General features: G+C 41.1%; 1 protein-coding gene and 2 pseudogenes across 2 annotated transcripts; 2 read left to right on the top strand and 1 right to left on the bottom strand.

Annotated features, from left to right (window-relative positions):
- The first annotated feature begins 8,514 nt into the window (after nt 1-8,514).
- On the top strand, nt 8,515-99,849 carry Rgs20 (regulator of G protein signaling 20). 2 transcript variants are annotated; one of them, XM_042696144.1, is made up of 7 exons: nt 8,515-8,679; nt 22,111-22,118; nt 35,975-36,311; nt 81,120-81,268; nt 88,506-88,580; nt 94,291-94,525; nt 99,452-99,849. In XM_042696144.1, exons 1-7 carry the CDS (start codon nt 8,515-8,517, stop codon nt 99,638-99,640), a joined length of 1,158 nt encoding a protein of 385 aa, XP_042552078.1. In that variant the 3' UTR covers nt 99,641-99,849. The 2 variants fall into 2 exon arrangements, with proteins under 2 accessions (XP_042552078.1, XP_042552079.1); XM_042696145.1 differs by lacking the exons at nt 8,515-8,679; nt 22,111-22,118; nt 35,975-36,311 and adding an exon at nt 37,563-37,660 and having other exon boundaries at nt 81,117-81,268.
- Nucleotides 79,073-79,447, top strand: LOC122121942 (annotated as a pseudogene).
- A 6,611-nt stretch (nt 99,850-106,460) lies between the features above and the next one.
- Nucleotides 106,461-106,865, bottom strand: LOC122121964 (annotated as a pseudogene).
- Between the last annotated feature and the right edge of the window lie 867 nt (nt 106,866-107,732).

Here is a 107,732-nt window from a genome sequence, read left to right as displayed (position 1 = left end):
TGAACCGGAACAACGGAAGTTACCCCCCGAAGGCCTGTGTGCGTACCGAGACTTGAACTTGGGGCATGTCAAGCCCCGCTTGGCTTTCTTGATTAAAAAGAGATTCTCTGATTTGTCATTCCCGGCTGGCTTCGAACCAGGACACTCAGATCTCAGCCTCCTGAGTAGCTGGGATTACAGGCCTGAGCCACCGGGGTCCCGCTGAACTCGAACCCAACATTAACTGGAACGTTTGTCCTAGTGCATTTTTAAATTGTTTTGTTCTTTCTGTACTGAAAATTGAACCCTGGGGTGCTTTACCGCTCAGCCATGCCCCCATGCTGATTTGTCACCTTGTGGTTTGATTTTTCATTTAGATCTAATGGGTCAATGAAGCAGCCATTCTTGCTGCGATTTTAAATTGAAAACTGAGGCTGAGAAATCACCAGAGTTATCGCTTACAATGGAGATACAGCAAATAATACATTTCATGCAATAGCTTTACTCCCACTAAGAAATTATTTCTCTCAAGTTCTAATTTAACTCAGCCTCTTATATATATATAGATAGATATATAGATATATTTATTTATTTATTTTTTTGTCGGTTATGGGAGATATATAGATATATTTGTTTATTTATTTATTTGTCGGTTATGGGGCTTGAACTCTGGGCCTGGGCACTGTCCCTCAGCTCTTCAGCTCAAGGCGAGCGCTCTACCACTTGAGCTACAGCGCCACTTCCGGTTTTCTAGTGGTTTATTGGATATAGGAGTCTCACAGTCTTTCCTGCCCGGGCTGGCTTTGAACCGCGATTCTCAGATCTCAGCCTCCTGAGTAGCTAGGATTACAGGCGTGAGCCACCGGCGCCCGGCTTCAGCCTCTTATATTTTAACTGACATCTATGTCTTGAGCCCAAGTTTTTTCACTCCTGGGGCCTAAGCACTAACTGCAATATTGGTAAGTTAGACACATAAAAATATTTTGGTTAAAACTCACCCATGGGATGGGCTTGGAAGGTGGCTCAGTGGTAGAGCGCTTGCCTTGCATGCCTGAGCCCCTGGGTTCGATTCCTCAGCACCACATAAGCAAAAAGAAAAAAGCTAGAAGTGGCGCTGTGGCTCAAGTGGTAGAGCTCTAGCCTTGAGCTGAAGAGCTGAGGGACAGCGCCCAGGCCCAGAGTTCAGGCCCCACGACCGGACCCAAAAAAAAAAATCCTCACCCATGGGTGTTCAACATCTCTGGCCATAAAAGAAATGTAAATCAAAATAACACGAAGATTCCACCTCACCCCAGTTAGAATTGCCATTATCAAGAACACTAACAATAACAGATACTGGTGGAGATGTGGCCAGAAGTAAACACTACTGTACTGTTTGTGGGAGTGTAAACTTGTTCAATCACTCTGGAAATCAAAATACTAAACATTGAGCTTCCTTATGACCCAGCAATCCCACTGCTGGGCATTTATCCAAATGACCACAAACCAGCCACACTGAGGCCACCAGCACAACCATGTTTATTGCAGTATTGCTTACCTTAGCTAAGCTATGGAATCAACCCTGATGCCCCTCAGTGGAAGACTGGATCAAGGAAATGTGAGAAATATATATTCAATGGAATTCTATGCTTCCATCAGAAAGAATGCCATTGCCCCATTCATAAGGAAATGGAAAGTTGTTGAAAAATTATATTAAACAAAGTAAGCCAGACCAACAGAAACAGGCTGCTTTGTAATTATTAGAATGTGCCTGTAAACCTACAAGTAAAGCCAATGGATAGTAAAAGACATAATTACACTTGGACATGATTAATTAAACATCACTCTAAATATTCACATGGTGAGATTAAAAGAGGATATTCACAGTATGTCTGCCCCCCTACCCCCACCCCAATGCAGGCCCTGGCCTCCCCACCTCTTGGCTAAGTTGCTGCCAAGGACCTGTGTTACCTAGGTAACTGGCACACCTGGAGGCAGTCACCTTCCCTCACCTGACCACACCTCTCCCTTCCCCTTCCCTACTTAAACCCAGCTGGGACCTCAGCTCCCCTCTTCAGCCATGCCTCTCCACCATGCACGGTGGAGCAGAACTTCGCTAAAATAAACTTCTCTTCCTGCGTGAATACTGCATAGTGTTTGTTCTCTCCTCTCTCTCTCTCTCTTTCTCTCTCTCTCTCTCTCTCTCTCCTCTCTCTCCCCTCTCTCACCCTCTCTCTCTCCGTCTCCCTCCCTCTCTCCCTCCCTCTCTTTCTTCCCCCTCTCTCCCTCTCTCTCTTCCTCTCTCTCTCCCTCCCTCCCTCCCCCCCCCCTCTTGGCTTGAACTCTGGGCTTGGGCACTGTTCCTGCAACTCTTCAGCTCAGGGTGAGCACTCTACCACTTGAGCCACAATGCCACTTCTGGTTTTCTGGTGGTTAATTGAAGATAGGAGTCTCATGGATTCTTCTTGCCCGGGTTGGCTTTGAACCACAATCCTCAGATCTCAGCCTCCTGAGTAGCTAGGATTACAGGTGTGAGCCACGGGCACCCGGCACGTGGTGTTCTCTTTATCAGCTATCTAATTAAACCTAATTTATATAATGGAAGAGGATCACAAGGACTCAATAGCTGTGTACATATCATCAAATAAAATGATGTTGATCGAAATGAACTTCAAGAAATTGAAACAAGGGGCTGGGAAGGTGGCTCAGTGGTAGAGTGCTTACCTTGCATGCATGAGGCCCTGGGTTTGATTCCTCAGCACCACATAAATGGAAAAAGCCGGAAGTGGTGCTGTGGCTCAAATGGTAGAGCACTAGCCTTGAGCTGAAGAGCTCAAGGATAGCACCAGGCCCAGAGTTCAGGCCCCACGACCGGACCCAAAAAAAGAAATGTACTCATCTGATTTATGTAACTTTAATCCTTCTGTACATCACTGTTACAATAAAATATATTTTTAAAAAATCACCCAGGGGGATTCATAATATAATCAATATAGCTGTACTAAAAATATTGAGGTCATATTTTAAAACAGAAAAACTATTGCAGCCAGGTGCCAGGGGCTAATGCCTGTAATCACAGCAATTTTTGTTTCTATTTCTTTTTTTATGTCTGTACTTTTGTCTTTATGTAGTGTCTTCAACTTTGCTAATGTTTTATTCCACCTGTAATTCAAGAGACTGAGATCTGAGGATTGCAATTTAAAGCCTTCCTCGGAAGGAAAGTTAGTAAGACTCTTATCTCCAATTAACCACCAAAAAGCTAGAAGTAGAGTTGTGGCTCAAGTGTAGGGATCTAGCCTTGAACAAAAAGGCTAAGGGACAGGGCCCAGGCCCAGAGTTCAAGCCCCAGGACTGGCACCAAAGAAAAAAGTTTTTTTAGGTACCATACCTTCAGATACCATAAAAACCAAATCATGCCATTTTACTAATCTAGTATTGTTGGTATATCTAGGAATTATTTATTTTAGCTGTTGTATGTTATGAATATCTATTATTGGCTACAGGAGAGAAAACAATAAACCCAAAAAAGGCAAAAGTACCATGAGTAATTTTTTTTCATATTTTGATGAACTAACAATTAAAGTTGATGAAAATCAAGGAATTCAACATTTTGATCATAAAATATCATTAACTTACAATAAGAGTGCAGGCTGTTATTTTAATAGGTAGTTTATTTATGTTACCTTTTTGAATTGTAAGATTAAAAAGTAGTGGTAAAAAATATTGTGTCATAAATTATTTTAAATCAAATATCAATATATCAAAATAACAATATCAAAGCATGCATACAAATGAAAAAAGAAACTAAAAAGAGAAATATTTATCTTGCTTTTACATTGAAAACTTCACAATAGTCTCTGCACTTAAGACGCTGAAGCAGAATCTCAAGTTCCAGGATCTCAGCCTGGGCTACATGGCAAGACTTTTCCAATAAATAAAAAATAAATCTCCCAAATCAATTTAAATCAATGGCATAACCATAAAATTGACATACACAGATATTAGGAGCAGAATTGTTCCCTCTCAATAAAAAAGTTCTAATACTTTCTATGAAAGAATATGACTGCATTTGTAGGTAGGATCTTCAAGAATGTTGTTTAGTTTAGAAATGGTTGTCTAAGAAGAGGAGATAAGACACATACACTGCTCAAAGCATAGGCTGCCTCCCTATTGCCTGAAGAACAACACTCAGACTCCTTTAGCCAGCATGCATTGTTCTCTGCAATTTAATTCCAACATCCTGGAAGGCTGGTCATTTACTGCCTCCTTAGTGCTCCAATCCCTCTGTCCCTGGTGCTTCTGTTAGGCAGATGGCCTCCTCCCCATACTTGCCTCTCTCCTCACTCCAGGAACATACTCAGGCCCCACCCATGAGCTATCAATAAGATATATTCTCTGTGCCATTCAATTGCTACATAGTCTAAACCTTAAGCACTTTTCTGTGTTCTTAAATTGCTATCAGAGCTTGTCGGGTACATAGTTGTCCATTTATTCAATCCACAATTAGATTTTTTTCTGTGTATCAAAATGTATTAGGCACTGAGAATACAATGTCAAATAAGATATAGTCTGATTTCTCCAAGTGGATACACTTGGGGGAAGAAAATACCAACCTCTCATTTTTCAATCTCGTATTAAATAATATCACCTATGAGTCAGAAAGTATGCTAACCTCTGAGGAATCAGAACGATTCCTCCGGGGAAGGGACAGATGGAAGATCTCTGTAGTACGTGATAGTTCAGTGATAAGCTTTTCATGCCACAAGACAAGGTGTAACTTCATGAGCCAAAATAAAAGGGAAAAGAAGTCAAGAAAGAAATGATCAGGGAAACTGACACAACTGCCTCTAGAACTCACCTGGAGCACATTGAAAACTGAGCTCAGGAAAGCCAGAGAGCATCTGTGATTCTACACAGAATCTGATTCTACACAGAATGCTGCCTTGGCTGGGGCTAGTTCAAGAACCTCTCTCTGCTGAACACAGTGGCAACAATGTTTTCCTTCTCTGCTGACACAGGTTGATTTCAGGCTGGACATGTCCTGGGGCTTGAACACAGCTGTCTCTGAGGTTTGTTTGCTAAGGCTAGCACTCCACCACCACAGCTACAGCTTTTATGGTGGTTCATTGAAGATAAGACTCTTCTGCCTGGACTGGTGTTGAACCATGATGATCCTCAGTCTCAGCCTCCTGAGTAGTTAGGATTACAGGTGTGAGCCTTCAATGCCAGCCATAGATCCTATATCGCTAGTCAACGTTCAGATATTACTAACCTCAAGGTTTTTCTTTTAAAAATATTTGTTATGTATGTTTACAATATAGACTATGAAGGTTTTTAAATTGCTTACAAATATGTTTATGAAATTGATAAATTAAAATAAATAATACTACCTACTCAATTGGTCTACAATGAGCAGCTGGAGCAAGGACCTAGCTACCAACAGACTAACGTTTTGTACACATTCACTTTCCAGTAATGACTCTGAAGGGCCATGTGTGGCAGCATTCCAGCAACTTGGGAGATGAAGGTGAGAGGATTATGGTCCAAGGCTAGCCTGGTAAAAGTTACCAGACTCTATCTGAAGATGAAACTTAAAGCAAAAGGACTTGGACATGGCTCAAGTGGTAGAGAGTCTGGGCATTACACATGAAGGCCTGAGTTCAATCCCCAGTACCATAGAAAATATAAATTTTTTAAATGACTCTTAAAGGTACTATACTCATGGTCCCAGAAGACATGTATCATAATGCATGCATGTTTATAATATATCATGCATATATGTGTACAGTTGATCCTTCATATCCATGGGTTCTAGTTCCATGGATTTAATCAACTTCAGATCAATATTCATTTTTAAAAACTGTATCTATACATGTATATCTATACATGTATCCTGTTTTATCTTGTCATAATCTCCTGAGCAGTATAGTATAATAACTATTTTAATAGCATTTATATTAAATATTATTAGTAATACAGAAATGATCTAAAATTTGTGGGAAGATACACTGACTTATATGCAAGTACTATGCCATTTTATGCATAGACTTCAGTATATTTAGGTTTTGTGTGTGTAAGGGTTCCCAAGAACCAATCCTTTGCATGGATATAGAGAGATATGTATATACATATAAGAATACATATATAGGGCTGGGAAGGTGGCTCAGTGGTAGAGTGCTTGCCTTGCTTGCATGAGGCCCTGAGTTTTATTCCTCATCACCATAAGCAGAAAAAGCCAGAAGTGGCACTGTGGCTCAAGTGATAGAGTGCTAGTCTTTAGCTGAAGAGCTGAGGGACAGTGCTCAGGCCCAGAGTTCAGGCCCCACAACCGACAAAAAATACATATATAAATGTGCATATACCTAAATATATATGTGGACCAAGACATATTAGAATATTAGATTGCAGGTAGCTGCTAATGTAGTGCAAAGTGGTAAAATAATGAAAAAATATTATCTCACAGAATAGGTATGTTAATGGATTAGGGCCATCTTCATTTTGAATCAACCATTCAAAAATGTCATCAATTAAATCCAAATTCCTAATGAATCTCCTTGCCATTGTCTTAACTGAAAAAGCCCCTATGCTTAGGAGATAGGTGCCAAACACAAGCACTTCCTCATTGATAGACTAAGCAGACAGCAATGATGAGGAATCACTAGTAAGAGCCATTGAGGCTCTATTTGCTTTCAATAAGATGTTCTTTTAATTAACTTTATAGAAACTATGCAGGGATGTGGTCCAGCCTGGTCTCACACTTGATACCCTGCTGCATATGTCTCATAAATGCTGAGATTGCAGGTGTGTACCACCACAGTTGACATTCCATAATGATTTTGTTGATAGGCATATAAGTTAACCAAGAGCAGTTTATGTAGTGACTTATAACTGTTTCTTAAAAGGAGTGGGTGACCGGGGCTGGGAAGGTGGCTCAGTGGTAGAGTGCTTGCCTTGCATGCACAAGGCCCTGGGTTCGATTCCTCAGCACCACATAAGCAAAAAGAAAAAAGCTGGAAGTGGCCCTGTGGCTCAAGTGGTAGCCACTTGAAGAGCTGAGGGACAGTGCCCAGGCCCAGAGTTCAGGCCCCATGACCAGACCCCCCCCAAAAAAAAAGAGTGGGTGATAAATAAATAAATAAATACTCTTGTATTTATAAGCATTGGTTTGCAGCTTTATAACCTCTAACTAATCTCCTCCCACTGCACCACATCCTCATACCATCACACTGGGGATTAGGCTCCAACGTATTACTAGAGGCAGGGCGACACATTCAGTATTGTATCTATAAAGCAGTCTCTACAAGCCACAGAGTCCCTACAGAATCTACCCACACTGGCTCCCTGATCTCAGACTTCCAGCCTCAGGAAACACAAGCAAATACATTTCTGTTAGTAAAGTCACCCACCCAGCCATGGTATTTTATAAAGGCAGCCTGATAATTACACAATACAAAGCTATTTAACCATACCACCAGAACAAAATATTAATGCACAGCACAGAGAGAGAGACTATAACCCCCATAAATGTACAATATACACGAGTAAGCATGCCAGTCCCTCTCCTCTTCATTCTGTTGGTAATACCTTTATGAAGTGCTTCAAATTTGCCAGTCAGTCCTATTTCCTTAAAGATTTCTTTAGAAGTTCTCATTTCAGTCAAGCACAAAGATAGATAATTTCAGTAAGTACAATAACAGACACATCTAAGGCTAGTCTTGGAGAAAAGACCAATGCTACTGAGGGAGGAGGACGTGTCACAGGACTCCATTAAAGGGCTACAACCTGCACAAGTCCTGAGCACAGCAGGCAAACCAAGGAACATATGAAAATTATTCCAGGGGGGAAAAGGAAGAATTGTCAGCTGCTGTATATGACCTCTTCCTTTGTTCCACATTTGAGCCACTTGCAAATGTGCTCAGTTTTAAGATGTAATGATTTACTTTGGGGCAAGCAAAATCTAGAGCACGTTTCCTGGCAATGAGGCCTAATCTCATGCCATTCTTCCTGTACCAGTTGGCCACAGATGGGCACAAGTCTTCATCAGGCCCTCTCCTCAGAGGTACAAAGCCATAAGACAGAAATAGAAGGATGCAATGAGCGGCAGGGGTCCTACCTGTGTGGCAACATAACCAGTGATGATGTCCTCTGTTCATTCATGCTTATCACAAAGCACTGTAGACAAAATGACTTATACACGATAGAAATTTATTTTATCATAGATCTAGAGACTGGAAGTACAAGGTTAGGATGCCAGCCTATCATTTTTCCATGTTGATTTTTACTTTTGAATGAGGAATACATTTCTACCTATAGAGGGCAGTCTTAACATACTTCCACATTTATCCTGAGCAGTCTGGAATAGAACCCTAAGACTGTGGATAAGCTTCTGATCCACAAAACTGGTAATCCTTGTGCTTTAAATAGTATGTCTTTGCAGGGATGGGCCCAGCAGACTCAGAGATGGCTCAGCATGAGCAAAAACAGAAACAGCGAGTCCTGTAGTAGTGTTAGGGGAAACAGGCCACAGTATTCACTTGGAGACTTTGCTGTAAAAATATGCGCAGCCTTTCCCAAGACAACCAAGAGTGCCTCCAGGAACACCTCTCCAGATCCTCCACATGGACACAATTTCTGTCCCCATTGGGGATAGAAAGATGCAATACTATCATTCACCAAGCCACAGAAAGCCAAGGGGACTCCCATGCTGTGTCTGATGTCAAGGTAAGGTGATTTTTATCTGTGTCCTTTCTGGAAAAGAACAATGTTCATCTGGAAGAAAAGATAAGGATACAAGCAATTTTAGTGTGTCATATTTCAGAATGCTTTTGAACCAACCTATAAGAAAAACTAATACTAAATTGAAGAAAAGGGGAGAGAGTGGACATCCTTGTCTCATTCATGAGTTTAGAGGAAATGGCTTTAGTTTTTCACCATTAAGTATAATGCTGGCTGTAAGCCAGGCCCAAAGAAACATAGGTCCCATGGTTTTCCTTATTTGCAATAACTAGTATATGTCTGAGACAAGCAGATAAAGTCAAAAGCTATGTACATATGACCAGCTAAGATGATGTTAAGCGAAATGAACCCCAAAAAACAAGTGGTTTTTTTTCTTGCTTTCTATTGTTTCTAATGTATTTATAATGTACCATGTGAGTTTTTTTGTTTCTTTGTATGTTCCTCTCCCATGGTATAAAAAACAAAATGCTTAAATAAGGATACAGGTTGACCCATTGTAACAATGAGATGCACAAGACACTATGTTGAAAAATGAACTTTACAATTTGGCCAAGGAGGGGGTAGTTGTGGAGGTGGGAGGGAAGGAATCGTAGGGGGAAAAACAAAGGAAGAGGTAACAATGCTTGATAGGAAATGTACTCATGACCTTGCTCATGTAACTGTAACCCCTCTGTACAGTAATTTTGCAATAAAAAAGTATTAAAAAAAGAAAAACTAGAAACTTGATTTCAATCCTTTATCCAGTTTCCTCCACCCTAAACAGTTTTACTTTATGATTTTTTGTTTTTATTTTTGAGACCTATACCCCCAGCCACTATTTTTTTTGTTTCTTTAAACAGATAATGTTTTAAAAAGCAGAAAATTTAGATATAGATGTTTATAGCTATTGCATAGGCTCCTAGATTTTTTTTTTTATATTAACATTGTATTCCTTCCATATGATAATGAAAGAAATATTCTAGGCTAGTTTCTATAGAAATTGCTAAAGAAAAAGTAATTAACAAGTACAGGAACATGTGAATATGAAGGATCTAAGGGACGCTATTTCTAAATGCAACGTTTCCTCAGATGACTTTCTTAAGTATTAGTTTCTACCATCAGGTAATTTCATTTTCTCAGAGTGACGATTCTCCTGTTCAATGTATGTATCTTTGCACAAGGTTCAGTGCAAATCTCTGAATCCTCTTAGCTATTAATAGAAGCATCTCTTAAAAGGCTATTTGTTGGGGCTAGGAAGGTGGCTCAGTGGTAGAGTGCTTGCCTTGCATGCCAGGGGCCCTGGGTTCGATTCCTTAGCACCACATAAGCAAAAGAAAAGAAAAGAAAAAAGCGGGAAGTGGCGCTGTGGCTCAAGTGGTAGAGCTCTAGCCTTGAGCTGAAGAGCTGAGGGACAGCGCTCAGGCCCATAGTTCAGGCCCCACGACTGGACCCCTCCCCCCAATAAAAAGGCTATTTGTTGTGGAAGAAAATGGTAAAGCGTTCATATCTGACAAATAATAAGCAGGGCTTAGAATTAAATACTGCAAAATCATACCACAGCAGCCTGTCCAAACACCTGAACACTCAAACACTTGTCAGTCCTTAAGTTGTGGCTTTGTGTCCTGATAATAGTCATCATGTATTTTCAGATTCTCCATTTAATTCTGTAGCTTGTGTATGGGGTGTGTGTGTGTGTGTGTGTGTGTGTGTGTATGTGTAGCTAATATAATAGGTGAGAGCCACTGGCACCCAGCTTGAGTATTTCCCCAGTGTTATTTTAACTAGAAGAAAAGTAATTTTTAAGACAAGAAAAGGAAAATAAATTCATTACTAAATATTTTTATAGAAATTATCTGACCTCTGTACTTGAGCTTGAAAATGTATGTGAACAAATATGAATTTCCACAAAGTCCTATTAGTACCTGAGCACTAGAAGGGTCTTTGTTGGTGGTGGTAGCAGTGGTGGTTTGTTGGTTGATTGGTTTGGGTTTTCTGACACAAGGGTTCTATATGTAACAGGCTGACCTTGAACTGGCAATCCTGTCTCAGTCTCCCAAGTTCTATGTTTACAGGTGTGGGCCACCATGCCCAGCTAAGTTCTGGGTGTCAAACCAATTAGAATGAAATTGATTCAGTTGTTAGAAGTCCTTTACTAATAAGCATCTAGAAGTAAATAGCACATACAAAAGAGAGTTTTTTTAATTTTTATTGTTATTATAAAAGTGATATAAAGAGGGGCTACAATTACATAAGTCAGGTAAAGAGTGTTATTTTTGGATGACATCACCCCTTTCCTTGCTCTCTCAGCGTTTTTCTTCCTATCTCTCCCCCCAACCCCCCGCCTAAACTGTGTAGAATTGTATGTAGTTCATTGTCAACATACTGTGTAGTGAGACAAAAGAGACTTCTCAAAGCTCATTTGGAGGCTACACTGAGGAAACAGACAATAATAACATACATCTGTGCATATATATATATATATATGTATGTATATCTACACACATAGGTGTGCATCTGTATTTGTAGAGAGTTAGTTGAAGGAATCCCCACCGATAGGAAAATCAGCAAGTATGCAAGTTCCTTATATGAATGGCATGGTGTTTGCCCATAACCTATGTGTATTTCCCTTATACATTTAGTCATCTCTATATTACCAATACCTAACACAATGTGGGTGCTGTGTACACTTACTATATTGCATTATGAGAATTTTTTTAACTTTTGTACTAACAAAGACCTTCTTAATAGAACGAAAGATAAGCTAGAAAATGTTAAAACAGAAAAAGAAAAAAGAAAAAATCTGCAAAGTCCCTATCTGCTGAAGCCCTTGAATTTAGGATAGAAATAGCTGGGCACTGGTGGCTCACACCTGCAATCCTAGCTACTTAGGAGGCTGAGATCTGAGGATCTCGGTTCAAAGCCAGCCCAGGCAGGAAAGTCCGTGAGACTCTTATCTCCAATAAACCACTAGAAAACCAAAAGTGTCGCTGTAGCTCAAGCGGTAGAGCACTCACCTTGAGCTGATGAGTGCAGGGACAGTGCCCAAACCCAGAGTTCAAGCCCCACAACTGACCAGAAAAAAAGAAAAAGAATTCTCACTACTCAAGGATATTTTTTAAAAACTAACTAGAATTAAGATAAAAGATATAAAGAGAAAGTTCACTGAAGATTATATACAGATTATAAAGAGCACACAAAGTTTGGCACCAGTGGCTCATGTCTATACTCCTAGCTACTCAATAGGCATCTGATATCTGAGGATTATGGTTCAAAGCTAGCCCAGGCAGGAAAGTCTGGCTCAAGTGGTAGAGCACTAGCCTTGGACAAAAGACTCAGGAACAACACCCAGGCCCTGAGTTCAAGCCCCAGGACTGGCACCAGACATATACAGAGAGAGAGAGACAGAGAGAGCGGGGAGGGAGGGAGGGAAAGAGGGAGGGAGGGAGAAAGAGAGAGAGAGGCAGAGAGACAGACAGAGATAAAGAAAGAAAGGGAGAGATAAAAATACATCCAGTGTCACTAGCCACTAGAGAATGGCAAATTAAAATCACTACACACCTAGAAAAATGGCTAAAATGGAAAATTTACACATATCCAAAGTAACTAGGATGGCTCATATAGTGACTCCCCTAAATGCCACCAGCAATGTGGAGAAGCAGAATCATCAATACATTTCTGCTAAGAAACTTGAAGTTTCTTACAAAATGAAATCTATCTTCTATGTTTCACTGTAAATTCACAATCAGGTGTTTTGTTCCACAGAAATAAACAAACTGCATTCACACAAGCTGTTGTCCATCATTGCTCTCAGCAGCTCTATTCATGATAGCAAAAATCTAGAGACAACCAAAAACCTTTCAATCATTTGATTAAACCTGTGGTAAATTCATACCATGAAATACAATGGAGTAAGGAGGAGAACTGGAACAATTGATGCAAATGATGAGTGAAAAAAGCTAGTCTCAAAAGATCACATACTATATGATTCTATGTCTATATTATTCTTGAGATAAAATGACAGACACAGAGAACAGATCTTGGTTACGAAAGGTTAATAATGAAAAGAAGGTGGTGGACAAAGTTACAAAAGGGAGTATGTTAGCAGGAGCCTACTGCAATGTTGTAGTTCTGTATCTTGATTATGGCGGAGATTGCACAAATATATGCATGTCACACACACATGTACATGCACATGTAATACTTATGAAATCTGAATAAGCTCTGTGAGTCGTACCTATGTCAATGTCCTAGGATGTTTTTTTGGGGTTTTGTCATTGTTATTTGTGTGTGTGTGTGTGTGTGTGTGTGTGTGTGTGTGTGTGTGTGTGTGTGTTTGCTGGACCTGGGGCTTGAACTTGAGTCTTGGGTGTTGTTCCTGAGCTTTTTTTTCTCAAGGCTAGTGCTCTAGTACTTGAATCGCAACTCCACTTCCTGCTTCTTTTGGTACTTAATTGGAGGTAAGAGTCTCTTTCTTGCCTCTGTTGGGTTCAAATTGAGATCTTAGAACTCAGCCTCCAGCCTAGCTAGAATTACAGACATGGGAAAGTCCTGGTTTTAATATTGAAATGTAGCTGCGCAGTCTCGGCTGAGGGAAGTTGTTTGAAGAGTCCATGGGGCCATGCTGCCTGTTTTTTGCAACTTCCTGTGGATTTATAATTATTGTGAAATGGAGCTGAAGTCATTTTTCAAGTGGTGGAGTGCTTGCCTATAGTTAGTATAAAATGGAAAGTTTTAAAACAAAAAATAATCCAAAGGCAGACCAAAATGCTGTTATGGCCATACCACATTTTTACCTTTTTTGTTATTCTAGTTGTTCCTTTTACTTGGTTCCTTAATCAACTTCATTAAGTCAGTAGCATCTATGTTGTCAGATCTGTTTTACTGTGAGAAACCAAGATTTGGAAATACTGATGATTACATATAAGTGGTCAGCTAAGTGAAGATGTGAATCTAGGTTTTCTGATTGATTTCAGTGCTGATTTAATATCTTCTGGAAGTGACTTAGAAAATAGACTAATTTGTGGAGGAGATGGGGACAAACAAGTCGTTTAAGGATTCAGGTGGACCTGTTGCAACAATGAGAAGTACAAAATGTCATGTCAAAACCATCTTTACAATGTCGGAGGGGGGGGAGGGGGGGTATGATTGGGTGGGGGGGAGGGGGGAGGCTGGGAAGGGAGGTGAAGTAAACAAAGGAGGAGGCTACAATGCTTGGTAAGAAATGTATGCATTATCCTGACCATGTAATTGTAACCCCTCTGTACAGTATGTTCTCAAATAAAATAAAATAAAATTTAAAAAAAAAAAAAGAAAATAGACTAATTTCACAGCCTTACATGCAACCACCCAAATGTATCTTTCTTTTTTCCTTCCTTCCTTTCTTTCTTTCTTTTTTTCTTTCTTTCTCTCTTCCTTTCTTCCTCTCTTTCTCTCTTTCTTTCTTTCCTTCCTCCCTTCCTTTCTTTCTTTCTTTTTCTTTCCTTCCTTCCTTCTTTCTTTCCTTCTTTTCTTCTTTCTTTCTTTCTTTTTTGTCAGTCATGGGGTTTAAACTTGAACTTGGGGCTTGTATGCTGTCCCTAAACTCTTTTGCTCAAAACTAGTGCTCTCCCACTTTAAGCCACAGCGCCCCTTCTGGTTTTCTGGTGGTTTATTGGCCATAAAAGTCTCACAGACTTTCCTTCCTGGGCTGGCTTTGAACAGCAATCCTCAGATCTCAGCCTCCTGAGATTAGTATTACAGGCATGAGCCACCAGCACCCGGATAGACTTAGACCACTTTTGTACAACTATTTAAAGATGACTTTTAACTAATTTTTTAAAAATCATGTTGTACCTAGCAAATGTGCACAATTGTTATTTTTAATTAAAAATACAAATACAAAATAGATGTATTTTTCAACCAGTACTGGGGCTTGAATTCAAGGCCTTCAGCTCTTGCTCTGTTTTTCCTGCTCACAGTTGGTGTTCTACAAGTTGAACCACACCTCCAGTCTGGCTTGTTTGCTAGCTAGCTAATAATACAGTCTCTTACACCTTCTGCCTGGATTAGTTTCAAACCACCATTCCCAGATCTCAGCTTCCAGATTACAAGAATGATCCATTAGCTCCTGGCTAGGAAATTGATTTTTAAGTGAATAAAAGTAAATAATGATTCAGCTAAATAAAAAGTATTTGTTATCACCTTCAAGACTTTTGCTATATATCTAATTTGCATAATTCCTTAATTGATGAAGCACCTAACATATCAGCTGATGTTGATCGATCAATTTAAATTGATCATCTATTTAGTGATCAATTTAAAAATGAAAGCTAAGCTGGGAGCCGGGAGCTCACGCCTGTAATCCTAGCTACTCAGGAGGCTGAGATCTGAGGATAGCGGTTCAAAGCCATCCCAGGCAGGAAACTCCGTGAGACTTTTATCTCCAATAAACCACTAGAAAACCGGAATTGGTGCTGTGGCTCAAGCTGTAGAGCACTCACCTTGAGCTGAAGAGTGCAGGACAGCACCCAGAATTCAAGACCCACGACCGACAAAAAAAAAAAAAGCTAAAAATTAACCTTTGAGCCTGGCACCAGTGGCTCACTCCTGTAATTCTAGCTACTCAGGAGGCTGAGATTTGAGGATCATGGTTCGAAGCCAGCCCTGGCCAAAAGAAAAAAGTCCCCATGAGATTCTTATCTCCAGTTAACCACTCAAAAACTACAAGTGGTGCTGTGGCTCAAAGTGGTAGATCACTAGCCTTGAGCAAAAGAGCTCAAGGACAGTGCCCAGGCTTCAAGCCCCCATACCTGACAAAAAACAAAGTTAACCTTTGAGATCCCACATATAATTTTCATATAAACCAACAAAAGAAATGTTTTCTTCTGTTAAAAATCAAATATATTTCACCATGAATGACAGAAGCAGCAGATACCAAATACTCAACTTCAGTTTAGACAGGTGTTATGGTTTGGGTATACCTCTAGAATTCTTGTGTTGGAGGCCTAACCCTCAGTATAACAATGCTGGGAAGTGAGGCATAGCCTTCATAGATTAATGTCCCTTGTCGAAGGAGTTAATTAGCACAGGAGAGGGTTGTTATAAAAGTGGCCTGCTCTCACCTTTGCCCCCTCCGGCTTGCTCACTCTCCTCAGCATCCACCATATATGACACAGCACACCAGATGCCAGAACTATGTCCTTCATTCCCAGCTTCCAGAATCATGAGCCAAATATACTTCATTTTTATTATGAGTAAAAATGAATTTCTGGTATTTCGTATCAGAAAAAGAAAACACACCAAGACAGTAGCCCAACTTAAACAACACGCCTAAATCCGCTCCATAGAGTGGGTTATGTTACAGTAAAAAATAGATGATCACGGGAGATGAGCCCACTGTTTATATCTACTTTATACTATTTTGCACTTTGATGATAAGCTAGCCCTCAGCCAATGTCATTGCAAAGGAGGCTGAGAGATGTGAAGAGACCCAAAGCACCGGTAATCATTAACAGATGTCACCATACCATCAATTCAACTGCAACCTGAGCACCTATATAAATTCAGCTTGAAATTCTGATGAGGACTCTTACCATGAAAAATAGGAAGATACTATGTGAACATGATCTCTTTCTCTTGAAGAATCAAAACAAATAATGTTCTCAGAGTATGGTTGACTGAAACTACCACAAGCAAAATCACAAAAAAGCAAGACCACTGGTAAGCATCCTTTATACAGAAGAAAGGAATATGGACTGGGGATGTGGCTCAAGTGATATAATGTGTTCCTTAGAAAGCATGAGGCTCTGAATTCAAACTCCAGTATTGCTTCCCAAAATGTATAAATAGTGCATATACGTAGGTAGATAGATATTTAGGTTTAAATAGATATCCTTTTAAATTATATGTACATATATGCATACTTAAAATATGTAATGTGCTTTTAGATATGTAGTTAATGGAAAAACTTATTGACATTACAAGATGACAGAGTTACTTTAGACATGAAAGTGTTAGGAAGGAAGGAAGGAAGGAAGGAAGGAAGGAAGGAAGGAAGGAAGGAAGGAAGGAAGGAAGGAAGGAAGGAAGGAAGGAAGGAAGGAAAAGAAAGAAAGAAACTAAAGGAGGGATGGGGATGTGGCTTACTGACATAGAGTGTTTGACTAGCATGCATGAAGTCCTAGGTTCGATTCCTCAGTAATACATAAACAGAAAAAGCCACAAGTGGCACTGTGGCTCAAGTGGTAGAGTGCTAGCCTTGAGCAAAATAAGCTCAAGGACCATGCCAAGGCTCTGAGTTCAAGCCTCAGGACTGGCCAACAAAAAAAAAGAAAGAAAGAAAGAAAAAGAAAAAAAACTACAGGAAAACATAAGGAAAACTATGGACAATATGAGCATAGGTAATTATTTTCTGAATAGGATTCTGAATGGACAAATAGGACATGTATGTATTTGTATGTATATAAATATATGTATACAGTATATATACATATGTAGATATATTATTGCTTAAATATAGAAATGATATAAGTATATTGTATAAATATAAAACTATATAATATACATATAAATATGTGCACATATGCATATATACACATGTATCATATATCATATTATATGCATGCATAATATATATACATATGTGTATAATGTATATGTGTGTATACCACATTGACAATATTTTCTATTATCAAAGCTGGGTGATAAATATAAGAGCTCATGAACAGAATCACTTTTTTTACTTCAGACATTAATAGAATAAGTACTTAGAAGGTACTTTAACCATAGTTACCCTCATTCTCCCTCTCTGTTGGCCCTCCTCACCTGCTGTCACTCCCCTCTTCCAACAGAGCCTGTTTTACTGTCCAGTCATTCTTTTCTTCCCTCATTTTTAGTGTATATTAATTGTAAAAAGGTGTTTCACATAGTATTTTATGATGGGTATTTTATAATGTAGTCATATTAACTTCCTCATCCCATCTGCATCCTATTGTATTTGCTTATGTTATATTCATACACAGACATGTGCATTTTGATATTGTTCATCCTCCATCATTCTCGTTCCCTCACCCCCTTGTCCCCCAAACAGCCCCACAATATGAGTATATATCTATGAATATGTATATCTGAAAAAAAAGAATGTTTCAGATAAAGCAAAAAATATTGATAGGATGATAGTATAAACAATGTAATAACCATCAGAATATATTAAAATATTCAAGAATAAAAGCCAAACTATGTATTATGTAGGTGATTCAATTTTGTATCAATTATGTAACCAAGTATGTTCTTCCAGAAGGATTTTGTCTATATGATTTTGAATTCTCAACACTAAATTTTTTCAGGATTCATTTTCAAACATGCACCCATCTAAGGATATTTATTCACACTAAAACTGAAAATGAACTAAAAAATACTATAAACATAATTTCAACACTTTTTTCTTTTTGTAATTTTTTATTAATGCACATTTAATTATGACATAAACCATGAAAAATAAAACCTAGCAAAATTGACATTCTCCCTTTAAGTAGCTCAGAAAATACTGAAAATGTCTTGGGAATCTAAGCAAATATATAGGTAAGCAAACAAGTGAATTACAAGAATGAGACAAAGGGGTTATTTATTGTTGTGTCTTACAATACAATAGCATTGAACATGATTTCAAACTTATAGTTAAAATACAAAGAGACATAGACTTCCAGAAGATTAAAACTATTTAAACAAATAGACCTTCAAAAGTGTAAGGTAAAAAAGAGGAATAGAAGGGAATGAATCCGATCAAAGTATATTACCTGCATTCAACACATTTTTGTAATTGCCTTTTCAAACTACATATGACTAGGAGATATAAAGAATCACCTAGAATTCAAGAGGCTGGCAACTTAGGACCTGGGTCCATGAGTCAATAGAAGGTAATGGAAGACATCCTAGCACCAAACAAAAGGCTCTTACCCTGAATCCCCATGTTCTTTTGTCAAAAACCTAGGAGAGGAAATCTGGCCCAGCAAGTGTCAAACCAAAATCAACTATCTGGGCCATTCTATATGTGTGAATACCTTAAAATTATTCTGCACATGTTTCAAGAAATTGTAACTTTGGCGCAGATTATAAGAATCTGAAAGCAATCATGTCCGTCAGAGGAGAGAGCTCTGACTTGGGCATTTCTGTTCTATTACCCAAAGCTTTATAATCAAACATTCAAATAAACCTGCACATTTTTCCTGCATATCCCCACTTCTGGCCACTTTGTCAAGTATGTGAGGAAGGGTCTTCTCTCAACTACAGACAGAGATCCCCAGTCCCTGGGAGACATAGCTGGCCTATAAAGATTTATGTGTGTGGTGGAGCTGTAGCTCAAAGTAGTAGAGCACTAGCCTTGAGCACAAGACCGCAGGGACAGCTCCCAGGCCAAGAGTTCAAGACTCACTACTACCAACAACAACAGAAAAGAGGTGTGTGTGTGTGTGTGTGTGTGTGTGTGTGTGTGTGTGTGTGTGTGTGTGTGTGCTTTCTTTTTTTACAAAAAAAAAAATCTTCTAAGTAGTTGTACAAAGGAGTTGCTACTTAACAAAGCATTTATAAATACAATATATCTCAATCAATGTCACCCCTTTTGAAGTTTTCACCCATCCCTCCCAACTGAGCCTGCGAAGTTTTTATGGAACTTTTCCTGATCTTGTGTGTGTGCGTGGGTACATGTGCACACGCATGCCAGATCTGGGACTTGAACTTGGGGCTTGGGCACTGTCTCTGAGCTTTTTACTCAAGGCTAGCACTCTACCAACCACTTGAGCCACAGAACCACTTCTGGCTTTTTGATAGTTAATTGGAGATAAGAGTCTCATAAACTTTCCTTCCCAAACTGGCTTTGAACTGCGATCCTCAGATTTCAGCCTCCTGAGTAGCTAGGATTACAGGCGTGAGCCACCGGCACCCGGCTTTTTTTTTCTTTTTTGAGTAGCTTATTGGAGATAAGAGTCTCATGGACTTTCCTGCCCAGACTGCCTCCAAACCACAATCCTCCGATCTCAGGCCCCTAACTCTAGGATTACAGGAGTAAGCCTCTGGCATCTGACTCTTCATTTCTTTTTAAAGCCTATAGATTCCTATTGGTCTTATGATGCCAACCTAGGATCCCTCAAGGACACCGTATGCTTGGCTTTTTTGCCAATGTCTTTCCAACAGTTGCTTATTTAGTTATTTCCATCTGCAAGTGGGCATGATATACAAGTGGGCACATGGTAAGAACCTGCCACTGATTGACCAATTGATTAGCAACTAGAAATGTATTGTTTCTCTGCTTCATTGCCACTATCTGGCTAAAAGCTTCATCAGTGGGAGCATAATTTCTGGATCTTTTCAAACTGAAATACTTTAAATCTTCTTTCAGACAAATGCAGCATATGCCCAGAAAGTAATTAGTATTACCCTCTAAAATGTGTAATTTCAAGGCAGTGCCAACCTCCAACTTCCCCAAGAAAAACATCCCTTTTAAAATGCTAAGCAAAGCAACCCAATTCAATCACTTTCTACTCAAAGAACTCAATGACTGCTTACAACTTCCAGCAGCCAAGCCAGAAGAGGAAGAAAGGCAGCGAAAGATGGGACCCTGCATGGCCGAGCAAAGTTTGCACAAAGCCTGGTCTATTAGGAACCACTGGAAAAGCTGCAAAGCCCAGGCTTCCTAAGCTCTGTCACAAATTGTCCACTTTAGACAGAACAATGTTCTTCCTTGTTCTTGCCATCTTGTTTGTTGATTTTCTGACGCCACCGGCCTGAAATGGTAAGTTCTGGCCAGGGACTGCAGGGACAAATGGAGTATCCATTTTGCAGCCATTCTCTAAACATCATTTAAAGAAACCTCTTTCCATGAGACTTGCTTATGTGATGGTGGCAGCATTTGCCCCAATCTCTGATCTACAGCAATTGAACAATAAATGACATTTAAAGTCATAAAACACATCCTGGGATGATGGCACATACTTCTAATCTTAGTACCTGGGAGGCTGAGGCAGGAAAATTACAAGTTCAAGTGTAGCCCTGTTACATAGTGAGTTCCAAGTCAACATAGGCTACATAGAAAGACCTTGCCAAGAAAAGAAAGAAAGAAAGAGAAAGAGAAAGGAAGAAAAAGAAAGAAAGAAAGAAAGAAAGGAAGGAAGGAAGGAAGGAAAGAAGGAAAGGAAGGAAGGAAGGAAAGAAAGGAAGGAAGAAAGGAAGGCAGACAGAAGTGAAAAAGAAAACAAGAAAAAAGCCTTTCATTACAAGAAATGTCAAGCACATGTATAAACAAAGAAAAAAGGAACAATAAAATTTTATTTGTCCATTACCCTGATTCAATAAATTATTAACTCCAGCTGGGTGCTGGTGGCTCATAGCTATAATCCCATCTACCTAGGAGATTGAGATCTGAGGATCACCATTTAAGCCAGCCAAGGCAGGAAAGTCCATGAGACTCTTACCTACAATTAAGTACCAAAAAGCCAAAAATGGAGCTATGGCTCAGAGTGGTAGAGCACCAGTGTTGAGCACAAAAACTCAGGGACACCACTCAGGCCCAGAGTTCAAGCCCAAGGACCAGGACAAAAGTAATTCATTATTATTATTATCAACTCCAGATAATTTCATTTAAAAATTAATTCATTTTAAAAGTACTCACTGACTACCACTTGAGCATTTATCTAAATGATTGCAAGTCAGGATACACTAAAGTCAGCTTCATCACATTTACCATAGCCAAATTATGGAACAACCCAGATCCCTATAACCAATAAATGAATCGAGAAAATATGTGGACAAAAATCACTGAGTGAAGTAAACCAGACTCAGAGTGCATGTTTTCTCTCATATGTGGAAATTAGACCTAGAATATAAACATATTTGAAAACACATACAGGGTCATATTCAATTATACCCAATCCAACTAACTAAAGGATGGTATAAGCAGGAGTGAGAGTCCATGGTGAAACCGTTTTGAATAACTAACAAGCAATTCAACAAGATGAATACCAGCAAACTAGAACATGTCTTTACCACATGGAGGTGAGAACTAAAAGGAAGAGGCAGATGACTATAAAAAGGAACGGTGGGTGAACACAGTTACAATATTCAATGACATATGAGAAAACTGCACTAGGCAATGGGGGGATAAACTAAGGAAGAATGATAGAAGGGGTCACTCTAATCAGGTTGCATTGTGCACATAAATGAACATGTTACATTAAAAATTTTTGGTGCAGCTATTTGAAGAAAACCATTTTTAAAAGATAAAAAAGAATGACAGATGAAACCCCTCTGTACATCACCTTTATAACAATAAAAACTAAAACAATAAAAATAAACTTTTTGGACAGGGAAAAATTATAGAATTAGTAAAAAAAAAAAAAAAAATTAGACCTGGAAGGTTTTTTTTTTCTGTAATAAGCTATGGGTTGCAGGAGAAGTTTAGGGGTAGAGAATTTTCCTGTCATGTACAGAGCCCTGGATTTGGCCCCTGCCACTTCATTCATATATGTACATCAGGCTGTTATTATTTTGTGGACATCAACTCACATGGTCTTAGAGGCTTATTTAGATAATAAGAGACCTTATAAGAGGCTTATTTAGATAATAGCCCCCTGTGCCTTGGCAACATTAATCTCCCTCCCCCTCAAAAAATGTTACCTGAATATATCTAATGTCCTGGTTCTGCTTATATTTTTGAGACATGGTCTGAATAAGGCAAAGGTCTAATGCTCTCAAGGCTCAGCATCCAAACCATCCCAATACAGTGCTCTAGAAGGGCTCTGACAAGAGCAAGTCCAGCAGATAGCTAACCCAACTTGGGAGAGCTACCCAAAGCAACTGGCACCTTCACTGAATTTGGACAGATAAGTAGAAGAGAGCCAAAGATAAAGGAAGAAAAGCATGCACACTGAACAAGGGAAGTGCTCCAGCAGAAGAAGACTTGGTACCAACTCCCAGGAATGAGAATGAACAAAGATATTGTAGGAACATAACTGGAGCTTTAAGTACAAAAGAACAAGGAGAGAAAGGCAAATTCACAGTGTATGCTCAAAAAAATTAAGAAAGCACTTCTACACCTTATGAACTCACTTGAAATTCATCCTGTAGAAATTAGGAACCATCAAATGGTTCAAGGAAGTAAGTAACATAATCATAGTTGCCTTAACAAAGATCTCTCTTGGGGTTTGGGGGATTGTTGATTGGAATACATTTGTATATGCATGAAAGTGTCACAAAGAAATCCCTCCCCCTTGTACACAAATATATACTAATTTAAAAATTAAAATTTCCCATCAGCAGTAGAGGGCTGTGTAGGGCTATGGAGGCCTGGAGATAGGATCTGGGTGTGAGGCCTCCGTAATTGAATTAGGAGACCTGGGGAAGGCACAGTGGGGATATTCATAAGTGCATGCCTAGGGAGGCCGATTGGCTCTGGGAATTGTGGTCTGCCTCAGCTTTAAATAACAGCCAAGCTCTAGGGTTGGGGGAGGAGGAGGGTGTTCCAAGAGAGATGCTTTGGAGACTAACAATATACCAGAGAATGAGTAACATGCTACCCCACACCCTTGCCCTGCAAAGTAAGCCTGTCCTAAGTCTCTCATTGCACAGAAGAGGAAACCACAAAGGAATCTTATGGAAGATAGGTTTTCTACCTCCTGATCTAACTCCTTCCCTCTACCAGTGGCTTCTCCTCTGCTGTATTTGTTCACTTTCTCCATTTCTTTTGCACCTGGAGAGAGCAGCCCAGCCTAGGGAAAATGCCAAGACTCAAATGACAACAGTGTTGGAAACTTGTAAGTGATAGCTATGCAACTCCAGAAAATGATCTTTTAGGGGTTGGAGGCCTGGCTCAGGTGGTAGGATGCCTGGTAATAAACATAAAGCGTCAGATAGCAAGTTCGAGTCCTTGTCTTGCATGGAAAAAGAGAAAGAAAGAAAATGATTTTTCATCCCGAAGCAGCTCCATGCTTCACGTTTCTCATGCCTCTCTTTGCTTCCACCATCTCAGGGGGGTTAATTTGAGGACTTTTTATTTCTTATCAGTACAAACAGCAACCTTTCAAAAATCTTAGTAGGAAATATTAATGTCTGAAAGCTTATGGACCTGCTTGATATTTTCTTAGGGGGAAATGACATATGAAGTGAAAAACGAATGTGTGGTTTATAGTCACTTTAGACTGTCAATCATTTTATAAAGCATGCTACACTGAAATTAGAACGTTTGTGGCAAAATAAATAAATCATCAAATAGAAACTTAGGAAATTATATAGCTTATATTGCATTTCAGAATATCACTACTTTGGACTCCAGGATTTAATTTACCTTAAACCCGGTGTGTACTCTTTATGCTCTGTCAGGCGGCTGGGTGACAGTGGCTCACGCCTGTAATCCTAGCTACTCAGGAGGCTGAGATCTGAGGACCACAGTTCAAAGCCAGCATGGGCAGGAAAGTCCATGAGACTTTTACCTCCAATTAACCACCAGAAAACCAGAAGTGGCTCTGTGGCTGAAGAGCTCAGGGACAGTGTCCAAGCACTGTCAAATGCCACAACTGACAAAAAATAAAATAAAGTAATAGGCCTTCTACAATCCTTAATGTTGTTAGTACCTAAAATATTCTTCTCTAGTTTTAGGTAACTCAGGCCATTGTAAAAGATACTTTATTCTTGCAAGAACAAGAAAGGTGGAGACTTAGCTGCCATGTCACTAACAGCTCCAGTACCCATGGAACTAGTTCAATCTCCTGTGTAGGCTGGACCCACAACAAGCCACAGAGTTGTCATGATTTGGTGAGTGTTAGGATTAAAAAAATAGAATTTTGATGTGGTCAAATGTGCTTAATTACATCTAGAAACAATCATAGAGGGGATGTGAATTAACAGTATCACTTTACTTGACCACTGCCATTAGCAGAAGGACATAAAGTCAGAACTGGGTTGGGTTGGGGATGTGGGTCAATGGTAGAACATTTGCCAAACATTTATTCCATCCCCAGCACTACAAGAAATCACCATGATAATGAAGATGGTGACTGACTCTCACAATGGTATCAAGAAGCATCAGTAAGAAGGCAGAGGGTAGGGACCCTCTCTGCACTTTAACAGTACAACCAGGAATTGTTTCACCTTACTGATCTGTGTTTGTTCATTGGATAGCTGTGAGGAAAGATGGAGTAAGGTTGTATATGAGAATATTCTAAAAATCTTCATGAGTTTAAAAAAATGCCAATCATTTTTATAATAAAGTATGCAAATTGTACTGTTTTTATTAAAAATAATTTGTGTGTATAGTTTTAGTTACAAAGAGATTTGTTTAATTGGAAGACTTTCTGGCAGAAAAGTCAGTAACAAAACAACCAGCAAAAAGCTGAACTAGAAGCATGGCTCAAATTGTTAGCGAACTAGAGTTCAAATTCTGATAATGGCAAAAAAATAAAAGAATAATTGATATATCAAAATGGAATATCATATGATAGGAACATTGTCTGGATAATATTAGATAATGTGCTTTTGTTTTGTTTTCCTTCTATTTGATGCCCTTCATCAGCTTCATTTGCAAACTCTTTTTTCTTTATTGACTCTGTAATATTAGAAATACATCCTAAGATTTCATTTTTCCCTGACTAATCTTGGCTGTGCCCAAGTCTTTACAGCCATACAGGCTGACAAGTCCATTCCGCTTTACCTTCTGCAACCCATACATAAATATGCAAATACAAATGTCTACTAAACATCTAGGTTTACATGTCAAACAAGCTCTTCAAAACTAGCATTTGTTGGGTGCCAGTAGTTCACACCTACAATTTTAGCTACTCAGGACACTGAGATCTGACCATCTTAGTTTGAAGCTAGCCTAAGCAGGCAAATCCTAGAAACTCTTATCTTCAATTAACCTGAAAAAAAGCATAAAGTTGGAAGTGGTTCAAGTAGTTGAGTGCCAGCCAAAAGTGAAAAGACCCAGCTAAAAATGGCCCAGTGTTCAGGCCAGTGCTCACACAGAAAAAACAAACTAGTATTTGTCGCTACCCAAATTCCTTTTCTTGATTGTGGTTGTTTATCCTCAGTAAATGTTACTATTATGCACTCAGCCTCAAATTGAAAACTTGGGAGCATAATCCTTGACCTTGCTTTTGAGTTCATCTCACACCTCCACTCCATTTCCAAGTTTTGTCTGGGAGTTAGCTATCTCCTAATCTCTTCACTTATCTCTTAACTCAATTTCAGCTAATGCTTTCCTAGATTAAGTCTCAGTTAAGTCTCCAGCTGCCTCTCTGGTCCCCTTTCTAGTCTTTTGGTTACACAGAGGATAGATCTTTATAAAATACAATCATGATTGCTTTTCCTTCTTGATAGTTCTATCCATGGCTCCCATTTCCACCTGGATATAGTTCAAAATCTGTAGGAAGATTCAGTCCTCTCTTCTCTTCCTTCCTTCTTCCTTCTCTTCAATCCTCTTATTCTCAACCCCTCAGGGATCTCAATCCCAAAAGCTAGAAATACCACTTTATGCAAATTACTCCCAAATTTATAGCTTTTACACTCCTACCCAGACCTCTACCTGAACTCAAGTCTCTCTTAAGAAAGTCTACTTGACATCTCCATTGCAATGAGTCATAGGTATTGCAAAAATCTCTTTCTGTGGATTCCTCATTTCCCTACCCCAGTCTTCCTCATTCCAGAAAGCCACTCAACTCCTAAAGGCAAAACTCTTACTTTAATTCTCTTTTTTTATCGGCCTGCTCATCCACTTCACCTGAAGTCACATTAATTATATCTCTAAAACATAACAATTTCTTTCTTTATATTTTTATTCCCATTTCCTTTCTGAGTCATCTTGTCTCATCAGGACAGTGAAAGCCTCCTCTTTGACTATTCCTATCCTTGTCCCACACCCCGATTCACTTCAATATGCAAAAGAATCTTGAGAAATGTAAATCACTAGTCAAATGATAGAGCACCTGCCTCCCTCAATGCCCAGAGTTTCACACTCAGTATACACCATATCTCTCTCTTGCTTAAAACTTTCAGTAAGTGGTCTTTGCTTGGTGGACACTCTACCACTTGAGCTGTACATCCAGTCCAGCTTTTTGCTGGAGATGAAATCTCATGGAGTTTCTTCTTGGGTTGTTTTTTAACTGAGAGAATCTCAGTAGTTAGAATTACAGGTGTGAGCCAGGAGCACTGGGGTTCCTGAAACTTCTAAAATAAATCTAAAATCCTTAACATGATTTGCTTGGCCTACTCAGTTTACACAAACTCTTCCTACACTGTGATTTACCACAAGTACAGCCCATTTCCTTTCTCACTCACATTAAATCCAAAATATCTGGAACAGTTCCTGGTACATAAAAGACTTGCAACAAATGTTGTTGAAAGAATGACTAAAGACAGGTGTGGTGGCTCATGCTTGTAGTCCTAACTTGAGAGGCTGAAGCTGAATTACTGCAGATTTCAGGCTATCCTGATGTTATGATTGACTGATAGGTAAATAAATAAATAAATAGAGAGCAAGCACTTGCAAGACCCTTTTTAGTCTGCTCCCTGCTTCGGCTATTCTCATTCTACTCCCCCACATCACAGTGTGTATTTTAGTGAATACTAGGAATAGAATGAGACTATCATATATACACATCAAGTGGTGGCAGCAGAAATCAAAGTGAGAGAATGCCAAGAAAAAATGGGAAACTCAATGGCAGAATCAGAAGTGCTTAACTCAGCTGTCCTTCCTGTTAGATGAACTGGGAATTCATGAAGAACTTGAAGAGTGAGTTCAGTAGCTAGTCAATCAGTCAGTTACTTTAGAGTGCTGGGAAGGAACCCAGCGTCCTGCTCATACTAAACAGGGTTCTACCACTAACTTTATTTTTTATAAAGTTCTGAGGTGATTTTTGTTTATTGTAGTGACATTATTTATATTATTGACACTTACCATTTTGGCCATTTTTTGTCAAGGTGGTATACAGGGGGATCACAGTTAAAGTAAGGTAATAAGTACATTTCTTGTCTAAGTTGTTACCCTTCCCTCATTTTTTCCCTTGTTTCCCTTCCCCTCCCAATCTTCCCCCAAGATGTACAGATCATTTCCAACATTTTGTTAGTGTCACTGTTGCATTGATTCTCCCTTGTCCTTTCTCTCACCATTCTGTTGTTCCTTTTTCCTTCCCTAATTCAGATAAACATATATATGATACCCAGGGTACCAAAATCAAATACAGTGACAATGGGGGATAAACCATAGGGAGAAGAACATACAAAAGAGGCAAGAAATCACATAGTACATTAAAAACAACAAGAAAAAAGAACCTCTTGTGACCATGTCTTGGAGTTCATTTTGCTTAGCATCATCTTATATGGTCATATGTACATAACTATTTAGCTATTCTGCTCATCTGCTAAGATTATCTTAGATGCATACTAATTATTGCAAATAAGGGAGACCATGGGATATATGTTTCTTTGGGTCTGGATTACTTCACTTGATATGATTTTTTCTAAGTCTTTCCATTTCCTTATAAATGGGATGGGTGTCATGGTGTCATTCTTTCTGATGGAAGCATAGAATTCCATTGTATGTATGTGTGTGTATATATATATATATATGTGTGTGTGTGTGTGTGTGTTTATATATATATACATATATATATAAAGAAAATATATATGAAAAAGAAAATGTGGTATGTATGTGTGTGTGTTTATATATATATATATAAACACACACATGCATACATACCACATTTTCTTTTTCTTTTTTTTTTTTAGTCCAGTTGTGGGCTTGAACTCTGGGCCTAGGCACTGTCCCTCAGCTCTTCAGCTCAATGCTAGCGCTCTACCACTTGAGCCACAGCACCACTTCCGGCTTTTTTTTTTCTGCTTATGTGGTGCTGAGGAATTGAACCCAGGGCCTCAGGCATGCAAGGCAAGCGCTCTACCACTGAGCCACCTTCCCAGGCCACATACCACATTTTCTTGATCCATTCATCTACTGAGGGGCATCTGGATTGGTTCCATATTTTAGCTATGGTGAATAATGCTGCTATAAACATAGTTGTGCTGGTAGCTTTAGTGTGGCCTTTGTTTGTGGTCATTTTGGCCATTTTATATATATAATCCAGTGACATCAGTTCTGTAGCTTCCCATTATCTATGTACTTCCAGAAAATTTTTATTTTCTCAGAACAGAAATTCTGTGTCTATAGAACAACAACTTCTCATTTTTTCCTCTTTCTAGAACCTGGCAACCTCTATTATACGTTCTGCCAGAATTAGTTTGCTTATTCTAGATTACCTCATATAAAGGAACCACACAACATGTGTCTTTTTGTTTCTGGTTTCTTGACTTAGCACAATATTTTCCATGCCTTTCCATTGCAAAACATATGCCAGAATTCCTTTTTATTGGCGAATAATATTTGTTTGCTTTTAGTTTAGTATTTGAATATGTATTAAATATTCACTTGAATATTCATTGTGCCCTTTATTAAGGGCCAATAGTTATTGTAGGCAGCATCAAGACAACAGTGAACAAACGAGAAATTACTAGACACAGATAAAAAATGAACATAGAAGTTCAGGGAGGGGTGGCTCCCATCTACAATCCTAGCTACTCAGGAGGCTGAGATCTGAGGATCACAGTTCAAAGCCAGCCCAGGCAAGAAAGTCTTTGAGACTTCTATCTCCAATTAACCACAAAAAAAGCCAGAAATAGAGTTGTGGCTCAGGTGGTAAGGCACTAGCTTCGGGTAGAAACAGCTCAGGGACAGCACCCTGGTCCTGTCAAGCCCTATACCAACACACAGGCGCACGCGTGCACACGCACACACACACACACACACACACACACACACACACACACACAAAGTGAACATAAATTTCTGAAAGAGATTGTGGAGGCAGGTGGGGCCATTCATGCAGTTAGTGTTTTGAGGGCTAAGCTTAAACCTGCAGTTTTATCATCAGATGGAGAAGCCAAAAGAACGTGCACACCTGCAGTAATCTGACTTATGTTTCAAAGATAATCCTGGCTTCACTATTGCAACTAGACTGTGAGGGAAAAGGGGAAATAGAAATGTCAATAAAGTTTCCCAAAAGAAACAGAGTAACAGAATTGTGTGTGTGTGTGTGTGTGTGTGAGAGAGAGAGAGAGAGAGAGAGAGAGAGAGAGAGAGTGATGGATTTATTTTATGGAATTAGTTCACTCAGTTGAAGGACCTGGCAAGTTTGAAATCTGTGGCCAAGCCAGCAGATTGGAAATTCAAATAAGAGTTGATATTGCAGTCTTGATTCTGAAATCTGCAGGACAAGTAGGGTGGAAACTCAGGCAAGGTTTCTATGTTGCAATCTTGAGGCTAAATTCTTTCTGAGGGAGAATCTTTTCTTGCCTCTTCTGAGCTTCTGGTAATGATCTCCTGCATTCCTTGGCTTGTAGATGCACCACCCTGATTTCCACCTTCATGTTTACATGGCCTTCTCTCTGTGTGCAAGGACATGACAACATTTCCCCTTTTCATAAGGCCACCACTCACTGGGGTGGGGCCATCATACTCCATCATGACCTCAAGCTCACTAATTTTATCAGCAATGGCTCAATTCCCAAATAAGGTCATATCCTGAGACCCATGGGGCTTGAAATATGTGCAGGGGGAGGTCAACTTATAACACAAGGTGATATCTGTGTTATGGAAAACTTTTCAGCATAGCCAGTGAGTCAGGGATACTCCAATATGTTGAACCAGAATGAAACTGGTCAAGTTATAATTTACTAACATGTTGAAGACTGTAGAAGGTCGGAGAAAGAAGAGAGGAATAAAGTTTATTGGGGATATTATCTTTATTCGTTTTGTTTCTGAAACAAAATATCTGAGACAAAGTAGTTTATAATGAAAAGGGGTTTTTTGGGTGACCAGTGGCTAATGCCTATAATCCTAGATTCAGGAGAGTTGGACCAGAGGCTCAAAGTTCAAAGCCAGCTTGGACAGGAAAGTTTGTGAGACTCTATCTCCAATTAATCAGCAAAAATCTGGACTGGATGCATGACTTAAGTAGTAAAGCACCCGCTGTGAGCAAGAAAGCTTAATGAAAGCCAGGGACCCCAGAGATTAAGCTCCAGCACTGGCACTTGTGCTAGTTCAGCATCAGGTAAAGCCCCAAGCTCTATTACAGCATGGTTGAGTCAGAGCCTCCCATTGGAAACAACACCAGTTGGGAGAGAACATATTTATCCATTAATTAATTCATCCCTTAATCTGTGACTCTGTTATGAGGGCAGGCCTTCATCCAAGCAACCACTTCTCAAGGGTTCCGCTTCTGCACTGGAGCCCAGGTTTCCAATTCAGGAACTTTTGGGTGATGAATTCAAACCCTAGCAGATACAGTACATTAAAGAATAAAACTACTATCTCATATCCTAAGCCCTTTATTTGGTTAATAATGCTTTGGAGAAAATAGAGAACCCAGGAATTTCTGCAAGAACAAAGAGCAAAGACAGAGCCTCCCAATGCTGTCTAGTCTGAGACAGCATCTAAATAGCTCATGTCGGGCCCACTTCACTCTGTTCCCAACCCCTCCTTCCTCTTCATCATTGTTTCCATTATACATTTCCATGGCCTCTCCACAGAAGGCTTGTGTAGAAGCACATTTCAAAAGTTATTAAAAGAGGGCTGGGAAGTTGGCTCAGTGGTAGAGCGCTTGCCTTGCATGCCTGAGGCCCTGGGTTCGATTCCTCAGCACCACATAAGCAAAAAGCAAAAAGAAGAAAAAAAAAGCCGGAAGTGGCACTGTGGCTCAAGTGGTAGAGCGCTAGCCTTGAGCTGAAGAGCTGAGGGACAGCGCCCAGGCCCAGAGTTCAGGCCCCACAACCGGACCAAGAAAAAAAAAAAAAGTTATTAAAAGAAAGAGGTAACATTGTCCAAAAAGAAATGCACTTTGCCTGACCTATGTAACTGTAAGCCCTCTGTACAACAATAATGATTTTTTTTTTAGTTATAAGAGGTAGGAAGTCTAGCTTAGTGTATGAACCAAACATGCATGAATCCATGGGTTCAATCCCCAGGACAGCAAATAAATAAAAATATTTTAAAAATATTAAATGCATGATTATATAAAACTAATTAATAGCTACATGGAAATTGTTTTTTAACAGTTGTACTTTCACTCATAACATTGAGATTCCAAGTGAACCCTAAAAGAAACATATTATTAGCTAGGCACTGGTAGCTAACACCTATAATCTTAGCTACTCAGGAGGCTGAGATCTGAGGATGGTGACCTGAAGCCAGACCAAGCAGAAAAGTCTATGAGAGTCTTAGCTCTAATTAACTGTCAAAAAGCCAGAAATGGAGCTATGGCTCATGTGGTAGAGTGCCAACCTTGAGCAGAAAAGCCAAACAAGACTTCAAAGCCTTGACTTCAAACTCTAATACTAGCACAAAACAGTAACAACAAGAAACATATTATGGGGCTGGGAAGGTGGCTTAGTAGGAGAGTGCTTGCCTTGCATGCATGAGGCCCTGGGTTCCATTCCTCAGCACCACATAAGCAGAAAAAGCCAGAAGTGGGGCTGAGGCTCAAGTGGTAGGGCTCGAGCCTTGAGCTGAAGAGCTGAGGGACAGCGCCCAGGCCCAGAGTTCAGGCCCATGACCAACAAAAAAGAAAAGAAAAGAAAAGAAACATATTATTAAACATTTGATTGTCCTCCAATTAATAATCATCTGTGACTCTAATAGTCATGTTCTGCTTCACTCATTCATTGTCCTTTTCCAGTTGGCATTGTGTATAGTCAGTTTGGTCAGAGATTTGTCTACATAATTTTGATGATATCCCAAATAACAGAAAACAAAAATATATAATATGACCAAACCAGGGAAAATGGAATTAAAAAATAAAGTTCAGGAGGAAATAAGCCTTTTCTTAAAATTAAATCTAATTGTAAATCCTGTTCTGTAATTTTTAACTTGAAAAGTGTTCCCTAGGTTTTGCTAAAGGGGCAGTTTGATTTTTCTTTCTGAAATGCTACTACTTGAAGTGTGAATAAAAATACTCAACTTGCCTTTGAAAAGAAGGCATTGTTTATATTGATTTGGGTGTGCCCAAATCAATTTTGTAGTCTGCATCCAGGCAGTTGGATCACTCCTCCACAGCCACATGATTAATTAGGGAAGTGGCTGCTCAATCAGAATAAAGTGTTCCCAAAGTCTCCTGAATCCCTAAGGACCAGTGCTTTCAGGAATAGATTCCAGGATAATTGCATTCTGTGGCTGTTACTGACACAGTCAGCCTGTCTGCACAAAGGCGGAGGGCTCTCTGAGTGGAGGCAGGGGCAGCTAGCTGGAGGTTTCTCCTCAGATAACTTTTTCCAGGTCGAATTTTGCAGTGTGATTAAGCCCTTGCCGGCCAAAGGAAGTCAGTGGATTCTGGCACCTATCCCCACCACGCTTCACACCCAGGAAGGTCAAAGAAGACACAGAGGTCCTCCCCTTACCCGTTCCCAGAGGACCTCCCCGTACCTCCCTGTCAGCCTTTCAGAGTTGCAAACAGAGCAAGAGCCTGCGGGAAGATCGATCTAGGAAAGTTCCTGTCACCAGATGAGCAAGAGCTCAAGCTTTGTTTTTCTTGGATCGTGGGAGACTTTTATTCTGTCTGAATATTTTCACCATTTCCTTCACAAGAGGCTCTGTCTTGAAGCACAGGACCGAAGCAAAATGCCTAATGAAGCATGCCAGGAAAAGGGGCCTGTAAGTGACTTGGGGAAAAAAGCCTGGGGAGAGGGGAGAAAAGAGAAGGGTCAGGTTACAGGTTCTCAGAAAATCATTTGAAAACACCAGCTGGAGACTCCAAATTTGGGAACCCACAAAAGGCCTTTCCAGCCCTTTGGGGCTTCACGGAGTCGGGCATGCATTGCAGAAGTGTGCCAGGCGTTCAGTTTTCAGGCAAGCTTCAGGCCAGCCTATGTCTAGGTCTCTGGGGTCCTGGCCAGTCCTTTCTCAACTAGAGTTACCCCGGCGGCCTAAGGGCCCAAGTCTGCCGAGATTCCTGAACTCCCAGTTGGCAGGGCCTGTGGAAGAAGGCCCTGGGGCCACTTGGCACCCAGGACCCAGGAGTTAGGAGCAAACGGCTGTAGTGGGCTCACAGTACCAGGTAGGGGCATGCGGCACTGAGCTTCCAAACATCCAGGTCCAACACCCTGAGTGTAGGTTGCACTCTCCCAGTCTGAGGGATGAGTCACGTGCCCTCTCTCCAAGGACAGGGCGATTCTCAATGGCTCCATGCTGGGAACCCCCCAACACTGATCTGTTGGCACTCTGCCTGAAGCCTCCCAAGCAGCCAGCTCCATTCCCTAAAACCAATGCATCATGCCAGACAACTGAGGGGACCTTTCAAACCAGGGGAATGAAAATTCTAGAACGACTCTATTCTCCAGAACGATGTAATGAGGGGAAACGGAGTAGTGAGAACTTAACTCGGAAACGCAAATCGAGCTCAACCCTTCCCAGAGCATACAAACCAAAGACAAATCTGCCAACTCTCTCAGCAGCTCCCAAGAAAAGGCCTCATGAATGAGAATGGGTTGCTAGGTTTCCTCCCTCCCTCCTGACAATCTCTTCCCACAAGATTTCCACCGCCCTAAGAAAACAGGCAGGGCCTTGGTGACTGAGGAGCTGGGGAACGGTGCCAGGCCCACGAGGCCGCCTGCGGCCGCTCTTGCCTTCAGGACCCTGGAGAGCGCCCGCCGCGCCCCTGGGACCCGCGCCCAGCGGTGTGAGACCCGGGCCCTTCCTGCACCTCGTCACAGGGTCGCTTTTATTCATTGCTTCCCGCCCCATCTCCATTTTTCTTGGCAACTATCACTCTTGTTTTTCACAGACAGATTAAATTGTTTTGTTTTGTTTTATTTGAGGGAGTTGTTTGGATTGGCCGAGTAATGCTCTGGTTGTAACTACAGTAAAGGCTAGTGCACTATGAAGCACGAAAAGCTTCTCAAAGACTAGAACTAAGAACTTGGCCTTCAAAAAACCCCAAATTCATTCCTTTATCAGTGAAGCAGATGAACTAAGAATAAAGACCTAAGGGGAGCCATCAAGTTAGTAGTGAGACTAGAACCAAGAATTATTTCACTACTCTCTAGAGAAAAATAAATACTTTTCACTCATCAGTTAGGACTCGAAAGCAGCAAGTGGAAAATAGAAAAGTGTATTCCTGAGAAAAAGACGGAGAGATAGAATTCCCAAAGGAGAACTGCAGAGTGCATGATTGTAGCAGTGGTCCCAACAAGGAGCCCTGTCCTTAATACTCCACTCAACACATTGGAAGCCAAATTGGCTAGTCCCTTTCTGGGGGGTGGGGGGGAGGGAGCTAGGATCCTCTCTCTACCTACCTGGAGCTACCTTCCCTTAACTATCCCAATGAGATTTGGTAGCCAAATCCAACACTGCCAGTTGCAGAAGAGTTCTAGTGGAAAATGACAAGGGAGAGAAACGATCAGGAGACATGGAAGTGAAGAAACATCCTAAAGAACTAACAGATGGGCTGGGAAGGTGGCTCAGTGGTAGAGTGCTTACCTTGCATGTGTGAGGCCCTAGGTTTGATTCCTCAGCACCACATAAGCAGAAAAAGCCAGAAATGGCGCCAAGGCTCAAGTGGTAGATACTAGCCTTTGGCTGAAGAGCTGAGGGACAGCACCCCAGGCCCAGAGTTCAGGCCCTGAGTTCAGGTCCCACCACCAAAAAAAAAAAAAAAACCCCACCTAACAGATGTAAACACAGACTTTCTGTACAGGGCTGTCACATTCAACGTGCATACATATTCGCTGGGAGTGTTAGCATGCAGATTCAGAAGCAGTGGGTTAGGATGAGATTTTGCATTTCTAAGGAGCCTCTAAGCACTGGCAACAGGGCAACTGGTCTATAGACTACACTGAGTAGCACAGAGTTACAAAGGGCAGTGGGAATCCTAGTTTACTCTGGAGGCTGATATTGACGCCTGGGGCAGATTCCAGAGACTCTTTAGGGGGAGGTGGGGCGGGCAGACATGGAGGTGTGATTTAAGAGGTAGAGCACTAGCTAGATTAAGCAGAAAAGACTAATTCAGAGCCTGTGATTCTGAGTTCTAGCCATCGCCAGGAGAGGCTCATAAGGGAAAGAATCTAACCATGGGCTTTTTCTTTGGCTTTTACCGATCTTCTCTTGTATCTGCAAAGTAACTTTTTTAAATGTTGTAATGAGTGGCCTCATTTAAGTGTCTGGACACAACAGTAATGGTGTGCTGGTTTTGTTTCTCTCCTCTCTCCCCCTGCCCCACTCCCCCGCCCTCCCCGCCGCCGGCCCTGCACAGCTCCCAGGAATGCCCGCTGTCCCAACGCTCTTCAGCCTCCTCTCGAGCTCGCTCCGCAGCCTCACACAGTTCTTCTCTCACCTTCTTCGGCGACAACCTCTTGAGACTCCCGCACAGCGCCCGTACTTGCACCCCCTGCTTCCGGCGCTGCCGGCCGCCCGGCTCTTGCAGGGACACGATTTGGAGCGCAGCCGCCACTTGCTGCTGCTCGGGGCAGCACTGGCACTGTCAGGCAGACCCCCGGGGTTTAGCCCGCTGGGGCTGGCCCACTGGGTTGCCAAGCCCGGGAAAGAAGACTTCAGCGCCGGGCAGAGTTTCCCCATGCCTGTGAGTACTCAGATCCCCCACCAGACGCACAGAGGCGTCTCTCCCGCTAGCCCCAGAGCCAACCGCCCGCGGCTGGCGCTAGGGGAAGGTACCGACCGCGGTGGGCGCAACAATAGAAAGCGCGCCGGCGACTCCCTGGCATTCCTCCACCCCCGAGGCTCTCAGAGCTACTTTCTCCCCGACCACTCACTTCCGTTCTGGGGTCCCTGGAAGTGGAAGGGAGCGCTAGCCTTCCCCCGAGCTGCTCTTCAAACTCTGCGCTCAGCTCCGCCCCCCCCCTCCTCGCCTCCCCTCTTCCCAGCCGGCCCCAGACTCGCCTCCGCCGGCTCCGAGGGCGCGCCCCCTCAGTCCCCCGTCCTCCTCACGGGCAGAGGAAATGACGTGAAGCTATTTTTCTATCAGGTCCGTTCCCAGCTTCAGTTTAGGGCTTCGAACTCGTGCACTCACACACCGATCACCACCAGCACCACCCAGCAGTCTCTCGGGTGCCAGGGTTTCCGCTGCCTCGGGGTTTCCCTCCGTGCGGATTCCTAAGTCCCAGAAAAGGAGGGCGAAGAGGAGGGCTGCCAAGAGACTTGGCGAGATGCTGGCGGGGGGGGGGGGGGGGTCCTGCGCTCCACTCAGGTCTCGGGCTGGCCAAGACCGAGTGAAGACTCGCCTCGGGTACAGAAGGAGAGGCGGCGTGCACCCGGGCTGAGTGAGGCCAGAGCTTGGAAATGTAGGGGGGAGAGGAGGGAGTCTCCAGGCGTGATTCTGGGGACCCAGCCGCTACGAGGCTCGCGCTTCCGCTCCCCCACCCCACCTTCCAGCTCCTCCCGCCGCCCCCAGCCCCCCGCTCCTCCCTCTGTCCCACTTCTTCCCCAAGGTCTAGTCGTGAAGTCCGGCGCTCAGGCTGTGCTTCCCCTAAGCTGCGGCGAGGGAGCAGAAGCTGGGCTCTGTGGGCGCCCTGGTCGCTCTCCGGGCGTCGCGCCCACACTCTGTGTTTGCTGATCTGAGGCTGGAGGAAGGAACCCGAGCTGCAGACTTGCTCGCGTGGGGACGGGGGAGTGTCCCAGCCCCCGCCGCGCGGAGCACGCCACCACCAGAGGGAGGAGGCGAGACCTGGGATTGCCCGGCCCGGGGAGGGCGAGTCAGGGGGCGGGGAAGGAAAAGGAAGAGAGGAGAGAGCGAGAGCAAAGCCTGAGAACGACTGGAAGGAGAAAGCCGCGGGGAGCCATCGCGGGCTCTATAGTAAGGGACCGCACTAGGCTTTGTAATCAAAATACGGTACAACCGGACGCATGCGCACGGCCAACGGAGGCGAGCCCGCCGGAGCTTCCCCTCCAGCCAGCCCGGCGGACAGTGGGACTGTGAGTACCCCGCTTCCTCAGTACCCATCACCCCCTCTTCCTCTCGGGCGCTTCCCGGGGCCTGGGACTAGCAAATGCCCGAGTCAGGGCCGTGGCAGGACCCGGGATCGTCTTCGTCGCGGCCAGCGGCGGGAGTCCAATGGGTCGGTGGTCCCCTGCGAGCCCCCTCTCCCCGTCGGCGCAAGTGAGCGACTGAAGGCAGCATCGAGCCACTAGGATCGGTTTCCATCACATCCTCGGAGACTGGGTCGGGACTCTAGCCTTTAAAGATTAAAATGCATAATGACCATCCCAAGAGTACTGGGGAAACTCCGGGCAAGTGGCTGGGGAGCGGGACGCGCTGGGCGAGGCGCGCAGGCCGGGCCTTCGGTGCGCAGGTGGGAAGGACCCGGAGCCGCTCCCGGAACGAAGGGCGCCCTTTCCGAGAAGCGCGACCCAGGAGAGGTCGGAGACGGCGGGTTAGGGCGAGGGCGCCCGCCTGGGCACCTTGGCCGGGAAGGCTGGGTTTCAGTGTCTACCCGGGACTCTTTAGCGACAGAGTTGTTCCTTGAGGTGCAGGCGCGGCGGGGATTTACTTTGAGTAAACCCAATCTCCCAGTCCCCCCATGGGCCCAGAGATGTGCTCCCCAAGTTGGATCCCGTCGGGGCGTCCCGGTTGCGGCGACCGGGGATGCGGGCAGGGTAGAGGGTCTGCAATAGGCCGTGGGGGTGGGCATCGATGTTGGCGAGGCCCTTGGACGATGGAGTGCATGGACCAGCTAGGGCTCTCGGCGGGGGGGGGGGGGGGGGGGGAGACTGGAGCCCAATGAGGATCTGGGAACGGCGAGGCCCCCACCCCATTCCAGCGGCGGAGGGAGCTGTGGGAAGGCGGTGCTCCCAATCTGGGGGGAGATGTTTGTGGGAGGGGTCTACGTGCTGGGGCTTTCCAGTAGTGAAACAGAGGGTGGGCGTCCGGGAGGAGTCCAAGGGCCTACCGACTCGCCCCACCTCCGTCTGCCTCGGGGAGGAGCCCGGGGACAGCCGGCGCGCTTCCCGGCTCGGCCAACATCCCCGGGAAACCCAGGCTGGGACCCCCCGCCCCGGCCCCGTAGGCGAGCAGACACGCGCGGAGAGCGGACTCGTCGGTGAAGTTCTGTGGTCAGCCCACGAGGATCTGTTGCAGCCTGGCTTTCCCCGCGCCACCGCCGGTGGGTAGGATGGGGAAGGGAAAGTAGAGTGATGGTTCAGGCTTTCCCACTCCCAAGAGAAATGCGCCCGGGGCGGGGATGGCGGTGGAGATCCCGCCTTTCCCCGTTCCTTCTTAGAGCGTCATAGCGGCCCATCTCTCCAAAACGAGTGGGTCCCTGCTCACACGCACACATCACACTGGGGTTCACCGGTTGTTGGAACAGCAGCCAGTGTCCTTGGGGCGATCAGTAGCGGAAAGTCACCTGCCCAATGGGGCTCGGGATTGTTCCCAAAGTGTGAGACTCCTCCCCCCCCCCAAGCAATAAGGGGCTCCTGCATCCGCCACCCATCACATTCCTTTAGTCAGTACCCTCTTCCCAGTCACCGAGGCCAAGAGTCCTGCGAGGCTTGAGGCTTGACTTTATTTCACGTCTAATGCTCCAGACCACAGAATTGATTAAACAAAAGCCCAGGTTCGCACACACACACACACACACACACACACACACAAATGGCCCGACTTCCTCCCCAGACTTGGCAAGAACATTTGCAATAAAATGACCCTATTTTTAAGTTTATTTTAACTTGCAATTTCAAGTTATTTTTACTCTATTTGCGCAAAACCGAATGTTCTACGAATTTATCCCGTAATACATTTCATAAGAGGCAATGAATGCTGTGTTGCCTAATGGGGAAAGAGTCCTGGGATGTATAAGTAAGTGATGGTTCAAATCCCAACCTAGTTATGTGACTTTAAACAAGTTACTTAACCTCTGTGTGTCTTAGTTTTATCGTCTGTAAGATGGTACCTGCTGGCATTTAATAAATTGATCACTAAAGCTCTTATAATTGTCTGGCAGATACTATTCAAAAGCTATTATATTAATGTTAAAATGGTTAAGTGAGCTTCAAAATATAGGAACATGCCTATAATCACAGCACTGGGAGGCGGAAGCAGGAGGATGGTGAGTTCAAAGCCAGCTAGGGCAATGCAGTGACACCCTGTCTTAAAAAAAATTTAGGAAGCTGGGTGCTGTGGTTCACTCCTGTAATCTTAGCTACTCAGGAGGCTGAGGTCTGAAGGTCACAAGTCAAAGGCAGCCCAGACTGGAAAGTCCATTATAGACTCTTATCTCCAATTAACTACCAGAAAACTGGAAGTAGTGCTGTGACTCAAAGTGGTAGAGTGCTAGCCTTGAGCAAACAGTGCCCAGGCCCAGAGTTCAAGCCCCATGACAGACAAAAATTTTTTAAATAGGAACAAAATTTATATATATTTATTGGTATTGGGTCTTGAGCTCAGCACCCTGGTTGTCCCTTAGCTTTTTAACTCTAGTTTAGCACTGTATCACTTGAGCCACAGCTTTGCTTCCTACTTTTTACTGGTTAATTGTGTCTCACTGATTTTCCTGACAGGGCTGGTGTTAAAATACCCATCCTCAGATATCAACCAGCTGAGTAGCTAGGATTTTTGTGTGAACCACCAGGACCCAGCTATACTTTTATTTATGTATGTATTTGTTTGTGTGCTTGTTTGTTCAGCATACAAGGGAGTATTTCCTTGTGACATTTCCACACATGTGTATAATGCATTCCAGTCAATCTCCTCATCCCCCATCACTCTCTGTACCTCTTCCTCCTTCATAATACAATGTCAGTAGGGTTCATTATTGTATTTTGATACATGTCATCAACCTATTTTGACCATATTCATCAGTTCACCCTTGTTAGCTCAACTCCCCTCTTGCTAGTATCTACCCCTCAACAGACTCTGTTCAAAATGCTTGTGTTTGTGTGCTATGAAGTGTGTAAATGCAAATTAGAAAACAGTAAATGTTTCCTGTATTTCTATATGCATTTAAGTTCTAATGCAGTACATTTTTATATCATCTAGACCCTTTATTTTGGTTAGTTATGAGATATGTACATATAACCTTCAAAAATCACTTAAGAAACTTCTCTCTGATCTTTAAAAGAGTTCACATTATGAAACAAATACACATTTTGAAAGTATTTACAGAAAAAAATCCATTATCTTTATTAAAATACTGTACCAAGTCCATTTTATTTAGGACAATCTGAAAGCTTATTTGAGAAATGAAGAGCTAGCTTCTCTGAGATCACTACAAATATTTCATATGAAAAAATCCTTTATTATATAAAAATATAGCATGATGACAACTTTTATTGCATCCATTTCTGGTTATAAATGAGCAAACATTGGGAGAGTTTAGAATTATTAGAAGCTGACTGCTATTGACTCATACCTATAATACTAGCTACTCAGGAGGCCTAAATCTGAGGATTGAGGTTCAGAGTCAGACAAATAGGGAAGTCGTGAGATTCTTATTTCCATTTAGCCACCAATAAGCCAGAAGTAGAAGTGTGGTTCAAGTGGTAGAACACCATCTTGGAGTGGAAAAGCTCGGGCTCTAAATTCAAGCCAAAAGAAAAAAGAATTATTACAACTATGACTAATTTCTGTATGGCACGGATGACTTTCTGTTTACTATAATTTGTGAGCCTTTTACAAACAGGAAAGCAGAGCTACATACAAGGAAAAAATATATAAGTATGTGTTCTCTCCAGCACCAAGAAAGACAAGACTGGGGCTTGAACTCAGGGCCTGGGCACTGTCCTTGAACTCTTCAGCCCAAGGCTAGTGCTCTATCACTTTGAGTCACAGCTCCACTTCCAGTTTTCTGGTAGTTAGTTGGAGATAAGAGTTTCCTGGACTCTCTTGCCCAAGCTGGCTTTGAACCTCAATCCCCAGATCTCAGCCTCCTGAGTGCTAGGTTTACAGGCATGAGCCACTAGCACCTGGCTAAGCTTTTTTTTTTTTTTTGGTCGGTCATGGGGTATGAACTCTGGGCCTGGGCACTGTCCCTCAGCTCTTCAGCTCAAGACTAGCGCCCTACCACTTGAACCACAGTGCCACTCCCGGCTTTTTTCTGCTTATATGGTGCTGAAGAATCAACCCAGGGCCTTATGCATGTGAGGCAAGCACTCTGCCGCTGAGCCAAGTTCCCAGCCCTGGCTAAGCTTTTATTAAATTCATAAACTCCCGTTGTAGCAGATTTGAAGATGTTTTCCTTTCAGGAGGCTGAGATCTGAAGAGCATGGTTTGAGGCCAGCCTGAGCAGGGAAGTTTATGAAATTCTTTTTTTTTTTTTTTGGCCTGAACTCTGGGCCTGGGCCCTGTCCCTCAGCTCTTCAGCTCAAGGCTAGCACTCTACCACTTGAGCCACAACACCACTTGCGGCTTTTTTCTTTTTGCTTATGTGGTGCTCAGGAATGGAACCCAGGGCCTCATGCATGCAAGGCAAGTGCTCTACCACTGAGCCACCTTCCCAACCCCAGTTAATGAAATTCTTATCTCCAATTAACCACAAAAACAAAGGAAGGAAAGAAGGAAGGAAGGAGAGAGGGATGGAGGGAGGAAAAGGAAAAGGAAAAGCCAGAAATGGAGCTATGGCTTAAGTAGCAGGGTATCAGCTTTGAGTGAAAAAGCTAAGGAACGATACTGAGGCTCCAAGTTAAAAGTCTCAGTACCCCCACAAAATAATAATAATAATAATAAATATACAGGCAGGCTTGGGATGCGGCACGAGTTGTAAAGTGCCTTCCTAACAAGCACGAGGCCCTGAGTTCAAACCACAATGTCACCTGACAAAATTACACAGGAGATCTTATTCTTCCAAATTTTGTGGACTAACAAGAGTAAAAGAGAAACATTTTTTTCTTAATTTAATGCAATAGGCCAACAACTTCTAAAATCCTGCTGTCTGTCCCTTTCTGCATTGGGGCAGTTTAATGATACTCACTTTCTAGGAACATGCACACATGTAGCTTAAAGGTCTAGCCTCTTGTAAACAGCTGAAGAATTGCATGGGCAGAGCCTGTGGGTTAACCCACAGAGTTATTTAGAGAAACATGTTTTCCAGGGAATATACTTCTAGGAATTGTGCCCTCCTCCCTGAGGAAGAAGAGTTCAGTTGCCTCCGATGCCCAAACTCAGGATCTTGCCCTTAACTTTGCATCTAAGGATAGACCACAGGTTCTTAGATGGAAATCCAGGGCATCAAGCAGGGAGTGACCTTTTAGCATGCTCCCAAGCCAGTTTGGGAGAACTGAGTTTTGAAATCACATGTGTCAAATCAGGTCCCAATATGATTACCATGTGAATCACTGTCCAAGTGCAGATACTTCAGATTGGATTTCAGAGTGCTTCCAGATGACTCATCCTGTGAGCTTCTATTCAAATAAGCACAGTGTCAGTCAGCAGCTAATAGGGTTCCCTCTGAGTCACAGCTTAGCATTTAGTACAATAACTGTGAGTCACTAAGTACCAGCACCATCTGAATTGGTTCCTGAATGGTACCTTGAGCTTCTAGCTTGAGAGTTTAGAAGCTGCTGCTTGGGTGAGTCAGCTCATAGTACAATGGAATGTCCTCCTTTCGAGGCCATTCACAAGAAAGTTTGATGTGGATGAGTGCTCAAGGTAATATTGTATGATTAGAACTTCATACAATAGATAACCTTGTTTCTAGTTCCGCTGATTCAACTCGAGCTACAATATTAAAGGAGGGAATCATTTGTGAAATATAAGAATATGCTTAGTTTCCCAGAGGTGATACTTCACATGAATTATTCCTAAAGTTGTTAAAGCCATTGATCTTTCAGATTTCTAGTAATTAATTTTACTCTATAAAGTGTTTCTCCTATCCATATTAGTCCTTGCATTTTCAAAAACAGCACCTCATGCGAAGGTACATAGTAGTTGATTTCGTGAGGAGCTGGGCTGAACAATGTGCACCGCTGACTGACAGTGAGAAAGAGCAGACTTGCTGTCTTGGTTATGCCCTAGTCACCTCTGACGCTAACTTAATCATGGCTGGCATCGCTACAACATGTTTGTACTGCTGCTTTAAGACTAGCAACACTTGGCACCTGTGTGTGTGCGTGCGTGTGTGCACACCCATATTCGCTTGCACTGAATATCAAACCCAGGACCTCACAAATCTGTCACTGAGCTACACCCCCATCCCCAAGCACCCAACACTTCTAACCTTTTTAGAGTTGCATGATTAGAATCAGGACTAAGTCAATAAAAATAACTTGTGCAGCATACTCCTTACCTGACCTTTGTAAATGGCCTGCCTCTATGCTTCACAATGGGGTGGTGGTGATATTGAAGAGACTCATAGATTTCTTAATTTGTATCAAAGTCTCTCCATACTTAAAAATGTTTATTTTCTGATGGCACCAACAGAATTTCTGGTCCATGGATTCTGCCATATATCTTAGTGTATTTTTATAAATACCACATCTAATGACATCATGGATATTATTTACATATTCCCTACTCTCTAGTTTGTGTGTGTGTGTGTATGCACGCACGTGCACGTGCACATGCATGTGTGTTTTATGGTACTGGGGTTTGACTCAGGGCCTCATGCTTGCTAAGAAGGTGCTCTACCCCTTGAGCAACTCTATCCCTTGAGCCATTCCACCAGCTCTCCTGCGTTTGGACAGTCTGTATTTAATGGAGACTTTACATGGTTCTTTTTCAAAAAATTTAGTAGCATAAATTAATCATTCAAAGAGGTTTCATTGTGATATTTACATGCAAGAATACAATGTACTTTGATTATACACTACTGTATTGCTCTTTCTTAATCCCCCATCCCATGAGTTTAATTCTTTCTGACTTAGCATTCCTGGTAATTTCAGGTTGTTGGTACCCTTTAATTGAAGCAAAGTTTCTACATGAATGTGCCAGGTTTCGAGAAGGAGTCCTTAGGTTCTTTTGTAAGATTTATGATTACTTTAAACTTTCTAGACTTGAGTTGTACAAATAAAATACACAAGTTAGATGTGGAGCTTAAGCTGGGCACTGGTGGCTCATGCCTGTAATCCTAGATACTCAGAAGGCTGAGATCTGAGGATCACAGTTCAAAGCCAGCATGTGCAGGAAAGTCCATGAAACTCTACCACCAGAAAACTAGAAGTGGTGCTGAGGCTCAAGTGGTAGAGCACTAGCCTTGAGATGAATAGCTCAGGGACAATGCCCAGGCCCAGAGTTCAAGTCCCATGACCAAAAAAAAAAAACAAACCGTTAAGCTTACTAAATTTTACATTAAATATGTTATTACCAAAAACCATGTAGATCAGAGTATCAATCTCAACACAAGTGATATTTTGGGGTGAATATCTTTGGAGGGCATTGTGCAATGTCTTGTAGGATATCTTGGCCACATCTCTGACCTCTATCCACAGGATACCAGTACAAACAAAGATGTCTCTAGATACCACTAAGTATTTCCAGGGTGAGTAAAACCCCTCATTACTGCTCTAGATCAAGATACATAATATTTTCATCCCTTACCCCAGAAGACTCCACTTCTCTTCCTCCCAGGCAGCGCTACTGTAAAGAATCACATTTTTTTTGTTGGTGGTGGTATTGGGTTTGAACTCAGGGTCTTGTACTTGCTACACAAGTGCTCTTCCACTGAGCCACTCCCCTAGCCCGTTTTCCCGTTAGTTATTTTTTCAGATAGGAGCTGTAATTTTTACCAGGGGACAATCAAGATGTAGTTTTCTTTGTACTTACTCTGTTTTAGATTCACTGAGCTTCTTCTATCTGTTGGCTCATGTCTTCCATCATCTTTAGACATTTTTTTTCTCAATATCTCTTCAGATTTCACAATTCCTCCTGTTGTGAACCTTCCCTTCTCTACCAGCTTTTGGGACTCAAACTGTATATATTCTAGACTCTTTCCTTTTCCCCTTGTCACATCCCTTGTTCTCTGCTCTGTCTGCTTCATTTTTAGTGATCTGTTTCAATTTAAAAACTTCATGTTAACCTGTTTTGTTTTAATAAGCCTGTTTCCGTTGTGCTTTCTCCTTGGTCACCCCAAACAGTGACTTATTTTAACATCTTAATGTAGTCCATTTGAGTCTTTTGAATAAATTAAAACTCACTGATGAAATTCCTCCTCTTTTTTTATCATTTATGTCTATCTCATTTTTGTTTGTTTTGTCGGTCATGGGGCCTGAACTCTGGGCCTGGGTACTGTCCCTCAGATCTTCAACTCAAGACTAGTGCTCTACCACTTGAGCCACAGCGCGACTTCCGTTTTTTTCTGCGTATGTGGTGCTGAGGAATTGAAACAGGGCCTCATGCATGCAAGGCAAGCGCTCTACCACTGAGCCACCTTCCCAGCCCCTTCTATCTCATTTTTGTCTATTAAACTCAATATTTATATTGTCTATATGCTTGTCTGTTGCTTGTTTTTATTTTAAAAAATTTAAAAATTATCATTTTTAATTATATCTGGTAATTTTTGTTGTATGTAGACATTTTCTGTACACTTGTGACATTTCTTCCACCAACAAGTTGATCTTGCTCAGGAATTTTCTCTCAGAGGATGAAGGGCAGATAATTTCTGGCCTAACCAGTAATTAAAATAAATTTGGGGTGGTTACAATTTTAATCATCTGTTGCGGGCTGGGATGTAGCTCAGTGGCAAAGCGCTTGCCTAGCAAGTGCAACGTCCTGGGTTCGATCCCCAGTACCAAAAAAGAAAAGACAAAAAAATACAGTTAAAAAATCATCTGTTGCTTCCTTTTGTTTTCAGGAGTTTCCTTCCAGGTTTTGGATTGATAGCATGGTGGATTCTAGCTCCTTGGTCTTCATAGACTAGACTGACTAGACTTAGTAGATTTAGTTTCACCGGCAGAGATTTTCCTCTTTGCTTTTTGCCTCCATTTCCTTATGTGTCTGTGTGTTGTTGGGTTTCTTCCCACTTCGCATTATGTCTTAAGGATGTCAGTCATGATTTTGGGGAGGACTTATCTTTCCACATGAGACTAGAGTCCAATTGTCTCTTCAGCTCTCACTCAGAGTCAGCAGAGGCCCCAGGAAAGAACACTCTTGGTGAGTGACTCATTTGGAAGAGCCCTCTCTCATACAAACTCTAGTTTATTTAATCCTCTTGGCTCCCACAATTGTGTGGTGTCTTTAGAAATTTAATTTTAGTTTTTAGTTTAGATTTTATTTTTGCCTAAGTGGAATAAATGATCTGCTTTGACTTATTGAAACTTTATGAGTTGTTTTGCTTTTACATTTAGTACTACATTGCACTCTCATCTTTTTATGATAGCCTGTGTTTCTAATGGAACTAGAAAAATGAATATTATATTTTTTTCTCTTATGTATAAATGTAATATACGTTTAGTAAGGTATAAAATGTTGGAATGAAGGAAAGAAATGTGTTGGAATCCTTGCAACTCATTATGCCTCAATTGCTGCTGTATAAGTAAACACACACACTGGAAACAGAGAAATTTTGGCTTTGCCAACTTGTGAGCCTTAAGACTAAGTATACAACTATGAGCATACTCATAGTAATATGTACACCAAAAGGGCCAATTAGTTTTTAGTAAGTAGCACCTGCTCCTCTAATTTTACTCATCATTATCTTAAGCCCCTAATCAGGGGCTTCTTTTTACTTTAAACATTTATATTTTGATAGGATTTTATTTGTACAGATTCTAAATTTTTTCATTTCAACAAACTTCTGACAAATGTTTTTAATATAAAATATCTGTACCCATAACCTAATATCTAAGAAAGTGTTGAATAACTTTATGAATTAATATTTGGCCAAATTGTTGTCATTTGTATATTTTTGAAAAATTGTTCCCTGAAACACAAAAGTTCAGATCAAATTTAGCTGCATTAAGACTAGTCACTCTCAGTAAAATTCACAATTAACTACTTGTAGAGGTTAATCCAAGATGTTGTTAATCCAGTAGAGGTTAATCCAAGATGTTGGCAGTAAGACGAGAACAGAAGAAATACTTAGGAAAACATTAGCTGTTTGACCTTTTCAGAGGAGACTCAATGTAGGGGCTATAATTTTAGAATTATGTCTGTGAATGATTTACGTACAATTAATTTTCATATTAAATTTCCTCTTTCCAAACTTCTTTTTTTTTTTTTTGGTCCAGTCGTGGGGCCTGAACTATGGGCCTGGGTACTGTCCCTCAGCTCTTCAGCTCAAGGCTAGCACTCTACCACTTGAGCCACAGTGCCACTTCCGGCTTTTTTTTTTCTTTTTGCTTATGTGGTGCTGAGGAATCGAATCCAGGGCCTCAGGCATCAAGGTAAGCACTCTACCACTGATCCACCTTCCCAGCCCCTTCTTTTTTTATCTTGACGTGGGCATTTGCTTCTTAAAAAAATACTATGTTGCATGGCACTGGTGGGTCAGACCTGTAATCCTAGCTACTCAGGAGGCTAAGATCTGAGGATTTTGGCTTATAGCCTGCTTAGGCAGGAAAATCCATGAGCCTTTGTAGCTCCAGTGATAGTACTCTGTCCTTGAGCAAAGCAGGTTAAGGACAGTGCTTAAGCCCTGAGTTCAAGCCTCATGGTACACGTGCACACACACACACACACACACACACACACACACACACACAGAGTCTTAATACATGGAAACAACTGGATTCCCTTCTAATTCCAAGATGAAAATAGTAATCCTGGAAGCAGTTGAGTGTTCCTGACCCAAGCAAAGAGAATGTGGTTTCTTGTTGGTTTCTGAGGCTTGAATCATGTCCCAGTCTTCAATTCTTCCATGCAGCAACCACCAGCTTCACTGCTAGAACTCCATAGTCTGCAAAAGTCTGCCCTCCCTATGCAGATTTAAATCTGGGAATTTTGTATATAATAATGTGGAAATGATCAAATTCCACGAAAGCTAATTTTTTTGTTAAAGAAAATAAGTTACTCTGGCTCTTTGAATGACCTGTGAGCTGTTCTTTTTGGAAAGATCAAGTATTTGTTCATGGAAACAGCAGAACCTTATAACAACCATGTAAATACATTTGTGTTAAAGAGCAGAAGAGGACTAAGAGTATGGAAAAGGTAAATCAAGGTGTGATAGCTCAAGTCTGTCATCCTAGCTACTTGGAAGTAGAAACTGGGTATCACTACTCAATGCCAGCCCCAGAATAAAAATCCCTGTGACTGCATCTCAGCCAACAGCTGGATACAGTGGTGTGTGCCTGTCTTCCCAAAGGCAGGAGGCCCAATGACTGGGCTCTGTATTGGCAGCCTGTCATCTCAGAAACAAAGGGAAGCACAAGTAGGAAGATCGAAGTCCAGGCCAGCCCAGGGAATAAAGTACACCATTATCTAAAAAAAGAAAAAGAAAGAAAGGAAAACAAACAAAAAAAAAAACTAAAAAAAAAAAAAAAAGGGACTGATGGTGGAGTTCAATTGTAGAACACTTGTTTGAATGAAGTTTAAACCCCAAGGCTGAAAAAAAAAATATGAAAAAGGTAAAACTATACAAAATTCAATAAAGTAAAAAGCTCATTTTTTTGTAGGTTTAACAAATGTCATACATACAACAAAGCTTTATTTCATTTCCTTGTCTTCTAGTGATCTTCAAAATCATGGAGGGATAAAAGTATCTATAGCTCCTGGTTGAGATAGGGAATCTGTTTATTTAATTTACATGAAGTCTATTCTGAGAATCAAGAGACTACATATAGATTGTATTCTCTGTTTTATTTAAACTGATCTATGAGCCTTTTCTCCTATACCATCATATAAGGGTGTTATGGTTTGAGGAGAAAATGTCACCCACAGGCTTAAGTGTTGTGGCATTTTGGGAGGGAGTAGATCACTAGAGTATGTCCTTCAGAGTTGAACCTGAGTTTTGTAGGCTCTCTCTGTCTCTGTCTATCCCCCCTCCTCTCTCTCTGACTTACTACTGTCTCAGAAACCACAGAGATAAGGCTCATGACTGAAATCTCTGAAATTGTGATCTTAAAGAAATATTTCCTCCCTTTAAGTTACAAAAGTAACACGTGGATTTTTCCCCCATGGGTCTTGTGTTCTCTCTCTGTCTCTCTCTCTCTCTTTGTCTCACACACACACACACACACACACACACACACACACACACAACCAACATAATAAATTCCTTTTTTTTTGGGGGGGGGTCCGGTTGTGGGGCCTGAACTCTGGGCCTGGGCGCTGTCCCTCAGCTCTTCAGCTCAAGGCTAGCGCTCTACCACTTGAGCCACAGCGCCACTTCCAGCTTTTTTCTTTTTGCTTATGTGGTGCTGAGGAATGGAACCCCGGGGTCGATGCGTGCAAGGCAAGCGCTCTACCACTGAGCCACCTTCCCAGCCCCCAACATAATAAATTCCTATGTTTACCTACAAAGAGTCCAACATTCATAACTATTAAACACTTCAATTTTGAAATGTCTATCATTTCACAGCTGTTTGTTCAGTACATCTGCCTGATGCTTTAGGTTAAGGGCTGGAACCTAGAATTCTTGCTACTTAAGTTTGGTACAATTTTTTTCCTTTAAGAAACAAAACTTGTCACTTCCTAGGCATAGCAGACTAAAACATTCCAACAGCTCAACCTGCAGAGAATGCTTTGGGAACACTAAGGTAATGCACTGGCGTTTCTATTAGCCAATTTTCATCAACAGTGGCCTGTTGGAAGAAAGGACTCCAGAGGCATTCACTAATGAACATCTCCAAATTACTCAAGTCTATGTAATTGTGGCTATGCACAGTTGCAGCTAAGAAGCGGTGATCTGTTGGGTGGGGAGATGGTCTCAGACTTCTAGCTGAAAGACTTAATCTAAGTATTCGAGACAGTTTAAAAATACTTTGATTTCTCCACAGAATCATATCAAAAATCAAATTGATGTGAGGTATGATACTTTGACTCATGTAAATATGAGGGGAAATTGTGGATTCATTGGGAATTGTTAGTGGAGACAGTCTTTATGTCCTGGATTGTTCCTGATTGTCATGGGAGGAAACCAGCATAATCTGACATTTTAACACAGTAACTATTTGAGGCTTTTCAGGCCAGGTGCTCTCCCATTAGTCCATTTTATGTTACTGGAAGGGGAAACAAAGGAGGAGGCTACAATGCTTGATAAGAAATGTACTCATTATCTTGCCCATGTAATTGTAACCCCTCTGTACAGTATTTTCACAATAAAAAAAGAAAGAAAATACCTGGAAACCCTGGGTGGCTCATACCTGTAATCCCAGCTACTCAAGAGACTGAGATCTAAGGATTGCAGTTCAAAGCCAGCCCAAAAAGAAAAGTCCCTGTAAGACTCTTCTCTCCAATTAACCACTCAGAAACCAAAGTGAAGCTATGGCTCAAAGTGGTAGAGCACTAGCCCTGAGCAAAAGAGCTCAGGGACAGCACCTGGGGCCTGAGTTCAAGCCCCATGTCTGGCAAAAGAAAGAAAGGAAGAGAAGGAGGGAGGAGGAGGAGGAGAAGGAGGAGGAGGAGGAGGAGAGAGAGAGAGAGAGAGAGAGAGAGAGAGAGAGGAAAACACTTGAGACATGATAATTTTTTTTTTACAGTAATGGGGCCTGAACTCTAGGCTTGGGCGCTATCCCTCAGCTCTTCAGCTCAAGCCTAGTGCCCTATCACTTGACCCACAGTACCATTTCTGGCTTTTTCTGCTTATGTGGTGCTGAGGAATCAAACTCAGGGTCTCATGCATGCAAGGCAAGCACTCTACCACTGAACTACCTACCCAGCCCCAAGACAAGGTAACTGCTAAAGGAAATTTTTTAGCACACAAATTCAGAGGTTGAAGGGCATGACACTGGAATTGGTTTAGGTCTGGGGAGGACCTCTTGGCTGCGTTATATCATAATAGAAATACATGTATGTGGAGAGACCACATATAGAAAACAGAGAGTGGGGAAGAGAGAGTCATAAGGACATACTTCTTACTGACCTAAGTAAGGACCTCCTACTATGCCACATCTTTTAAAGGTCATATCACTTCAATCTGCCACATGTGGACCAGGCTACAAACACTTGATGCTGGGAAGAAAAACCATAGAAGCTGTCTATGATAACTACTGAATTCTGTCATAGCAGCAGGAACACTGGAGAATAGAGGTAATAAACTAAGGTCTCCTTATACACTCCAGGCAAGAGATTGGGTTCTTGTGGGATAAGGGAGGGCAGAAGAAAGGTTTAAACATCTGACATGAGTTCTGGAGATGTAGCCACCTGGCTAGAATACAGACACACAGACAAGGATGAGGAAAGAGGTAACTTCTTAGATGTGGATGGATGACCACTCTATGTGTGACCATGGACAAGATGACCAAAGAAACAGAAATTAGAGAGGGAGACTCAGGAGTCTATCTGGAACCCTAAAGTCTGTGACCTATACCACAGCTCCAATTGTGGCAGCAGGCAGGTGGTTGGCTCCATGTATTTAAAACTCAAAGGAATCTGAATACCAGCGGGTCCTGCCTATAATCCTAGCTAATCAAAAGGCTGAGATCTGAGGATTTCGGTTTGAAACCAGCCTGGACAGGAAAATCTGTGAGTCTTGTGAGTCTCTTATCTCCAGCCACAAAAAATAAAAACCTTATAAGTGGAGTTGTGGCTCAAGGGGTAAAGCCTGAGCAAAACAGATAAGTGGCAGTGCCCAGGCCCTGAGTTCAAGTTCTAATACCGGAACACACACACATGAATGTGCACGCTCCCTCCTTTCCTCCCTCCCTCCCTCCCTTTCTATCTCTCTCTTTCTCTCTCCCTCCCTCCCTTCCTCTCTCTCCCTCTCTCTCTCCCTCCCCCCCTTAACCTCCCCCCACACGCAGGCATGCCAGGCAAGTACTCACTCACGAGAAGGCATGGTCTGAGCCTGAAGCAGAAATGTGAACTTGTCATATTACTCATGCAGCTTGCAGTGTTGTGGTACTCTGAAGTATTAGGAATTTTGGTGAGTAATTCCTGAGCATGATCAGTAGAATATTACTGTTCAGATTCAGCATTTCCTTTTCTCAGTTATCCACAAGCCCTATCTTGAGAGTCTCCAAACATTTATAATAAAAGAGCAGCAAACTCAATCATTTGGGCATCTCCAGCCCACTGCCTTGTTTTTTGTGTCCTGCAAACACTAAGAATGAGTTTTACATTAAGTTGTTGAGGGAAAAATCAAAAGAAAATTAATATTTTGTGATACATAAGATTTTTACAAAATTTAGTTTCATTGTCTATAAATACATTTTTATTGGAACAGAAACATACTTGTCTGTTCATGCAACATCTATGGCTGCTTTTGAACGGCAGAGACCAAGTTGGGTAGCCATAGTAGAGAATATACTCCATTTAAGCCTAAATGTTTCCTCTCCTGTCCATCACTTAAACTGACCTACCTCTGATCTATAACATAAATATATGTGTGGAATATCACCAAAGCCTTGAACAGTCTATACAGAAGTACATATGAAGTCCTATCAATGATGCTCTCATAAAAAATAGCCTACTGTCATTTTTTGTTGTTGTTCAGAAAAACAGAAATCCATTAAGGATTGAAAACCTAATTGAAAAATCCAACCTAAAGTTCCTTTGAGGGTTCATGATTTTAACATTCAGCATTCTCATATTAACAGGAAGACTTAATGGCAATTAACAAGCCCCAACAGTCCTGATGAAGAAGGACCACAGGGAAATAATATGCACGAAGATTTTGTGTGTAAGGGAGTTCAGCTGGCTTCCAGAGAATCAAATTACTTACAGCCTGCAAAAGCTTTAAATAGCATATACCACTCCCAGTTTTGCGGCATTATAGTAGGATCATCATCCCAGGATGAAACTCTGTGAGTAATAAGAGAGAAGAGGCAAAGTGTGAGGAGCACATGCCAATGACTGCAGAAAACTCATGGACATTCTTCTATAGGGAAAGTAGAATCTGTGGAAAAAGAAACACAGAGAAAAAGTGTCCAGAGATATCTACAAGAAGAAGGGGAAGGAAACTAGTTAGTTACATATGAATACACCTATATTAATATATTTTTCTTATCTTTAATTTGTATATTTCACAGCTCATGTGCTGTGAGTGTTGAGGGAAGTTCTTCAGGCCAGCACACATTCAGCTCGGCCTGTAAGACTTGTGTCCAGCACAGATAGAACGGGAGGCAAGACTAGCAGAGTGAATCAGACTGGTGGTATCTTCACACAGGACAAGTGAGACCTGGCTCTCACTTGTAATCAAATAAGACTTTTCTTAGTGCCAGACATAATGTAGAAAATTAGAGCAATGATAGAAGGGTCCATACAAATGTTATCTTCCTTCCTTCTTCACCTTTTCCTCCTCCCCTCTCCTCCTCTCCTCCTTTTCTTTTCTCTTAGGTCTCCTCCCTCTTCTTCCTCCTCCTGTTACTCCTCCTCCTTCATCTTTTCCTAGGGTTTGAACTTACTCAGCTAGCATTCTACAACTTGAACAATGCCATCCTTGCTTTCTACTGGTTATATTGGAGATGAAATTTCATGGGCTTTTCTGCCCTTTCTGGCCAGGAAACATAATCCTCCAGATCTCAGCCTCCTGAGTAGCTAGGATTACAGATGTGAGTCATCAGAGCCTGGCTGGAAATGTTATTTCTGAAATCTAGTTAAAATAAAAATGAATGTTACTTTTAAGGATAGCTTATCAAATGTTTTTTTCTTTCATGCGATTGTTTTTAACACATTTATAAGATTATTTCTTTGTTGCTTTGTATGTCCCTCTCCTCACAGTATAACCCCTGCTTTCACTGTATTTGATGTCGGTATAATTTGTGGAGGAGAAGGGAAAAAACAAATTGTTTAAATAGGGATACAGGTGGGCCCATTGCAATAATGAGATGTACAAGTCATTACGTCGAAAACGAACTTTACAACTTTGGTGGGGGGGGGAGGATGGGAAGGGATGGGAAAGGGAAACAAAGAAGGAGGCTACAATGCTTGATAAGAAATGTACTCATTGGGCTGGGAAGGTGGCTCAGTGGTAGAGCATTTGCCTTGCATGCTCAAGGCCCTGGGTTCGATTCCTCAGCACCACATAAGCAAAAAGAAAAAAGCCGGAAGTGGCGCTGTGGCTCAAGTGGTAGAGTGCTAGCCTTGAGCTGAAGAGCTGAGGGACAGCGCCCAGGCCCAGAGTTCAGGCCCCATGAACGGACCCCCAAAAAAAAAAAAGAAGAAAGAAATGTACTCATTATCTTGCCCATGTAATTGTAACCCCTCTGTACAGTATTTTCACAATAAAAATAAATAAATAAATAAAAAATTAAAAAAGAATATCTTAAGCTCATGACTAGAATATTTTAAAATATGATAGGCATGTAACAACTTCCATACCCTTGTCATACCCCTGAAATTATTCTAAATTCATCTTAATACTGTTGTAAGGAAACACAGTCACAAGAAACAAAGAAGCCACTACTTAAAAGGCCAAATTAGGAGTCTTTTTGGAGAGCTGGAGGACTGCTGGTGGATTCTTGTCTCAAAAGACCAGTATTCCCAAATGCAGCTAGCACAAAGCTTATATTGGCCCAAACCACATACGGTGTGTGGAATCAAACCCAACAAAAGTGTTATACATAAACAAAGCAAACCAGACAAGAACACTTAAACCTAATAGAAAAATAAATCATCTAGGGAAATAATCAGGGAAAATAAAGGGCTAAGTATCTAGGGGAAGCATAGACACAGTCTTAGTCTCCTTATTTAAATACCTTACTCTCTCTTTTATTTTTAATAAGTTTTTTATTGTGAGAATACTGTACAGAAGAGGAATTATAGTTACATGAGCAAGGTAATGAGTACCTTTCTTATCAAGCATTGTTGTCTTCTCCTTTGTTTTTCCCCTACCATCCCTTCCCTCCCACCTCCACAACTACACGCCCCCTTACTCTCTTTCCTTTTTTTGTATCCTTTTCAATCTTCCATACCTCCTCTTCTTTTCACATACCAACTTGTGTAGGAACTAGAGCATTGTTCTGTGGATTATCCTATATCCTGAGTTTTCAGCTTCCTTGTGATGTTAACTTGTTTGTGGAACCCCTAGATTCTTGGAAAATGGATGGTAGGTTTGGAATGGATTGAAGTTCAGTGATTTGGTGGTAAGACTTCTGGGTGGTGCTTGCTTTTCCTGCTGTATTGTTAGGTCAGAGGGACACCATGTCTGCCTGACTAGATCAGTTTTCATTATGCATAGAACTTTACCTCTAAGAGCCTGATGGGTCAACATTTGGAGTGATCGGAAGGTCCAAGGTGTGGCTGCACTCAGGCTGCAAAGATCTATATTGATTGACATTGGCCTTCCGGATGCTTCTTGGAAACTCCATCTCCTAGTGGGACCAGGGTGCCTCCTGACTATTAGGGAGGTTGAGCCTCATAGCATGAAGGCTTCCTGCTCAATGCTTCATTCGTTTCCCATCATTCTGGGCACTTCAATAAAAGCATGGATTTGTGGTGGGTTTAAAGTCACATCAATTTTCAGTTCACATTCTTCAGGTTATATTAAAGCATACCTAATAAATAATACCCTGTGGGCTCTAGATTTACTTGGATTTCACGACCAGAGATAGAGAAATGAAATATGTACGAGACTGAGCACTGTGAAGGCTTATGTGGCATTAATTACGCATATTTACAGTCTTCCCTGTTAAATAAAATCTGAAATTTAATTAGTCAAGCTTTATGCTGGGCTGACCATCCAGATGCACCATGGGCACCCACTTCTCAGTGAATGTAGGCATGATTACAAATGCATTTTAGAAGGAGTAGGAAGACTAGATGATCATCTAGTCTTGATCAGTTTGGGAAGCTTGATCCTGGAGAGATGGCCTTCCTCCCAAGGTCACACAGCCTGACAGCCCAAAGCAGATCAGATCAAAACCTTTGCTCCCCTCTGCACCAAGCAGGTTTCCTCGAACTCCCCCACATAAAAAAATACTCTGCTTGGCCAACTGGCAAGTAGGCATTCCTCATCTCCAGCCTTTCCTTTCTTTACAGGGCTATTTTTGTCACTACTTGCATGTACTCAAAGGCATTTAGGTTATTATTTCCAGATTTGTGAATGGTTGGGGCTCCAGATGTCGGAGGGTGTTGAGTGGTGTTCCTTATGCTTTCCTCTGGGCTGGGTGATAGGAATGATAAGTTTATGATGTTAAAAGCCTATTCAAGTTGAATATTCCTTAACAGAAATGTTTGAGACTAAAATTGTTTCAGATTTTGGGTTTTTTTTTTAAGATTTGGACTGCTTACACATACAAATGAAGTATTTGGGGGGTGGGGCTCAACTATAAACATGAAATTCACTTATGTTCTTACAGACCTTATATATAGCCTGAATATAATCTTCGTGTCCATTTTTTGTTGTTGTTGAGAAAAGTATTAGTAAGTTGTCCAGGATGGCCTCAAGCTCAAACTCGCCCTGCCTCAACCTTCCAAGTACTGGGATTACAAGTATGTATCACTATACAAAGCGTGAAGGCAATGTTTGCTGTTTTCCCTGCCAGTGCTAGGGTTTGAATTCAGAGCTTCGTACTTGTTCAGTTTGCTTGCTCATCTTATATCACTAGAGCCACACCTCTAGCCCAGCTTTTTGCTGGTTATTATGGAGCTGGAGTTTCATGGGCTTTTTTCTGCCATGATTGGCTTCAACCTCTAACCTCCAAATGTCAGCCTCCTGAGTAGCTAAAATTACAGACATAAGCACTAGCATTTGGCTAATTTTTTCACAGTATTTGTAGTGTGCTTGCATTTTTTACTCTAACCTATCATATGAGATCAGGAGTGGAATTTTTTTACTTGTGATGTTTTACTGGTACTAAAATTCAGGACACTGGCCATGGTCTTCCTACCTATAATCCAGCTCTGGGATTACAGATGTGTGTGTGTTCCTTGACATCTGGATAATTTGAGGTTTGGTTGTTGTTGTTTTTTTTTGGGGGGGGGGTGCTTGTCCTGGTGCTTGAACTCAGAGGCTGGATGCTGTTTTGAACTTTTGTGCTCTAGGCCAGTGGTCTATCACTTGAGCCACAGCTCTACTTCTGGCTTTTTGGTGGTTAATTGGAGATAAGAGTCTGATGGACTTTCCTGCCCAGGCTGTCTTTAAACCATAGTCCTCAGATCTTAGCCACTTAAGTAGCTATGATTAGGCTTGAGCCACAGGTGCATGGCTCATTTGAGCTTTTATTTTGAAACTGTTTATAATATGCAAATAAAGAAGTCAACTGATAGATTTTCAAATTGAACATACCTATGTAACCAGGGTGCAAATCAAGCTTTCAGAAGCAGGTTCGCCGAGGCAAGCACTATTCTGACTCTTAACAGCTTAGAAGAGTTTTTGCCAGGTTCTGTGTTTCTTTAAATAGAATCATATGCTGCATACTCTTTTGCATCTTTTTTTTTTCCTTTTTGGTGTGAGGGATTGAACCCAGGGAATCACACCTGCTAAGTATGTACTCTGGAAGTGAGCCATGCCCCTGCCTCTCTTCTGCATCCTCTTCTACCCAGTATCATTGTTGAAATTCAGCTATATGTTGAAGTCATTTTAGATTGCTGAGTAATATCCATTTTGTGGATCCTCTGTAGCTTATTTTGATGAGCAATTGTAGGCTATTTGTGTAGCAGATGAGGAGCACCCTATTGCATCTTTTTAGTACAACTTTTCTGAGGAGAATATTCCAAGGGCTGGAATAGCTGGGATGTAGCATGTACCTTTAGTAGATTATATGAGTGGTCTAGTTTATGCTACTATCAGCACTACAAGGGAATTCTGGTTATGCCATATTCTTGCTGCCATTCAAAATTTTCCTAATTCTTTTAGCTGTTTTGGTGTGTGTAGTTGTGACTGTGGGCATATGTATATGTTCCTGCCATTCCCTGTGCATCCATAGCTTCAATACATGCAACAGACTAGGTTACAGAATCCACTATAACTAATATATACCTATATGTTATATAACATATATATCATATATGCATCTTACATAATATATACTATATACACATATGTATACATACATATGTCTATGTGTATGTGTATTATATATGCACATAGACATATGTATATATAATATATACTATATACCTGTATGTATCTCTGTATAAAAACATATAGGTATATGTATATATTTATACATATATATTCAAGGTCTTGTGCTTGCTAGGCAATTCTTGTGCTATTTGAGCCATTCCCGCTTGCTATTTTGTCTTCAGTTATTTTTGTTTTTGTTTTGTCAGTCATGGGGCTTGAACTCTGGGCTTGGGCGCTGTCCCTGCGCTCTTCAGTTCAAGGCGAGCGCTCTACCACTTGAGCCACAGTGCCACTTCCAGTTTTCTGGTGGTTTATTAGAGATAAGAGTCTCATGGACTTTCATGCCCAGGCTGGCTTTGAACTGCGACCCTCAGATCTCAACCTCCTGAGTAGCTAGGATTATAGGCGTGAGCCACCAGCACCCTGCCTGCCTTCCATTATTTTTCAGATAAGGTCTCATTTTTGTAGAAGCTGGCCTCAGACCACAATCCTCCCACCTTTGCCTCTGGTGTAGCTGTGATTTTAGATATGAACCACCACACCCAGCTCTTACCTTTATGTTTTTGACCCAGGGACCAAATGAATCCCCCTATATATTGACAGCAAAATTTATCTCCTATAAATGGATGGACAGATTAATTTATTAATCAAGCAGTTTATTGTTATTGTGCATGTAAATATTAGTACATCCATTTATATTCATATGTATATATACACATATATAACTATATAATAGTTCACTTGACACTTATTTAAAATATACTATATAGCTACACATTATACTATATAGCTACACATTATACTATATAGCTACACATTATTGTACCACCATGAGAGAAAGCACTTTAACAATGGTTTAATAGACATTTCTTTTCAAAACTATTCTGAGTTCAACTAAATACTAAGAGTTCCAATAATTGTAAACAGAAAAGAAATACTCAGTTTAGGGAGATGTGTCAGGGTTGACTAATTTGGAATGTTAGTTACACAGAGTTAATTCTGATTTTCTCTTGTGATTACATCTGTGCCCTCCCTCATACCAGCTGGCCCCATTTCATACCAGCTGGTCCCTGAAGGATGATACTCAAGAAACTATAAAAAGTAAACTATATTCCTGGCTGGTGTCTGTCTATCATCTCACCAGCTGTCTCTAACCTTGGAGAGTGAGGTTAGACTATCCACTGATCTTTCTCTCTCTCTCTCTCTTTTTCTTTGTCGGTCATGGGGCTTGAACCCTGGGCTTGGACACTGTCCCTGTGCTCTTCAGCTCAAGGCAATCATTCTACCACTTGAGCCACAGTGTCACTTTCAGTTTTCTGGTGGTTTATTGGAGATAAGAGTCTCACAGACTTTCCTGTCTGGGCTGGCTTTAAACTGCAATGCTCAGATCTCAGCCTCCTGAGTAGCTAGGACTAAGGGCGTGAGCCATCAGCGCTCAGCTATTATCCAGTGATCTTGAAGCCGCTTCTTCCCCACCTCATTCAAAATCTAAACAAAGCAGCAATGGGTCGCCTGTTCTATCCCTTTACTTTCTCAGCAATCTACCATGCAAGGAATGTCTAAAACAATGCACCCTTTTCCCCAAAGCCCACCACTGCCCTCACAAGTCTCACTTTGAAATACTACCTCAGCAGGAAGAGCAGAAAGGGGAAGGGTGTATATAATGCCCTCAAAGCTCCCACCAGAATTTTAACCTTTTTCTAAGTATTCCAATGTAGAATAGAAGCAGAGTGATTGGCAGGGAAATATCTGCCAAAATCCAGATTTAGATGGCAACCAGGGTGAGTGGTGGGATAAGCGGGGTGTATCATCCTCTACTTCTCCCACCAAAACCAGCTTCAACTGTGTGTGTGTGTGTGTGTGTGTGTGTGTGTGTGTGTGTGTGTGTGTGTGTGTGTGTGTGTGTGTGTGTGTGTGCTTAAACTCAGGGCTTAGACCCTGTCCTTTAGCTTTATTGCTCAAGGCTGGTGGTGCTCTACCACTTCAGCCACACCTCCACTTCCAGATTTTTGGAGATGAGTTTCTAGGATTTGTCTGCCCAGGCTGGCTTTGAACTTTGATCCTCATATCCTAGCCTTCTGAGTAGCTAAGATTATAGGCATGAACCACCAATGCCCCGCTTCTTTTTACATTTTGAGGCAGAGTCACACTATGTAGCCCAGGCTGGCTTCATGAGCCTCCTGCCTCAGCTTCCCAAGTGCTGGGATTAGAAGCAGATGCAACCACTTCCAATACCTTCAGATTTTTTGATTAGATGAACAGATAGCAAAACCCTACACTTGCAAAGGTACACAAAGGAAGAGAATGGGTAGGTTTATTCATGGAGGTAATATGTTTGATTGTAGACATTAATTTTCCAGTGTTGTCAGTATTTGGACTGCTCTTTCTTTAATTAGCAATGATTGCTATGGAATTCTCAGGGAGTCTTTTCCTTGCTGGTAAACACTGAAAGGTGGGGCAGGCCTTTCTCGCTCAAATCATTAATGACAGACCCAGTGTTTAGCGGCTTGAAGACCTCTACAGAAGCACCACACAATTTATTTTGTGTATGTGTGTGTACTGGTTCTGGGACTTGAACTCAGGGCTTGGGTGTTGTCCTTAAGCTTATTTTCTTAAGGCTAACTCAACCACTGGAGCCTCAGTTCCACTTCTGGCCTTTTGGTGGTTATTCGGAGATAAGAGTCTCAAAAACTTTCCTGCCTAGACTAGCTTTGATCTGTAATCCCCAGATCTCAGCCTTCTGAGTAGCTAGGGTTACAAGCATGAGCTACTGGTACCCAGCACCATCACAAGGTTTTAAACCATTGTTTGATACTTTCAAAGGTACCTGGGGGAGTTAGGCCATCATCATGGATGCACCTCAACTGTAGTTTCCATGAGAAATTTCCATCATTTCCTGCAATAGAGAAAGCCCACAAGAAAAGTTTCAATTAATACTTACAACATGCTCTTTGATTATTCATTGGTATTAAGAAAGGACAAATAAAACATGCATAATTTATTAATTTCCTCCAGACCATCTCTTACTATTTCTGTGATTTCTCAAAAGGCAAGTATAAAAGTTGAGTTGTATGATATTTATTTAATAACAACAGAAGAGAAAGACCCAAGAGTCTGAAAAGAGCCTGAAAATCTCCAGTGGCCTACAAATTTGGCAATAGCTTATATAAACAAAAGTGTAAAGATTTCCATTCTGAATCCCTGCAAAGCAGATGGAAACATGCCCAAAGTGAGGTTTTATTTTAAGGCAAGAACATGTGTGAACACCCATCTGTAAGTAATTACAATGGAAAAGAGTCTTGTGTTACACTTAAGCTTTCAGTTGATTCCTACTACCATAATGAACCAAGTTTTTCCTTAAATAGCCTGCAAATTATTTGGCAATAAGCCAAAAGGCTTTCATAAATTTTTGATTTATGAAAATTCACAATTGTGTATAGAGGTAGAACTTATCATCATCATTATTATTAATAATATTTTTGCTGGTACTGGAGCTTGGACTCAGAGCCTCATATTATTTTTTGTAAACTTTGGGTTACTTTATCTTCTATTAAATATTTATGCCATATCTACATGCACAAAATTCAACTTTGTAGAACTTTGCTGAGGTGGCCTATGGTGGGGCAAGTAAGAGAGACAGTCAGGCTGGAAATAGATGAGAGGAATCATGCTACAAACTTTCCACCAAGAATGAGCAATATAAATTAAAATGACCCATTCCAGTGAACTATCAAAGTCAGAGCCATGGAAGGAAAAGAACTGCAGTGGGCACAACTTCAAGAAACTAAAAATCAAATACTCATCTAGAGTCACTTGTGAATGAGCTGAGAAAACGATGCAAGCCCATTACTGGTACCTCTTCCCATCATTCATTGGCAGCACGTAGTAATAACCTCAAGCTTGGGCCTCACTCTCTTACTTGGCTTTCTTGCTCAAGGCTGGCACTCTACCACTTTCCAGAGGTACAATTTAGAACTGTCACTAAACTCACTGGCTGCAATTGGTTGAATCTTGTGTGGTAGAGAACACAGTTTTGATTTAATTTGGGGTCTATTTGTGCTGAAGTCTGTAATTCCAGGTCCTTGTGAGTATTCAGGAGCTAGATGGAGATTGGATTTTCTCTGGTGATGGCTATATTGAAAGGATAATGTACCAGTTTTCTGCTCTCAACTTAAAATTGGCTTATTTCAGCATCTTCCTAAACAAAATAACATCACTGTTGACCTGGAGTCTGCTTATTTCCCAGCAGCTAATAATAACAGGTGGCAGCCTGGGGCAGCAAAGGGCCTGTTTGTGACTTAATTAGTATCAGGTGATCTGGTGTTATGCTGGAAGGATGTGATTTAAAGAAAGCTCCCCTCACTTGTTGCTATTTTCAGAGTAAGCAGCTAAACCCAGGAGAGCTTAGCATGCCAAGGGCCCTGGAAGTTTCCAAGACTGTTCTCTAACCTCCTTGTGTGGGTTCTTGAGTGAGAGAGAAAATGAACAGTCCACAAACAACTTCCTTTGGGCAAATTAACCAGGAAGCAAAATATCTCCATGCTCAATGGTCTAACGGTTTAATGGTCTAACGGTCAGTTTGGGCACTAGTGGCCCACACCTGCAATCCTAGCTACTCAGGAGGCTGAGAACTGAGGATTGTTCAAAGCCAGCCCAGGCAGGAAAGTACATGACACTCTTATCTCCAATTCACCAGCTGAAAGCCAGACCTGTTGGCCTCAAGTGGTAGGGCTCCAGCCTTGGGGGAAAAACAACAACAACAGCAGCAAACACCAACAATAAAAAACTAAGAAAAAGAACCAAGGCCTTGAGTTCAAGCCTAGTACCACACACACACACACACACACACACACACACACACAAATATGTATAATGGTCTTACACCAGTTTGTGGTCTTATACCACTCTTCCACATAGGTTTAGTGTCATGTCCCCAGCTAGTTGGCTTTCCTTCCCTTTCTTTCTCCAGTTCATTTGATGGCACCCAGTTCTTCTAGAAGTCAGAGACATGGGCCTGGGAGGGGCCACTGTGCTAGATTACTTCCTGTCCATTCACCGAATTTTAGAAACCTGTTAGAGGCTCACCCAACATCTGCTACTTTGCCAGAGGGCATATCCAGGCTATTCTAGCCAATATGATATCTCTGAAAAAGCATCTAGTATTTTGGGCAAAATAATATTTGAAAAAGCTTCACCAGGAGGAAGGGAAACCTAGGAATTAGTAAGACCAAAAGGAGTAAAATTAAGAGCACATTGGAACTCGTTGTGCTAAATACTCAGAAACGCTACTACATAGAACAGGAAATGAAGTGTCTCTGGAGGCCACAGGACAGAAAATATTCCTGGAATATCACTGTGCTTCTAGTGCACAGAAGTACAACAGTCTATGGGTGCAGAAAGCAGTGAAATTAAAACTAATGGGACTCAGGATGGAAGCTTTGTTCCTAAACGAGAGCAGAATAAAAACTACATCATTTGAACTCACTCCATAAAGGCACCACTAAAGAAATACAGCAGAATGCTAGCAGGCTGCTTTAACACATACTGGCCTGCATATCTAGGCAGGAGGTTCTTAAGACAGGTCCACCTGTTGTCTGTGGAATTACTAAGGCTGTAAAATACCCAGAGAGAGCTCCTCCCACTTCATGTTAGCATCATTGATATATTGTTCTCTGTGTGTCTATGTTCCAGTCCTGGGGCTGGTAGTATTGTACTACTTGAGTCACAGATTTTTTTTTGTAGTATACTGGAGATAAGAGTGTCACAGGCCTCCTCCTTTGCCTGACTGGTCTGGCTTCAAACCTCAATCCTCAGATCTCAGACTCCTGAGTAGATAGGATTACAGGCATTAGCCACCAGCTCTTGGGCATTCACTTCTTCAAAGTGAAATTGAAAGAAGCCAAATCTCCCATTAGTTAATTTTTCAAGAGTATAACAAGTCTGCTAGAAATGACTGAGTGGATTGGTAGAGGGCTTAGAACTGTCTTCTTTCCATCCCTGTTCTTCATTATCTCAGATAAGTAAGTCACATAATCATTCCTTTTGGGTGTATAAGAGGAATGGCTGATGTTTTGTATTTCTTGACAGTGTCCTTGTATCTGTTGAGATTTGAAGAATCATTACAACCTAGTTAAAGAATAACAAAGACACCATAGGGTACAAGAGGCAACAGATAAAGTCATAGGTTCCTGTACCTTAGGACAGTTTTAGATTCTAGAAAGGAGAACAAATGGTTTTGCTTGCTTCAAGGTGAGAGACAAAAGATGTAGTCAAAACATAGATGGAGTTTTAAAAAGCGATTATTATTTTTATTGCCATACATAGTGTCTTACCTCATACTCTAGGAAAGACTTGGTTAAATCAAGGGTCATTCTGAGCATTAAAATTAGGATTTGGATACATGTTAAGATTTTAGTAGTCATCACCCAAATGCTAGTGGCCCTAAAATACTCAGAGAATAACTGGAGGCCTATAAAATTCAAAATCCCAGGTGCCCTAAAGTGGAAGAGAAACCTCACGCTGGCCTGTCCATCTGGGTTACCTGTGGACTCCAGCATGTGGATGGTGAGAGGTGCATTCATTGAGCTTTCTCCAGTGACCTTTACTAGAACTGTCACTAAAACCACTGGCTGCCAAACTCAGTGCAAATGGTTGAATCTTGTGAAGTACAGAACACAGCTTTGATATAATTTGGGGTCTATTTATGCTAAAGTCCATGAAATTCCAGGTCTTTGTGAGCATATGGATTTTTTTTTATACCTTTCTTTATTGTAAAAATGCTGGGAAGAGGGTTTACAATTACATAAGCAAGGTAATGAATACATTTCCTATTGAGCATTGTTGCCTCCTTTGTTTTCCCCCTACCATCCCTTCCCTCCAACCTCCACAACTACCCCCGTCCCATGGACTTTGTGTGTGTTATATTGCAGTTACAGCACAAGAAAATTGGTCTGATGCTCCTAGGATTCTAAATAACGCTCTGATATAATGGTGGTATTATTACTGTGATTGGTACTCATCAACATAAAGATAAGATTCCTCTTCAAGGGAAAGATGAAGTGGTCTTAGACTAAACTTCCTTAAAATTGCCTTCACCTTAGCAACTCTTTCTGAGAAAAATTTTCTAACTAGAGGAAGGAAAATGTCTAGTGTTCACCATCTGGATCCCTTTGTTTTAGACCCTAGGAAATGGGGAAAATGAAAGTGATCGATGAATCATGGCAGGGAGAACTGCCTTCCTGGTATGGGTTGATACATCTGAGTAAATTCCCAGGTATGTCAGGTTAGGACGCACTGAGTCATGAGGAGAAACACTGAGTTTTCCAATCATTCACAGGATATTATTGAACCCTTCTATAAAACAGAACCAAACAACACATTGTTAGAGACATGGAGGGAATCACAGATGGCCTAAGCACCAGCCAGAGCAGAAAGCTGATACTAAAAGAGACTTTTGTTTCAAGCTATGGGCCAAAAAGATTTTATTAGGACCCTTTATCAAAGAAGGTTTATGTAAAGCAGGCAAACATACAAAAACACAATGCAAATGAATCATGAACTATCACTTAAACATAGTAGAAGAGCTGGGGTGAGAGACAAACCTGACAATGTCAGCTGATCACAAGGATGTGGAGTAACTGAAACACTAATTCCTTGCTTCTGCAAATGGAAAAAAGATACAGCTACTTTGACAGGTAGCTCGGAATTTTCTAATAAAATCAGTAAGTGTGCATTTACCATATGATCTAGTATTTTTACCCAAAAGAAATGAAAACTTTCACCCCCACAGAAATCTCTGCACAATATTTATAGCCTTGTTAGTAATTATATACACAAATGCCACCACCACCAACCCCCACAAAACCAGGAAATAAACCAAATGACCACTAGCAGGTGCCTGGATAAACAGATATAGCTTTTTAATTGAATGTCATCCACAATACAGAGGAACAGTGTAGCAAGAACATAGTTGAATTTTAAAAGCATTATATTAAGTGAAAGATGCTAAACTCAAAAGCCTAGATTCTGTATGATTTCATTTATGTAACACTCTAGAAAAGGAAAAACTGTCAAATAAGACTTCAGAGAAATCTCAACACACTTGGGAGTGTTGAAAAAGTATAGGCCTCATTTTCTAATCACACTGTAAAAAATAAATAAACTTGTCGGGTCAGGCAAGAAATAAAAAATAAACTTCTAAAAATCTTTACATAAAAGAGATCTGAGCTGAAATTAGATCTGAGGTATTGGAACTGGGCTGAAAATAGATCTGAGCTATTTGGAACTAAAAATGGTGCTATATGTCAAAAATACATTGGATACAAGCAGTAATTGTATAAGAATATATAGCCCTAAATGAATTTATTAGAAAACAGTAATGACAGAAATTAAATAGACTAAGACTTTAGTACAAAGTAGCTTTAGAGAAAGTAGATGGAAAGGGATAATGGACACAAACTGAAAAATTAATTAAATGCACAGTTAACAAAAAGTAAAGGTGACCCATAAAATCTAAAGGCAAATATATATATATACATACATATATTTATTTATTTATTTATATGGTGTGTGTGTGTGTGTGTGTGTGTATGCTAGTCATGGGGCTTGAACTCAGGGCTAGTGGAGTGCTCAGTGGTAGTGCTCTACCACCTGAGTTACAGTTCCACTTCGGACTTTTTGGTGGTTAATTGGAGATTAGAGTCTCATGGACTTTTGTGCCTGGGCTGGCTTCCAACCAGGAGCCTCGGACCTCAGCCTCCTGAAGCTAAGTACATGCTTGGACCAGACACCCAGCAAGATCTATTTTCCTCCCTTCCTTCCTTTTTCCTTTTTTTTTTTCTTTTTTAATGTTTTCCATCTAATTTTTTTAATGTCCTCTATTGGGTTTATAATACACATCTTTTGTACATCAGAATCAACTTCAGGTATGTACTAACTTAAAAACTTCACTTCTTGTATAAGCTGTCTTCCCTCCTGTTTTTATTTTTTGCTATAGTTATTGATATGTATATTAAGTATGTTACAAATTCAGAAATACATTGTTATATATAAGTATTGCTTTTTATATATCTTTTAAAGAGGCTAAGAAAAGAAATATAGGTAAAGATGCATAGATATAGTTCCCTTTAAAAATATTATTCATTACTTCTAATTTTCTTCCTCTCTTTCTGGGAATTTGAATTCCTTTCTGTTACCATTTCCATATTGCACTAAAACTTTATTTCTGCCTTCTTCCTCTCTGTTATTATTGTTGAATGTAACATCTTTTTATATATTAGTTTGTGCGACTGCTTTTCAAATCAAGTAGAAGTAAAACATGTCATCATGCTGTCTTTCATTTTTACTTAGATAATCACATTTACTGGAGCACACACTCCCTTGCGCTCTCTCTCTCTCTCTCTCTCTCTCTCTCTCTCTCTCTCTCTCTCCTCTCTTAGATTTACTGTCTAGTATCACTTCCTTTGAATTCTTCCTTCAGTATGTCTTGTAAAGAGAGCTCAGTTTACAACAAATTTTCTCCCTTTTTAACTTACCTGCAAATATAGTTTGCCTTCCTTTTTTAAAGATTGCTCTGCTGAATATAAGAATCTTGTTTAACAGTTTTTCTTATAGCATTTTGAATATGTTGCCTAACTGCTTCTTGTTGTCTTCTTTATGCAAAAAGTCAGCTATTAATCTTGCTCTTGTTCATGCTAACCTATTTTTTTCTACCACTTTAATCTCTTTATATTTTTAAACATTTTGACGATATGTCTGAGAGTAGATTTCTCTGTTTTTCTAATTACGGTTGATTGTACTTACATAGATGAGATCCAGTTGGGAAATTTTACAGCCATTCTTTCTTTTTTTCTTTTATTAATATATATTTCTTATTGTAAAGATACTGAACAGAGGGGTTACAGTTAAAGGCAATGAGTACATTTCCTATCAAACATTGTTACCCCCTCCTTTGATATCCCCTACCATCCCTTCCCTCCCCACCTGCATAGTATCTTGTACATCTCATTGTTACAGTGGGTCAACCTGTATCCTTATTTCAGCATTTTGTTATTTCCCTTCCCCTCCCCAAATTAGAAAAATGTATATACAAGATGCAGGGCACCGGAATCAAATCTAGTGAATACAGGGATTAGCATACAAAAGAAAAAAAATTACACAGTACATTATAAGTACATTAAAAACAACAGTAACAAAGATAAAACCTCGTGTCCCTATCTTGGGTTCATTTCACTTAGCACCATCTTATATGGTCATATGTACATAGCTTTTGACTTTTTCTGCTTGTCCTAGACATATATTAGTTATTGCAAATAAGGTAAACCATGGGACTATGTTCCTTTGGGCCCAACTTACTTCACATAATATAATTTTTTCCAAGTCTTTCCATTTCCTAACAAATGGGTAGTATCGTTCTCTCTGATGGAGACATAGAATTCCATTTTATATCTATATCTATATATCTATATCTATACATCATATTTTCTTGATCCATTCATCTGGGTTGGTTCCATATCTTAGTTATGGTAAATAATCCTGCAATAAACATAGTTGTGCTGGTAGCTTTAGTATGGCTTTGTTTGTGATCATTTGGGTAAATGCCCAATGTAGTATTACTGGGTCATAGGGGAGCTCTATGTGGAGTCTTTTGAGGAACCTCCATACTGCTTTCCAGAGTGGTTGAACAAGTTTACACTCCCACCAACAATGCAGTAGGGTTCCCTTCTGTCCACATCCCCTCCAGCATCTGTTGTTATTAGATCTCTTGATTATAGCCATTCTAACTGGGATGAGGTGGAATCTCAATGTTGTTTTGATTTGCATTTCTTTTACTGCTAGAGAAGTTGAGCATTTCTTCATGTGTCTATTAGCCATTCTTATTACCTCTTCAGAGAATTCTCTCTTTAAGTCTTTAGACCACTTATTAATTGGGAGGTTGTTTCTTTGAGGATTTGTTGTTGGGGGATTTAATTTTTTGAGTTCTAAGTATATTTTAGATATGAGACCCTTGTCCATTGTATGGCTAGTGAAGATCTTCTCCCAATCTGTGGGCTTTCTATTGATCTTGCTAGCTATGTCCTTTGCCATGCAGAAACTCTACAGTTTCATGCAATCCTATTTTCCAAACTATCTTTGATTTGTTCTGTTTCTAGGTCTTTATTAAGAAAATTTCTGCCTGTGTCAAGGAGCCCTTGAGATTCTCCTATTCCTTCCTGTAATGTTTTCAGGGTGTCTGCTTTGACTCCGAGGTCTTTGATTCATTTGGAGTTGATTCTGGTGCAGAATGATATATAAGAGTCTAGCTTTAGTTTTCTACAGGTGAATAACCAATTTTTCCAGCACCATTTACTGAAGAGGCTGTCTTTCTTCCATTCTATTTTTTTAGCTCCCTTATTGAAGATTAGGTGGCTGTAGGGCTGTGGGTTCATTTCTGGGTCTTCAGTTCTATTCCATTGATCCTCAGGTCTGTTCTTGTGCCAGTACCAAGCTGTTTTTATTACTATTGCTTTGTAGTAGAGTTTGAAATTTGGTATTGATATTCCTCCAGCACTGTTCTTTCTGCAAAGGATTGTTTTTGCTATTTGGAGTCTTTTATTGTTCCATATGAATTTTTGGATTGCTTCTTCTATTTCATTGAAGAATGAGGTTGGGATATTGAAAGGTATTGCATTGAATTTGTAGATAACCTTTGGCAAGATTGCCATTTTCATGATGTTACTCCTCCCAATCCAGGAGCATGGGAGGTTTTTCCACTTTCTTAGATCTGCTTTAATTTTCTTTTTCAGGTTTTTAAAGTTTTTATCATAGAGGTCCTTCACTTTTTTAGTTAACTCTTAGTTGTTGTTGTTTTTTTTTGGTAGGGCTATTACAAAAGGAGTTGCTTTCCTGATTTCAGCCACTCTTCTCATTATTGGCATACAGAGAAGCCATTGATTTTTAATATATTTTTTATTGTAAAGATATTGTACAGAGGGGTTACAGTTAGATGAGCTAGGATTACAGGCTTGAGCCAAAGGAACCTGCCTCATTTTTACTTTTAAAACAGTGAATGCAATTCTGTTTCCCATTTAGCCTGAATTGACTTTAGTCTTTTTTACCTTATGGATTATGATTGCTTGTTCCTGTTACATGAACTGATCAGTGGTCTACAACTTCCACTCCATCTATTTACTGACCTTTTCCTTGCCTTTCTGTTTGGGAGGTATACTTAAACCTTGGTCTTGAGCTCATCCTTATGTTTTTAGATTTTTGATATTTGTTTTTGCCTTTACTTAAACAAAGTGCATGGTCAAAATAGAATCTCACGGAATCTACCCACCATCACCAACTCACTTTGACCAGAGTTTCCAGACCAACTTCAATTTGGATTCAAACACTTCAAACTTATAGTTTTTAGTGTATATGTAAAATTGTACAACTTTCTGGACAGAAAGTGATAAGTGGGATAAATCAAGAAAACACAGGAGCCAGGAGTAGAAATAGGAGAGAGGGTTTGGATAGAGAAATGGCAAAGCCTATAGTAGGGTTTACAATGCAAGCAAGAAAATGGATGAAGAATCAGATAACAAAATGAAGTTATAAGTAGGTATAATGTGTCACAAGACAGAATTACAACAGATTTAGTTTCAAGATCTGAATTCAAGAATTGTGCAATACCTCCTTCTATGTAAGAATCAGTGTTACTAGGACCTAAGCAGGGGGAGATGGCTTTATAGATGGAAAAAAAGGATGAGGAACTGAAATAAGTACAAAAAGTAAGATGATTATGTCAAAGTTACTTGTTACTTTCCTTGTAAAAGATAACACAGAAGGAGCTTCTTAAGCTAGATCTTTCCATCTCTGGTCTTCTCAGAAGGCTAGCTAGATGACTTAGTTTTTCTTAGTGGGACAGAACCTCCGTAAGAGTCATTCTAGTTTGCTTTGGTCTGCTATTTCTGGTACAGCTCAGTCCAAACCAAAGGCCTCCTACAAATTTTCTTTGATACATGTTAAAAGTCAGTGTCTAAATAAAGCAGGCAACAAAGAGAGTACTGGTGAATACTCTGAGGAGTACTTCATTCCGACAAAGAATTAAAGGAGGCCTGGTTGTCTAGGCAACCCAGGATATACCTAGAAGTTTTTTCCAAAGATAAACATCTCAACAGCCAAGATAAGTTAAAGCAAAAGTACTATAGGACTATAAAATGCATCCAGTCTCCTCCAAGGGAATTTGACTTTTTAAGTTTTCTTTCATTCTGGTTTACCCTTGTAAGTTGCTCTATGCAGTTGCCTATTGGAAGCTCCCTGTCTCTAAGGTTCTTCGAGGATGGTTTTGAATTTCTGTCTTTTTTAGGTTCTTGGTTTTCTTTCATTGGGATTTCCTTTTTGAATTATATGCTCATGAGAGAAGAACTTGGGTCATAGGCATTAAGAGATTAAATTTCTCCCTACTCACAATACTTGATGTTTCATCATAATCCAGCGTGTAATTAAATAATGGCTATCTCCAGAATTTGGAAATAATAAACAGATATTAATGGAATCTTGCCAGTAAGTTTAAATGCTTCAGAAAATGAAATAACTAGAAGTGGCGCTGTGGCTCAAAGTGGTAGAGCACTAGCCTTGAGCTGAAGAGCTCAGGGACAGCACCCAGGCCCAGAGTTCAAGCCTCACGACTGAAAAAAGAGAGGGGGTGGGTGGGAATGAAATAAGTTCTGAGTGAATTACAGTTAGTCTACATGTTTTCCTAACTAGCTACTGCTTTCAATTCTATATTACTAAAAGATTGCAATCAAGATTAAAAGTATGTCTTGCTTTTAGTTGAACTTTGAACCTCCTTAAACACTGGGTTCCTAGGAATTTGGAAGAACCAAGTTTGAACAAGATTATCTCTTAATTAAAATCGGAAACACTCAATAGCTATCAACTTGAATTAATCTCATTTCCTCAGGCTGCTTTTACAGTGCCATAAATTATAAAGCAAAGCATCTGAGATTGCCAACATTGATTTTATATCTATCTAAATTCTCAGCCTCAGCACTGGCAGGCAAAGGCAGCCAGTACCTAAACGCTGAGGGATGTGACATGCTTGAGATTTCCTGATAGACAGTGAAATGGGGCCCTGAATTCTCTCTCAAACACTTACCACAAGAGGACTAGACCAGCAATATCATGTAGCATGGATCTTGTGTTGAAAAATAAAACATAGAAATGAGATGTTTAGAGCTCTTCCCCAGATAGGACAAAGGAAAAGGAAAAGGAAAAGATGTATGAGGCTAGTTTAACTAATCAGACCATAGATCAATGTCTGAAAAGACTGGCTGAATTAATGGCACACCAATGGCATATTTTAAAATATTGTAAACAGGTAGGATTTATTTAATATATATTACTAAACTTTATATTGACTACCTACTATATTTAAGACATTTATTTTCTGCTACTTGTGATGACACTATGCATCTCCAAAGCAACTACATATTTGTCTCTTAAATAAGCATGCAATAATGTAACTTGTTCTGCCAATTATGATTAATAACAGTAAGTTATAATTAGTATGAAAACTAGATGACTTTAAGCATCATTGGCTCAGGCCTGTAAGCCTAGCTCTTCAGGAGACTGTCATTCAGAGGATTGTGGTTTGAAGAAGCTAGGCTGGACAAAAAAAATTGCTTAAGACTCCATCTCCAAATTAACTGGCAGAAAGCCAGGGTGAAGGCATGGCTCATGTGTCAGAGCACCAGTCAAGCAAGCAAGTTGTTGAAAGAACACAAAGCCATGCCTTTAAACCCGGTACTACCCCACCCCCAAACACACACACACACATACACACACACACACACACACACACACACACACACACACGATTCAAAAAAAGAAAAAAGTATGAAAAGAACAGAAATCAAAAGAGATATTGAAAACATAGTCAATAAGCTAAAAGAATCTAGTCATTTTACAGGCACATTCTACCAATTTTCAGGGAAAGAATAATTCCCTTGTAGGGATAAGAATAGGTAGGTAGATAAGTGAGTGGGTAGATAGATAGGCGGTAGGTGGGTAGATTTTAAAACTTGTAAATGTCACCAAATCGAATTCAGTAGCACACTGAAAGAATAGCTGTTAGACCTAAAAAGAGTTTCTTATTAAAATAAGTGTGACTCAACATTAAGAAATGCAAGAATATGATTTACTTCACTGTTTAAAGGAGGAAACTCATGTGCTAATCTCAACAGATTTTAAAAAATCAAGTTGAATTATTGATTTAAGAAACTTTACTAAGGAAGTTTCCAAATACACTTACATTATAGAGAGAATAATATATTTTATATGCCTATGTGTTAATCACATAACATCAACAGTTAGCACAATTTGCTTTTTATTTTTATTTTATTTTATGGTGTTGGATTGAAATCCAGTTTCCTGTGTACATATGTAAGCAAGCCCTTCATCTACTGGCCTGGTATTTGCCTTCATTTGAAAGTTGGTGGTCTATCAATACTTCAGTTTCTCCTCTGGTTCTCTGATTTCTCAACAGCTCAGCTCCAAACACTTCAGCATGAACTGAGTGACAGCCTGGCCCATTAATTTAAAAGTTGAGAGTGGTAATAGGTTGTTAGAAAGTTCTTATGGGAACAAATTTTTATCTGAACTTTTTGTTTGCAGTTGAATTCAGGGCCTTGCACTTGCAGGTGTTCTACAAGCCCCTTTAGAGTAGACTGACCTCTACTGAGATTACTGTATCTCTATGTCTCAAATAGCTAGGATTATAGGTTTGGGCCACCACATCCAGCTTCTGAACCCTCACTAATAGGAGCTTTAACTTATTTAAGATGTCAAAATTGCTAAACCATTTGTCAGTATTTTGAGAAACTATATAAGAAATGATAATGACACATAGGGAAAATTAAAGAGATCATGAGACCAAATCAAAACTGCAAAAACCAAGTCACAGAACACTGAGAGAGAAAAGCATGACAGATTACAAGTGAGAAAAAAAATCATTCATTAATTCAACTGAATACCAACAAGTGACAGCATCACAATTTAGTATGGAAGAACAAAGTACAGAAATGCATTGCCACTGTATACAGTGCAGTAAGTTTGAAAGCAGTCTCACTAATTCTCTCCTTTGATCTGATTTTTTTAAAGTTTCATGTTCAAAATAAAACAATGTCATATATTTTACCTTTTTAGTGAAAACTAGAAATATATAAATCTATTCACACAGGAGTTATATGATTCCAGTTATATAAAAAAATGCAAATCAATAGATATTTCCCAAGATAGGATGGAGTAGATGGGAGGGAGAGGGGATGATGTGTTGTTCTTCAACTCAATTGTGGTGATAACTTCATAGATACATACTTATTGAATATCAGATCATACACTTTAAACACATGCATTTCATTGCCTATTCCTCAAACCTCAAAAATGTATTTTTTTTCTTTTTTCTTTCTGTCTTTTTTCTTTCTTTCTTTTTCAGTTATGGGGTTTGAACTCAGGGCCTGGACACTGTCCCTGAGCTTTTTCCACTCAAGGCTAGCACTCTATGACTTTGAGCCACAGTACCACTTGTGGATTTTTGGTGGTTAATTGGAGATAAGAGTGTCACAGACTTTCCTGCCCTGGCTGGCCTCAAACCATGATCCACAGACATCAACCTCCTGAGTAGTTAGGATTACAGGTGTGAGCCACCAACACTGGCCTGTTTTTTTTTTGTTTGTTTGTTTGTTTTTTGGGGGGGAGTCCGGTCCTGGGGCCTGAACTCTGGGCCTGGGCACTGTCCCTCAGCTCTTCAGCTCAAGGCTAGCGCTCTACCACTTGAGCCACAGCGCCACTTCCGGCTTTTTCTGCTTATGTGGTGCTGAGGAATCGAATTCAGGGCCTCATGCATGCAAGGCAAGCGCTCTACCACTGAGCCACCTTCCCAGCCCTGGCCTGTTTTTTCTTAATGTATGGATTTTTCTTTTGTTTTCTGAAGGCTGTATTAGTCCTGAGCAAACTTAGGACATTCTTTAAGATTTTACTCACTATAACCAGGTACCAGTGGCTCAGCTACTAATAAGGGTGAGATGTAGAGGATCATGGTTCAAGGCTACCTCAGGTAGAAAAGTCCATGAGACTCTGTCTCCAGCTAACCAGCAAAAGGCCAGACTAGAGGCATGGCTCAGGCAATGGAGCAACAGCCATGAACAAGAAGCCAAGTGAGAGTTCAACACTCTTGAGTTTGATCCCTCAGTATTGGAGGTGGAGCTGAATAGGATTTACTCAATATATCAAGATTTTTTTTCAGGTATTTACAAAGAAATAGATGCATGTACACAAACTATGTTAACTTTAACTTATGGCTGAGATTTTAGCTCAGTGGTAGTATACATATTTAGCATGTGCAAGGTTCTGGGAACACACACAACACACACACAAACTAGCTAGCAGATCTGTTTTTATGTAATGGAAGTGGTAGGAGAAAAGTCTCTTTGTTTGTGAAGTTTTCTTCCAGAAAGCTCCAGCACCTATTATACATACTGGCATTGTCAATGTTCTTATTAAAGAAAGTCATAAAGAAGTCAAAGATGTTGAATAGTAGTTTCACTTTTCCGTATTCACCCAACTTCTTGCTAATGATATTAAGACCAGGATGTGGACAGATGTTTATACTTTTGAAGGAAATAGGGCTGGGCACTGGTGGCTCACACCTGTATCCTAGCTACTCAGGAGGCTGAGATCTGGGGATCATGGTTCAAAGCCAGCCCGGACAGGAAAGTCTATAAGACTCTGATCTTCAATTAACCACCAGAAAACCAGAAGTGGTGTTGTAGCTCAAGTGGTAGAGCATTAACCTTGAGCTGAAGAGCTGAGGGACAGTGCCCAGGCCCAGAGTTCAAGCCACATGATTGACAAAAAAAGAAAAGAAAAGAAAAGAAAGAAATAGGTAGCAATTATTTATAGACAATATAATCTTCTAGCTAGAAAATTTAGAACACCAGACAGACTACTAGAACTATAAGATACTTCAATATAGTGTCTGTAGCTTTCTTATACTCCAAAGAAATTATTTTAAAAACACAGAAAGGAAAAGAGATGTCATTTATGATTAAAGAAACATTGATCTAAGAAACATTTAAGAGAAAGTGTGTATGACCATGCCGGGCACCAGTGGATCATGCCTGTAATCCTAGCTCATCAGGAGGCTGAGATCTGAGGATTGTGGTCCAAAGCCAGCGCAGGCAGAAAAGTCCTTGAGACTCTTATCTCCAATTAACCACCAGAAAACCAGAAGCGTCACTGTGGCTCAAGTGGTAGAGTGCTTGCCTTGAGCTGAAGAGCTAAGGGACATGCTCAGGCCCAGAGTTCAAACCCCATGACCAACAAAATAAAAAATAAATAAAAGTGTGTATGACCTATTTGAAGAAAACTCTTAAGCTATATGTAAAAGATCTAAATGAATAGGCATTTTACATGCTGATTGGGAAGGCCCATTGTTCTAGATATTAAAATAGTCATTTCATGAAACCTTCGGACAGTACATGTTACAATCCTTCTGCTTCTGGAAAGCAACTGAGACTTTTTTAATGAAATAAGTTGTATGAATTCCTATTAGAAAATAATAATTACTAAGCCAGCTGTTGATATTATCCTAACTATTTGGGAGACCCAGAGCAGGAAGGCAGTCTAAGTTTGTAAGATCTTCTCTAGAAAATAACCAGTAGAAAAGGGTTGAGGAAGAACTCAAACATCAAGGAGGTACATCAACCTAGAAAGCATACTGGGAACAGTGGGACACACCTGTAATCCTAGCATGCAGAAGGGGAGGCAGAAGGATCAGGATTTAAGTTAATTACCTTCTGAGACCCAGTCAAGAAAGGGAGGGGTGGGTGGGAGAGAGAGAGGAAGAAAGAGAGAGAGAAACAGAGAGACAGAGGAAGGAAGGAAGGAAGGAAGGAAGGAAGGAAGGAAAGGAAGGAAGGAAGGGAGGAAGAGGGAGAGGATAAAGGGAAGGAGGGAAGGAGGAAGGAGAATAGGATGGGGGAAGTTAAAGAAAAAAAAGGGAAGAAAGAAGAAAAAACAATTACCTGGAGAATGTTTTGTTCAAAACATCTTTGTTTGGAGTTCATGCTGGCTTTTCCTGTGCCTGAATGTCTTAGAGTGAAACAGACCATGGTCTGTCTTCTCCCCATGAAAATGCGGGGAGGTGAGAACATGACACCTGGGATCACTGACCCCCAGGGGCACTAAAGGGGCTTAGGACTTTGTGCCTTCCTTATTAGCCACATTACTGTGGTGCCCATACAACATGGCAAGGAGTTGGGTAAATGTCTGCCTTCACCTTTTGACCAAGAAGCTGTTCAGGAACCCTGGCACCATGAGTAGCACTTTTGCTACTGGGGAGGAAGGGATAGGAAGTTCTTCATGGGTCTCACTGCTGTCTTGAAGCTTACATGCCAGGCTAATTAAACCCAGATGTCATTCCTCAGAAATACGACTAAATTAATTGTAGTTCTACCCAAATACCAACATGATTATTTGGGGGCCTTCACAAGCTGACTTCAAATGTAACTTGGAAAAAGCAAAACAAATGAATAAATGGGCAAGAATAGCCCCTATCTCCAAAACAAAAACTTTTTTAGGAAATGGAGGGAACTTATCCTACCCAATATTAAAAACATATAATAGGGGCTGGGAAGGTTGCTCAGTGGTAGAGTTCGATTCCTCAGCACTACATAAGCAAAAAGAATAAAGCCAGAAGTGGCACTGTGGCTCAAGTGGTAGAGCACTAGCCTTGAGCTGAGAGCTGAGGGACAGCGCCCAGGCCCAGAGTTCAGGCCCCACGACCGGACCCAAAAAATAAAAATAAAAACATATAATAAAATTGGAATATACCAAGGGATGTGGTCTGTACTGTAGTCCTAGATACTTGGGAGACTTAGGCAGGAAGACTGAGCCTGTGTACTGAGGGGAACAGAGCAAGACTCCATTCCTTAAATCATTGCCAGGCACTTGTGTCACTGAGATAGAAGGATTGCAGTTCAAAGCCAGCCTGGGCAGGAAAGTCTGTGAGACTATTGTCCCAATTAGCCACTGGAAAACCAGAAGTGGCATTGTGGCTCAAAGTGGTAGAGCACTAGCCTTGAGCAAAAGAGACTGTTGCATAATCAGGCCCAGGAAATCATGAGCGATCACAGCACCCAGGTCCCACTTGAGCTTCCCCAGGGCCAGCACCACCCATTCCCACAACTGCCAGGCGTAGCCACAGCTTGGTCAGTGTAGAGGCACAGTTTCTCAATGGTCAGGAGTGTGGTATCCCGTAGCTTGGAGGCCAGCAACAGGCAGATGACCCAAGGAGTGGCAACTGTGCCTGATTATGCAACAGTCTCTGCCCACTGACGGACAGGCCTTGGTCAACAAGCATGCTCAGACATTTTTGGCCCTTTGTGCTACAGATCGCACCTTTGCCATGTATCGGCCATCCATGGTTGTGACGGGCAGCATTGGGCAGCAGTGCAAGGCCTGGACCTCTGCTCCTTGTCCGGGGATGAGCTCACTGACCTGCTGGCTGGCATTTCAGGCACTGAAGTGGGCCTGCGGGCCACCAGAAGCATGTTGAAGCTGAGCTTAGGGAGAGCCTCAGGGAAGCCTCCAAGCCCCGCCCCACCCTCCCCCAGCCCAGCACCCAAAGTCCCCGCGTGGCTCCAGCAGCCAAGGGCCCAGGCAGACCAGCACACCAACAGATGTCACCACCATCCACCTCTAGCCCAGGACAGCCCCTGCCTCCCAGGAGCCACAAGCAGAGAAGGGGGAACTGCCATTCCTTCCCTGCTCCTAGAACAATCCGCATCACATCTGAAGCTAGAGGGGGCTCCTCCTCACCCTTCACAAAGCCCAAGGGGCCAGGCCCTGCCTATTCTGGCAGTGCACTAAGGGACCTGGGTGGCCATGATGCCTGCATGGCCAGCCAGCCCCTCTTCCTCCCACCCCTAACCAGCTCAACTCTTGCCTGGACTAAATGCAGCTGGGCCTGATTGGTCAACAAAATTGAATAGGTAAAATCCACACACCAGCATTCCCTTTTGAGCACCCCGCCCCCACCCTCTTTGGGGGCTCTCATGTTCTTAACTGCCAAAATGCCCCACTGCCTTCTGAAAGTGTTGCCCCTTCTAGAGTTACTGCATTTGGATTGGGGTCTTTCAAGTATCCTAATTGACATGAGGGGGAATGTAGTTGAGATGGCTTCCCTTAGCAATTTGGAGGCCCCTTATATAATCCGTGCCCCCAGCTACTCCCAGAGGGAAGGGCCTAGGCCTTTGTAAGAGGGTAAGAACCAAAAAACAGATCTCTCTTTGCTTTGCTTTCCACTCAGCTTGAGTGAGGGTTTGGTGCTGAAGGATGAGGTCATTTTAATTTATTAACTGTATGGAGCACAACTATAAGGGTACAGTGGGGCCTGTACCCTGTAAGTGGTACTAACTCTGGTGATTGCTTTCCTTCTGCTACCAGCTAGAGGATCTTTATGGCCCAGGAGCTGCTACAGTCTGGGATGGGGCCACACACCCCTCTCCCTCTGGCCTCCAGTGGGAGGATGCAGGGGACCCTGGAGGAGGAGGCAAGCCCCATCCACGGTGGTCTTTCCTAAGGCCACAAGGTTCTGACTGGTGACCCAGGACCATCATGCTGCCTTAATAAAAATTCTGGAATAAAAATAAATAAATAAACAATAAAACAAGCTAAGATGAAACAACAGTGAAACAGTAGGAAAAGAAAAGACTGAGTATGGCTTGAACTCTGGGCATGGGTGCTGCCCTCAGCTCTTCAGCTCAAGGTACTCTACCACTTGAGCCACAGCACCACTTCTAGGGTTTTTTTGGTGGTCTATTGGAGATAAGAGTCTCTCGGCCTTTCCTGCTGTGGTTGGCTTTGAACTGTGATCCTCAGATCTTAGCCTCCTGAGTAACTAAGATTACAGGCATGCGCCAGCTGAGAAGCTGACTGCCCTTTTTTGTGTATGGCTTCCTTTCTGTACTGTAGCCTCCCTAGTTATCACCTATTACCACCTGGAATATCAGCCCTTGAGTTCAAGTCCAGCGGGACCCCTGGGAACCATCCCGGTGTCTCAGGGAATGTCAGTTACCTCACACCTTCACTAAACTGTGTGCTCCTAAGTGTGTCACTTGGATATTTTATTCCTGGAATTGATTGTCTTTGACAGGTTTTAGCCATTAAGTAAGTGTCTGCTAAATTAATGGACTGTAAGAGGCCAAGCACAAAATTTTACTAAACTTAGCAACAATGGCCTGCACCTAGCCAAATGGCATCTTCTCATTGAGCTAAACAAATGAATGTCTGGATTGATGTCTTCCTAAGTCTACCCACCTCATGCCACATCCCACCTCACGTACCCCCACCCTGTTTTCCTTCCCCTGCAGCAGTCTATGGGATCCGAACGCTCCGAGATGCAGAAGCGGCAGACATCCTCTGTGCAGGAGCCACTGGGATCTGGACCAGGCCAGCCTGGGGTGGGGAGTCGGGGCTCTAATGCCTGCTGCTTCTGCTGGTGCTGCTGCTGTAGCTGTTCATGGTAAGACTGGCACTCTAGCAGCTATCATTAATCCACCAAGCAGCTTTTGAAAAGCAATTCCATATACATATATATATATATATATATATATATATATATACATAGCATTATATATCCATATATATGCATGTATGGGTATATGTATATGTGTGTGTGTGTGTGTATATATATATATATATATATATATATATATATATATATATGGGTATCCTGCAATATGTTTAGTTCCCAAGGAACTTCAGTTCAGATACTTAGAATCAAACTAGCCTTAAGCTGAGCAACCAAAGAACAAAGCAGAAGCAAGGCAGAAATGGGTAGAAAGGCTCCCCCTTGGGTCTGAAGGCTTTATGGCAGATTTGGATTTAAGACCAATTAAGTTTAGGTTGAAGAAGCCTAGCTTTTATATTCTATTGTTTTTGTTTATTATTTTGGTTTTTTAAATAAAAGAAAACCAATAGATATGCTTAAAATGGAGAGCAAAATCTAAAAATAGTCTATTTTATTTCTTATAGGAAGGCACATAGTCATTGCTTTAAGAAAAAAAAAAACAAGAGAGGCCACCCCTGGGTGACATAAGGAGGCCCCAGTATAAAAACAAAATAAAAACAAAACAGAAAACTTCAAGATAAATTCTGGATGGGTTGAAGGCCAAGAGAAAAATATAGGATTATATCTTAATGATCTTGGTGTTGGGAAGAATGACTTTTTAAAAAATATATAATTTATTATTATTAAGGTATTGTACAGAGGGGAAGAAGTCTTCTTAAAAGAAAACACAGGGGCTGGGAAGGTGGCTCAGTGGTAGAGCGCTTGCCTTGCATACATGAGGCCCTGGTTTCGATTCCTCAGCACCACATAAGCAAAAAGAAAAAGCCAAAGTGGCACTGTGGCTCAAGTGGTAGAGTGTAGCCTTGAGCTGAAGAGCTGAGGGACAGTGCCCAGGCCCAGAATTCAAGCCCCATGACCAGATCCCCCCCCCAAAAAAATAAAGAAAAGAAAACACAGGTGGGCACTGGTGGCTCACAACTGTAATCCTAGCTATTGGAGAAACTGAGATCTGAGGATCACGGTTCGAAGCCAGCTCAGGTTTGGACTTTTCTATTCAGAAAAAGCTGGAAGTAGTGCTGTGGCTCAAGTAGTATAGAACTAGTCTTGGGCATGAGGAGGCTCGGGGACAGTGCTCAGGCCCTGAATTCAAGCCCTAGGACTGGCAAAAAGAAAGAGGGTGGGGGAGGGAGGAAAGAAGGAAGGGCAGAAGGAAGGAAGGAAGGAAGGGAGGGAGGAGAGAGGGAGGAAAAGAAAAAAAATCTTTTATAAAAGGCATTTTAGATATTCAGGAAGCTAAGATCTGAAGATCATGGTTCAAAGCCAGTTCAGGGAAGGAAAGTCCATAAGACTCTTATCTCCAATTAAACATACACACACACACACACACACACACACACACACACACACACACACACACACACACACACACACACACACACACACGAAAAGATAAATAAAGGAATTATGGCTCAGGTTGCAGAGAAGGGAGGGAGGAGAGAGGGAGGAAAAGAAAAAAAATCTTTTATAAAAGGCATTTTAGATATTCAGGAAGCTAAGATCTGAAGATCATGGTTCAAAGCCAGTTCAGGGAAGGAAAGTCCATAAGACTCTTATCTCCAATTAAACATACACACACACACACACACACACACACACACACACACACACACACACACACACACACACACACACACACACACACACACGAAAAGATAAATAAAGGAATTATGGCTCAGGTTGCAGAGCCCCTGTCTAGGCAAGCAAAGACTAGCTCAAACCCCAATATTGCTAACATAAATAAATTAGTTAATTAAATCGAATAAAAATGCAAGACCTACTCAGTAAGATAGTTACAGTGCACTTAAAGGTTTGATGAAGAACTTCAAGAGGTAAAAGCAAGCCATTGAAGTGTAACAGCAAAGACAATCTACTTGAGCTTCTACTGGCAAAGATCACAGAAAAGAAAGCTAATAACACACCTCTCTAAATAAAGCCTCTTGATCTCCCTTCTAAAGGAAATGTACCTAAGATTATCCACTACAGTATTATTCTGAGTGAGGAAAAAAATGAACATGGCTGAATAGTTCACATACACCAGAGTGGAGGATGGCATCTCAGTGTGTTTACTGAACAATAGCATTCCTGTCTACACTCATGTGCTACAGGGGGAAAAAAGCAGTTACAGCCCAAATAACAGTATATATTCATTGTTATGTGAAGTTCAAAAAATGTTTCTGGGTGCTGGTAGCTCAGGCCTATGATCCTAGCTACTCAAGAGGCTGAGATCTGAGGATCTCAGGTTTGAAGCCAGTCTATCTAGGAAAGTTTGTGAGACATTTATCACCAATTAACTGTCAAAAAGCCAGAAGTAGAGCTGGAGCTGAAGTGGTGCCACCACAAAACAAACAAAAAAGTCTAACCAGTGTCTTCCTTATAGAAAGAACATTTCTGAAGCACAATAGCCCTCAGTAAACAAATACACAGGTTTCCTTTTCTTAAAATATTTCTATTTAAATGTAATGAGATGGAAAATGTCAAAGCTCAAATAAGTTTTGCATTATTTAATTCATGGTTGAGCATCTGGTTCTTTCCGGAATCTTGTGTGAAACTCACAATTCATTTTCCTCTCTGCTTTCTCTTCCCCATGGTGCAGTGATGTGACCCCTTACAAAAGAAACCCGGGAAGCCAGGCATTACTGACACCCATGCAGAGAGGATGCCACCCCATGCTTCTCAAGACTTTTTGGTTTGGTTTGGTTTCATTTTTTTCAGAAACCATTATTTATTGAAACTTTTTAGCCTAGCTATCATAAAAGAAACAGGTCAAAAGAATTCCTGCATTTTTAATGAGTTTGCCTTTAAAGAAAAATTCAGCTACACACACACACACACACACACACACACACACACACACACACACACACACACACACACACACACTGAAATTCATATAGCAGATGTGTTAAAAATAATATAAAAGACTTTTCTAAAATGGGGCAAAAGGTGTTAAGGAAAAACAAAATAAAAAGGAATAGATTAATGCAGTAGTAATGACAAGGTAAACAATTCATATTATCCATCATAAATGTTCATTTAGAAGGGGTGGGCCTTTATGTGAAAGCACATTCAAGTTTCACAAAAAGTATTTCTTTCGTAAGTTCATTTTTGAAAAAAAAAATTGTCCAAAGATCACTTTCTCATCAGGGGAAGATAGCTTAATTTCCTTGATTCTTTTTCCCAGAATACTTTTTGAGATTTATCAGAGATTCCTACAACTAGGAAAAATATTTGATAATATTGATAAGCTACTGAAAGCTTTTCCCCTACAGTTAAGAATAAGGCAAGAATATCCACAGTCTCCACTACTACTTAACATATATTTTAAGCATCACCCAATGCAGTTAAACAAGAGAAGACAATTAGAGGCCTAGGAATTGTTTTTGTTTTTGTTTTGCCAGTCCTGGGGCTTGAACTCAAGGCCTGAGCACTGTCCCTGAGCTTCTTTTGCTCAAGGCTAGCACTCTACCACTTGAGCCACAGCACCTTCCAGCTTTTCCTGTTTATGTGGTGCTGAGGAATCGAATCCAGGGCTTTGTGCATGCTAGGTAAGCACTCTACCACAAAGCCACATTCCCAGCCCCAGAGCCTAGGAATTGAAATTGGTTAAATTGTCTCTATTTACAGATAGTGAGAAAATACGTGGAAATATCCAGAGAATCTGGGGCTAGAATTAACACAAACATAAAAGAAGTCAGTAAAGAAGAATACAAAATTAACATAAAAATAGTTGTCTTTCTGGCTCCTGCTTGTAATCCTAGCTACTTAGGAGACTGCGAGCTGAGGCTCTCAGTTAAAGCCAACCCAAGACAGAAAGTCTGTGAAGCTCTGATCTATTGACCACACAAAAAAGCTGGAAGCAGCTGAGGCTCAAGTGGTAGCCATGAGTGCTAGCCATGAGCTAAAAAGCTCTGTGACAGCTCAGGGACAGTGCCCAGGCCCTTAGTTCAAACCCCAGGACCAGCACAAAAGATATAGAAAGAGCAAGAGGGGCTATTGGCTGGGTGCCTAGATCTGTTGACTTATACCTGTAATCCTAGTGACTCAGGAGGCTAATATCTGAGAATCACAATTTGAAGCCAACCCAGGCAGTAAAGCCTGTGAGACATTAAGTAATAACAACAACAACAACAACAACAAAAAGCTGGAAGTGGAAATGTAGCTCTAGTGGTAGAACACTAACTTTGAGCACAGAAGCTCTGGGACAGCTCCCTGGCCTCAGGGCCTGGGAGTTCAAGTCCCAGGAACAGCAGAAATAAACAAGCAAATAAATAAATAAAATACAGGGGTTATACTAACTCTACTGAAGATAGAGTTACAAAGTACTCCAGCAGTTCCTAAGTATTTATGTAAGGGAAGTGAAAATATATACTCATGCAAACTTACATAGCAACATGATACATGCAACCAAAAACTAATAATAATAAAATGCAAATGTCTTTCCATTGATGGATAAACAAAATTTGGTTTATTCGTACCATGTAATTTTCAGCTGGACAAAGGACTGAAGTATTGACATGTACTACACACAACCTGGACAAAAGAAAAGCATTATGTCAAAATGGAATGATGTCAGCCCTCAAAGAACATAGATTGCAAGTGTCATAGACACTGTAGACAGATCAAGAAACCAAAAATAGATGATTAGTGTTTTTCTGAGCCTGGTAGAAGTAGAAAGAAATAACTGGTAACAGGTGTGGACTTCTTTTGGGACATGCAAATTTCTGGATAGTGGTGATGGCTGCACATCACGGTGAGTATAAGACTAAAACCAACTGTACACTTTAAATAGGCAAAGGTTATGGTATGTAAATAGTAGCTCAATGAAACAATTAAGAACTTAATAGCTTTCAGATAAACTGAGATAGAAGCAAAAATTCTATTTACAATAATAACATCCATTTGGAATGAATTTACAGAGAAAAGCCCAAAATAAGCCAAGCACTGGTTGCTCATGTAAATCTATAATCCTGTATTCTCAGGAGGCTGAGATCTGGGGATTGCAGTTCAAAATCAACCCAGGCAGCAAAGTCTCTGAAACTGATTGCCAATTAACCACCAAAAAGCCAGAAGTGGAGTTGTGGCTCAGTGGTAGAGTGCTAGTCTTGAACAAAAAACTTAATGATAGTGCTCAGGTCCTGAGTTCAAGGCCCAGAACTGGCATTTAAAAAAAAAAAAAAGAAGGGGGCTGGGAAGGTAGCTCAGTAGTAGAGTGCTTGCCTCCCATGCACGAGACCCTAGGTTGGATTCCTCAGCATAAGCAGAAAAAAGCCAGAAGTGGTGCTGTGGCTCAAGTGGTAGGGTGCTAGCCTTGAGCTGAAGAGCTGGGGGACAGTGCCCAGGCCCAGAGTTCAGCCCCCACAACGGACAAAGAAGAAGAAGAGGAGGAGCAGGAGGAGGAACAGAAGGAGGAGGAACAGCAGCAGGAGGAAGAGGAGGAGGAGAAAGAGGAGGAGGAGGAGGAGGAGGAGGAGGAGGAGGAGAAAGAGGAGGGGAGGGGAGAGGGGGAGGAAGAGGAAGGAGAAGAAGGAGAAGAATGAGGAGGAGAAGAAGAAAAGAAGAAGAAGAAGAAGAAGAAGAAGAAAGGTTTTTGAAAGGTATAGAATTTGATTGTTTTTTCTCAAGAAAAGAAAGGTTCTTGAAAGATACAATAGTAGAATTTGAGTGGTTTTTCTCTAATGATTCAGTGTATGTGTCATTAACATAGATAACCTTTATTTTGTCTACAAACTAAGCTTGAAGATTATCAACTTTGCTTTCTTTCTTTTTTCTTGTGGTACTGGGCTCTGAACTCAGAGCCTCACACTGGCTTTGCTCACTTGCTTGACTAGCACTTGACCACTTGCACATGCCTCCAGCCCTACTATTTGGTGATTATTTTATAGACAGATTTTAGGCTAGCTTCAAACCTCAATCCTCCAGCTCCAGCCTCTTGAATAGCTAGGATACAACAGACATGAGCCATGGGAACCCAACTATGGATGTATGCTTTTTTTAAGGTGAAGAAAGTAAAATGAAATTATTTACAAACATATTTTCATTAAATAGTTTCTATTAAGAAGCTGAGAGCTGAGGATCACAGTTCAAAGCCAGTCTGGGCAGGAAAATCTATGAGACTCTTTATCTCCAATAAACTACAAAAAAAGATGGAAGTGTAATTGTGGCTGAAGTGGTAGAGAGCTAGATTTGAGCAAAAGATACTTAAGGACAGTGCCTACGTCCTGAGCTCAACCCCCCGGGACACACACACACACACACACACACACGCGCGCGCGCGCGCGCGCGCGCGCGCACACACACAAGTTTCTAACAAACAAGTTTTAGGAAAAGAATTGTTATTCTAAATGTAATTAAGTGTAATAATTTCTGACTCTTCTTCAACTACTATAGAATGCAGTATTCTAAATAAATGTAATTGTGTTTCTAATGCTTCTATAGCTGGAAACTTAAATGTTGCTCACGGATCAAGTATTAAAAGCTTCATCCCAATTTTAGGAGGTAGTAAATGTTTTTAGAGGTGGAGTCTACTTGGAGGTCTTAGATAATTGGGGAAATGCCCTGAAAGGTCCCCAGTGGGATGCTAGCCCCCTCCTCTTTCCTTCCTAGCCTGTGACCTGAGTGATTTTGCTATTCCATTCCCTCTTAGCCCCAAACAATTGAGTCAAGCCATTATGTATGGGAATCTATCTAGATAAACATCTTCTTTATATAAGCTAATCTTCTCAGGTATTTTGTTTTAGTGATGTAAAGTTGACTAATACAAATACTTTATTGTCATACTTTTGATTTTCTTAAAAGCAATTAGAGTGTTTCCCTTTTTTTTTTTTTTTTTTTAAGGAAAAGAAATTCTAGGCCAGATATGGTGGTGCATTCCCATAATCCTAGCACTTAGGAGACAAAGACAGAGGAACTTAAATTTGGTGCCAGCCTGGGAACATAGTGAGACCTTATCTCATAAAAACAAAAACTAAAAAAAAAGAAAGAAAGAAAAAGGAAGGAAGAAATAGAAGGAAAGAAGGAAAAGATAAATTCTACAGTAGTTGAAGATTGGAGATTCTCTTTAAAGTATTCGTAAAGAAAATTCATGTCTTGACTGCAGCTGATCTTAACACTGAATGTCTGTTTCTTGCAGCCTCACAGTGAGAAACCAGAGACCCACAGGAACTTCCCATGAAGTCAGGACAGACTTTCCAATCTGTGAGGAAAGGTAAAGTCTCGCATTTTTAACTCAGGAAACTAACAGAAATACAAACCTTTCCAAGTTCTGTTTGTTTGTTTCTCAGAAGGGTTGCATTTTGGGGGTTTTATTGCATTATGTTTCAGTAAAATACACAATTTCTTTACAATTTAGTAGCATTAAATCTCAGTATGACATAACATTTTCCCCCTGCAGAACTTCTTTTAATTCATTGTGTAACAGGGAGAGAAATTTGCTAATCACAAATATAAATAGAAAATTCTTGACAAACTATAATGATGTGATTTTATTTTTATGTAAATCACTTTTAAAATAAAAGTCCATCATGAAACATATTTGTTCTTCAGAAAGGTTTTGTGATTCCATTTCTAATTGTAAATCTATATTAAATTGTTAAAGTATTGTTTTTATTTAATTTTCCTTAGTTCCTTAAGTTCTTGAATTAAATTCGAGGCCCTCTGAGCTTTTTTGCCCAAGGCTAGAGCTCTATGACTTGAGCTATTACACTTCCAGCTTTTTTCCCCCATGGTTAATTGGAGAAGAGAGTCTTAACACAGCTGGTGCCAGTGGCTCATGAATGTAATCCTAGATAATCAGAAGGCTGAGATCTGAGGATCACAGTTCAAAGCCAACCCCAGGTAGGAAAGTCCATAAGACTTTTATCTCCAATAAACCACCAGAAAACCAGAAGTGGCACTGTGGCGCAAGTGGTAGACCAGTAGCCTTGAGCTGAAGAGCTGACATATAGCACCCTGGTCCAGAGTTCAAGCCCCATGACTGAAAACTATATATAAGTTATTCTGATGCCAAATTTTGTATCCTACTTTCTCTTAACTACTCTTTGTATTTTGGGGTAGGAATGGTACTGGAGCTTGAACTCAGGAGCTCTTATTCTTACTTAGCTTTTCTCTCTCCTTCCTTCCTTCCTTCCCATCTTCCCTTCCCTTCCTTCCCTCCCTTCCTCCCTCCCTCCCTCCCTCAGTCTCTCTCTCTTTCTCTCTCTCTCTCTTTCTTTCTTTGTCATTCCTGACACTTGAACTCAGTCTGGGCACTGTCCTGAGCTCTTTTTGTTCAAGGCTAGCACTCTACCACTTGAGCCACTGTATCACCACTTCCACCACCACTTCTGGGTTTTTCTGTGATTTAGTTGGAGATAAGCGTCTGTAGGGAGTGGAGGGGAAGGAGGAGATGGGAAGGTAGGGAGGGAAGGGACAGTTTGGAAAAAACAAAGGAGGGGGTATCAATGCTGGTTAGGAAATGTACCTTACTCATGTAACTGTAACCCCTCTGTACAGCATCTTTATTAAAAAAAAAAAAAAAAGAGTCTCAGATTTTCCTACTGGCTTCAAACTGTGATCTTCAGATCTCAGCCTTCTGAGTAGCTAGGATTACAGGCATGAGCCTCCCATACCAGGCATACTTAAGCTTTTTTGATCAAGGTTGGTGCTCTACCAAATGGATCATAGCCCCAGTTCTGGCTTTTTTGTTGTTGTTGTTAATTGGAGATAAAAATCTTAGAACTTTCTACCCCAGTTAGCTTTGAAGCTCCATCCTCAGATCTCAGTCTTCTGAGCAGCTATGAATACAAGTTTGAGCCAGTGGAGCCTGGTTTCCCTTAACCATTATTATGCCTGTTTTTTTTTTTTTGTTTTTATTTTTGTTTTTGTTTTTTTTTGGTTGATTGGTTGATTGGCTGATTGGGGTTTGAATACAAGCCTTGCACTTGCTAGTCAGGCATCCTACCACTTGAGACATGTCCCCAGCTCTTTTTTCAGATAAGGTCTCATAGTTTTGCCTGTGGATTGCCTGCATAAGACCTCATTTCAGGGCTGGGAAGGTGGCTCAGTGGTAGAGCGCTTGCCTTGCATGCCTGAGGCCCTGGGTTCGATTCCTCAGCACCACATAAGCAAAAAGAAAAAAGCCGGAAGTGGCACTGTGGCTCAAGTGGTAGAGCGCTAGCCTTGAGCTGAAGAGCTGAGGGACAGCGCCCAGGCCCATGACCGGACCCAAAAAAACAAACAAACAAAAAAAGACCTCATTTCTACCTAATCCTCCAAACAGAATTTGAGATAGGGTCCTGCTAAGTGGCTCAGGCTGGCTGGAACTAGAGCAATCCTTCTGCTTCAGCTGCTCTAGTTCTGAGATTACAGGTGTACACCACCAAGACTGGCACTATAAAGAATCAATACATTCCTAGAATTATTATTAAATATAATATGCTTTCTGACCTCCAAAATAAGAAACTAAAAAAAAATAAGGAAAAAGAAAGCTGGTCTATGGAACTTTTAGCCTTATAGGTGCTTGTAGCTACTTAAGAGGCTGAGATCTGAGGGTTTTAGTTCAAAGACAGCATGGGCAGGAACACCCATGAGACCCTTATCTCACCAAAACGTTGTAAATGTTGCTGTAGCTCAAGTGGTAGAACACCAGCCTATGTTGAAAAAGTCAAGTAAAGGACAACTCCTAGATCCTGAATTCAAGCACAGAAAGAAAGAAAAGAAAAGAAGAGAAGAGGGAAAAAAAGGAAAGAAAGAAAGAAAGGAGGAAAGAAAGAAGGAAAGAAAGAAAGGAAGGAAGGAAGGAAGGGAGAGAGGGAGAGAGGAAGGAAGGGAGGGAGAGAAGAAAAGGAAAGGAAAGGAAAGAACAGAACAGAAAAAAAAATACCAAATACAATGGAAAAGATCAAGGCAAAACCTAATTCTTATGCATCCTCTGTGGTGATTGTTTTAAAACATAAAGGGAAGACACAACAAAACAATGGAGACATGAAATGGAAAGGTAATGCCTAGCAGAGAAAAACAATATGAGAATAACAGGAACAAGTTACAACAGCAAACATTGATAATAAATACACCCAGAGCACATTCCTAAGTATGTGGAAGTTACTAAAGCACTCTAGAAGAAAGGTCAGAATCATTCCATATATATGACATTATATCAGCAATTCATAGCCTTCTTAATTAGTTTGCTAGGAAAGCCATAACCAAGTACCCAAACCTGAGTAACTTAAAACAACAGAAATCCAGTTTTAGGGTTCTAAGGCTGAAGTTGAAAATCAAGGTGGTAATGAGGCGGAGCTTCCTCTACACTGATGGCTGTAGGGCAAAGCCTTTCCTCACCTCTCCTGGCTTCTGATGGTTGCCACAGTCTTGGCCTGTCATTGCCTTGTACATACATCTCCAGGCAACTTCCCCTTGTGTCCCCAAAGCAACTTCTCTCTGTGCCTGTGTAGGCAAGTCTTCCTCCATTTAATAAGTTTATCAGGCTTTCAAGATTAGGACTCACCTCAAGACCTCATTTTAATTTGGTTAAGTTTACAAAGACCTCCATTGCCAAATAGGGTCACATTCGGGGAGAGGAGTTAGGACTACATCAAGCCCTTCCATGGGGAAGGGCACAATGCAATCTATAACACCTTTCTCCAGAATAAATATTGTATTCAGACAGGCTAGCTCCACTAATATTCCACAAATAGATCATTCCAAGAATACAGGACTTTGACATAACTACCCAATCACCCAAAATGCTGATGTAACTGATGACAAAACCCAATGAGGTAGAACAGACAATGAGTGTCAGATTCTACTCACAAAACAACATGGGTGAACCTGAGAAACTTTTGGGTGAACAAAGCAAGCTGCAGAACATAAAATAGCATAAGCCATTTTTATAAAGTTAAGAAAAACCAATAAGAATAACATTATTTATTTATTTGTTTGTTTGTTTGTTTTTGTCGATCGTGGGAGCTGAACTCTGGGCCTGGGCGCTGTCCCTCAGCTCTTCAGTTCAAGGCTAGCACTCTACCACTGGAGCCACAGCGCCACTTCCGGCTTTTTTCTTTTTGCTTATGTGGTGCTGAGGAATTGCACTCAGGGCCTCGAGCATGCAAGGCAAGCGCTCTACCACTGAGCCACCTTCTTAGCCCTAAAATTATTTTTTTTTAAAACCTAAATAATTCATTCTTTAGAGTCACAAACATATGTCAAAATGAGGGCAGGGGGGAAGTAACTGAAGAGAGATATTAAGGATCACTATTAAGTAGGCTTTTATGATTTCAATATAATTCTTTGTTTTTGTGGGGGTACTTGGATTTGCATAGTTGTTCTTTTTACTTAGACTAGCTTGGATTGTGATCCTCCTATTATTTCCCTATAGCTAGGATCAGAAGCATGTGTGTATCACCACAATCCCCTTGTTTTAGTGTGTGTGTGTGTGTGTGAGAGAGAGAGAGAGAGAGAAAGAGAGAGAGAGAGAGAGAGAGAGAGAGAGAGATACTGTGTCTTTAATTCAGTATCTAACACTTAAATAGGCACTTTACAACCTGAAAGCCACTACCAGCTCCTTGGAGAATTTTTTGTTTTTGAGGTAGAGTCTCACTTTATTCTATTCGTGCATCCCCATATTGCTGTGCATGACTGGCATATGCCATTGTACCCAGCCATTGGTACAGATAGAGTAGGAGCCTCAAATACTTTTATGCTTGGTCTGGTACAACCAACATCTCTACTTCCCAAGTAGCTAGGATTGTAGGTTTGAGCCACTACTCAGTTTAAAGAAATCTTTTTTTCTTTTTTTTAAATTCATTTTTCCTTGTCTTTCCTTCTTCCTTTCTTGCTTCCTTCCTTTCTTCCTGTCTGCCTGCCTACCTGCCTTCCTATCTTTTTCTTCTCTCCATCCCTCTCTTTCCTTCCCTCTTTTCTCTTTCTCTCTCCTTCCCTCATTCCCTCCCTCCCCCTCCCTCTTTTTACAGTATTGGGGTTTGAAGTGAGAGCCTATTTAACTAAGCAAGCGCTTCATCACTTAAGCCATGCCTCCAGCCTGCTTATTTATTGAGATAGGCTCTGGTTATCATTTGGCCTGGGCTACCTCTAACCTCAATCCTCCCAATCTCTGCCTCTGAATATCTGAGATTACAGAGTACATCCCACTGCACCTGGCTCAGTGTAGTAAAAATAGAAGCAAAACAAGATGTTAAGTCTAAAAGTTAAGTTAGATAGTTCCCTTGGGGATCGGGCAGTGAGGTAGCATGTAGAAGTAACATGTATAGGAAGTAAAGCTGTAGCTCAAGTGATAGTGTACAAGCTTTGAGCAAAAATGCTCAGGGACAGTGCCTAGGCCCTGAGTTTAAGTCCCAGGTCTGGCACTCTCTCTCTCTCTCTCTCTCTCTCTCTCTATTTCTCTGTCTCTCTCTATCTCTCTCTCTCTCTCACACACACACAATAACAAGTGAACTTTTGTGCGTAATGCTCCAATTCTTAAGTAAATGGTTCATTTTGTTTTCATCCTTCCTAACTTGCATTTCTATTACATATTGTCTTCCCTTTTTTCTTAAATGTTACACCATATTTTTTAAGTATTAGATATTGTTCTGGAGGTTTAGTGATTAGTCTGACTTTGTTCTGTTGTAGAACTAGGGTGTTTAGGGGAGTCAGGTAGTTGTAGAAATTTTCACCTATAATTTAGAAGTACTGCCAGATGTGTCCTTATGTTATATATGTGGTAGTAGCTGGGCAACCCAGCTGAGCCATTAGCAGCACTGTACTCATGTGCTTTTCTTTTCTTTTTTTTGCCAATGGTTTAATGGAATGAAAACTACTTTCCCTTCCAAAATGTATAGTTTTTTTTTTAATGAGAAGAAAGATTTTTTTTCTAGTTTAAAGCTCAAATGAACTACTAATAACAGCTTCCTTTTGTCCTCCTTTTTTGGCCCCCCCCTCAGTCCCACTCCTACCCTGGAAGAAGTCAGCGCCTGGGCTCAGTCATTTGACAACCTCATGATCACTCCAGCGGGAAGAAATGCTTTCCGGGAATTCCTCCGAACAGAATTCAGTGAAGAAAATATGCTTTTCTGGCTGGCCTGTGAAGAACTGAAAAAGGAAGCTAATAAAAGCATTATTGAGGAGAAAGCAAGGATAATATATGAAGACTATATTTCTATTCTTTCTCCTAAAGAGGTTGGTGCCTACAAAAGGTCTCTCCCAGGAGCCCTTGGTAAAGTTTCCCCTTCCATATCTGCTTGTGTTCTCCTTGTATAGTTAGGGTTGCTCTAAAACAGAGCAACGATTCTGCCCCATAGCCCTTGATGTGCTCCCACAAATGGGTGCCAAGAGACTCCAGAAAAATATGAAGGGTTTTGTGCATCTTTTTCTGGAATAAGTAATCATAATTTTCATCAGCTTGTCTAGTTCAGGAGAAGGTTTATACACTTTATTTTATCTATTTCCTTTTGTTTTTATGTGCCAGCAATAGGGCCTAGAGCCTAGGCACTGTAACCTAGCTTTTGCTCTCAAAGCTAAGCCTCTACCATTTGAACCACCTCTTCACTTCCAGCTTTTTATTGGTTAATTGAAGATAAGATTTTCATGGACTTTCCTGCCTGGGCTGGCTTAGACTGTATTCCTCAGATCTCAGCCTCCTGAGTCGTAGGATCTCAGGCGTGACTCATGAGTATCTAGCTATACAATTTTAATACTGGTACTGATTTTGATTTTTATGATGATGCAGATGAGTCTAGGGCCACATACGTGCTAGACAAGTTCTCCACCACCAAGCTACATCCATTCCCACTTTTAGTACTACTTAAAAATATTATAAAAAATTATAGTCAGCAGGGGTGCTGGTAGCTTGTGCCTGTAATCTTAATTACTCAGGAGGCTGAGATCTGAGAATCGAGGTTCAAAGCCAGCCCAGGCAGGAAAGTCATGAGATGCTTATCTCCAATTATCCACCAGAAAACCGGAAGTGGAGCTGTGACTCAAAGTGGTAGAACTCTAGCCTTGAGCAGAAGAGCTGAGGGAAAGAGCCCAGGCCCTGAGGTCAAGCCCCATGACAAAACAAAACAAAACAAAGCTATATGGACATTCCTTGGTTCCTCACTCTGAGCTAAGTTGTTTTTTACAGGTATGTATTGTTTTGTTTTTTATCACACCATTTTTAGCACACTGATTCAGAGGTTTCCCCATGGCCTCCTTTCTTTCTTTCTTTCTTTTTTTTTTTTTTTGTGCCTGTTCTGGGGCTTTAACTCAGGGCTTCAACACTATCCCTGAGCCTTTGTGTACCACATGAGCCATAGTATCGTATCCTGCTTTTTGGTGGTTAACTGGAGGTCAGAACTTCAGAGGCTTTCCTGCCCAGGATGTCTCTGAACCATGATCTTCAAATCTCAGCCTCCTGAGCAGCTAGGTTACAGGCATGAGCCACTGGTGCCCAGCTGTTCTCCTTTCTTATATGAGAAAAAAAAAAATGCCCACGGGGTGAGAATGGCCAGGTTTCCACCTCTGAGAGTTTAAGTTTTTTCAAATGTAAAATCTTACATATGTAAAATGTAAGAAGTTGTGTTATGTAAAATGTAAAAGGTGGTGTTATTCTCATTATTGGGTGTGTTGTAGCTCTAATTTTAAAGTCCTTTGTTCTCTCCTACCATGTGATTTCTCAGAATGGAAGTTCATAAAGTAGAGCCTCTCTTGTCAAGCAGCTCACAGAGAAGTAGGCCAACAGCCAAGTAACCCTGGCTAGTTGGCTGGTTGTCATCAAGAAGGGTTGGTGGAGAGAGCTATATCCAGTGGGGTGATCAGAATGAAGGCAAGATGCCCAGTGAGGGTGAAGATCAACCAATGCAAAGGACATATTCAGAAACCAAAGGAGATGAAACAATTCCCAGAGGACAGTACCCGAAGCAGTACTGTATTATTATGAATGGTGAAGTAGAGCAGTTTTTTAGGCCTCAAATGTAGGGTGATCCCCAAACTATTAGGGCTGTGGCAGGCAACTGTACCAAACTTAGAAAAGGATTGATCTGAGGTATAGAGGCCATGCTGAGGTTTTTCTGAGTTTGAGCGTGTGAGGCTGTAGGATAGCCTGTTTATATTCTCAAATCTAGAGTTCTAAAAGAAAGATGGATTGAGAGAAAAGAGGCAGTGGATGGTTAGAAGAGGAATTCAGTCCTCTATGTCTAACATGGTAAAAAAAAAAAAAAGGTAACAGAAGAAAAACTAGACAGGGGCAGGGTGGGTTTGAGGTAGATTTGTAGGACTGGCAGGGAAGACATACTTTCAATATAGTGAGGAGGGATACCAAAGATGGAGTTTTCAAAATCCTCTGTGTTCATTTATGAACATATTACCCAGTGGCCTTGGTTGAGCTGTCTCCACAGAACGCTTGCAAGGACAGATTCCATGGGAGGTTATATTTTTTAAAAAAAAGGTTCTATTTGTGCTTTATCTGTTTATGAAATAGAATTGTTTTTAGCGTTTTCTACAAAGTGAACTTTTCCCCCATTGCAGGGCTCCCTGATTGCAATCCTCTAACCTAGGGTGGGACTTGTTTAGTGAGGTGTGCTACCACAGAAGGCTCAGTGGCAGGTGACAAGAGAGGCTGCTTGGCCTTCTTCAGGGTGGGAGTGATATTTACACCAAAACCTGAAGACTAAGTAGATTTCTTCAGGCTGGACAGACAAGGGATTAAAACAAGACAGTGCTATCTCCTTCCTTCTTTAAATCCCAGTGCTTCAAAACAACTGTGTGTATGTGTGTGTGTGTGTGTGTGTGTGTGTGTCCTGAGGCCTGAATACAAGGCATAGGTGCTGTTCCTCAAGTTAATCAGAGAAAAGGCTGGAAGTAGCACTATGGCTCAAGTGTTAGAAGCACTAGCCTTGAGCAAAAAGGAGCTCAGAGACAGTGCCCAGGTCCAGAGTTCCAGCTCCAGGGCTGGTAGGGGGAAAAAAAAGCAAAGTCTCACAAACTTTCTTACCCAGGCTGGCTTTGAACCACGATCATCCGATTTCAGCTTCCTGAGTAGTTAGGTTTACAGGTGTGAGCACCTGGCTGGAACAACTTTCTAGGGTAATGGTGAGACAGGGAATGGGAAGGAGTGGAAGCAGATCCCCAAGGGCCTCCTCAGCTTACCCCTTGAACTGGTGATCTGATATTTGTGACAAGCCAATGTAATGTGTGAGGCTACTGTTAATATGGAGTTTGGCTTTATAAACAGCCTCCTGGCCAGACCATGATGTGGGTTTGGAGAGGCACTGCATTGGCTCTAGACCAGTTAGGTGGATGCTACACAAACCCAGCAGCAAATAATGACTGGCCTCCATAATGATGGAGCAGGTTAGATGTGGTAAAGAGGTAGGACCAGTCTTACTGAAGTTTAGAATATGTATGTGAGATGCCATGGTGGAACTCTTGAACAATTAACAGGAACTTTACTAATAATATTAGGGAGGAGGAACATATTATGTGTGGAATGTAGGTACCAAGGGGAGGGGCACAGGCCACAAGAGAAGGCGATAGAGGGTGAGTCAAAATACTTTATGTGCACATGTGAAAATAGAACTATGCAACTTACTGAAATTAGTTTGAATAGTGGGAAGGAGATGAAGAAAGATGGAAGGAGTGAGTCTGATCTAGACACATTTTTGCATATATGGAAACTCTCTTCTACAGCTAATAAAATAAAAAATAAAGTTGGGGCTGGGAATGTAGCTTAGTGGTAGAGTGTTTGCCTACCATGCTTGAAACCCTAGGTTCAATTCCTCAGTACCACATAAACAGAAAAAGATGGAAGTGCCACTGTGGCTCAAGTGGTAGAGTGCTGGCCTTAAGCAAAAGCAGCTCAGGGACAATGCCCAGGCCCTGAGTTTAAGGCCCAGAACTGGCAAAAATAAAATAATATTTAAAAAAGGGTAAGACCAGAACTTTGTGACTGACTCATAGTCAGAGGACAATGAAAGATAAGCAAGGACCACCCAATTGGGTGGTGTGGCTAGGAGTGTTTCCAATATCTTGGGTTTGCTATATCACTGTATTCTACATGTAAATGAATTGCTTAGTTGATTGTATCTTCAGTTCTGTATCTGTAGCATATGCATTTCATGGCATTAGAACTACAATGCCCTGCTGGTGAAAAAATTATTCAGTTGAGCTTTTCACTCAGAAGGAAAGCTATGGAATTCATTTAGCAGCTTTAGCCTTGACTCTAGTTTGTTTGGTGTCCTTGTAGAAAAGTCTGAGCCCAGTAATTTGCCCATCTATGACAGTAATGTCTGGGATAAGCAAAAAAATCAGAAGACTAATAGCTTACATTGCCTAGAGGTTTGATGTATCCCAAGCACTTCAAGTAAATTCTCATTAAACCCTCACCAGAAATTTATAAACTACCCTACAATTTATGAGTTCATTAGTAAGAATTCATGTATAACATGAATACTACACTATTTACCTTGCCCAGGGCCCCACAACTCTAAAGGGACAGAGCTGGTATTGAAAACCATGCTTCACTTGCTCTCAGACCCTGTGATTTGGGCCTGGTTCCCAGAAACCTGTGCCCAAGTTCTAGCTGGGCGGAAGCTGGCAGTATTCTGAGTTCAGTATTTGTATTACTAGGAAATTAGCAAGTGGATAAGGCCATGCATGCTAAGTTTTTCCTTCAAAGGACATCATACACTCATTTTAGAGAAGCAAAACAATGTTGTAGTTTTCCAAAGCAGTGCGATCCTCTTCAGCACCACTTAGAACTTGTGAGAAATAAAAGGTCTGGCCCCTACCCAGAAGAGCTGAGTCAGAACTCTTGGGTAGAGCCCAGCAATCTGCTTAACAAGCCCTCAAGGGACTCCTGGTGCCACTTAAGTCCCAGAATCCCCGCTCATTAGGTGCTTTAGTTCTTCTTTTGGCAGTTTGAGTTTTTAGATGACTTTGTTTGGTTTGGGTTTTTAATATTTTTTATTGTAAAGATACTGTACAGAGGGGTTACAGTTACATGAGTAAGGCAATGAGAACATATCCTTTTGAGCATTGATTTTTTTCTTTTAAGGGAAAACAAGCTGAGAGTTTGGGATGGGTTTACCAAAAAAGTAAGGGCTATAACTCATTTTCTATTGACAGGTCAGCCTGGATTCACGAGTAAGAGAAGTCATCAACAGAAATATTGGGGAGCCATCCTCGCATATATTTGATGATGCGCAGCTCCAGATTTACACCCTAATGCATAGAGACTCGTATCCTCGATTCATGAACTCTACTCTCTATAAGGATTTGCTTCAGTCTTTAGCTGAGAAGTCAGCTGAAGCGTAGGTGATCTCAACTTTATTTATGATTAATAAAACAAGAACTCATGGACTACGTGTAGCACAGGGAATGTAGAAGTAGTACTCTTTTCAGCTGGAGTAATACTTGGGCTATTTTAATACAAGCTTCCCCCTTTGCTGCAAAAGACAGCTGTCTGTCCACAGTGGAAACTGCACATCTTAGTCCAGAGGGAAGAAAAAGGGGGGAATGGCTGCTTTAGAAAGATAGTATATTTATATTACTTGTTCTTGATGGCAAAGGTGTCATTGGAAATCCCATGAAGACTCACCTAAGAAAATGGGAATCAGGTTGATTTGCATGAGATCAGCAGTGGATTACCACAAAGAAAGGACATTCAGCAGTTCCTCTCTTCTAACAATCTTGGTCTGAATACTTCACTTATCAGTGCTATGACAGGACCCAAATTTACATTTTATGAGGACATGATTGGACCTGTAAAATTGGTAATATGCTTTCTATCTTACAAATGTGTATGCACGTAGACGTCTGTGTGTGCATGTGCACCCATGGCTAACATAAAGCTGTGCTCTTAAGTGAATCCCACTCCAATGTTTGGTAAGAGAAACAGTATGTAGAAAATGCTCTTGCTGAAAAAAAGTTACTATTATTAATCTGAATTGGCCAACCTAAAGTATAATTATTTTTTGGGGGGGGGGTCCGGTCGTGGAGCCTGAACTCTGGGCCTGGGCGCTGTCCCTCAGCTCTTCAGCTAAAGGATAGTGCTCTACCACTTGAGCCACAGTGCCACTTCCAGCTTTTTAATTTTTGCTTATGTGGTGCTGAGGAATCGAACCCAGGGCCTCATGCATGCAAGGCAAGCACTCTACCACTGAGCCAACCTTCCCAGCCCCTAAAGTATAAATTTTTTAAGATCACAACTTTATCAAGTTCACAAACAAAACTTTCAAAAAGCATATTTCCATCTTTATGGTCAAGAGAAATAAAAATAAAGCACAAGAGTTTTATTGCAATTTTTGTTTTGTTTTCTTCATATGTGAAAATCTGGGAAATATAAGATTAATTAGGAAGATGTATAACATACACTTTAGTTCTTAGACTAGTATGTAGTTTTAAGATCTCATTGCTTTTAATCATAGGCAAATGGAGTAACTTCAATGGTTTGTAGACCATCCTGAAGACTCTTAGGTCCACAGGGAGCAGGGAAGATACAAAATCTGGACATCTCACAGGAGTTAGAAATAAATTTTAAAGTGGCCAGTCCTGTGCCATGCTTCGGCTCTCCAACTTTACAGAGTCTAGCCATGTGTCCTATCTGGACCTTCAATCCCTGCTATCCCCATTATTCAGCTCAAGCGCCAAACATAAACCACCTCTCTTCTCATTAAACCTTCTTACCTCCTGCTTCATGATGAACATGTATCCCTAATCCCCTCTACCACCAGTAGCTTTAGAATATGTAAAGATCAACATGTATCTTGCCTCCTTGAGAAGACACTGTAAGCAGTCCAGTGTGGCTGTGAACACCTGTAATCTGAGCATCTAGAAGGCAGATGTTCAAGTTGAAGGCCAGCCTGGGCTAAATAGACATTGAGAAGCAAAAAAAGAAACTTTACCTCAACAAACAAGCTGGGTGTGGTAACCACTCACACCTTCATGAATGCTCATGAGAACTTGGTTCATACTTCCTGCAACCTCAAATCTGTTCCATATGATGTAATTCTTTACCCACTTATCTCCTCCCCTTCCCTTAAGATTTACCTCGCTAGTTCCTGATCTAAGAAGTCTTTCTTACCTAAGTCATGCCCAACATGCTGTTCTGGATGCTTTTCCTTAGTGTTTCAGGAATATCCTGGACAGGTATTTCATCATCTCGGTGCTTACGCATTATGCTTACATCAGTCTTTCCCACTATACTGTAAACACCAATGACACTGAAAAAACATGTGACCCATCATTTTACATTTAACATCCAGTTTATAAGAAATATTAATCCAATATTTGTAGAACTAAAGAATGTTCTATAAAGGGGGGGAAGGGTGTGGGGGGAGGGCAGGGGAGATGGGAAGGGATGGGAAGAGGAAAAAAAATGTTCTATAAAGCAAAAATTATGTTGAGCACTGGTGGTTCACATATATAATCCTAGCTACTCAGGAGGCTGAGATCTGAAGATCATAGTTCAAAGCCAGCCAGGGCAGGAAAGACCATGAGACTGTGATCTCAAATTAAGCAAGCGCGCGTGCGCACGCACACACACACACACACACACACACACAAGTCATAAGTCAAGCTGAGCAAAAAGTCTCAAGGACAGGACCCTGGCCCTGAGTTCAATCTTCAGGACTGGCATGTACACACACACACACACACACACACACACACAAACTGTTTCTATTCCAAATCATAAGTCCACTCTGTAATGCTAATTTCTAGGAAACAGAACTACATAGCTAGAGTAAGCCCATGCACACACAGATGCAAAACCAGAGCCAGGAAGAGCACTCCTTCCAGTAATGACTTTAATGAATATAATGGAAACCAGTTTTAAGGGCTACTCCACTCTCAGGATTTGTAAAGACCCAGGCAGCCATTTTCCTCACTGAATTCAATACAGAATAAACATTTGTAAAAAAAAAATAAAAATCATCCTTCCTAAGTAAAGACAGTAATATTGCCGTACACAAGTCAGTGAAACTTGTTTTCCATTGATTACTGAACTTGAAACTAAACCACCCAAACTCTTTCTTGAAGTGTGTAATAAAAAGTGTCAAGGCTGAGGGACTGAGGGGTGTAGTTCATTGATAGAATGCTTGCTTGCACAAAACCCTGGGTTTAATCCCCAGCAAGAACAAAAATTGTCTGTGGTAGCTGGGCACTGGTGTCTCAGGCCTATAATTCTAGCTACTAAGGAGGCTGAAATCTGAAGATCTCACTTTGAAGCCAGTGCCAGTAGAGAAGTCCATGAGATTATTATCTCCAATTAAGCACCAAAAAAAAAAAAAAAAAAGGGCTGGAAGTGGAGATGTGACTCAAGTGGTAGTACAGTAGCCTTGAATATAACAAAGCTCAGGTATAATGCCCTGGCCCTGAGTTCAAGCCTTAGTACCTGCACCAAAAATAAATAAATGTCTATGGTGAATTGTGTAATCTGAATAAAGTACAGGCCAATATCCAAGATGAACACTAGCAAGCTGAATCAACAGTACATTAAAAGGACCATATGCATGACCAAATGGGATTTTCCCTGAATGTATTCATAGCTAAACAACAGAAAATCAATCTGTGATATACCACATTAAAAGATGAGTTAGGGCTGGGAAGGTGGCTCAGTGGTAGAGCACTTGCTTTGCATGCATGAGGCCCTGGGCTCAAGTGATAGAGCATTAGCCTTGAGCTGAAGAGCTGAGGGACAGCGCCCAGGCCCAGAATTCAGGCCCCACGACCAGACCCCCAAAAAAAGATGAGTTAGAGGGCTGTAGATACAGCTCTCTGGAAGAGTGCTTCTTTAGCATGCATAAGGCCCTGTGTTCCATCCTTAGCACTACAAGAAAAAGGAATTAATAAAAATCATATGGTCATCAACATAAATGCAAAAGAACACTTTTCAAAATTCAACATTATTTCATGATAAAAATTCTCAGCAAAATAGAAACAGAAGGAAATTTATGTAACAAGAAGGTCTTTTTTTTCTTCTTCTACTAGAGAAGCTTTCTTTTTTTTTAATTGTGAAAATACAGAGGGGTTACAATTACATGGGCAAGATAATGAGTACATTTCTTATCCTTTTGTTTCCCTTTCCCATCCCTTCCCATCCTCCCCCCGTCCCACAAGAAGGTCTTATATGAAAAGTCCACAGGTAGTATTGAGGACAAACACTGAGGTTTTTCATTTAACACCAAGGAAAATGCAGGCCAGTATCCCTGATGATGGTAGATACAAAAAAAATTTCAATACTATCAAGTTGAATCAAGAGCATACTAAAGGAACCATACACAGTGACCAAGTGGTGCCCACTCTTGCCCTTCTATTCTGTATGGTACAGATGTTCCACTGTGAAAGATTAGGAAAAAAACATCAGAAAGACATAAAATTATGCCTGTTTGCAGATGACAAGACGTACAAATTCCTAGTTTCCACAAAACAAAAATCTTGTTAAAAGGAATTCAGTAAAATTGGAGAATATATATATAATCAACACAATTAACAACAAGCTACCTGAAAAAAGAAATTAATAATCCTATTTACCAGAGCATAAGAAATAAAATAACTTGAGAATAAATTTAGCCAAAGAGGTAAAAACTTAAACATTGAAAACTGAAAAACAATAATGAAAGAAAGAGTCATCAAATAAGTGGAAAGTCATCTCATGTATAGTCATGAATGGGAAGACTTCCTGTTGTTAAAATGTCCATACTACCCAGAGATTTAAAGATTCAAGTTGTTGCCAGGTGCCAGTGGCTCACATCTGGAATCCTAGCTACAAAGAGGGCCAAGATTTGAGGCTGAAGGTTCAAGTTAGCCTGGGCAGCAAAATCTGCAAGATTTGCATCTCCAATTAACCACCAAAAAGCCAGAAATGGAGGTGTAGCTCAGGTAGTTGAGCACCAGCCTTGAATGAAAAAGCTCAGGGACAGTGACCAGTTCTGAGTTCAAGTCCCAGCACTAGTACATGTGGCATGCATGTGCCTGTATACACACACACACACACACACACACACACACACACACACACACACACACACAGTTCAAATTGTTCCTTTCAAAATTCCAATGGCATTTCTAGCAAAAATAGGGGAAAAAACCTGAAAGTCACATGGAATTATAAAGAAACACAAATAGCCAAAACAATCTTGAGGAAAAAAACAAACTTCAAAGCATTATACTTCCTGAGGTCAACATATATTACAAACTGACAAATTTAAACAGTATGGTACTGGACCCAAATAACTATATGATGAATGGAATAGAAGAAGTCCATAAATAAATACATGAGTGTAAAGTCAACTGGTTCTCAACAAGATTGCCTCAAACAGTCAATGGGAAAACTGTCTGTATTAAATCACATGAGAAAACTAGATATAAATAAAATATGGAAGATGGACACTTACCTTATAACCATAAACTAAATCTAACACACAATGGAGTAAAGATTTATAGTAAGGGCTGGGTAGGTGGCTCAGTGGTAGATGCTTACCTTGCATGCCTGAGGGCCTGGGTTCGATTCCTCAGCACCACATAAGCAAAAAGAAAAAAGCTGGAAGTGGCGCTGTGGCTCAAGTGGTAGAGTGCTAGCCTTGAGCTGAAGAGCTGAGGGACAGTGCCCAGGCCCAGAGTTCAGGCCCCACGACCGGACCCAAAAAAAAAAAGATTTATAGTAAAGGTCCAAAATTGCTAGAAGAAAACACGGGAAATGCTCCAGGACATTAATCTTAGCAATGGTTTCTTGGAGTGACACCAAAAGGAAAATGAGACAAGGTATAACTCAAGCGCAAGGAAATAGCAAAAATAATCAGAGGCATGGCTAGTAAGTGAGAGGCCCTAAATTCAATTCCCAGTAATACCAAACACACACACACACACAAAGAAAATAGCAAAAATAGATAGAGGCATGGCTTAAGTGGGAGACCCTCTGCCTAGCAAGTGAGAGGCCCTAAATTCAATCCCCAGTACTACCAAACACACACACACACACACACACACACACACACACACACATACACACACACACACCACAAAAACAAAAAACATGGGCTACATTTATCCAAAGGCATACAAATGGTCAAAAGTACATGAAAAGATATTTAATAATTAGTAATCATCAGAGCCACAAATAATCCCTTAAACCTACTAAAAGGGAAGCCCATCAAAAAATAAAAGATAACCAAATGTAGTGATGCAGACCTATAACTCAAGCACTTGGGAGGCCAAGGGAGAATTGTTTAGGGAATCTTGAAGCTGAGCTGTGATAACCTGGAAAAGGTTTGAGAGATTGGAATGCCACCTTTACAGCACTCAGAAAGTTGAGAGCTGGCCATGGAAAGGTTAAAACAGAGAAGGTGAAGAGACTGGGGTGCTGTCCTCCCTCCTTTCCTTGGGCTAGCAGCTGTGTTGGGGACCTTGACAACTTAACATTGGGTAAATATATAGACACCATGTCTGGACTTTCCCTGGGCTGCAGTCTTCTGTCTCAAAAGAATAAGGGAACCAGTGTCTCTCACAAACTCTGTGAGATGCTTTACTGCATGTATCCATGGTAATCTTCCTTGAGTAAACACAAATATATATGCTTGTTTTGGGCGACTTGGAGCCTAAGTGCAGGAGAGCCTTGGGACCCCTGGTCTCCCAGCTTTTATCTGTCTGTTATCTCAGTGTTTTCTAATTTTCTTTGGCCCAGTATCCCCTCACACTGCCTCAGGTTGCAGTTAACAACAGAATTGCAAGCTCAAGTCCAGCCTGGTCTTCATGTCAAGTTGAAAGCCAGCCTGGGCTACACTGTGTCTGGCTTCGTTTTTTTTTAACTCTTAATTTTAATGGAGAAATTGTGGGTTTCTTATACCCTGCTGGTGGTAATATTAATGGTATAGACAGTCTGAAAATGCTTTTAAAAATTAAGAATACTGTGTCATGCAGCAATCCTATTTCTAGGAATTGCACGATGACATTTATAAACAAGATGTATACTCAAACTCACAGAAGCAGAGAGGAAGGTACACTGGTGATTGTCATGGACTTCAGGGAGGAGGATGGAGTGTTGCCCTTCAATATGTATGTAAGATAAGTAAGATCTAGATATGCTCTACAACCTTGTGGTGGTGGTGGTGTTTTTGACATTTTATTATGCAAAGCCTTATCAAAAAGGTTCTTTGCTAGCAATTTATGGACCTCTGGCATTCTAGGCACACATAAGCAGTTTCCTATTTTTATTTAGCTTTCTGACTGTGCTTGTGCTTTCAGCACTTTCATGATCATTTTCTGCTCTTCAATAAGGAAAGTGCACTTGATCCTGTCCCAGACACATTTGGCACACACGGAACCACCACAGGCTGTGCTGACATGGTTTTTTTGTTTGTTTTAGACAATCGCATGAGGACTTTAGGTGGGCCAGAGCACATACCACATGCAGATTTTGGGCTTTCTGGACGTTTTTGGTGTAAAAGTAAACAATTCTATTGCCAGGGGTTTGGGACAGCCTGGTTTTGTTAGAGGCTGTGTTATAGGAATGCCTAAGGCGGTATGTCAATCATTGGACCATTTTGATAGCCTCTAGACACCAAACCCAGAAGAGAAGAAGGCAAGATTATTATAGTATCAAACACTTACTTTGTTAAGCAGGTAGATCTTATATTATCTTCCTTATTACAATAAAGTTTTAAAAAAAAAGATGGACAGCAGTTCCCACTTAACCCAGGACCTGAAACTGTGGCACCCCCCTGGGGAGTGGAGCCACTTGGGGCTCCCAACTGTGGATGATGCTCCCTGGTTGGGTTGGGGTACACATGGAGGTTAGAGAGGCACAGCACAGCCTGCGGAGACAGCTTTGGTGCTGAAGCAGTACATCCAGCAGCACTTGAGCGAGGTGGTCCAATAAGATTCTTGCTGAGGCCTTACTTACTTGCACCTGAGCAAGAACTTGTATCAACAGATTTTTAAAAATTGTTATTATAAAGATAATTTACAGAGTTATGTAAGTCAGGTAAAGAGCACATTTTTGGGTGGAGGAGGACATCACCCTTTCCCTTGCACTGTTTCAACAGATTTGATCAGAGTGGTTGGTCCTGGAGAAATGGGGGATGATGTGAGGAAAGAACTTAATTTTGTGACTCTGAGGTTAGCATGTGAGAGCCAAGACTGACATTAGGGAAGGTGCCAAAGGGTGTCCCCACCTCACCCTCACCCTCACCCAACCTCCCCACCCCGACTCGTGGGAAGAGATGAGAACTTGCCAGGAGCCTAGAAATTATTCACCATGGCCGCCAGCAGCCACAAGATCAACAAATCCCAATTCTTGTAGCCTGACAGCAGAGACCCCCTCACTCCGACCCAGAAGGTCCTGATTGTGAACCCAACTGTGGAACGTACAGAACCCCAGAAACCCGGGGAGAGGGAGGTGCCACCTAAA

This window comes from Dipodomys spectabilis, unplaced genomic scaffold (genome assembly GCF_019054845.1).
Source record: "Dipodomys spectabilis isolate Male_0828 unplaced genomic scaffold, ASM1905484v1 ptg000199l, whole genome shotgun sequence".
In the NCBI taxonomy this organism is placed as follows: domain Eukaryota; kingdom Metazoa; phylum Chordata; class Mammalia; order Rodentia; family Heteromyidae; genus Dipodomys; species Dipodomys spectabilis.
This window is presented reverse-complemented; position numbering and strand designations above follow the sequence as displayed.

Bases quoted from the DNA above. Each gene is read 5' to 3' on its own strand.
- Rgs20 (XM_042696144.1), top strand. From the start codon at position 8,515: ATGCGCAGCCTTTCCCAAGACAACCAAGAGTGCCTCCAGGAACACCTC. The intron at 81,269-88,505 runs GTAAGACTGGCA...TGTTTCTTGCAG, and splicing joins TGCTGCTGTAGCTGTTCATG to CCTCACAGTGAGAAACCAGA. The intron at 94,526-99,451 runs GTTGGTGCCTAC...TTCTATTGACAG, and splicing joins CTATTCTTTCTCCTAAAGAG to GTCAGCCTGGATTCACGAGT.